Source organism: Eubalaena glacialis, chromosome 10, assembly GCF_028564815.1.
Source record: "Eubalaena glacialis isolate mEubGla1 chromosome 10, mEubGla1.1.hap2.+ XY, whole genome shotgun sequence".
NCBI lineage: Eukaryota > Metazoa > Chordata > Mammalia > Artiodactyla > Balaenidae > Eubalaena > Eubalaena glacialis.
In genome coordinates, this window is record NC_083725.1 from 101,055,277 (window position 1) to 101,199,455 (window position 144,179).

The window sequence follows — 144,179 nt, forward strand, 5'->3', positions numbered from 1 at the left end:
GGAAAAATAGGTAAAATAAGAGATGTTTACAAAGTTTGCAAACTGCAGAGAAGGGGGGGTGGAAATAGATACATAGATTAAGGGGTGGAGCGGGGGAGAGGGGAGGGAAAGGGAGGGAAGGAGAGGCGATCAAGAGAGAGGAAGCAGCACAGGTAAAAAAAATCAGTGTTCAATGTGTGATACTGGCCAGTATGCCATAAAGCTTAGGTCAATGGGCTTTGAGAACAGGTTGTCTGTGTATGAATTTATCCTTCGCTATTTGACCTTGGAAAGTTGTTTATTCTCTATATGCCTCTGTATGCCAATTCATATGTAAATTGAGATCAATAAAATACTACTTCAGAGGGTTGTTGAGAGGGCCACTCTGGAGAATCTGCATAAAAAAAAACCGCATTCCTTTAAGTTGTCACAATGAAAATTGAGATATTTAAAGATCTATGAAATTCTGAAGGAAAAAGGCTATCTATTTAAGCTTTTTAAAAAGTTTTGCCTGTGGTGGTAAGTTAGATTGGTAAGGGAAACTGCAAAGAGATACTGTTGGGCTGTGAAACTGAATTATATAACCCCATAAAATATAGGCTCTCATTTACTATTTATATCATTTCCTATAATAGGTTAAAAACGGATTTAGTACAAAAAAATAAAAGAGGACAATATCCATATAATCAAATATTTAACTCACCTCAATTTTTCTTTGACAGAGGAAATGTCTTTTGTTATGCACTTCCTCAATTATGAACTAACATAATAAGACAACATAACTGTCTGTTGTTTAAAAGTAATTTTTCAATTAATTCTACACAAAGAATGTGTTCCCAAATGAGTGATGTAAGTTGACTCCAATTTTTCTTTTATAATGCATTCCAATTATAATTTATGGTAAAATTATTGGAAGGAACCCCAAGTACTGGAGTTACTGTTACCACGGTTACAGGCTACAACACGGGATATTCTCTCTGAATTCATGCTTTCACATCTCATTTCCGTTTTCAATCTTCCTACTTTTTAAAGGCTCTGTGTGCTTTGTTCAGGTTAGGCTGCAAAATGCAGATGACGGAAAAGAAATATTTCATTTCCAAGATACACACAGAAGATAGTTGAAAGTGGTTGCAATCGCTGTTGAGTCCACACCAGGTTTTGAGCATGGTTGAAATTGGGCTTGATACATAAGCAGTCTAGAGAAAGACAATTAACTCTAGGATTGCTGACTTAACCATCCATTATCAGTAAATTCCTCTGTATTAGTTATCAATTGCTGCATAGCAAATTACCCTAAATCTACTGGCTTAAAACAACCCATATTTATTATCTCCAAGTTTCTGTGAGTCAGAAATGTGGGCACCGCTTAGCTGGATCTTCTATTTTATAGTCTATTACAAGGCAGTAATCAATGTGTAACCCAGCATCTGTGGTCCCATCTGAAGGCCGCATTGGAGACGCACAGGCTTCCAAGCACACTCAGGTAGCAGTTGGCGTGATTGAGTTCCTCAACGGCTGTTGGACAGAGAGTCTCAGTTTCTGATGGCAGTTGGCTGGAGACCCCCTTCAGTTTCTTGCCATGTGGACCTCTCCCTAATGATGTCTTGCTTTATCAAGGTGTACAAGTGAAAATTGCAATGAGGGGAGTCTACCATCAAGAAAGACATTATAATCTTTTGTAACCTAATCAGGTGACATCTCATCACCTATATTGTACTCTATTGGTTACAAACAAGTCACTGGGTTTAGTCCACCCTCAAATGGAGGGATTCCACAAGCGGTGTTACTACCACAAGGAAGGGATCATTGGAGGCTATCTTAGACATCTGCCAACCACAACCTCCATCATACTACTACACTGTCATTATTGTCTTCCATGAATTAAAAAAAAAAAAAAAACTAGCCACTTACCACTAGTTCATTTCCTCCAACCTCTGTCCCCTCAAAAGCAAAATTTGAGAAGGAAATATATACCATTAAAATGTCTATCTATACATTTAGAACTCAGAGATAGTGATTTAACAAGTCTTATTCTAGTTCTGTATCTGAGCAGTCTTTGTCCTATTGATGCCCTCAGCCATATTTAACTTTGTCCTTCTATTTTTCTCAGATGGAAACTTATCTATGTGAAAGAGAGATTCTTTGCTTTTGAGTCATAATACATACAGCTCGCTGCCTAGGTAGCTAATGAGGAACTGACTTTTTCTGGAACAGAGCACTTTGATAACACAGCATTCTTAAATTACATGGAACCAGCATTTAGCAGCAGGAAACGCAATGTTTCTCAGTGAGATCCAGAGTCTACATATGCCAAATGGCCCTCCCCAAGTTTGATTAGAAATGCAGATCTCCCGTTCTAGACGAGTAAACTCTGACCAGACTTGTGAAGTAAGACAAATCTGGGTTAGATTTCAGGGTCAACCACTTTTTAGCTTAGTGACCATGGGTGAGTATTCTAGTTTCAAAAGTTTCCAATTTCCTAACACGTAAATAAAATATTACCTTCCTTTGTAATAAGATTTTGTATTAGATGCCGTAACTTATATAACATATTTAACACATTATGTAATGATGTAGTTACCATCATCACCCTCCTGACTGGATTGTGCCATGTATATGATTTGTCCCCTTTAGTTGCTAATTTTTTTTTTTTTTGGTTTCCATATCATCTTGGTGGTAATGAGTATTCAAAGACCCATCTCAGACTGACTTGTTTGTTTCTTTTCCCAATAGCTCAGGATCTACATATGGTCAATTATTACATTTGGCACACCTGCTTAGTATTTATTCCATATAATTTTTTTGAGCATTTACTATGTACTAAGTGCTGTCCTGCCTTCTTAGATACCCAGATAAGTAAGATATAACTCCTGCACTGACCACCACCTGCAGATATCAGTAGGCAACTATCTCTGGGGTCAATCCTGGCTGTAGAAAGAAAGCATGTGAGAAGCTCTTTCAACTACTCATAAATTCAGGATGAGGTTGACTCTCCTTCTACTCCAAGTTTATGTAATAGTTTTTGGTCAAAGTTTTTACTTGTATGTAACAATTTTTTCCATAAGCAATTTTTATTACCCTCAAAGTATTAAGACAAGTATAAAATAACCTCATAATTAGGATAATGTATCAGTTGTTAAAAAAGGAGAAAACACTACAATATGGAGAGATTTACAAATGACTAAAATGTTCAAGCTGTGACAGAATTAATGCACAACTTGAAATGGGGTTGCGTTTTTTTGCTTTTAGAAATGCAAATTTCCTTAACAAAAAAAAGGACAAATAAAATACAATGTGCTAAATACGTGTAACCATGAAAAGATTAAAGAAAAGCAGTCATAACACTTAACACTATTAGCATAACAGACTCTACTGCTATATTTAACACCTTTGCCAACACAAGCCTACTCCTTTTCCTGGCTTTAAGGAACAGTTTCCTCTAAGAAATACTACTGCAGCATAACCCTTAGACAATTTCTTTAATATTTAAAGTTACAACCGATAGAAGCAAAATAAACCTTGTCTTTTCTATGCCTATATCTGGGCTATGATAATATCCCCAACACTCAGATTCCTAGTTTTGTAAATTCCTTCCCCACACCACAAATTTGCCTTGATTGCTATCAGTTAACTGACTTCATTGAAACCCCAAATCCCTCTGAAGCTCTTAATACTTCTTGCATGTTCTTCTGACTCTCTTACTGCAGAAGATAATTCAGTCAAGTTGCAAAATAGATCCAGAACTTTGCTTATGAAATCCTAATACTCTCTTCCAATTTCTGGCTAAATTCGGGATGAATCAACTCCCACAGGTCTTACCAAGAAGAATGTTCATGTATCACCACTAAATATGGTTAACAATTATATTTGATGATACCATTCCCCAGGATAAATATTAGTTCCTAGATGTATAACACAGATATCAAGCTGACTATGAAGAGTTCTGATCCAATACATAGGGACTTTTATGGTGACAAGTTGTAGGGTGGTCAGTTTGCACTAAAAAGGTATAGTGATATAACAGAATTTAATCTATTAAACTATTGAAAAAAGAAAAAAATGCTTTTCATGAAGATTCAGCAGCCAGACAATTACAAGTGACAAAATTGAGAGGTTCCTCTTTGTGAGCCTTTTGTGTGGAAAAGAATACTTCTTTTATCTACTGCAACCTGAGCCAGGACTGTGTCCGTACTCACAGGCTGATGCTATGCCATGTTTGCTGAAATAATCATGTTATTTACTATCCATTTCAATATAGGCAGAGGGCAACACTTTGTATATAATATGCATACCTCTACTACTAAATTATATTTCATCATTTTCTATAGCTGCTTCCTACAGTAAGGTAACTGAATCATTTAGGTCTGCACTCTTCACATATTTACCTCTGCCTGGCACATAGTATTGATTAAATCAATATTGTTTTAGAAGAAAGAAGGAAGACTAAGTAGTTTTCAGAGTAAGAAGTGAGGAGGATGAAATCTAGATGTTCCATGCTCACTTTTGCCTTAGATACTCTTCCTTTCCTACCTTTTCTTTTTTCTTGTCTTTTTTCTTCTTCCTTGATTTCATTGACAGGGTATAGTCTGGTTCTGCATACCATCTAAAATATCAGAGTCACATAAGAAACTACAGTCTCCTTCCTCCATTCTAAAGACTTTCACAGTCTAACAATCTTTAACTCATACAGACTCAGTAATATGAGATTATTTTGCTGAGCTTTTTCTCATTTCTTAGTAGCATACTGAACAATGCCACTGAGCAGTCCCTTGGATTTACTCCTAAGCACCTGCTTGCTCTTCAGTCATGGATGGCTTAGTATTTTAAACGGTGCCATGTAGATAAAAGTCAGAGAAGGCAGCAGAGGCAAACAGAATGGAACATACTAACGATAAGGAAAAACAAAATCTGTCAGCCTGGGATTCAAGACTCTGGGGTTCTTGTCCTTTTTCTTGTATTCCTGTATTCCTTGAACATGCCACTTCACTCACTGGATGCCCACATCACTAAGGGACATGGCTCTTTAAGCTATATGAACCATCCCAGCTCTCACACTTTACAACCTTAACAAGGTTTCAATGCAGTTTTTAAGTAGGGAGAAGAAGAGAGGGGGACACAGGAAAGATCATGCCCAAGGGTTCAAGAATTCCAAGAGTATTGCTATTTAGGGTTCCAATTCCTTTGGAGAATTATTTGTGCACTTGTCCATGTGTTCTGTATCTACAGATTTTCTTGAAAGGATTTGTGATTTTTTCATCTCTAGCTCCAATGGTTTCCAGTCACTCTAGGAGAACCAATAAATGTGGTATCTGTGGTCAACATATTAAGGCAGTCTATATATAGTTGACATGAAGAATTATAACTACCTTCCATAATGTCAGAATATATGTGTCCACTGTCTCAGAACCCAGTAAAAGTTACCTCCCTCCCTCCCCATGGTAGCTGTAATTTTGAGCTCTTATCCACTAGGTCTTGTCAACTTTGGCTAGCACATATATACCTTTTCTCCCAGGCATTTTTATCACCGTTGTGCTGGCTACTCCAGAAAAGCTGAAAATAGTGAGATACAATCCAGCCTGGTGGTTAAGCTTAAGGACTCTAAAGCAGGTATTTGTACCCTGGCCTCACTACTTACTAGCTGTGTGAACTTGGACAAATTATCTAGCTCTTTAGTACTTCAGTTTCTCTGTTTATAAAAGGAGAATGATAATAACACCTACTTCATGGAGTTGTTTGGAAAATTAAATTAACTGAAGATGAAAGTCACTCACATAAGTTTATGAGCCTGAGTAAGTGCTCACATATCCTCTGAAATCCTTGGTTCGACATGAAAAAATTAGAATTTTTGCACAACTGAAAGGAAAGACATCCTCTCTACCTTTGGGATTGCACCTTGTCACATGGGCTTTAAGGTATAGCTTATAGTTTTAAGAGAAAAAAATTTTACTTAAAAGTTTATATTTTACCCTGAAAGTCTATCAAATATTCACTCTGAGTAGGGCTTAAGCGCAGTAGTTAAATTAACCGTCTTGGATTCATCACCCTGACTACATCAAGTGTTGGAATAAAGAAGTGGTTAAAATCACCATCTCTTCAGTCAGATGGCCTTGGTTTAAATCCTGGCTCTATCATATAGTGTGACATTAAGCAAATATTTTAACACCTTTTAATCTCAGTTTCCTCATTTGTGTAATGGCACAAATATTAGTACCTAATTCATAAAGTTGAAATGGGATCTAAATGAATCAATATATCTAAAATTTATAGAATGATGCCACAAACAGTATAAGCTCTCAATGCATATTATCTATCATCCTATTTAAAGCATTTCCCTTATATTTATAGTAAGACTCACTTCCTGTAGTTTCCATGATTTTCAGTAATATGAATTTACATCAAAAATATAGTCTTTGTTTTAAAAGGCAGCCCTAACACTTTTTGAATGCAACATTTTTTAAAAAAAATTTACCCTTCTTTAGTCTAAATTCCTTTAGCTTTCCCACACATTATGTGAAGTTGAGCTAATCGCATCTTCCTGGTTATTGCTCTCTGAGACACAGTCCGGTTTGTTAATGTTCCTCACAAAAGTGTGACCCAGAACTTCCTGAATACAGACATCCTGTTGCAAAAGAGAATAGGACTTTTATTACATCTCTCTTTTGGGATACTGTGCTTCTATTGGGTTGGCCAAAAAGTTCGTTTGGGTTTTTCCGTAAGATCTGAACAAACTTTTTGGCCAACCCAATGTTTCAAATTTCACCAACTGACCTTATAGCCAGTTGCTTAGCACTGTTTTTTACTTTGAGCAGAAGTCTTTCTTACCTTTTCTGTCTTAACACATATGTTTCCTCTTCTAAACTCAAAAAGCTAATTTTTTACGTTACATCTAGAATTGTGGTTTACTTTCCCACCTCAATTTTGTTACCTTTAAAAAAAAAAAATATAAAGCCCTGTTACCTAATCTTATAAGTCCCCTCCTGCTCTGAAATTCCTTGATCTAGTATCTTTACATTTATCTTTATTAATTCATGTTATTTGGCCTGGCCCTCATTTCCAGCAGGTGGAGATATAGAATACTAATTCTGTCCTGCAATTTAACACACTGATTCTCCTGTTAAGTCCTATGCTATAAGGAATTTAATAAATAAGCCATCTTTACCTTCGAGCAAGACAATGATTAGGAGAAAATATTAGTGATACCAAGGACAGAATTCCAAAGCAGCCTAATTAAATTGTCTGGTCATTAACTATCACTGCCCGTCATCTAATAACCTTAAAGTACTTACTACTTGTCCTACTATAGTAAAGATGACTACTCATGTTTTGTGTAATAAAATTCATTGCTGTTGTTTTTTATTTCCTGATTCAATGTGTAGATGAAACTCTAGTGAGGTTATTTCCTTAATTGTGTGTGTAACTTCATTTTTTTCTTCAGTCAGATTTTCCGAGCTAATTGTAAGCATTTGTTGCATTTATGAGGAAAATGTGCCTCATAAATGTAGAGTCAAATAGAAAGCATGCAAGATTTGATTCGGACACAGTGTTAATCAGTTTCAGCTGGTTTTTAGCTAGTTTTTGAAATTATTCTTGAAGTGACAAGAAAAAGACCTTGTCACAAACAAAGGCAAAATAACACGATGTTTACAGAGGGGAAAAGAAGGTGTTCTAATTCTGTGTCCTTGCCTGTACTGGGAAAAAATATTGAAAGAAATACGTGATAAACAGAAGGTGTCATCTGCCTTTATACTAAGTATGTTGCTGGTTGCCTTCATGGCACAATCAGAATCAAGACTTCTCAGATGTCCCGCCACTTTGGCAGGACTGAGGACAGGTCACAGTGGCTTCCATGGAACTATCACTTGACCTTACCTTCCTCTCTTGCACATATTGGTCTGCATTTTCTGTTGATTCTTTATGTCTGTAAATAAACCAATCTAATTTAAAAGGTGGAGGAAGTCCTATATCTCGTAGGGGTATTTATTGCCAGGTGGCCTGACCTTCTCGTGCCAAGGGAATTTACTTTTGCTCACGTTATTCTTTCCTTTTCCTTCCTTTTTGGAAATATACAACAAAGCACTGAATATTTTTTGAATTTTGAAGTAGCTCTGAGATAATAATCACATTCCTATTTATTTATTTAAGGGTTATTAGGGTCAGGAGGGGTGGGAGAAAGATGGGGGTTGGGGGAAAGGACAATACTTCTTGGGCTTTTACTATGGAGTAGACTGTGTACTTGGTGTATTATATACGTTATCTCACATAATTGAAAGAGCTACCCCGCATCCTGGTAAGTATCACCAGTGGAGAAACTGAGGCTCAGAGGAGAGAAGTTCATGGCTTGGTGTTATTAATTAGTAACTACAAGGAGGTGAAATTTGGGCCTAAAGTTTTCAGGCCCTATAATCCATACATTTTTACTTCTTTTATATTACACTCCTACTTTATGGTAATTCAAACCTATACAACGTATTTAATTTTGAGGCAACTCATTATTGATTATTATTTGTTACTGCCTAAAAAAAGAATAACACCTTATGTCTAATATTTTTTTCCAACCAATTTACCACCAGCTGCTGGGATACTTGACATCCCTGAAAAAGGATCCTAATTCTTTTAATGTCACAATCTAAACATGTAGATGTAAATACATGCATCCTTCCTTTGTTATCCTCTTGCACACAGGAAGGGTATTGACCTGTGGCTGTCATTAGTGTTGCTCACAAAACATATCTGGCTTTCTGTGTTCCAAACACATAATGAACTCAAAACTTTTTGAGGGTTAGGTTGTTCTTTGGCCCAGTGAAATATGAGATTAAGTGGCATGTGTTATTTCCGGGTTAAACTTTAAAAAAACAGTGCCAATTCACTCCATCCTCTTTCCACTCTTGTGTGACTATTGTGGTCAAGTTGAGATGAAGCATTTTCAACCTGGGTTTCTGAGTAACTCCAATGAAGAGAACTCCCTTTTTAGTTTGGCCAGGTCAGAATTTGCTGTGATAATAAAACACCTCCAGACTCTCCATGGCTTAACCCAATAAAGGGTTACTTCTCACTCATGCAAAATGTTCATGGGCTACTGCTCCACGTTGTAATCATCTTTACATGGGCACCTGGAAGTGAGGGAGCAGCTACCACCTGTTACATTGCTTGTAACTATGGAAGAAGGAAAAGAGAGCAAAGTGCTGACTGGCTCCTAAATTTTCTGTTCACTTTGCTTTGGTCAAAGCAATTTATATGGCCATGACTGAGTTCCAGGGGCTGGAGAAGTACAATTTTGCCATGTGCCTGGACAAAGAGCACCAAATATTTGTGACCAGTACTAATGACAACCACAGCCTCTAGCCCACCTCCCTGTACTAGACACATAACATAAGCAAGAAATACAGTTGACCCTTGAACAACATGGGTTTAAGCTGCATGAGTTCACTTACACTTGGATTTTTTTTCAATAGTGAATACCATAGTACTAAACGATCCACTGTTGGTTGAATTGCAGATAGGGAGGAACCCTGTAATAAAGGGCAGACTATAAATTATACCAGATTTTTGCCTGCATGAAGGGCTGGGTCCCCTAACTCCCAAGTTGTTGAACGATCAACTGTAACCTTACATAGAGTTAATCCAGGGGGATGCCCAAATATTCATTAAATGAGAACTGGTTAAGAAATCATGGTTCACTCATAGTAGCAGTTACCAACCCTAGGTACACATTAGAATCACTAAAAATGTTTTTTAAAAGACCAGTGTTTAGGGTTCACCACCCACCAATATCATCAGAAATTTAAAGGTAGTCAGGATAAGGTCTAGGCTTTGGTATTATTGCAAACATTCCCAAAGGATTCTGATATGCAGCCAGAGTTGAGAACCACTGATATACACAACTAAGTATTAACCATATGATATAGAACTACAGGTAATGATTTATAATCATGTCCATTATCTATAAAAACCTATTTCAAGTTTCAAAACAAGTTCCAAAATGCTTTGATATATGCTTTATGTGCCCATATTTGCTTAAACATACAGAAAAGTTTAGAATGCTACACTATAAAATGTTCCATGTGTTCACCTCAGAGGAGTGGGCAGGACTTTCCATGGCTTATTAAGAGATGAGGAAAAGGATTTAAGTTCCACTTAGTTTTCACTTTCTTTTTGCTAGGTTTTTGATTATTACTTCCTGTGTTCTGCAATCATAATCTTGTTGTGGTTAAGAAGAATCTAATGCTAAACTTTGAATTTAAAGGAAGGACAAAATATTATTTAATACCCTAAAAATAGAAATGCATGCCATATCTCTAAATAGGGAAATGTAATGCTGAAAATATGTTGGTTTTCACCAAAGTAACTACCAAATGTACAGATTAAAATTCCCAGATTTCTTGTGGGTGGTTTAGGGAGCATTTAATTATTTTAAATTGTATCTGGAAGAATTATCACTTTTAAATAAATACATTTATTTAAAATATTATCATATTTAAAATAAATTTGAGAAACAAGGATGAGTTTTAACCCTAAATTAAGAAAACATTATACATTTAGGATACTGCAAAGACTTTGGTACAGCTGCAGGAACAGAAAGATCATCCAAAAGAACAGAAGAGGAATGCTTATGGCAGACCCTAAAATATATAAGAATCTAGAAAGTAGTAAAGGTGGTATTTCAAAGTGTGGAAAAAGAATAGTTTATTCAATAAATACTACTGAGAAAACTTAACTATGTTTCTTAATCTACACAGTAAAACAAAAATTCATCATTATTCAAAATTTAAATGTGAAGTATAACCTATAAAAAGTAAAGTATGAATATGAAGTATAACCTATAAAAAATAAAGTATAAATAAAGATAAATAGTTACATCATCTTGGAAAAGAAAGGGCTTTTCTAAAAATAGAATCACAGAAAGAAGCTATAAGTAGACTATTTACAAACCCATAAATAAAAATCTAAGGGCTTCCCTGGTGGCGCAGTGGTTGAGAATCTGCCTGCCAATGCAGGGGACACGGGTTCAAGCCCTGGTCTGGGAGGATCCCACATGCCGCGGAGCAACTAGGCCCGTGAGCCACAATTACTGAGCCTGCGCGTCTGGAGCCTGTGCTCCGCAACAAGAGAGGCCGCGATAGTGAGAGGCCCGCGCACCGCGATGAAGAGTGGTCCCCACTTGCCGCAACTGGAGAAAGCCCTCGCACAGAAACGAAGACCCAACACAGCCATAAATAAATAAATGAATGAATGAATGAATGAATAAATAAAAAGTTAAAAAAAATTATTAAATGAAAATTTAAAAAAAAATCTAAAATATCAGTGTCATCATATATTACAAATAATAATAATAGACGATCAGCACTCTGGGGAATTTAACACATTTTAGACAAACTATTAATAATCATTAGTATAAAAACCCCAGACACACTTATTAGAGAAAGTGTAACAATAACAACAAAAAGGCAAACAGCTGAATAGATATTTGACAAAAGAAAAGAAATACAAGTTAATTGATTCGATATCCATTTTGTATTTATACTCTACATTTCCTGATTAGGTACTGTTCTAAACTCAGCAATAGCCTAATGAACATAACAGAGCCCATGTCTTCTGAATGTATATTCTAGTAGGGGGAAAAAAATGAAATAACCAAGTCTCGTGCGTCACAAATGTAATGCCAAATAATAAAGCAGAGTATGGACATTAGGACATATGGGCATGAGGAGTTAATTTATATGGGATGGTCAGAGAAAGCTTCACTGAAAGGAATAAGGCTATGAGCCATGTGCACAAAGTGTTTCCCAGGCACAGGATATAAAGGTATGAGAAGACAGTTATAAATCTGCTTCATAAGGTTGCTTCAGACTGAAGCAACAAGGTTGCTTTTAGCTAAAAGCTACCTCAGAGTTAACCTGCCCTCTCTAAGGACTGCAGGAAGCAATATTTTGGCATATATTATACCTTCACAAAAATGGTTTGGAGAGCTCCATCAACCATAGTTTCTAGAGGGATGTACAGAAAGTAACAGTGCCAAAAGTCAAGGAAAATGCTTTTGAACTGTAGTTAAAATTTTCTATTAGCATAATTCAGCATTAGAAATTCTTTGAAGCTCATATGGCCCAGTATGTAAATGGAAGCCTACAAAAGTCATCCATGGACTCAAAGACATAATGACATAATGGTTTCCATTTCCATGTGGACTCACTTCATAGGAGATATATTTGGCTCAGCAGAATTCGTTTAGCATTTATATGTTAAGTTTATAGATAAGCAGGAAAAGAAAAACTGTTCTTTCTGACCAGTTCAGATTGGAAAAAAATAAGAAGATAACAATAAGTTTTGTAAGGTGAGAGAAAAAAAGGTTTGATGAATGGGAATCAGGTTAGGTCCATGAAGAAGCTCTCCATAGCAAGGTTTGCTATACAATCTTGCTTTAATTTAAAAAGAAAGGAAAGGTAACACTGGAGGGACAGATGAATTGCACTTGTTTGTGAATGTATGAGAACAAAGAAGAAAAACAAGGAGACCAAGACCACACTTAATCTCACATCTTAATCACTGGGACAGATTTGGATAGGGAGACATATAAACAACAATATCTCAATTGTTTTTGAAGTTAGATCTCCCAAAGTGAGGTCCCAGCAGGAAGCATAAATGGGTTCTCCAATTCTGAGGATGGAATTTTACCCAGATCTTAGATTTATAGTCTGCTTCCAGTGTGAACAAAGGGGAACTAACAAGATAACTTTGACTTCTCAATTGCTCATTTTCTGGCCCGTTAAAGAAACAGCAGAGGTGGGACAAATTTGATAATGAAACCTGTACTCCCCAGAATTGGGGGAATGCAAGATAATCCTATGACGATTTCAACTGTGGAAGTGATAAATAATTAAACTGTGAATGGCATAATATACCATCTTTCCTCACTTGCCTTAGTCATTGCTTGCTAAGTGAGCAGGGATTAAACTCTTTCACTGACAAATTTCCTTTCTTCCTTTTGCAAGTTTATGAGGGATTATCTGATAGAAACAGCCGGTCTAAGCTTGACTATGCTTCCAGAACTGTTCAAAGGAAATTCCTTCTATCCCAGTAGTACAAAACGAAAAGCAGGAAAAGGATCTACCACTCACTAGAGGAAGCTAGGAGTGAGATGGAGATTGTGTCTCTTTTCTTGTCATCAGAAATTCTCACCAAGAACATCTCAAGAGAGAAATAAATTAAAGTGTTTCATCCCAGGAGGTCCTGTACATTGCTGTCCATGAGGAACAGGGTAGGAATGGTAGAGCCATCCTGGAGTAGCCAGGCACCATCAGTAGGCAGGACTGAGGCTACTGGTAGCCATTCTATCAGAGAGATGGTGCAGCTGTAGCATGCATGGGGGAATGAAGAAAGAGGAAAGTCAGACAACACTAGAGGGGTTTTGTGGTGGAATCTCTGGAGCAACCATGGATTATGGCAGACCTGGGTTTGAAAAACAAGACTTTTAAGAATTCTTACTCTGGTTTGCTAATATGCACTTCAATGCTCTTAAAGAGACAAATAATGATAAGAAGTACCTTGTGATTTTTTTTTGTTTGTTTACCAGAATGTGAAATTTTGTAATGACTCCATGCAGGAAACAAGCCTAGTGAAGCCCTAGGACATATTCAAGTTATACAAACATCCCTTCTAAAGACATCTAAATACTGACCACACTCAGTCAGCAAGGAGGGGGTCATTCAGAGGTTTGGTGAAAATTTCTTTCAAATCAAACCATAGCTGGAGATGTTAACCAGGTAAACTCAGAGCCAAACCAAACCAAAATATTGTTAGTGCTCAATAAATATTAAACTTGGAAAGGAAAATATATGCCTTCATAAATCCCTGTTAGAAATGGTCCGTTCCTATACCTTTCATGTGTAAATGTGAAAACACAGACCCAAAGAAGTAAATGATTTGTACACATTTGATACCCATTGTCCCAACTTAGACATAGCCAAAAAAGGTTTCCAGAAGACTTTTCACTTTTAGCAAAATTTTTACAAAACCTTCTCTACTTCTCCCTACATTTCTTTTCCCTGTTAACTTCCTTCATTCTTCTAGAAAGCTAAATATTCTGAATCTTCTTTAGTGGATGAGTGGTCCTTTAAAAAGTTTATTCTCTGTGAGTAAATTTTAATTCCTCAACAAAATTTGCAGCAAGTTCAAAACATAATCAAATGTGACCTTTCATTCTTAGCATTTATCTCTGAATTTTCACCTTTTTAACATTTTAAAATGAATTGTAATCCTGGTTCATGTGCCTAACTGACAGAATGGAAACTACAGTTATCCAGCAAATGAAATGATAAATCCAACGAAATGATAAAGACTATGCTGGATCCTAATATGGACCCCAGAATCAGAGGGCCAATAAAACTTTCTCCATATAAGCAATAAGGCTGTTTTGCTCTCTAATCATTTGTGTGTTCAGTGGAATAGCACTTTTAATTTTCTTCAAGCACTTTTCCTTCGCATTCACAACTTTGCTAATTGCTTGTGCAAGGGGCCTAGCTTTCAGCCTATCTTGGTTTTCACCATGCCTTCCTCACTAAGCGTAATCATTCCTCGCTTTCGAATTAAAGTGAGAGATGTGTGACTCTTCCTTTCATTTGAATACTTAGACGCCACTGTAGGGATATTAATTGGCCTAATCACAATATTTTTTGTTGTGTCTCAGGGAATAAGGATGCCCAAGGAGAGGGAGAGAGATGGGGTGACAGCCAGTCGGTGGAGCAGTCGGAATACACACAATATTTATTAAGTGTGCCATCTTATAAGGGCGTGGTTTGTGGCACCCCAAAACAATTACAATAGTGACATCAAAAACCGCTGATCACAGACAACCATAACTACAATAATAATCAAAAAGTTTGAAACATTGTGAGAATTACCAAAATGTAACACAGAGACACTAAGTGAGCAAACCCTGTTGAAAAAGTTTCGCCAACAGACTTCCTCAACGCAGAGTTGCCACAAGCCTTCAATTTATAAGAAACACAGTATCTGCAAAGTGCAATAAAGTGAAGCACAATAAAACACAATAAAAGTACAACCTTCTAGCCTCTTCTTCCACATTCTCTGTGTTTTTTTCATTTCAAAAATGCCAGAATTTGTGCTGTTCCCAGAACTCATTACACTGTTTCAATCTCCATGTCTCTGTTCCTGCTGTCCCCTCACCTGGATGACTCTAGACTATTGCAGTGGCTTCAAATGATCACTCATGTCTAGTTTTCCTTTCCTTCTGGGCACAGGAGAAGATTTTACCACTCTGCATCCCCTTGTGGTTAAATGAGGCCATGCAACTAGCTCTGGTCAATGGATTATAAACAGATTCTGGAAATGTCTGATATGGGAGGATTACACATCTCTGTGTAGCATGTGTTCAACTCTGTTCAATATGTTGTGGACAGAAATGACATATTTATTTAGTGGTGATTAAATGGGGCTTTTAATTGACAGTTCCATACTTTCCAGCCCTCTTGTGAAAGTATATATTGCAATGCAGCTTCAATAAAATCAATGCAGACTAGAATCTGAGCAACCTCAGGATATACCACTGCCCTGGAGAGTTCATCAGACCCATTATAGGTGTTGTGTAAGCAAGAAATATAGTGTTTTTTAAGCCATTGAGATTTGGGGGATGGTTTGTTCTTATAGAGTAGTCAATTCCTTCCTGCCTGAAAAAAAACCATAGCTGTCTTCCCCTGTTCTGAAACTTCATAGGCTGAGTTAGAGGCCTGTGCTGTGATCATTTCAGAATTTAATGCCAACATCCATACTTTCTGTTCAGGAGTATATGACAGCACCTTTTCAGTCTACAAGATCTTTCCGTGAACCTATCCCCAGCTTGAGGACAGGAGCGTATGATGCACCCAAAGTCAATCAATGCAACACATTCTCAGTGATTGATTCAAATGTGGGTAACTGATTAAATAATTCTAAACAGCATGAATTTCAAAGCTCCTTCTCGTAATTCTGGGATAAAAATGTTTTCACCTTATTAAACTATTTGTAGCTGAAAGGAGATAGCTCTGTAGCTACTGGAAGCCTTTTTGTTGCCATGAGCGATGTCCATTTTAAAATCAGAGGCAACACAAGTGAAGTCAAATCACATTACAGAGAGAATTATATTCCTACTATATTATAGGACTTTCTTACAAAGCCATGCCTAAAACCAGCCCCACTTTTGGACTTTCTCTTAAGTGATTCAGTAAGTTCTTTTCTTAAGCCAACTTGGACTTAGTTTTCCTATAATTTTTATCCTAAAAAGCATTAATGGCAGAGATTCTTCCTTTAGTAATCAGAACACCATGTATTTTCTGCTATTAGAGGATTTAAAGTGCAGTTTATTGTATGTTCAGATGCTTGTATCTCCCTCTAAAATATAAGTTTCCTGAGGCCACAGTGTCCGTCTTATTTGTTTCTTATAGCTGATGCCTGGCTTACAGCTGATGTTTAATGAGTGGCTATTCAAATCACCTGAACCGAGCAGGGAACATAGTATGTTTGGGCATTAGCAGGGGGTCTCTGGCTCCAGTGGAGTCAGCGGGCAGCCAGAGGAAGAAGGCTTCTAGCAAGGTCGTCAAAGAGAGGGATGCTCAAAGCAAGCATCACAGATTTTCCAACATTTCTTGAAGCCATTTTGATATTTTAGCAGAAACTGGGGTTGCTTTGCAGTTTTTAGACTATTTAAAAATAGTCTAGGCTGGCCTTGCCAGAATTCTATCACCTATGGCCTTGCCAGAATTCTATCACCTATGTTTGAAGAGGCCACCTCAGGTCGAGAAGAACCATACCTTGCCAGCACAACATGAGAAGAAAGAAGAGTAAGTTCACATGAACAGAATAGATACAACAACATCAGAACTGTTTTCTCTGAGAGGCCAAGACAAAAATTAAGATATATTCTGTATTTAAGAAAACTGCTTCTTAAAATACTCTTCAGCAGGAAATGGTTCAATATCTTTTCTCTGCTCAGGTCTTCCTTATGGTTAAAGCTAATCCACACTGAAGGCTTGGTAAGACACCATGAATGATGCTCTCTCATTACCTGTCACCTCAGGGACAAGGCTCTTTGGAGCATGACACAACACATCCTCCCATTCTCAACCTGAGTCACCGTCACTTTTCTCTTTTTGACCTTTTGCAGGAACTGCGGGGATATCATTCTTGACTGACACTGATGCTGCCAAGCAGCTTGCTCCCAAGGATGGCACCCACTGGCTCTTTCGCTGTGACTAACACCCAGGGCTTTCTTCTATCAGGGAAAAAATACTATAAGAGAAAATACTAACAATTACTGTAGTGGAATAAATATGATGGTTTAATGCCAAGCAATATAATGCTGCTGAATGGCATCTTTCCCATTTTCTGCCAGGACTTTCTCTTGCTTCTTTTAAATAATCATTGTATTTTACTTTTTAAGTTTTTTTTCTTTTTAGAATTTTTGTATCTTCTTCAAAACATAGGAATTATTTATCAAACTTCAGTGCCAATTTATTAAACAATATTATAACCAAGGCTTTGCAGTAAATTATAACATTTCTCAAAGTATGGTCCATGGAGCTTGAATTTCAAAGTTACCTGTATCATGTGTTTAAAAATGGGAATATGGGCATCTCACAAAAACCACTGAATTTCTGGGAATTTCCTTCTTAATCAATAGAGCATGTGATTTTTTTAAGGCAAAACAAAGTTTGAGAACTACTAATCTATTGTCTTATTTTGTATTAGGCACTGTGCCTCATATCACCAGGAATACCAAAGTGAAGTGAGGGTCATCTTGAATGGAAATACTTTCTCAGAAAAACAGGCATAACACCATTAAAAATCAACAATATCCTCCTTGCAAAATGCTATGAAGATCAGAGCTATTAGGAGTATGTATACTAAGTCTATCCATTTGCGTATCTGTGGTAGAGTAGATATTCAACAAAGTATTACTTTTTATTATTTAGAATATGACTCTATAAACTTTAGAATATTAGCCTACTGATCACTTATAAGTAGCTTGTTTAGATTTTATATTATATCAAAATTATTGGCATCCTTAATACTTTATAAACATTTAAGATAATGTTTTAATTTAGTAGAATTATTTATTTTAATTATTATTATTATCTACTTATTTTAATTAAGTAGAATTTTTGCACAAAGATAACAAATGGATTAATTTCTCTTACTTTCTCATGCCATCATGCAAGTCTTCTACCAAACGTCTAAATTGTGTTAATTAACATTCAGGGAACTGGAATTACTAATACCAGTAGGTATTTAGACATGGTCCTTGCTCCCACTCAAGTTTTAAAGACATGTAAAACCTCATGAAATAATTACAGAACTCAGTCATACGAAAAGAATATCTATGCATAAAACTTCAGAGGTTTCACATTTAATTTTTAAGCCTGAGAGGTAATGGACTAGAATGTCAACAGAATTATAGGGTATTCACAGACGATTACGAGAGTGAAGCAAAGGCACTCGGAGTGGATGGACTGAGGGGACCAAATAAATTGTTTACCAAAGAAAACAAAGGAAACAAGTCCTGAGACTGTTGGTCTTATTCTATTTTGGAAAGTTAGATTCAGTAATGACCTGTGAAATATCAGGCTGAACAACTGTGTTGATATTTATAAGAAGTAGTGAACTTCTCTGTGAGACACTGAAAACCAAACTAAACCAAATGTAAGTTATAAAACAACAGAGGCTAGTCAAAGTAGATAGCTTAAAGGTGCACTGTCCAGATAAAGAATGAAATTTCCAAATTCACATCAGCAACAAGCATTATAATACCATCAGTTCATGCAGGTACAACCAAGTCAGGTTTTAGAATTCTCAGAAAGATAAACTGGGAATTCCCTGGCAGTCCCGTCATTAGGACTCTGCACTTTCACTGCTGAGGGCGCGGATTCAATCCCTGGTTGGGGAACTAAGATCCCGCAAGCCGCGCAGCATGGCCAAAGAATAAAATACAATTTTACAATTTTACAATTTTTTTTACAATAAAATAAAATTCTCAGAAAGATAAATTAGAAGAGTAAAAATTTAGATAGTAGCTTAAAAAAGTGGAAATATTTCCTAATAACTTTAAATGTTTATCATAGTTCTAAGTGTAATGTTAAAATCACAGTACTTTACCCTGGAGAAGTTTCAAACTATAGCACATTATACTGAAAAAAAAAATCTTGCAACTCTTTTTACTATTGGAATTGATCAATATGGAAACATACATCCAATACAGTCTCAAACTCAAGACACTCAGATCATCTAAATTGCCTCGGTACACACGACTGTGCAATTTTTGCACCTGGTCATAAATGTAGAATTTTTAACCATTTAAAAAATATATTTATTCTTTAAACTATTTTTTTTTCAGAAATAGCTTTTCAAAACAAGATCTTATATTTTGGTGGTAGAGACCTAGGTCTTTGGCTTCAGATCTGGTTTAAGTTCTGCATTCACTACCAATGAGCTGTATGACTTGAAGTCACCTGACTATTCTAAATATAAGTTTATATGTAAAATGAAAACAACTCCCATAAAATTGTTATGACAATTAAATTATCAACTTGGAAAGTGCTTTTCACATAGGAAGCGCTCAATAAATGTTATCAAGTTTTAGAATCACATGCGATTAGACTGGAAGTTTTCAGAAAGAAAAAAAATTATATATAAATATATACACACACAATAACATGCATATATATGTATATATGAAAACTCTGTTAAAAGTTTTTGTTTCATTAAAATAATTAAATCTGTCCCAATAATAGCTTATAAGTATTCTCAGATGCATTACATATCCTGATTCAAACACTGGCCTAAAGTTCTTATAATGCTGATTGATTTCAGGTTGTTAAAACTTCGCGGTTTGACATCTATTAACTCCAAGAGACTCTGATTGAGGATCTACAATTATTATGTTTTTAGTTTCTCCTTTTATACTGTAGCTTTAGTGGATATTGACCAGGTTTTTTTGAGTACATACTTAGCTAATAAAAGACTCCCTAGCAGTTTTCAGTGCACTTAGGTTCTCTAGGTAATATTTCAGGTACATGAGAAGAGCTGGAGATTTTACTTTTCATAAGAAAATGTGCAAGAAAGAACTGGACAAGGATATATTGTGGAAAAGGAGATACACTGCAATAGAAGTTAAAACAGAGTGACCCCCATGCCCAACCTTTATAGCTGTGTCATCATAAAGAAATAATTTATGCCCCGAGAGACTTGGTTTTCTTATCTAACTTATGCAAATCATAATAGTTTCTGTAGTTATTTCTTAGAGTTTCTTATGAGGAATGAATAAGACAATGCATATTTAATATTGAGTATTTCAAATTAAATATAAATTGAACTTATTATAATGAATCTGTTTCTCATTTACCTTGGAAACATTTACTTGGCTTACGTTACACTTAATTGTCACAGCTGCCTTATAAGATGGCTCTTATTATCCCCTTTATAGATTTTTTTTTTAAAGGCTCAAGAAATTGAGTCACTTGTAGTAAGTGATGAAGCAAGGCTTCAAACCAAAGTTTGTCTTACTCTGATGTCTGAGACCTTTTCTTCAAGATTACCTCTCAATAAGAGTTATGTTATAAGGGATAATATGTTCCTTTTTACATTAGTGTAGAAACCAAAATTCAGGGCTTCGGTTGAGAATCTTGATTAGATTAGTAGATTTTAATTGTAAAGGTTAGGTTTAAAAAGTATAATTCTTTTAACAAGAAGCATATTGCAACACGCTAATACATTATCCTAGCATAAGTATTAGGAAGAAATCAGACTGATTTCACATCCTAGTTTAATCCCTAACTGCAGCACATTTTTAAGCTAATTGTTCTTATCTTAAAATAGGTGTGGGTATGAAATTAATGAGTTAATCCATATGAAGGGACTTAGAGGGCTAGATCTATAGTAAACACAGTGTAAATTAGCTAACGTGTTAATACTTACAGTAATGCCCTGTTCTGTGGAAAAAGATAAGTTTACCTATAAGGAAAAAAGGAAAAAAGGAAGTGGTAGAGATAATGATATATATTTAACATTTTACTAATTTTCTTTGGCATTCAAGAAAACTACACTTTCCATCTTCCTTTGCAGAGTGCTTGAGGACCACATGACAAAGTCCTGGCCAATGGAATGTTGGTGGAAGTTTGATAAGCCACCACCAGATGCAGAGGTTTAGAAACTGTGCATGATCCTCCTACATTTTTAAGGTGGACAGCAAAAAAGGATGGAAGGATTCTATCTTGATCATGTCATTTTACTCCTACATTCAGTCATTACACATTTCTGAAAATATGGACATTTTTTATACAACCATCCTAATATAGTCCCCAGAGAATTTAATGCAAATTCTTTGCTATCAAATAATACCCAGTACATAAAAACATTTTCCCAATTGCTTCAAAAAAGTACGTTTACAGTACGTTTGCCTGATTCACTATCCAAACAAAATCCGTCTACTATAACTTGTAGCTACATGTCTCTTAAATCCTTTTAAATCTAGAACCCCCTCTTGTTCTTTATGCCATTGACTTAAAATTTCCTGTGGAATGTTATGCCTTCTGAATTTGTCTTTTCGCCTCTTTGCACTTTTATTCAAACTTGTTCTTCTATCCTCAGTATTTCCTGTAAGTGATAGTTAAATCAAGAAGCTTGATTAGATCCAGACTCTGACTTTGACAAGGCTACTGTAGTTGTTTCTGTGTGCTTCTTGCTGTTTTCCTTCAGGAAGCCCACAATATCTGGTAGCACTGACTTAGTGATACTACAAATGTTCAGTGGGTTCAGGGAGTGACAGCTATCCCTCTATTGTTGGTTTCATTCATTGATGACTGCTAGCTGAAACAAACAATCCATATTTCATGATAGGGATTTTCTAATTTTATCATTCTTTCCACATTTACAAGCTGGAATTCCTTCCTTCATCAACTGAAAAACAGTTTCATATAGGACACACAAGACAAATGTAAAATTCTTTCTTTTTTAATTGCCGGTTTTCAAGCGGTAATTGGCCCTAATGTCTGCTAATAATATTTAATCAACTGTTGCTTGTTTGAGGCTTTTTCCATTTCTCTTTCATTTGTAGAGCATAATTATTAATTTATATACTCATATACTAAATATATTACATATTAAATGTTATACATTATTATTGCATGCTGTTCAATCCCTTTGTAAGCAACAAAAGGTGTCTACTTGATTGACATGACATCTACTTATAAAATATTTCCTGAATGACCACAGTGAGAAGTGCAAAGTTGATATTTTCTTCCCCAGGAAAGTCAGTCACAAAAGGATGTATATGAGGCCTGGGTAAGACCAACATGCAGTTGTAATAAGAGAGTAATATGCTACCATCTCTCTCAGCATTCACCAAACTACTGGTTTTTGTAGCATATGTTGTTGGAATCATCTTTGAACTGTTGGATACTTTCATACCCAGTGTTTTCTGCGCTCATCTAACAAAAAAGCACTGATTAAAAAACAAAATAACACTTGCTTTGATCATGCAGCTCTAGAAAAGTTAGAATACATTCAGCAATGACATTTATTATTAGCAGAATCCACTGTAAATCAGAGATAAAGCTGACAAATTTCACGGGTTGATCAGTGGGAATATCAAGTGACTCAGTGTGTGATGGATTAAATGGTGGGCAAAATTAAAGTTGTGCAAATTATTTCTATGCAGGGATTCTAATGTCAGACACAAAAAATGACTAGACATGTCTCGTTAAGAATAAAAATGAAGCTGACGCTGACCTATGGATTGGTTCCTACTTAGTTTGGGTGGCTGATGGGCTTTAACCTTTAAACCAGTCTTCAGTGACAACAAGGAGTTGATAAACACAGGAAATATTGTTCTCTAGTGGGATTTTGACCAGGATTTAATTTCTACTAGCTGGTACTTCATGAATCTACATCTGCAACACAAAGATAATTAGTGTTCATTATGAGAGGCAGAAGATGGTAAATGGAATGGTTTTAGAGTCTGAAATTTAGCTCAGCCTCATCCTAAATGTGTGACATTTGGTAAGACACCTTACTGAATGAACCTCAATTTTCTCATCAGTAAAATAATAGTAATAGAAATATACCCACTGCCTGCCTCAAGAGGTTTTAGTAAGGCTCAACAATCAAAATTACAGAGCAAGCGAAAATGCCATTAATTAGGAATTAGTTAAATAAATGATGGTACCCTCTATGTGAGAATGTATCTGATGTTACAAATTATGACTTAGAAAACTATTTAATGACAGGAGAAAATTAAGATAATTACTGTAAATTTAAAAGCAGTTTAAATTATGTAAACTATAATTTTTTATAGAAGAAAAAAATTATAGAAGAAAAAAAATTTTTATAGAAGAAAAAAATATGAATATATATATGGGAGTTAAAAAAAGATATATGTCAGATATTAGTAGTGGTTATTGGTGACTCTTTTCTTATCCTTCATGTTTTTCTACTCTTTAAAATTTTAATTAGGAGCAACTGCACTGAAACCAGAAAAAAAGAAAAGAAAAAACAGAGAAATAGCCCAATGGTATAGCATACAGAAACAAGAAGCATATCCACACACATACAGACAATGATTTTTGACATGTATCATGGTAGAGCACTTGGACAAAGAACGTATTTTCCACAAAATTGATACAATTGGTACCCACACCAAAAAAAAAAGAAAAAAAAGAAAATGAAATAGTATTCCTACCTCATACCACACATGAGAATCAATTCCAGAAGGATCAGAGACCTATACAAAAATTTTAAACAATAAAGCTTCTGAAATACAAGAAAATATTTTCATGTTATCAGTGCAGGTAAAGTTTTAAAGAAATGATTATTATATTTACGTATATTAAAATTCATAGAGTTTATCTTTCAAAGTATATACTGGATGTGAAAAAGCAAGACATAGTTTGAGGAAATAACACATGAAAAAACAAAGGGCTTTTAAACAGACCATATAGAGACTTCTCACAAATCACTATGCATAAGCAGAAACCACAGTTAAAGAAAAGGTAAAAAATCAGGTATTTCACAAAAGAGAAAAATCAAACGGTGCCTAATCTTGTGAGGAATCAGAGAAAAGCAAATTAAAATTAACATTGATTAATTACTGTTGGCTAGCATTAAAAACCTGATTATGTCAAGTGTTAGTAAGGATAGAGAACAGTGGAAATTCTAACATTCTACAAGCAGACATGCAACCCTTTGACATTATCTAATGAAGCTGAAGATACCCATGCTTTATGACCCAGAAAAATACACTCCTAGGCATACTACCTCAAGAAACTCACACAAATCTACCCAAGAAAACAAAAATTAAAATGTTCATATAAACATTTTTTTTCTAATTGCCAAAAATTGAAAATAGTCCCTTGCCCATCAATTGTAGAAAAAATAAACATATTGTGGAGAACTGTCCAGCAATAGAGTATACTCAGAATCACCAGTGAAAAAAATAAAATGGTATGATTCAGAAGATTGTATTCTATTTCCAATATTACTTATGTTTCCCATAAAAGTACAGAGGATAACAGTGTATTGTTTTAAATAGCTTATCAATCAGCTAAATCAAGTTTTTGATCATTATACATAGCAGAAATTATATTTTAACTATTGGAGAGAAAGGAATATAAACACCAAATATTTTTATGTGATAAATAATATATATAAGTAATACATATAGATACATAAATAACATTTTATGTAAATTACACATATCTATCCATAAAGGCTGCAATTCCAGTGGGATATATTCACCTTCAAGAATCATACTAACTCACTTTAATTTTTTCAATCAATTCATCATTTATCCTAATGCCACAATTAATTCAAAGTACAGTAAAAGAGACTGTTCATATTTGAAAGCAATTATTCCTTCCCTTCTTGACTTCATCATATTATTTCATAGATGGGTGTTTAAACACAAGCTACAACTGAACAGACTCACTCACAAAAATCCCTTTCTCCATCTGTCCCTGGATCTTATAGGGGAGGATACTGCAACGTAGGCAAAAGAATAGCATATCAATTGTTGTTTATAGATAGCTAGCATTAAGGGGAAATTAGTAGATCACCTCCTGGTAGAAACTCAACATTTTTAGAGGTTTTCCTGCTGTGAATGCACACCATGCAGAAGAATACAAAGCCTGATGCTAGGAGTCTAATAATAATTGAGAGATGCAGAGGAACTGAAAGAGGAAGGGAAAAAAATGCTTGAGTCACAGTTCAGATGCTCATTTGCTTTGTTTTTAGATAATATCTGAATCTCAGGTAGGGGCATGGGGAAAAGAAAGAGCTCACGCCCTCTAGAATTTGAGGCCACTGAATCCACCAAGTTTTAAGAGGGAGATGGTATCTAACAACCCATTCACACTCTCTTGTAACACATAGTTGTTTGTTCAATTTATGATTCTGAAACACTAAGGATATTGATCAATGGATTCCAGAATCACTGGAATCAATCTAACATTTCTCTCTTATATATAAACATATATATGCATGTTTATGTATATGGTTATACATATATGTGTGTATACGTATATATGGCACACATGAGAAAGAACAAAAGTGACAGGATTTTTAAATGATGAAATTGATGAAATTAGTTTATGTGTGCTATTACTCATAAGGGCTTTTATTATTTTTTTTAGCAGGCAAACTTGCTAAGGCCATAGCTTAACATTTTACAGCGCTGTCCTACCATTTAATGCAGTTTCACCAGGAAATCCTTCTATTTCGTAGGCCTGGGGTTTTCTGAAACCAATACGCTTATAAAAGGTAAAAATATATCTGTAAGCAAATGCTATCTACTGTTAGTGTGCTTAAGTGTATCAAGCATAAGAACACAGATCTGGATAAATCTCTGTAATGCCCACTGGCATATTCTTAAGTTAAGAACATTTCTCAGTGGACTCACACATCCCCAGAAGTACAACATATTATCTGAAACTCACCGTTTGACACTCAGAGTACATTAGGGTAAACAGCTGGTATGCCTTGGGTGGTGGTTGTGGTGGTGGTGGTTTTCCGTTCCTACTACATTTTGGGCCACTGACTCTTCAAAAAGACTTGCTCCTCAGCATCAGGATCAGTCATTCCTTAGAGTTCATCTTGGTGTGTTCTTAGGATTTCTGTTTTACAGTCATGCCTTCACTTTCACCAGACCATTACTAAAACCACTGTAAGCCATCAAATCCTTTGAGTTGTTCTTAAATAAATCAGATACAGCAAGCTATCCCTGCAGTTTTCTTTTCTTTTCTTTTCCTTTTTTTTCTCATGGTGCCTCTGGCTGTTTAGTTGTCTCAGTTTTGCAGTAACTCTCCTCTTCGCCTGTCTCAGAAATATAAGGAAATTTACAAATTCCGTGAAAGATGTAGGTTTTAATCAGCTTTGGTTATTTTTAAGGTTCTAATGTACCATTAATGAAATTTTGAAATTTAAAGAACTAACCCTACTTTAACAAAATCTACCTCTCTAAAATAAAGTTACTTTACTTCCATAGTATCTTTTTTTTTTAATTTTTCTTTTTTTTCTTTTTGGCTGTGTTAGGTCTTCATTGCTGCTCATGGGCTTTCTCTAGTTGTGGCGAGCGGGGGCTACTCTCTGTTGTGGTGCGCGGACTTACTGCGGTGGCTTCTCTTGTTGCGGAGCATGGGCTCTAGGCACGTCAGCTTCAGTAGTTGTGGCTCGTGGGCTCAGTAGTTGTGGCATGTGGGCTCAGTAGTTGTGGCTCGCAGGCTCTAGAGCACAGGCTCAGTAGTTGTGGTGCACAGGCTTAGTTGCTCCGCGGCATGTGGGATCTTCCCGGACCAGGGCTGGAACCCATGTCCCCTGCATTGGCAGGCAGATTCTTAACCACTGCACCACCAGGGAAGTCCCTTCCATAGTACCTTTTCTACTGTAACCTATATATGGAATATTTGACTTCAATATCACTTTATCTTTAGTTTGTTTTTTCACTTAACAACATCAAATCATAAAGATTTTTTAATTTTTGGGGGTAGTCCTCATAACTGTAAATTGAAGAGCTAAATAAAATTCTATCAGAATTACCTTAATTCAAACATTTTATTACTATTAGACATTTAAATTATTCTGTTTTTTTTGCAATTATATATGTATTCCAGTATTTATCTGCACATAAAATTTTATCCTCTCAAATTATTTCCTTGTTATAAATTCTCAAAAATGTGGTTGCTAGATGAAAGTACATGAACTTTATGATATTTATAATTTATGAATCTGTGCTAGTAACTAACTAGGAGAAGCTCCTCTCTGCCTCCTTCGTGTTCTTGTTATAGTTCTGACAGTCGTAGATATGAGTCAGGGATAAATTGGCTCCCAAGAGATGCTATCGGAGATGGTAGTAAAAAGGCTGACAAAACCAGGGTGAAGAGAAAGATCTTAAATGGTACATTCTCCTTAGATTAAATCTCTTTGGATTCCTGGTCTAGTCGGATTTGTCTCATTTGGAAGCTACTTCCTTTGGAGTCTTTGTTATCCCTTGAGTTTTGTTTGGTCAAATAGAGGTTCCAGTGCCTCTTTTCTTTGGAAGAAGTCACCCACTCTCTTCCTGTATTTGGAAATTCACAGAAGCAGTGGCCTTCCAACTTGATATAGCTTGATGTCAGAAGAAAACAGTAAGTGAAATAAATGAATTTGACTAATTGCCCTAGTCTAAGAGGAGGCAAATTTTTTTTGTACATAGTTGCAGTAAATATTATAGGCTTTGTGAGCCAGGATGTAATCTAAGATACTATGTAGGTACTTATATAACAAGAGAGAAAACAAATTTCCACTATTTTTGTAATTGATGGAATTCAAAGTATAATTGTACACTTTTTGTTGTAAAAAAAAGTCCAATAATGGGAAGAATTGAACATTTTTTGAATAATATTTTGCTTAATTGTTCTTTAAAGTTAGTATTCTTTGTGATCAAACTGATTTTAAACATACACCTGTTTTAAAAAAAAAAAAAAATCTTAGCTCAGAGGCCGTAAAAAAACAGGTAAAATCTGGATTCGGCCCGCAGACCTCTGTTCTAGTCCTTTAGAAAAAAACTGTTGTTTTCTGTTCCCTTGCCTTGTTTCCCTTTGAGATCATTAGTCCATAAAAAAGGTATGGGCCTAAAAGAAAGGAATAAAAGCTAGATTTTAGTCTTTCCCTCAAGACTTTCTTCTTAAGAAAAAAGGATGCCTTCATTCTCTTGTAGAGATAAGATCAACTGGGTGTTTATTTAAGACATTATTGCTTTTAATTCTACTTATATTCATTGACATTTAGGTTTAAGTGAAATAGGGATAGGGTTAGAAGCTACCTACTCACAGGTCTGATAGAAAATTCCATAACAATGATTTATCACAATCAATTACCTCAGATTAAATAATCATCAAAAAAAGGAATACAAATAAGTTTATGATTGTTCTAAAATTAAAAACTTTTTATTGCTTTTGCATGTTTTAACTATTTAATATTAAGGCTGATTTTTAAGTACATCATAAAATCTCAAATATCTTAACTTCTTAACCTAATAATATTGTGAAATAGGCAAGGAATTTCAATGTACATTTCAGAAATGAGAGATTTAGCCTCAGAGAAATCTTACTCTCAGATAACACAAGGTTAAAAGCAAGAAAAAAGAAATTAACACATCCCCTCACCGAGGTTGGTCATTCCATGAGATGTTTTGCAAGACTGATGGCCCTTTTACTTTACTTCCTCACCGCCTCTTCCTCTCTATTCTGCCTTTTTACTTTACTTCCTCACTGCCTCTCCTTCTCTGATTCTATAAAAGAAACTGGCATCCAGACCCAAATAAGATGGTTTTTCAGAGATGCTAGTCTGCCATGTTCTCCGTCTGCTGGCTTTCCGAATAAAGCTGTATTCCTTGCCTCAAAAAAAAAATAGTAGAAGCTAGACATCAAATTGTCTTCATGCTCCCACATTCTGTATAACAAAGAATTGATTGTATTTTCTCAATTCCTAGTTAATAAATTAAATTATTGGAAACATTTGGTGTTTTAGTCAAGTTTCTCCCAAGAAACAGAAAACAGAACCAAGAGGATGTATGTATGTATGTATGTATCTCCCTACTCATTTGTCTATCTATAAGAAATTTATTATAAGGAATTAGCTGATGTTATTATGGAGGCTGAAAAGTTCCTAGATCTGCAGTTGGCAAAATGGAGGTTCAGAAGAGCTCGTAGTATAGTTCCAGTCTGAGTCCCTAGTCTTTAGAACCAGGAGAGCCAATGGTGTTAAGCTCTGATCTGAAAGCCCACAGGTTTGAGACCCAAGAAGAGCTGATGATTTAGTCCAAGTCCAAAAGCCAGAGAAGACCTACTTCCCAGCTCTTGCAGTCAGGCAGGAGAAGCTCCCTTTTACTCAGCCTTTTTGTTCTATTCAGGTCTTCAATTGATTAGATGAGGTCCATGCTCATTAGGGAGGATAATGCTTTATTCAGTCTACTAATTCAAATGGAAATCACATCTAAAAATACTGTCACAGAAATATTCAGCTTACTGTTTGGTCAAATATTTGGGTACCCCCTAGCTCAGTAAGATTGACACATAAAAAGAGCCGCCTCTGTTGGCTAAACTTATGATAAATATTTGATTATTTCATCTCATCAATTATGGGTAGGTGAAATTCAAAATGCATTCTAAGAAATATTCATAGAATTCTTCTTGTAGAGTTGAATATACTGTACTCAGTGATGTGTATGGTCATGACCAGATGAACACAGGGGTTAATCCCCGTATAATTTATAGTTGGCCTTCTGTATCTATGGTTCCTCTGCATCCACAGTTTCAACCAAAGATGGACAGCGTAGTACTGTAGCATTTACGATTGAAAAACATCCGTGTATAAGTGCACCTGCACAGTTCAAACTCATGTATTGATAGTTCAAGGGTCAACTGTATATGTGATTACAGATTCCCTGCACTTGTTTAACTCTCCATACTGTCTCTTCATGATGACATAATGATGTTTACAATAGAGAAAATAAGTAAACATATTTTATATAGTTTGAGATAGAATAGCAAGTGCTAGTGTGTATTGGGAGAAAAAAACTATACACTTAGTAGAATTGAGGGAGACTTCAAAAGGTCAAAATATAGAGCCTGAACCTTTAGGATAAAAAACCTAGAATTTAGAAAGGTTTTATTTGGAGGGTAAGGGAGAGTTGCCTCAAAATGGAAGGGAGCAATTTAGAAGTATTTCTTGGTATTAGGCACATAGAAGAATATCCTTCTCAGTGTGTAAGGATATTTGGTTAGTGGCTCAGTAGAAGGGGAATTAACAGAATTTAAGAAGAGATATAAATAAAAAAGACAGTAATTAGTGTAAGTGCAGATCTAGAAAATCACTTACTCTCCCATCTACTTTTTTTTTCTGGATTGAATTAGTATACATCAATGTTCCTTATAGCCACGTAAATGGTAGGAAATTAACCACAATTTGAGTAAAAATCTCCCAAGCTTTAAAAAAAATTAATTTTTAGTTTTATTTTGAAATTCTTTAAAAGAAGATGTATTTACACCTTTTTTAATGATAATAAAAGTAATGGATCATATCAGACAAAAATGTGTATAAAATCATTCCTAAAATAGTTACTAACTCATGTTTAAATGCAAATATCTGTTATATAACTTTATATTTCATTTTTCTATGAAATAATACATAATATATATATTTATTCAATATGAAATAACTATTTACTGTCATGTGCCAAGTATATACAGAGTACTTACTAGGTGTCAGGCACTGATCAATGTACAAGGGATAGAGCAATGTAGAAATTGAGGAAGACACTGCCAGTATGAAACTGAAATTCTAGTCAGGGAGATCAAAAGAGAAAAAAAAGCAATAAATGCATAGGGTAATTCAGACTGTGATTAGATTGTGATATGAATAAAATAAATATGGTGATAATATAGAAACTTACTCTCAGAGAACAATGGCTAGTGGAAATGCAAATTTTAAAAAAAACATAATTTAGTATAATTTAAAAGAAGAACCATAAGAACTCAGTGATTGATGAAATATGAAGGCTGAAAGAACAGGAGGGTTTATGTGTATCCCCCAGGATTTGAGGTTTGCTCAAGAGGTTAGATGATGGAGCTACACTTTAAAGATATGAGAAAGACCATGGAGGAGAAGCTTGGGGCAGTGAAAACAGAAATTAAGAGTTCTTTGATTTAAGATGCCCATTAGATATTAAAGTTGAGAATTTGATTAAAAGATATGCAAGACTGAAACAAAAGGGAGGGGCTAAATTGTAAGAAGTATGTGATTCATATTTAAATAAGTGCCATTTAAAAAGAATTCTTTGGATGAGATCAACTAAACAAAGTACAGATCTTCCTCAGCTTATGGTGGGGTTATATCCTGATATACCCATGGTAAACTGAAAATAGTCAAAAATGCATTTCATACACCAAACATCATAGCTTACCCTTGCCTAACTTAACAGTGCTCAGTACACTTACATTAGCCTAGAGTTGGACAAAATCATCTAACACAAAGTCTATTTTACAGTAAAATGTTGAATATCTCCTGTAGTTTATTGAACACTGTACTGAAAGTGGAAAACAGAATGGTTGTATGGGTAAAGAATGGCTTTAAGTGTATCAGTTGTTTACCCTTATGATCATGTGGCTGAGCATGTGGTCACATATCGCTAGCCTGGGAAAAATCAACATTTAAAATTCAAAGCACAGTTTCTACAGAATTCCTATTGCTTTTGCACCATAATAAGGTTAAAAAAAATGTAAGTCGAACCATCCTGAGTCGGGGACCATCTGTATAGCTAAGTGTTATATAAAACACTTTTATGTACTTCTCGTTTCCATAAGGAGTTTCTCTAGATGCATTCCTGGATTCTCTCCATCCTTTGATCATTGCTCCTTAAAGAAATGTGAAAAATATATCTGCATTGTAAACCTGGAGAGTGGACATGTTCATCTCAACTGCAACAGTTCCATTCTTTTGGGAGGATGACTCTCAAAAAAGGAGTTTTTCTCTGCTCCTCCATTCTATAAATCTTATCTTGACAAGACTCCTGACAAATTGGACTCCATATCAGTATCATCATTATATAATGGCCTTTACATTAACTTTCTGTTACGTTTTGCTCCTTGTTCAGACCCACCTGAAGAAGAGGTGGGCTGTTGACTGAGTGAAGTCTTAGAAAGCTGTCAAATCAAAATTAATTCTAAAGAGCTTATGATTGAGTTGCAGAGATGAAGCATGAATACATGAGAAGATAAAAGGATATATTCAAGACTTCTTTCAAAGAAGTACGTGTTTTCTGACAAGAAACTAGATCACATGATAAATGCTGGAAAAGTCTCAACTGGGTGAAGACCACAAGTGACTGGATGGACCACTCTAGGAAAAAAAGATTAAGGAGAGCATGGAAGAATGAAAAGGATCTGTATGGGCAAAATAGAGTAGGGTGAGAGAAATTATATTAAAATATGTCAGGAAAATACAAAGTCAGTATCACCTCTGTGATTTTGACCTTTGCTTTTTCCCTTATCCACTTCTTCATCTTACCTCTGAGAGTAACAAGACATGCTAATCTCTTTTTGCTCATTTTCCAATTGTCTAGAAACACTGGGAGAACGGTAAAGCAAGACATATTAGACTTACAATAACCTGTGCTCTAATTACCTGTTCAGTCCTATTCCCTGGTATTCTCCTTCTCATTATTTTATTTGCTCATTTCATTCATTTATTCATTCATTCAGTTAATGAATCAGCCAATGTGCATTCATTCAATGGTTACTGAACATCAGCTCTGATGACACTATAGTAAAGAAGACAGATGCAGGTGTGCCCTTGTGAAGTTACAATCAATCAGAGAAGACAAACATAAAGCAAATTATTTCAAATAATCAATAATTGCTGTTCTATCTAGAAACCATGAAGTGAGAGTATAGGTCTGGGATACAGAAGATGGATCAGTTTAGCTGAACACAGGGTTATTTATTTAATTTTTCATTCATAAAATATTATGTTCCTTTACAAAACATGCCAAGCACTTTGCTAAGCTCTCAGTGTAATTGGGTATAACTTCAGAAAAAGCAGAAATTCTTAAAAGGTAAGAATTTTAAAATGAATTGAATGCCAAGTGTCTGGATATCAAGTTTATACCCAAAAAGATCACCTCGGTTTTAGACAAAAGTTTGTGAAATTTCTATTAATCATACTGATATTTCTGGATAGAAGAGAAGATAAATGTATTATCTGTTAGGGATAATGCCCGTATTTTCACTGATCAGGAAAATATCCTAGCATTTTGTACCTTAAGGAAAAAAAAACACATAATAGTCATTTAAAAAATACCAAATAGCAGGGTGAGCATATTTTCTTTCATCTTTTCAGCCATTTCAAAAATAAGATTGTAAAGAATTGTGTGGTTATAGTGAACTGTGTAGCACAGTTTGAGATGCAGGAAACACTTGTCTTCCAATACAGGTTCCTGGGGAGTCCCACTTCTTATGACTTATTTGTATTTGTTGAAAAGGACAGAAACTTTGAATTTAAGTGAAGAATAAAGGCCTCTAGCTACGAGTTATTGTGGAAAAACTGCCCAATTAGTGAATATCTCCCTCAGGTCCCTTCAAAAAGGAAACTCTTCTATCAAAAAGTTATTTGATATGGGAAGCTGCTTTTATTTTAGGAGAGGGGGATAGAAGACCCTCAGTAGAATAACTTAATTTTTATACCTCTTTTTTCCTTTCTTCTTTCCTTTCTTTTCTTTCTTTCCTCCTCCCTCCCCTCCATTAGGCTGTAGTACACACACACACAAACACACACACACAAACACGGAAGAAGAATGGAAAAAGTTTCATATTTCCCTTCCTCATCACCCCCGTTTCTTATTAACCTCACCGAACCAGAAAGCAAGCAAGCAAGGCTCTAATAAGTTCTCCCTCTGGAAAATGAACATCCTGAGATTCAGAACCAAACCATTTAAAATGTACATTTGCTATCTATTAAGTGTGCGGACTAAAGTCACCGCAGTATAGAGATTGCTTCCCTATGATAGTAGTAGAAGAAATTATTGTGTTGGGGGGTGATATCAGCTGTAACCCATTTCCAGAGGGTACCCAGAGAGGCTCAGGATGTCTGCTGTAGAGAAATAGAGATGCTAAGAATCTAGACAGGAGGCTTGTTCCCTAGACCCATGGAAAGACGCTCAGGCCAGCACTTGAACACAGAGCTACAGAAGGCTGACTTTGACTGGAGGCTTGGATTGGTCTAATGAGTATCCAGTTGGGAAGATAAGGTGGATGTTTAGAGTTTCTTATTCTGTTTTCACTCAGGCAACATGAAAGCTCTCCATGTGTTTGTGGCACTGTAGTTAAGTTTAAGGGCTACACACAGCATGAGTAAGATTGAATTTCTCAGAATCCTCTATGATATGTGTATAGAGTCACTTTTCACTTCAGAACCCTTAAAAAATATGACTGGTTTTTATACCCAGAGCTGTGGAACACATTTTTCCCCCAGTGCACTGAAATTTTCATGAAGCTATATAATCCACTGGTTTTTACAAATGAGTGATCCTCAGGTTGTGGAAATTTTGATATTAAGAAAAAGTCCTCCTTACTGAATAGAACTTGATAAAAAAAATCAACAATGTAAAACGGGCTAAGAAATTGAATTCAATCTGGTCACTTATATTTACTATATACTTGATTATAAATAAATAAACATAAGTCTACAAGTTATTTATCTTTGGGTGAAATTATAAGAAAATAGAAACCAAAAGTCACAATGGTATTTAATTTTGAAAATGGATAGTCTTATTGAGGAAAGGACTTAGAAATTTATACTACTAAAATGGACATGAGATGCTTGGGTAATATTTATATTCCAATTGTCTCAGGGGCTCAAGAAATGAAGACTATTAATTAGATTGGCCAAAGGTTTTATTTGAGTTAAAATTTATATCCCCACCTTGTAATCATGTTCACAATTCTTTCAATGTTTCTTAAGTAATGGAATGAAACTCTTTGAGATATGCAACGGTTTATTGAGATTACCATTTGAACTCTCAATAGTTTGTTTTAATCTTCTTTTACCCACACAATTGGTAAAAGACATTTATTTTAGAAATCGCATTTGTTACAATATGTTTAACATGGAAAGTTTTATTTGTTTAAATGTTATAAGAATTTGGATATACTCGAGCTATAAAATGAACCCATTAGGCTTATGGAAATTAATCTAACGTTTAAGACCTCTATGGCCTTATGTTTATTAATTCCACCTCTATAAATACAGTGTTAAATCTCTTTAGTAAGAAAACAGTCTTGGTTTTCACCTCAAAAGCACATTTATTCTAAATACTAACTTTTGAAAATTTAATTTTCCACACAGGGCAAAATCCTGTTTCTTTCACAATGTCAAGCCAAAGAAATTGATCTCATCCTTAGGGCCTGTACTTTACCTGGTCCAATCCTAAACTGGTTTAAGCTACTTGACCAATTATGAATGGTGGGACTTCCAAAGCAGACAGGAATATAATGCACAATGAGTCCTCTACTCTAATGGTTCTCAACGTTTGGTTCCCAGTCCAGCAGCAACAGTATTACCAGCACCGCCTGTTGACATGTTATAAATGCAGTTTAGAACCCTACTCTGGACCTACTGAATTAGAAGATGATTCTGACTCACAGTGGAGTTTAATAACCACTGCTCTACTTTATTTAGCAAATCAGCACCGCTCGCCATTATGGACAAATGTGCCGCCATAGCTGTTTTCTAATTTTTTCTAATATTGCCTTTAAAGCATTCATAGCCCCTCAATTAACCCATGCTGTGATTTTCTCAGGTTTGTAGGAAAAAAAGTGGCTTCCCCACAAAAACATCTTTGACTCCGTTTTCACCTGCATTCTATAAAGACAAGGTAGCTTCATCAAACACATGCACTTTGAAATCTCAAGGATGAAAAACCTATCTAGAGACATTTTTATTCTGATTAGTTTACAGCCAAGATATCAGTATCATCTTATGAGTTTATATGCCAAAAGATCTGGCAAGGCAACAAATTCATTTCCCTGAGTGTTTCCATTTGATACACTTAAAAAGCAATACAGGTAAAGAATAGAAGTGCCTATGTGAGCACATTTCCTCAGCAGCTGATGTTAATGCTTAATTCACTTCTGGGGAAGAATGATGACAGATATGAGGCTCTAACTGAATAGACACACAGCTGCCTTTAATACTGTACAGTTAAAAACCTGTCAACAAAATATGATTATTCTCTTTTTTCTGAGAAAATATTACAGAAAACAATGAATGTATCTGAGACATGGCATAATGAGGTGTGGTTGAGAAGATGAAACTACCTTATATTACATTACATATTTATTTGTGTGAAAAGAATGTGAGTTTCCTGATACTAGGAGACTTTGTCTCTCTTGTTTAGCCTAGATGTGCTCTTAATTTTAGAACTGGATAAAAAATACTAAGTGATAAATGAAACAAACACACAAACTGAGAAAGAAGGATCTCTATAAATCCTAAGTAACATTTCTCTTGAGAGTCTCAGTTTCTTCATCTGTAGAAAAAGACAAAGACAAGGGAGAAACTGATGTACAAATGAATAACGGCCAGACGGTATATAAAAATAGAACTCTGACCCACAATCTGCAACAATCTGTAAGGATGCCAAACCATAATCTGAATAGCAGTTGACTCCAAATTGTCAGGACTTAGCCAACTACCAGTTTCCCTAATTTCTGCCTCCTCTTCCAACTAAGAACTAACCAGAGAAAGTCAAATATGCTTCTTTAACCAACCACATAGGATGTCTTGTATCTAGTTAGCCCACCTCCAGCTTCCTCATGGCAACCACTTCCAATCAGGGTATACCTTAAGCCTTCTCTTTTTTCTACTATAAAACTTTTATACTCCCCTGTCTTCCTATAAGTCTGTCAAACATAGGTGATGGTGGCTGACTTCCTTGCTATAGCAAGCTGTGAATAAACAGCATTTGCTTGTTCTAATTTGGGTAATCTTTATCCATTTCCACAGAAGCGAGCCTGTAATATTTAAATGTTCTCAGCACTACAATTTTATAAATTTCTAGAGACTATGACCTCCAAGGAAGAATTTACATCAATCTAAATGCAATTTTCCAACTCTAGATGATAAAACCATAATGAAGATGCTATGCGAGAACGTTAAAAGAGTGCTAAGATTTTAATTAAAGATGGAAAGGAGAGGGTGAGTTAGCCACAGGAAAAAAAAATCACAAATTTCAAGTGGGCTTTTCAAACAGGGTATTATCATGTTATCCACATTGTTTTCAAATCACAATTTGCACCGCAGTGAACCAACCAAAGAGTTCCAAATCCCTCATTACTCATCCCAGAACAGGAAAGCTTAAAAGAACATTGCCAAAGCTGAGGATACTATTTAATAGATCTATTCTTCCACAGATAGATTTGAAAAAAATGATACAAGTATAAGGTCTTTATCAGTGACCTTCCAAAGTTAGGGTGGTGGGAGGGTCAATTGGGAATGTCCACTTTGTGTAGAATGACTAAAGTGGTGGTCATCTATACAGTACTTAAAAACAACAATAAAACTGAGTAAAAGTTGCTGTAGTTTTGATTATTCCCTGGTAACAATCTAAACAGTGGTTTCTCAATCTATACAATGCACTGGTAATCTAAACAATGTCAGTGTTAAAAAAAACAAAACAAAACAAGAAAAACAAACACTAGAGGGATAAGGGGGTCTGGAGTTTCCCTGGTCTAAGTTCAAAACAATGGCTCTGGTTACACTGAGGTTGAATGTCAGTAATATATATGTGAGCTACATTTTAGCTACAGTTTTATTACTTATCCTTTAGCAAAAATTAAACTCAACATAAAAGTTAACTTCAAACATATCCTTTAGCAAAAATTAAACTCAATGTAAAAGTTAACTTCAAACACTTTTTTATTCAGTTGACTCCTTGACACATGCAGGCTCAGCCATATGTCAAGAAAGTCTCATTTCTTTTGAGAATAAGATTGCAATTGTCAAGTTTTTCAAGCTCACTTTGGGCACATTATATATCTCTAACACCATGATTCTACATATCTCTGTGTTTAAATAAGATATTTAGAATAAACAGTGATAATACAATGATTTTGAAGATGAAGCATTAGAACTTGACTCACATCAATTCTGCCATTCTGTGCTAACACTTGGTGTCTTTATTTGTGAAAAAAGTAAAACACTTAAATAAAATGTGAAGAGTAAGGTGAAATATTTTTGTTTGGTAAGTGTCTAAGAGCTTAGAATACAGAATGGCCTGTTAAATTTGAATTTGGTTAAACAGTGATTTTTTTTTAATATAAATACGTCCCTTTCAATATTTGAGACATACTAAAAAGAAAATATTTTTTATTTGTCAGAAATTCAAATTCAATTGGGTATTCTGTATTTTATTTGCTAAAACTGCAATATTATTAGAATTTTAGTTCATAAATGACATAGCTTACTGAATTTGAAAATGTTTCAAGATGAAATAAAGTAGAAACTTTTTTAAAACTGAAGAATGATTATTTTAAAACTGAAGAATGAATTAAGAAAATTAAATGTTATATCAATGGTACATTTCTTGGCTTCCAAAATTTTATCTATTGAAATTATTTTAGTTTTATTAAAATCCAGTCATTACCAGATAAGTATTTCATATAGTATTATTATACAAGACCACAGTCAAGAGATCAAAGTTCAAAATCTTAGGTAGGTATTAAAAAAACTATCACCCAGAAATAGACCCACATAAATAAAGCCAACTGATCTTTGACAAAGGAGCAAAGGGAATAAAATGGAGAAAAGATAGCCTTTTAAACAAATAGTGCTAGAACAATTGAATATCTACACGCAAAAAAAAAAAAAAAAGAATCTAAATATAGACCTTATAGGGCTTCCCTGGTGGCGCAGTGGTTGGGAGTCTGCCTGCCAATGCAGGGGACACGGGTTCAAGCCCTGGTCCGGGAAGATCCCACATGCCGCGGAGCGAATGGGCCCGTGAGCCACAATTACTGAGCCTGCGCGTCTGGAGCCTGTGCTCCGCAACAAGAGAGGCCGCGATAGTGAGAGGCCCGCGCACTGCGATGAAGAGTGGCCCCCGCTTGCTGCACCTGGAGAAAGCCCTCGCGCAAAAACTAAGACCCAACACAGCCATAAATCAATATAAATAAATAAAATTTAAAAAAAAAGTTAAATACAGACCTTATACACTTCACAAAATCTAACTCAAAATGGACCATAAACCTAAATATAGAACTTCCAGAAAATTACAAAGGGGAAAACTTACATTATCTTAGGTATAGCTATGACTTTTTAAATAAAACACTGAAGGCAAATCCATGATAGAAATGATTGATAAGCTGGACTTGATTAAAATTAAAATTTTCTGCTCTGCAAAACACAATGTCAAGAGAATGAGAAGAAAGACAAGCCACAAACTGGGAGAAAATACTTGCAAAAGACACATCTGAAAAAGGCCTGTTATCTAAAACATACAAAGATCTCTAAAAATTCAACAATAAGAAAATGAACAACCCAATTCAAAATGGGCAAAATAGCTTAACAGACACCTCACCAAAGAAAGGATACAAATGGCAAATAAGCATATGAAAAGATGTTAGTATATCATTAGGCATTTGCAAATTAAAACAATGAGATACCGATACACACATACTGGAATGGCCAAAATCCAAAATACTAACAACACCAAATGCTGGCTAGGATGTGGAATAATTCTCATTCATGCTGGTGGGAATTAGGTACAGCCACTTTGGAAGACAGTCTGGCAGCTTGTTACAAAACTATATTTTACTATATATATTACTATACGATATAGCAATCATACTCCTTGGTATTTACCCAAGAGTTGAAGACATACATCCACACAAAAAGCTGTATGGTAATGTTTATAATAGCATTATTCATAATCACCAATATTTGGAAGCAACAAAGTTGTCCTTTGGCAGGTGAACTGATAAATAAACTTTATAGATTCATATAATGGAATACTACTCAGTGCTAAAAATAAATGAGCTTTCAAGGCATGAGAGATATGGAGGAAACTTAAATGCATATTACTAAAGTGAAAGAAACCAATCTGAAAAGACTGTGTACTATATGATTCTGACTATATGACATCTAGAAAAGGTGAAACTATGGAAACAGTAAAAAGAGCTGTGGTTGCAATGAGTTAGTGGGGAGAGGGGTTGAACAGCACAGAAGATTTTTAGGGCAGTGAAACTATTCTGTGTGACACTGTAATGGTGGATACATGTCATACATTTGTCAAAACTCATAGAATATACAACACCACAAAAAATGCTAATGTGAACTACAGAATTTGGATGATGATGTGTCAATATAGGTTCACGGAGTATAACAGATGTACCCCTGTGGTGTGGTTATACCTGTGTAGGAGCAGCGGGTATATGAGAACTCCCTGTACTTGCCACTCAATTTTGCTGTGAAACTACAACTGCTCTAAAAAATAAAGTTTACTAATTTAAAATATCAAATGCTAAAGAATTGTGTTTTCTTTTGTCTCTTTTGTACTGTTAATTTTATTTCATTTCTTTTTTTTTACAGGCACACTTATATATGACACCCAATAAAGAAAATTTTCACTTTCTCAGTTTCTTTTGTGGTTATTATTCATTGCACTTCATGATTATTATGGAAAATGATTCTTATATAGAGAAACGGGTATTTAAAGTGCCTGATTTAGATGTCAAATGCACTAAGTTCTCCATTGGTGTCTACAATTTTCCTATTACTAAAGGCTACATAACAAGTTTCCTTTTACCTGCAACTGAATTCATACATCAGAGCTTTTTAACATGCCAGAGACAAGGGTAAAAGTCATAAATTAACATTTACAGCTCAACTCAGTTATCTGCTGCTTCTTTTGTTTGCTAATTTTCTTGAGATGAAAATTTGTTGGGGAAAAAAAAAATCTCTAAGAGTACTTCCTAATAACTTTTTTTCTGAATGGGGGCTACTTTGAAATGCTTTTTTGCAAAATTTTAACCTTGGTGTTTGCTGACCCCACAAGAAATTTTTCCCAAGAGATTTGAGAAGAGCTCCTGCTAAATTAAGATTATATTTTTCTAACAAAAAGCCAGAGGAACACTATACTTACCTTTTGGATAAAGAAAAGGATTTGCCTGTGAAGCCATCAGGTCCTGGGCTTTTGTTTGTTGGAAGATTTTTAATCACAGTCTCAATTTCAGTGCTTGTGATTGGTCTGTTTATATTTTCTATTTCTTCCTGCTTCAGTCTCAGAAGGTTGTGCTTTTCTAAGAATTTGTCCATTTCTTCCAGGTTGTCCATTTTATTGGCATATAGTTGCTTAAAGAAAAGGAAAAGATTTTGAAAGGAAAATGTCTGCATTCTCCAGCTCTCTAATTCTAGGTCACTTCTTCCCAGAATTATCCCATCCTTTAGAAAAATAACCATTCATCCTCTCTTCTCTCCTTATACCTGGTATATCTCTGTTGTTGACATTATAGTATGCAACAAGTATTTGTTTATATTTCTGCCTTGCCAAGAAGACTGACTACACTGTGAGGTAAAGGATGTATGTATGTATGTATTTGCATATGCCTAGAACAGATGTGTTTGCAGCAAATACTCATTGAATATATGTATTTTTAATATTAAATACTTTTTTTTGAGATATAACTGACATTTGACATTATATTAGTTTCAGGTATGCAACATAACGATTTAACAAATGTATACATCACAAAATGATCACCACAATAACTTTAGTTAACTTTCATTAGCACACAGTTACAATTTTTTTTCTAGTGATCAGAATTTTTAAGATCTACTCTCTTAGCAACTTTCAAACAATACAGTATTATTAATTATAGTCACCATGCTATATACATCCCAAGTACTTATTTATTTTATAACTGGAAGTCTGTACCTTTTGACCTCCTTCACCCATTTTTACCCAATCATTGTCACCCCACCTTTGGCAACCACCAATCTGTTCTCTGTATCTACCAGAATTTTTTTATATTCCACATACAAGTGAAATCATATAGTATTTGTCTTTCTCTGTATACTTATTTCACTTAGCATAATGCTTTTAAGGTCCATTCATGTAGCTGCAAACAGCAAGAGTTCCTTCTTTTTATGGCTGAATAATATTCCATTGTGTTTGTATTTATCCATTCATTCACTGGTGGACACTTAGGTTGTTTCCATATCTTGGCAATTGTAAATCATGCTGCAATGAACATGGGGGTGCATATATCTTTTTGAGTTAGTGTTTTCATTTTCTTTTGATAAATACCCAGAAGTGGAACTGCTGGATCATATGGTAGTTCTATTTTTAATTTTTAAAGGACCTCCATAATGTTTTCCATAGTGGCTGCACCAATTTATATTCCCACCAACAGTGCACAAAGATTCCCTTTTCTCCACATCCTTGCCAGCACTTGTTATGTCTTTCATTTTTGATAATAACCATTCCAAGAGATATGAGGTGACATCTCATCATGGTTTTGGTTTACATTTCCTTGATGATTAGTAATGTTGAGCATTATTTCATGTGCCTGTTAGGCATCTGTATGTCCTGTTTGGAAAAAATGTTTATTCAGATTCACTTCCCATTTTTTAATTGAATTGTTTGATTTTTTTGCTATTGAGTTGTAAGAATTATTTGTATATTTTGGATATTAACCACTTATCAGATATACAATTTGTAAAAATTTTCTCCCATTCCATAGGTTGCCTTTGCTATACAAAAGCATTTTAGTTTGATATACTCCCACTTATTTATTTTTGCGTTTGTTGATATATATTTTTCATAGTACTGATTTTCCAGATAAATACCTAGATAATTCTAGCACTTTCTATTAATGACTGGAAAAAGAATCAGGTTAAATTTGAATTAATGATTCACAGCCAGGACTTAATTCTTCAGGAAAGGTTGTGGAGGAACAGAACTGCCCTGTTGGGTGTAGTCCATATTGAAGGGCTAGTTTTCCCATCTCTAGCGTTCATGATTTGTGAAATATTAGATACTTTACAATCTAATTGGGACATATCTTTGGCACTTATGTTCTAAAAGTGTCTTCATGTGCTCCAGGCTCTTCCAGCCCTATGGCCACTTATGCTTAATATCTTCTGGTTTATGTTACTCTGGCATATTCAATGTATACATGATCTTTGTAAAAACTAAAAAAAAAAAAAAAAAAAAGAAAATAATCATTTCTATTCAGAAATATTTTCTGTAGTATTATATCACTGCAAAAAAAAAAAAAAAAGTGAATATGACTCATACTTTCCAGACCATTTTTATTCTGGATAAGAAAGAGCTATGTGCTTATGTTTGTGAACTGAAGCTGAGGAGGGAAATAAAAAAGTCTCGAATCATTGGTGGCTTTGGCCTCTAAAATGCCTAGTAGGTTATGTGAAATCTATATTAACCCCTCACTCCACCCTTTTACCCATGTACATTTATTTCTTTTACCTCCTTTAAAAATTTCAAATTTTCCCTACTTCTCTTCATTAGCAATAAAAATATAAATAGATATTGAGCATCTTTTACATCCCAAACAACTAAAGTTAGTTGTTTGGTACTAAAATTAGTTGTTTGGTATATAAGGAAATAAAGGAAACTAACTCTTGAGTGACAAGTAGGTAACAGGCACTGTGCTAAGCATTGTACCTACCTCATTTAAAGTTCTTATCAACCCTGTGAGGGTGGGTTTTTAATATCTATTTTATTGATTAGGAACCTGGGCTTAAAGGTTAATTAATTACACCATGGACTAGCACAGTCATTGGCTGAAGAGGAATTCAAGCATTAAAGGAAAATTTGTTTAAAATGGTAAAATCATGGCTCCCATATAAATATAAAATGGACATATGTTAATTATTTGATTTACTCCTTTAAGTAAAATAAGATTCAGTAAGATGCTACAATGGATTCAAAGGAGAATTTAAAGAACCACACATATATAGGCAATATGGAATGCTGAAATGAATTTACAAAGAGTGCAAAACTAGCCAATATCCACAAGATAATGATCAATGGCATTCCACCAGACACAATTTTTTGCATTCATATGGACAAGAAAATTTTGTATTACTACAAATTTCTACAACTTACAAAGTTGTAAAATAGCTCAATGACAATGAAAGTTTCAGGCCCTATTAATATCCAGAAACCCTGGAAGGATAGTCTATAATATGACTAGCCATTCATTGAAAAGATACCTAGTATTTTTTTTTGCAGATTTCAAATGTTTGACAATTTTAGTGACACCACTCAGGAGCTATTGACAACGTTCATGCTCCATACATACATTTGAGATGCCTGTATGGTCTTCAAGAAGTTAATTGAATTGATGGTATTTTGTTTTCCTCCTGTGACCTATGTCTTTCCAAAATTAGAGTGCAAAAATACCTAGCTGTGGGGATTTAGTTAATTCACCCTGGTTAATTTAAGACAGAAATTATCACCATGGTATGAAAGTTCCCATGTCAGTTTTGGCTTAAAAAATTAATCAGTATATTGACATTTCTACCCTTATGCATTTGTTTTCTCACACCATAAAAGGTCAGTATCAACCCCATAACAGTCTGAAAGAAAATAGCTTTTGTCTTTGTTAGTAGAGGTAAAAGTTCATACCTGATTGTAAGCCAGTCACAAAAACTATATAAAGTTCATGACATTTTTTGATCAAGTGGATTACGATATTTTTAAAGGAAACATAAGATGATATTCATCCAAGCAGCATTATTAATTTTTGCTGAGTTCAAATAATGGGCTCTTTAAATTTATACATTCCTGCATAATGTTATTCTGGTTCTCATTTTGGTTTCACTGTGTTAGCAACAAAGAAATAATGTACAAAGCTTGAGCTTCCCAAATAGACCTAGGAGTTTCTCTTATACTATTTGGAGCCTTAAACATATTTATTTTATATAAAATGACTCATGTAGTGCATAAATTTGGTTTTTTTGAATTATCTCCTTGTTACAGTCCCACTTCTCTTCCTCTGAGGTCCTAGATTCCTTTTGGCTGGATTAAGAGCAAACAAGTTAGAAACAGATCAACTTTGGTTTGATTGCCAACTTTGTGACATGATAGAAATACGTAAGCTCTCTAAGCCTAAGTTTTCTCATCAAAGGAAAGAGGAAATAGCTATTTCATAGATTTTTGTGTGAGTGAAGCTGGTACCTAGCTTATAGGAAATATCTAGTGCCCTGCTATGTTCTGACTTCCTTTCAGATAACTATTGTTATACAATTACCTTCAGACTTGGATGAGAATGTCCCACATATTATATTCCAATATGTCTCTATTAGAAATCCAGTTTTTCATTAGACATGTAGAACATGTAGAAATTGTATTTGTATGTTTCAGTCTCTTGTTTTAGACTGGAAGTTAGATTAGTGACAATTCTTCATTCATGTTTTTATTCCACAGTATCTGACATATGTTAGGAATAACATTTTAAATTGTGGAATATTTTTCTTACAATACTTATTTTTATCATTACAATATCCCTCTGAATTAAGTAGTGTAGCATTATTATTATTTTTATAGTTGAAAACTTCAAAAATATTTGTTGGCATTTATTTTAAATTTTTATTCATTTGGGTTTTTTTTGGCTGCATTGGGTCTTCATCACTGGACGCGGGCTTTCTCTAGTTGTGGTGAGCGAGGGCTACTCTTCGTTGGGATGTGCAGGCTTCTCATTGCGGTGGCTTCTCTTGTTGTGGAGCACGGGCTCTAGGCACACAGGCTTCAGTAGTTGTGGCACATGGGCTCAGTAGTTGTGGTCATGGGCTCTAGAGTGTGGGCTCAGTAGTTGTGGTGCACGGGCTTAGCTGCTCCACGGCATGTGGGATCTTCCTGGCCCAGGGCTTGAACCCGTGTCCCCTGCATTGGCAGGTGGATTCTTAACCACTGTGGCACTGGGGAAGACCCTTGGTTGGCATTTAATATGACCTATTTCAGAGACTGTCAGTGACCTACCTTCCTTCCTTTTTTTTTTTCTCTCTCTTTCTCTCTTACTGTCTTTCTCTTTCTCTCTCTCTTTCATTTGCACCTGACAGTCAAAACTCATTTCTGTGGTGTTTCAGTCAGCTTGGACTGCCATAACAAAATATTAGACTGGGTGGCTTAAAAAATAGAAATTTATTTCTCATAGTTCTGGATACTGGAAAGTCCAGGATCAAGGTGCTAGCCAATGTTGGTTTCTGGTGAGAGCTCTCTTCCTCGCTTGTAGATGGCCACCTTCTGGCTTTGTCCTCACATGATAGAGAGAAATTAAGCAAGGACTATGATGTCTTTTCTTCAAGGACTCAATCTTATTGGATCTGGGCCCCACTCTTAAGATCTCATTTAACCTTAATTTCTTCCTTAGAGGTCCCACCTCTAAACACAGTACCATGGGGTGGGTGGGTGTGGGGGGGAGTGCTTCAATATAAAAATTTAAAGGGGACACAAACATTCAGTCCATAACATGTGCGTTGGACTCAAATTGGGGCTCATAATATTGAATATCTTAAAATACAATACTGAAATTACTTGTTGCTGTTATGTACATTTTTCTCTACAAAGAACTAGAAATACCAGAGGTCATAAATATAGCAAGTGCAGTAAGTGATGAATGATTTTTATTTGTTTGCTCTTCTGAAAAATTGGCAAGAGATAGAATTTTAAAAAAGATCTATTGTGGTGCTGGTAATAGTTTCTCCCATGTACTTTTTAAAAAGCTCAATTGTATACAGGGTAGTTGGCATTCATGTCATGTCAAGCAATGGCATCCTTGTCTCAGAAGATCTTGTGACATAGTATTTTGGATTTAGAAGGCACTTGTTACAGATTTGCCTGGAAAAATAAACTGAAGGCGACTTCAAGTGTGTGAGAGATGAGTGTCTCCTAAATCTAGATGTTTACTCTAGAATTTTAGCTAGAATAAAAATAAATTTATTAAAAATGTTCTAAAAAAACTTTAGATTGTGTGTGAATGTTTCATATTCTTAATATTAAAAAATAAGAATGGATATTTATTGAATATACTTGCTATTTTTCACTTTCTATTAAAGTAAAATATACATGCAGAAAAGTGCACTGGTAGACAACTCTCTAAGTTTTCATAAAAATGAACATACTTCTGTAAAACAGGACCCAAAAAAAGAAACAATTTTTCTAGAACCCTAAATGCCCTCTCCACGTTCCCTTCCAATCACTATACTACCAGCACCTATTAAGGGTAACCGCAATTTTGATTTCTGAAACCATAATTTAACATGTTTTTGTAGCTTATCTTAATGGCATTATAGAGTATGTACTCTTTTAAGTGTGGCTTCTTTCACTCAACATTATATTTCTGAGATTCATTGATATTACTGTTGAATTCCATTCCACTGTGTGAATAGCTACTCAACCAATGATGGTAATTAAGGCAGTTTCCAGGTTTGGGCTATTATGAATAATGCTAACAAAATCATCCTGGGACATATCTTCTGATGAACATGTGTACAGTAGAATTTCTATGCCATGAGAAATGCATATATTCATGTTTAAAAGATTCTGCCAAACACTTTTCCAAAATAGTTGTACTAAATTATATTCTGACTAGTTAAGTATGAGAATTCTCATTGCTCAATGTAATTGTAACTTCTTATCATTTTTGAGCACTTATAATAGTTACTGTTCAGTGAGTAGGCAATTTGCATAGATTATCAATAATCTTCATAACAACCTTGCAAAGTAGAATGAAATTTTCCCTTGGCAGATGAAGAAACTTTTGTCAATAAGGTTAATATATATCTCAAGGTCAAGTAGCTAATAATATCAATGGAAGGACTCCAACTGTGGTGTGCCTGGCCATATTGTTTCATAATCTTGATATTATCATAACCTTATTAGTCGAAAATTTAACAAGATAATGTTTGAGACGACCATCTGTAAACTTTAAAAATTCAATTGCCATTGTTGCTTCAATTTGTATAGTTTCTTACACATTTTATACATTATCTGCATAGCAACCTTGTGAGAAGGTATTACCATCTCTTCTGTAAATGAGGAAAATGAAGTTCTGATAATTAAGTAACATTCATGAATTTATATTGAATGACATCTCTAAGAGGTCAGAGTACATAGAGTATGGAATGTGAGTCATTTAAGGACAGGGACTCTTATTCACCACTGTATCCCTAGTGCTAGGAAGAGTGTCTGGCACATAGGAAGCCCTCAATAAATAATTGATGAATGATTGAATGACTGAATGAAAGAAAATCCAGAAAGGGATTATATGAACATGTTTCTCTAACTAGTAAGTATGTAGACAGGAGGCTGAACCTCAGTAATCTGCCTCAAACCTTTGGTAGAAAAAAAAAGGTCCCTCCTGGAGGATGTGTATATTAATTTTATCAAGTTTCTCTCTAAATAGAGTTGTTTTCACAAACCAAGAAAATCACTTTCTTTCTTTCTGTTAGAAATGCATACTGGGGAATTAAAGACATATGTTTGAATCTAACATTATCATCTGGGATAGTTTGTTTTTTTATCCACCCATTTAATAAATATCTTCTAAGTGCCTTCCAGGGACTAAAAAACATGCCATGTGCTGGGGATGACTGATGGAAATGGAAAACACATCTTTTGTCTTTATAAGCATCATAGTTACAGTGACATATATTCCTTGGGACTCAGTTCCCTAATCTAAAAACTGAAATGATATTAATATTATCTAATATTGTAATAACAATATTAGAATATTTTGATGACTAAGTGAGATAGTGCATCTATGAGATAACACTTGGCTGCTTATAAAATAGAATGGCCAATATTGTGAATATTCTTGATTTATCTTTAGCATAGTGAGCACCAATATGGAATCATAGAAAACAGCATTTTAGGTGCAGTATCCCATTTCTGTTTTGTTTTATGGCCCTAGCATCTATAAAGAGAGGTATTCATTGATCCCTCTCTCACTCATTTATTGAACAACTCTTTTTTACTAAATGGAAACCCCAAGTCTTTTCTTTGTTGGTTTATCTAATTACTTTTATATCCTATTTTACAACAGAGAAGTTAGTTATCTGTGGATTAAAATGCAACTTTCTAGCACTCAAAGAGTATAAATGCAATCCCTTGAAATGACTATCTCCTAGGATGCCACTTTCTTTGTTCGTTAGATAGTTCCCATTATTCTCTCTAACTTGCTGTGTGGCCTTTTTTCTCTTTCATCCAACAGGGAAGTTTCCAAACCTAGAGTTTTTTTCAAACAGAACTTTCAGGCCACTAGAGAAATCATGCTTTCCCACCTGTGTTGTAAAAACAGTGTTTTTCTTCCCAAAGAGTACAGGTGTTAAGGCAGTGGATAGCGGCAGACAAACGGTTCTACATAGCCTCAGCTGGGAGTCCCAACAGAGTTCTGTCCTTCCACTGAGCTCCCAGGCCCAGGAAATATACACCTTGGCCCTTTCTTTGGTCCTGCCACTTGGAAGCTGGTCTGCTCAGAGCACATCATTGATTTCTAGGTCACAGTACAGCTACATTCCACTAGCGAGAATTCTGTTACAACACTAGCTTCAATATGGATAAATAATGCCCCATTCATTCTCCAGTCATTAAGTGAAGGTATTGTTTGTGCTAGACTTTGTGCTAAACATTGGCATTACAGAAATAAATATGACATAGTCCATTGCCACTAAGACTACAAAATACTATGCCTCTTGGTAGTGTTATTAAGAGACACCTGTGTAATTTTATTGATGAGTTCTGAAAGGTCAACTTATCTTGGTCTTGGAATTCTTAACCTCCCAAAGTCAGTAATCACAGCATTCTCTTCCTAAAGGAAACTTTTAAAATCTGTTCTCAGTTCCCCTGACTTCCTGTCCTGGGGGCAAGTCCGGTGTTCCCTTCCCATCATGTTTACTCTTTCACTTACAAGATGGTTAAGACATAATTTAGGCAAAAATAAAAAGTAAAGAATAAAAACAACTGTTATTGCACTTGCAGTAGAGAAATTAAATGATTGCCAACCATCACTGTGGTCATTTGTATATTCCCTAGTATTTCATGCAGAGTGTCCAATATCTAGCTTGAAACTAGGATGTAAAAATCCCTATTAGTAGCCAAAGTGCAACAGCAAAAATCTCTATTAAATCTCCTGAATCTACTCACGGTAGGGGATCACTAGATCCAGCACAGTGATAACTCAGGCAACTGAACAGCAATGGTTTTACCCTCAATTTATTAACACATATAACTATTCACTCAGTTTAGCAGTCTGGAATATTCAATGTTGTTACATAATGAAGAGGTAAGCATTTCAAACTTAGTGCCTAAAAAGTTTCAAGTATATTATTTTAATGATAACTGATGTGCACAGTGCTAACATCGTTAATGCCAAAAAATGTGAAATATAGGCTTATTTTCTGTGATAAAGAATATAGGAAAATGTATGAACTAATTTTGAGTGATTTTTTTCACTTATAATGATTAAAATTTAAAAGATAATTAAAAAAATTTCTTACCCCAAGTGGATACATTTCTGTTATTCAGAAAAGTAATTTTTTGAAATGTATGTGAAGGAAAAGTTATGATATATGTGTGTAAACTGTTTTGTCTGTGGGTGTGATATTTTCATTCATCTTAGTGGCATCATCTCTTTGGAAAAGAATCTCTTAACAAGTCTGTTGAAACAAAGTTAACAAGCACCTAAACTGAGATTAATTGCAGGAACTCAGTTCTTGAACTCTAAATAGTTGTTTACTTTAGAACTCACTGAAAACAAATTATTGAAAGAATAAATAATAAAATGAATAAGAAAAATACCTCAAATTCATTTTTAATATCAGTCATATGATTTTCATCAGCAAATTCAAGTAGTAGTAATAAGTGACAAAGATGATAATATAACCATAGAAGAAACTTAACTTTGCCTACCTAGCTTAAGTTTTGGCCAGAATGTCTAAAATTGTAGCCAAGAAGTTTTCTAGTGAAGGTGGGAAGAATCTGACTTCCAGCTAAACTAGCTCATGATTGAAATTGGAATGCTTGAGAAAATTCAAGGAGTCTGGCTGTGATTCCCTTTGAATTTAGGAAATCATTTGGAACATAGCCACTGTGCTCAAATAAAGTTTAGCCATCCAATGTGCGTGCTGGGCTCATTTTGTGGTTATGTATGAGACTCCATCTAACGTTCCAGTAATAACATTTGGATTTTACTTCTGATTATTTTTTTTGGTCATTTGCATTTCTCTGCTTTTGACCAGACATTTCTATGCAGGAGATCAGCTGATGTAAGGCACCAACACCATGCTTGGAGATGTCGAGGTCACTCTAGTACAGTAAGAAGAGCTAGTTTGGTTCCAGACCCTTTGGCAGGAGGATGACTTGAAGGCATATGCTGCAACGTGAGAAGCTGCTACTTCTGCCATTTTCACTCTCTCCTTCACAAACTTCCTGGCAAGGGAAACACCACAAGCAAGGAGGAAGAGAAAGAATCCATTACAAAAATTTATACTTCTGTTCAGTCTCACATGGTGCAACAAAATGTATGCACATAATTTCCCATTATGCTTACAGAAAGAAAGGTTCACTAGGTGAGAAACAGACATCATTTTGTGGGAAATTTCTTGGCAACTCTTAGACAAGTGAGACGAAAGGAATAAATATCAAAATAGTGAAAAATTGAACAAGGTAGTAAGGGCTGGTAAATAAAATCAGTATCTAAGTCAAATCTGTGAAAAATTGCCTTTCTCTCTCAATCACTGAACTGGCCATTGACAGAAGTGCTCAGGATTCTTCAAACAAAATCATTAAACACAAAACCCTAGTTAGATTGAAGAGAAACTGTTTTCAAACTAATGCTTTTATGTAGGCACAGAGACCTTAATGAAATTAAACAGCAACAAGAAATAAATTTATAGTATTATATGACTTAGATCATGGTTTAAAAATACTAGACCAATGTTAAGGTCAATCTCCATGTTTATTGGAGAAAGGCTATGCTTACAGTTACACCCTTGGGGAAACTTCATTGTTTCTGAGGACCACCCCAACCATTTCTTTTTCTTTCTTTTCATAGCTCTCAGTTATTCAGAAATTTTTGTCTTCCTTTTTCTCAGTAACCAGAATATTCTTGTGCTCACCTTTGCCCATTCACTCTCAGGCACACTAAGCTGATAGATATTATTCTTCTGACTTCTCGGCTTTCTTACTTTCTCCAAAAGTAATCACATAGCATCCTCCTGAATTTTCTACACTTTAAAAAAATGCATAAGCCTTTCAGATGTGTGGTGAGGGCAAAAGTACAGTTTTTGAATTGACACAAAATTTTCCAGAAAAAAGTAATAGACCAATTAAGATAGCAAAAGAAACAGCAACTTGAAAATGATACCTTCAAAACTTGATGGCAGAAAAGCCTGACAAACTTGAGAACATGGGCAGTAAGACCACCCTAAGATCAGGAGTCATCTGCTGGGGATCAGAGAGAAGTGAAAGGAGGTTCTTGAATGGACCCCATAAACTAACGTAATACAGCATATACTCACATCCCCAAATAAAGGAATGTTTCTGCCCATAATGAATAGAAACTTGGCTAAGGGGCACAAAAGTCAATCAGTGAAATTGAAAAAATTCCTTACGCATTCTAAATTTCTGGTGAGTACAAAAAAAACCCCCCCAAAAACCCACTACGTCTATGGGTGTAGGAGAATACATATGAGAATTTATTGAATTGTGTTGGTCTGAGTTCTTATGACCTTCAGAAATATCCATTAGGTACTCTTTCAAAATGGCAGAGCCTACTCATGAGGAAATATACTGAAAATAGAAAACACATTGAGCATGGCAAATGAAAAAACAATCTACAGAATAGGAGAGAAAATACTTGCAAATGCTATGACCAATAAGGGGTTAATATCCAAAATATATAAACAGCTCATACAACTCAATATTAAAAAAACAAACAACTTGATTAAAAAATGGGCAGAAGACCTGAATAGACATTTTTTCTGAAGAAGATATACAGATGGTTAACAGGCACATGAAAAGATGCTTAACATTGCTAATCATCAGAGAAATGCAAATCAAAGCCTCACACCTGTCAGAATGACTATCATTCAAAAGTCTACAAATAACAAATGTTGGTGAGGATGTGAAGAGAAGGGAGACATTGTACACTGTTGGTGGGAATGTAAATTGGCGCAGCCAGACACTGTGGAAAACAATATGGAGGTTCCTCAAAAAACTAAAAATAGAACCAGCAATTCCACTCCTGGGTATATATCGGAAGAAAACAAAACCACTAATTTAAAAAGATATATGCACCCCAATGTTCATAGCAGCATTTTTTACAATAGCGAAGTATGAAAGTAACCTAAGTATCCATCAACAGATGGATAAAGAAGATGTGGTATACATGTATGTTTGTATACACACACACGTGCACGCACACACACTGGAATACAGTACTCAGCCATAAAAAAAGAATGAAATTTTGCCCTTTGCAGCAACATGGATGGACTTGGAGGGCATTTTGCTAAGTAAAATAAGTTAGGAAGAGAAAGACAAACACCCTATGTTATCACTTATATGTGGAATTTAAAATATAAAACAAACTAATAAATATAACAAAGCAGAAATAGACTCACAGACATAGAGAACAAACCAGTGGTTACCAGTGGGGAGAGGGAAGCAAGGAGGAGAAAGATAAGCGTAGGGGGTCAAAAGATACAAACTTCTATGTATAAAAATAAATAAGCCACAAGGATATATATGTGCAGCACAGGGGAAATACAGCCATTATTTTGTAATAACTTTAAATGGAGTATAATCTCTAAAAATGTTGAATCACTACATTGTAAACCTGAAACTAATATTTTATATCAACTTTTCAAAGAAACATCTGAGCAGATTTCCATTATATGGAACTGAACAGAAATGTGTCACAATGTCCATTCCTAAATAAAACACTGGAGAGAAAACTGAGACCACTTTGATTTTCTAATATCAATCCCGATTTATTCCCTGGGAGAGCTTGCATGGCCACCAAATACAGGATTCTGTAAATGAAGAAAGTGAGGATGGTAGTTGTTAGGTAGGTAACCCACAGTGTCTCTCATACTAACACATGGTTATCCATCTAAAAATGTTCATTTTAATTTCTCAAAGATCTCAGGGCGAACCATATTTAATTACAGAGAGGGAAGAGTTAAATGGCCATCTTTTTCTGTTCTCCAAACTTTATACATTTATAAAGTTAAAAACTCCATGAACTGAGAAATTAATATTTCCAAACATTCTTAATGAAAATATTTGGAATCCACTAGAATGTGAACTTTAAAGGTCAGAGATTTTTGTCAGTTTTGTTTACTGGTGCATCCCAATGTCTAGCACTGTGCCTGGCATATGGTAATTGTTCAACGAATATTTGCTGATTGTGTTGAATAACTAAATGGATGTGTTTACATATGAAAAAGGAAGGAAAAAATAGAGCCTTAAAATTTGAGAAAAATTCTTGCCACATGAATTTATTATGGCCTTAATGTAGACGTGTGGGAGTATTCGGATATATTTTACTTCCCAACTTGTTATGTTTTTGTCTCACAAACAAAAAAATGCCTCAGAGAAGGATATGACACCTGTGCTGTACCCTTCAAAGCATTGCCCTTAGCTTGATGGATAGACTAAGAGAGTATTTCAGTGAAGATGCTGAGAATGCTAACATCTTTTATATATAATATTTTACTCGTTACTTTTTCTCCCTCTTCCCACATACTCTCACTAAGAGGTTCTTTTATATATTATTTATGTCATCTGTGCCATATTTTTAAACCTATGGGACAACTTGATACCTCCTTTGGGAAAGTTGTTAAACTGAGCATAGGGTTTTAGATGTTAAAAAGTAGTGAAAGACCCCAGACATTGATTAAAAAAAAGTATGATATTGAAATCAATCTACTAGTTCAAGGCCTGCTCACTCATTAGAGAGCTAGAAACATTTATCCAGGATTTTCTGATGTATAATGGAAATGTAAAACGCTGTATGAAAGTTTCATTTTGCATGCTGGGAATTGAAAATCCAAAGCAAAACTTGTTGCTGTTGATGCGTTCATGTTTTCCGCGTTGTTGCTGCTGCTGCTAAGATGACTATTTTTATCACTACTAATTTATAGACAGTTAAGAAATTCTTTAAGTTTTTTAATAAAAATTAATCATCAGCAGCATGTTGGCATCTCCGTGGGGAATATATACTGTGACAAAGATAACAGTGAGTGATGTAGCCAAAAAGTTGGAGAAGCAATTCAGAAATCCAGCAATCTCTTTTAACACTGACAAAGTAAGAGAACATGTCTCTGAGTTTGTTTTCTGGGAAAGATTTTCAACTGCAGAAATAAAAGCAAGAATTAAATAATGTTGGCACATACTGATGGACTAGGCCAGGGATCCCCGACCACTGGGCTGTGGACCGGGTCCGGTGCGTGGCCTGTTAGGAACCGGGCCGCACAGCAGGAGGTGAGCAGCGAGGGAGCAAAGCTTCATCTGCTGCTCCCATTGCTCACATCACCCCTGAACCATACCGCTCCCACAACCCCCCACCCCCGCCTCCGCCACCGGTCCGTAGGAAAACTGTCTTCCACGAAACCGGTCCCTGGTGCCAAAAAGGTTGGGGACCGCTGGACTAGGCGTCTTAAAGTTGCAGCTGGACTTAAATCTTGGTATAAGAGAACTCCTTATGCTACCAGTTTCAGGACCATATAGGGTTCTCAAGTAAGAAAAGCCTGGTGACACTGGGGAAAAAATGAAGCTACGAGCCAAAAACTCTAGTACAGCAAAGTGGCAGGTAATGTTAATACCAAATCCACAATACCTATTATAAAGTAGGAAATAATTCATGTTTTCTAGCTCATTAGATTTGAGTATTCTGACATTTAGAAGCCACCTGCATCTTTTCTTAGTCCACCTATTAATTTTTTACCCTAAAAAAATAAGTTTCAGAATTAGGACTTATGAGTTTATATTTTTTATTTTCAACCTGTGCTGCTCAACAGGGTAGCCACAAAACACACGTGGCACTTATATTTAACTCTAAATTACTTAAATTGAAATAAAATGTAAAATTCAGGTATATAGTTATATTAGCCATCTTTTATGTGCTAAAAACTCACATGTGGCTTGTGATTGCCACACTATCGGACGGTGCAGATACAGAACATTTTTACAGTTACAGCAAGTTCGATTGGGTAGCCCTGCACACAAACAACAAGTTTATGCTAAAACATGTGCAAGTGCTGCATTTAAATCTCTAAAAGTCAAATATTTTACAAACATTCTTATGGGGATCTTAGGATGAGGATAATATTCTTTGATTAAGCAATGAACTTCCTTTCCTAATAAATGAGGATCACTTTTACTATTTTATACCTAATACATAATCAGTTTAAATACTCTTCTCTCTGAATATACTTCTATTTCGTCCCTCTGTATTAGACCATATGGGTTCACAAAGAGATTTATTATCCTGTACTTTGATCCAAACTTCAATTCCCTGGTCAAAAAGTTTCATCCTTCCCACTTCCCTATTCCTCTCACTTTGTCTATGAATTGTCTATATCTAATCTTGGTGCCTGGCACTCATGGTCTTCTACAGACTCTGCTGGATCTGATCTTCCTGCCTTTCCTACTCTTATACTGCTAAGGGTATAGACTCATTCCTATATTCAAATAGAAATCATTCACTTCAGGCACAGTGCTATTCTCTTTCACTGCCTAATCCTGATTTTTTTTTTTTAAACAACGCACAACTCTTTGCTTCTGGGCACGTAGAAGTAAATCAACTATATCATTAAATATTACTGAACGTCAACTGTATATAAGGCACTGTAATGTAATATCCTCCATTCCAATCGATGCTTGAGAAAACTATAAAATTCTAAGAATTAACATTTCCAATTAAATGTTCTCTAGCCTGATGCACCTGCTAACTTCTCTCATCTATACTTTAATGGTATATACTATAATTACACCTAATTTTATGGTCATTGCATATTGTTCATTAAAGTATCTGAATTATTGACAGGCCACATATTATTTTCACAGGCTTAATCTAATACTTTTAAGGGATTGCAACCAAGTTTTATCTACCTTTGTGTCCTGTGTGGCTCTTCACATGGTATCTTGTAACCATTAACTTGCTTTGGTCAGTAAAATTCTTTTATTGTTGACAGAGTTGAGTTTGATTTACCATGAATATATTTCAATTCTACCAAGCAACAAAAATTCCTTTGATGTTTAGTCACAAGCTGTGGCAATACCTAGATATGGGAAAATATTTATACAAGATTTTACTGGGCCAGAAATGCTTATATCTTTGCCCAACCAAACAGCAGAACTGCTGGCTGATTCACAAGCAGTTCACCTCTGATCTCAGCCATCTCTACAGCCCATTTCCCTAGACCCCAGCATCCTCAGTTTACTGCAGTTCTAGTAGCTTAGCCAACTATCAAATGAAGGATGCTCATTAGTTTGATCATGGGGAGAGCACCAATTCAAACTTCACTAAGTAAGCCCGTGGAAGTCTTACGTAATCTCTGAAGAATGGTAGTGTGAGTAAAGGGAAACAATAAGTTTTCCTTACAAACATTCCACTCCCTAAAAAAGGTCATTTCATCTCTGCCAGCTCTCCACTTGGGCTAAAGGAACAAGTACAACAAGGGTTGGGAGGGTAGGTTGGATAGCCGTTACTACAGTCAATTCTCTAACTGAAATATCTCAGTAAGCCTTTTTGTGAGATGCCTGGTGTGAGAATAGAACAGGCAGAATTCTAAGATGGCCCCCATGATATTATAACCTTGATTATGTAATGTTACACAGCAAAAGGGATTTTGCAAATGTAATTAATGTTGCTTAGTTAACCTTAAGACATACAGGTTACCTGGGTAGATTTAATCTATTCACGAGTCTTTTAAAAACAGAGTATTCTCTGGCTGGTTACAGAAGAGAAAGACAGATTTCAAGCATGAGGGATTTGATGGGATGGAAAATTTCCTTTGCCGAGGAGGTCATGAGGCAAGGATCTGAGAATAGCTTATAGCATCTGAGAGGAGTCCCAGCAAAGTATTAGGGCTTCAATCCTACAAAGATAAGTAATTAAAGTCTGTCAGTACTCTGAACAGGCTTCACAGCAGATTCTTCCTCAGAGTCGAGAGCTTCCAATAAAAACCCAGCCTGACCAACACTTTGATTTTGACCTTCTGAACTCCTAAGCAGCGAAACCAGTAACACTACTGAGACCTTTGATCTACAGAACTGTGAACTAATAAATTGGGTATTATTTAAAGCCACTAAGTTTGTGATAATTTGCCAAGCAGCAATGGAAAAGTAGCATAATATTTAGAAACACTACTACTACTACTACTACTTACTACTGCTACTACTACTACTACTACTACTACTATGAATAGCAAACACATATTGTGCTTATTTAATGCCAGGTGCTCTTCTGAACACTTCACAAACATCAATCATTGCTTATAACAACATAGAGAAAAGGTACTATAATTTTTTCAAATATAGATGAAGAAACTGAGGTACATGAATATTAAGTAGCTTACCCAAATAACAAAGGTAATAAGTGGTAGAACTAGTCTTAAAACTGAGGCAATCAGACTACAGATGTCACACTCTAAATTACACATTATATCAACACATTTTTTATAACACTATTGCATCCACTCTCATTACATTTATTTAAGACTATTTGCATTCAGTTTCTTTTTTTTTTTTTAATTATAAACTCCCAGTTGTTTGGTTTCAACCCTGACTAAATTCATTCATCCAGCAAATATTTACACAATGATTTGATTGCTAGTATACAGAAAGCATAATGGCCCTCAAAGCATCAAAGATAAAATGTTAAATGAAACCAATGAAGATATTAATCTGGTTAAATTTTAAGTCTAATAAAGGAAAGAAACAATATGTAAATAAATAGATGCTGCAGGATGCATTTTTCAGAAGGATGAGGTAGCTAACTCAGTATCCCAAATCAACATCATTTTACCAATCACCCACTCTGTTGGCATTTTGCTGTTGTTTTCTTTTTTCTTTTTTAAAATTTTGTACACTGTGTTATTTTGTTTTATCTTTGATTTGATTACTATTGCATTTTCAATACCTAGAAGAGGACTTTGGGATATAGGATAGTAAATAAATATTTCCAAGAATAAGTAACTGTATGAATGTATAGATACAAAAAAATACCTGCTTACTCCACTGGTTAGGTAACAAATAGAACTTCTGTAAGCACTGTGTTCATTGAAAAGGCATATATTTACAGAGTAGAAATAATGAACTTTAAAATCAAAGTGATTTTGACATTGTCCCTTCTAGATAGCTTACAAAAGATTGCAAAATACCAGTATGTATTACCAGCTGTAAAATTAAGTGAATACCAGATAAACTGAAATATCATAAAGAAAGAAGTGGGGGGAGACAGAGAGAGAAATGAAGGAAGGGAGGGAAGGAGGAAGGAAGGAAGGAAGGAAGGAAGGAACGAACGAACGAACAAATGAATGAACAAAAAAGAGAAAAGAAAAAAAGGATAGAGAAAAGCTGTAGAAGCAAATAATCAAATTCCAGAGAAGGACAAACTGTTACTAGGCAAGCAGAGATGAGAGGCCACATTAAAATCTGGAGGGCTTACTGGGTCTGGGGCACGAAACATTGGAAAAGTAAGTTTATCCCAGGCAAGTAAATCTTGCTGCAATTAAGAGAAATCAGCTGAATGAAAAATGGTCACATGTCGACTAGCGTGAAAGACCTGAATCCAGAAGTGTCTAAACCATAGGGCTAGTTTTCTCTGCAATTCCTAATTTTTGCCATGGGATTTTTGCTGAGTAAGAGGAGAAAGGGGAATCTGGGGAAGTAGGATGGAAAACAGAAAAAGGTCCTGAGTCTCATAGTACTTACATCCCACAGCCTGGCTGGAGGAAATGGCCTGAAACCATGCATAAGATATTGTAAATCATCAGGGAATTAATAATAATTAAAGTTCTAATTGAGGTCTGAGCCACTTCAAATTCTGATTAGAAGGAGGAAGTAAACAAATCCTCACCCTTGCTGCCTGACAGTGGAAAGAACAAGCTCTTTCTGAGGGAAAATTATTATCTGCTTCAGTCCCTACTGTTCTTTGTATATAAAATGTCTAATACAAAATACAAAAACTGTGAGATGTGCAAAGAAGCAGGAGAATGTAGATCATAATCAAAAAAATGCCATCAATTATCAGTAGACCAGATCTTCAAATGGCTCATGTTGAATTTAGAAAACAAAGACTAACTATTTAAATATGTTAGGTGGTTTAAATGAAAGGATGGAGAAATGTGGATGGAAAGATGAAGTAATAAAGCAGAAAAATGAAACTGTAAACCAAATTTCTAGGATGGAAAAATAAAATAACTATAATGAAGAATTAAATTGGATGAAATTAATAACAGAAATGACAAAGAACAAGTAAGGTCTGACTGAGAACAAGTCAATGGAAATTGCCCAGATTGAAGAGAGAATAATAGGAGAAGGAGAAGGAGAAGAAGAAGAAGAAAAGAATATCAGAGACAGAGACGTGTTGGTAAAGTTTTACATGGTCAAAAACACATGTAACTGAAATCTCAGAAGGACAGAGTGAAAGAAGAAAAATTTGAAACATAATGGCCATGAATTTCCCAAAACAATGAAAGATATCAATCAACAGCTCTAAGAAGCTCAGCAAATTGCAAGCAGATTACCAAGAAAACATCTAAGCACATCACAGTCAAATCGCTGAAAACCATAGATAAAGACACAACTATTTGAAATATTCAAAGAATATTTCAGTTGTCCTTCAATATCCCTGGGGGATTGGTTCCAGGATCCACCACAAATACCAAAAACCACAGATGCTCAAGTCCCATAGTTGGCCCTCTGTGTCCACGGTTCAACATCTGTGGATTCAACCAACTGTGGATCATGTAGTCCTGTATTTACTGAAGAAAATTCATCTGTAAGGCAACCCACATAGTTCAAACCCATGTTGTTCAAGGGCCAACTGTACATGCAAGGGGACAGCAATAAAAAATAAGGCTGACTTCTCCCAGAAACATTGTAAGCAAGGCAGCAGTCTTTAAAAAATTAGAAAGAAAAAAAAAAGTTACCTTTAATTTAATTATCAAGTAAAAATATTCTACAATATTAAAGACAAAAGAAAGATATTGTCAGGCAAACTAAAGTTGAGCAGACCCATGATATAAGAAATAGTAAAGAACCATTTTTTGGCTTATGGCTATTTATTTATTTAGGACACAGAATGTGGCATCTTAGTTTCCTGACCAGGGATCAAACCTATGCCCCTTGCACTGGGAGTGCAGAGTTTTAACCTCTGGACCGCCAAGGAAGTCCCTAATTATCTCTTAATGAAAGACTGAATTATCTCTTAGTGAAAGACTGAATCTGTAAGAAAAAATATGAGAGCCAGAAAAGGGAAAAACTGGCTAAATATGAAAGACAAGTATAAACATTTCCTTTAAAAGACTATTGAAATTTTGGAGCAAATATAATTAACATAGATCAGGGTGCTTAACATATGTAGAAATAAAATAAATTTAAATAATAGCATAAAAAGGAGCCAAGTTGTAAATGAAAGTATACTGATTGTAAGTTCCTTACATTCTTCCTGAAGTGATGTAAAAATAATGCAAAATGACTATGATGAATTAATGATTTTTTAAAATCTCTAGAGTGGCCACAAAAAATATAAATTAAAAGGCATATTGAAAAAGTCACAATAAGAATTAAAATATAATATTAAAAATACTGGCTTAAAGAAATATTAAGCAAACAACAACAAAAAATGATGAAACACATAATTGTTGTTTGTACACATACAAACAACAGTGTACTAGAAGTATACTAGAAAACTAACTTTATCAGTAATTGCATTAAATATAAAGGTACTTAAAACTTTAATTAAAAGCCACAGACATAAACCAAATAAAACAAAAAAACATGATCAAACACTCAAACAAATAAACAAAACACAAGTCCTAACACAATAAGGACCACCCATAAGGATCACTTAAAATATAAGTATACAGATAGACTGAAAGTAAGCAAATAGCAGATTATACATTATCTTAATAGTAACCATAAGAAATATGGTATGGCTATATTAAAAATCACATAAATAAATGAATAGGGTATTATATATTGATAAAGGTATAAAGTAGTAAAGAGGATATAAAATTATAAAGATGTATACACCTAAAATGTATGAAGTCCATGCCTCACCAAAGAACATAGAGAAGGCAAATAAACATATGAAAAGATGTTGCACATCATATCTCATGAGGGGAATGCAAATTCAAACAACTCTTCAGATTACTTAAAAAAAAAAGAGAGATTTAGTACTTTATGCCTGTCATGAAATCAGTACATTTCATCAGTTTTTTAAAAACTTATGGATATATTTTTAAAATTATCCCTTCAAAGTCTTCAGTGTCTGTAGTTATATCAATTCTTGCATTCCAGATATTGGTAATTTTCTTTCTGTTCTTTTCCTTGGTTAGTTTGGATAGAGCTGTATCAATTTTGTTGATCTTTCAGTAGAAACTACTTTTGGTTTTATTTATTTTTCTCTATTGTTTTTCTATTTTCAATTTCATTATTTATGTTCTTATATTTATTATTTTCTATCTTCTCCTTGCTTTACCTTTAATCCACTTTTTAAAATATATTTTTCTTTTTAGGTACAAACTTAGAATATTGATTTGAGACCTTTCTTCTTTTCTTATGTAAACATTTAGTGAAAAAAAATTTCTCCCTAAGCTCTGCTTTAGCTGCATCTCACAAATTTTGATATGATATATTTTCATTCAATTCAAAATATTTTCTAGTTTCTCCTGGCACTCCTCTTTGACCCATATGTTGTTTAGAAATGTGTTTAATGTCCTATTTGGGAATTTCAGAGGTATTTTTCTATTATTTATTTCTAGTTAAATTTGATTATGGTCAGAGTACAAAATTTAATTGACTTCAATTTGTTTTTAATTTTCTGGGATTATTTTATGGCTATTATATGATTGACCTTGGTGAATGTTTTGTGTGCCTTTGAAAAGAACATGTATTCCACATTTGTTTGGTTAAATGTTTTAAAATGCCACATAATAAAAGTTAGTTGAGAGTATTATTCAGGTCTATTTTATTATTGATTTTATGTCTACTTTTTCTATCAATTGTAGAGAAAGGAGTGCTAAAATTTTCAGTACAATTGCAAATTTGTATACTCTTCCCATTGCTTGTGTTAGCAATTAGCTCACTTATATTTTATGTACTTAACTGATAAAGTGCAAACTTAGGTCTACCATTTTGTTATTTTTCTGTTTGACCTTCCCATGCCATTCACCCCCTGTTCCTTCTTTGGGGCTCTTTTAATTTCATTACTATTCCAAATTTAATATACTTATTTACTTTTTGCTTCATGTTTTTGTATTTTCTTTTAAGTTGTTACTCTAAGGATTACATTATACACACCTAATTTATACTCTACTTAGAGTTATCATTTACCACTTCAAAGAAAATGTAGACACTTTACTGTCGTATCAATCACTTTATCCTCTCTGTTTAGTTTTAGTTTTCACATATACTATTTTTTATATCTTCAAGCCCACCAGAAAATGTTATATTTTTTGCTTTCAATAGTCATACATATTTTAAAGAATTTAAGAAGATTAAGACAGTCTTTTCTATTTATTCAGTCTTTTATATTCATGGTGAATTGCTCATCTTTCATTCATAAAAACACATATTTCTCTCTGTTATCATTTCCCTTCAGCCAGAAGAACTCCTTTAACATTTATTTTAAAGCAGGCACACTGGTGACAGATTCTTTTAGTTTTCTTTCATCCAAGAATGCCTCTTTTTTTTTTTCTTCATTCCTGAAGTTCATATTTACTTGGTATAGAATGTGTTGACTTTTTTTTTCTTTCAGGACTTTAAAGATATTGCCCTATTGTCTTCTTTTATGGTTTCTGGTGTAAAATCCTTATTTATTCACTCATTATTCCTGTTTATAACATTTTTTCCTCTGGATGGTTAAAAGATCTTTGTCTTAACCTTTGGTTTTCTGATGTTTTAGTTTGATATATCTTGGTGTGATTTCGACTTTATCCTCTTAGGGGTTTTCCTAGTTTCTGGAATCTTTAATGTAGGTCTTATACCAATTTGGGTTTTTTTTTCCAACCATCATTTCTTCAAATATTTTTTCTGTACCAATGTTTCTCCGCTCCTTCAGGGACTCAAGTGACACAAATGTTATATCTTTTGATATTATTCCACACATCCTTGTGGCTTGTTTAATGTTTTTCATTTTTTTCCCTGCTCCTCGGATTGGATATTTTTATTGATTTATCCTTCTTTTTATGCCATCTTCATTCTGCTTTTGAGCTCCCTAGATGTGTTTCATATATTGTAGTTTCAGTTATAAAATTCCCATTTTGTTCTCTTGTATAATACCTATTCATTGCATAATATCTTTTCAGCTTTTATCTTTCCATTTATTTCAAGGGTGTTCAACTTTACCTTATAAAGCATAGTTATAATAGCTACTTTAAAGTATTTATCTGATAATTCAAACATCTGGATCATCATTGGGCATTGACTTTTCCTTTAAGAACATTACATTTAATCAATTGATTAGATTTATTTGAGCAGCTAGATGTTCCTGATTCTCTGTATATCAACTGGTTTTGGAATGTATCTTGGCAATTTTAAATGTATTGTGAGAATATGGGGTCCCTGCTAAATTTTTTGGAGCATGTTGATTTGTTCAGTCTAGCAGGGGTGATTAACTTGGGTTCAGAGCACAATTAATGTGGGCAGTGATCCCAATGTTAGTTCATTTTTCAGAACTCTTGCTAGGCTATCTGGGTTCACTATACACATATGGCACTCCAGGTTTAGTCTGAGACATACGTGGTGCTTTATGGTGTAGTTCTCATAACCTTTGTAGTGCTTCTTATGTTTCATTTCATGTGTGCATAGCTCCTCTGTGAACCTGGGACTATTTCAGATTATATACTGTGTTAGAGGATTCTCCGGCTCTCTTCAATCAAGGATTTCCCCATACTCTGCAAGTACCAGAGACTCATTTTCATGGTTTATGAGTTAAATAATTTTGTTTGATTTGTTTTGTTTTTGGATTTTCCCCAGTTGGGAAAGAAAAGGTGAAAAATAAATAAAATGAGAATACCCCTCAGACTGTCCAGCTCATAGGGGCTCTTTTACCAGCCCTCTAGTCAGAAAGGGAAGATTTTTCTTGGATTTTTTGTTGTCTATGCTTGATTTACAGTTACGTGGGCCAACTTAGGGATAAAACCAAAAAATAAAGGAGAAAAAAGCAAAGAAAGATGACACACCCCACAGTACAGTTCATTCTTCAAATTTTGATATTTATTTCACCATTCTTTACTCTTCAGGGTCCTCATGTAGTTGCTTTTGAAAATTGCCCTAAATTTTTAGTTGAGATCAGTGGAAGAGATGGATATGTAGTGAACTGTTCTTTCTTACCTGGTGCTGGAGTACTCTCCCAAGATTTTATAGTCACTGTATTCATATCCGCAAGTTGTTTGGGGTTATGTTTCAATTTTACCTATGTAATCTTTATACTTTCATGGTCCTATCAGATAATGTTAAAGTTTGTCATCTATTGTTAAAAGAAAGGACAAAGTCAATTTGCTAAAACATCTAATGTTTTAAGTCTATGTGGGTCAAATGCTACTATCTTCTTGTTATTACTGCTTTATGTCAAGTTTATGTCAAGTTGTTTTTTTGTCGTATAGCTATAGGCATTCAAATGTCTATTAGTCTTTGCGTGAAAATGATATTTCAGCAGTTGGAAGAAACTTAAATGAAATTCAAGGTTTGACAGTCACTGGCCCACCTACTTCACGTATAACTATGTAACCAATCCATGTGAACGTAGTTTGAGGAAGGCTTTTTTTTTTCTTTTTTCATTTTTCTTCCCTTTTTCCACTCTCTTCTGTATGAAGTCACGGCAGCATTTATAGAAGTTTCACATGATTGAGGTTGGAATGTGGAAAACAATTCTAAAAGCAGGTTTGCCAGTACCCCAAAAGGTGCAACTTTCCAGGTTTTCATATGAAAGTAGGAAATGTCGCCCAGAGCAACACCTACCTTACTTGTATACTGGGTTATGATCTTTGCCCTCTGGCTTTCGAATGTGTATTGCCCAGATAGATGTGTTCAGAATAAGTGACTTTTCTTTTTGTTACTCCCCCTACCTCTGTAGTTAGCCTCTGAGCCAAAATTCAGCCTGCAAGTTTCTTGCTCTCTTGTGGGATATTGAATATGTGTTTGTTAATCCAAAATTTTAATTATTTACAGCGGGATGTTTGGTTTAAAAACTAGCAGTCCACTAAAGTAAACTGAAACTCTTTCAACCAAGACTCTTTAGGGACACATTTAATTTATTAGAAGACTCAATGCTCATCAATACACATCAACTACATGAAATAGCCCTCACTTAGGGGATGACAGAATTATTTAATAATTTATACTCAAGAACACTTCTTTCTTCATTATACAAACTATTTTTAACTTAGCAAAAATACATATGAGAAAGTCATGCCACAGGGTTTTTTATCTTTTAAATAATTCTGAGTATATAAAATCCTACGCCTCTGAATGTATATGCCAAAAATAGGATTTTATTTCTTTTTCCAGCTTTGAAGTGCTCTCTTTATTCACAATTCTTGATGATAATTTAATATTCAGTTTAAAGTATTATTTGCTAATAAGTACTAAAGTCAAGACTACAATTGTTAGTGAGCTCTATTACTAAGGATGTATTACATCAAGTGAGGGAAACAAATGAATGAATCTAATTGTTCTCCACTCCAGGCAGTAATTTTCAGAGGTTAACAAATCAAGCAAGATTTTCACAGAGACTGAAAAAAGTGGCTTTTAAAGTAGTCACAGATATGATGTCGTGTGACATCTGAAGAACCCAGGGGCCACTTTCAATTACTAGAAGACCTCCTCATATCTCATCATCTAATAGATTTTTAGTCCTCATTTCTGTCAAGAGACTCTGATGCTGTGCTTATAATTGTATGGCTTAAAATCTTTACTAAAGCCCATATGCATTTATTATAAACTTTATTAAGATTAACAAACACATTCCCAAATGGTCTCTAATTTATTTGCCATTAATTAACAACAAGATTAACTCAAGGGCATATTAGAAAACAAAGAGTGTGTTAAGTTCCATAACCAGAGAGAATGAAAGAATCCTTGATTTCAAAAAGACCATAAGGTCCCAGGTCTAGTGGGACTTGGAAGTCACATTTGGGGCATTTTTGCCATTTGGTTTTTGATTACTGGGCATCTCTTTGCTGTTTTTTTTTTAATTTTGAGTGTGGCTTCCGGCTGGCGAGGTTTGGGTTCGTTTGGTTACTTTGGTTTGAGCGTGCAGACATGTTACTAACTGCTCAAGCTAGAATGGGAAGCGCTTCCTCTAAGGTTCCACGCCCACCTGGGAACCCCTTAGAAAAATTTTGAATGACTGGTCAACCTATAGCTATGATCCAATGACAAAGAAAACTGGCCTAAAAATGGGTCTCTTAAAATTAGATCTTTATTGCCACAGGATGGGAAAATGGACTGAGGTTCCCTTACGTCAAGGACTTTCTCCTGTAATTGAAAGCCTGAGGAATCAGAAAAACTCTCCTGTCTCAGGGGGGAAAACAAGCCTCCCCGACTTCTGCACATTCCCTTACTCCTTCAGATTGTTCTGATAAGCCTTAGTAGACCCTGGAACGTGGAATATCGAGGTTCCGGGCTTGGCCAAAGATATCCAGCCGGTGATTATTAAGTAAAAAGGGTTATATAGTGTCTAAATATAAGGTACAAATTTCTTGAACCTAGGGAAGATCCTCAAAAAATGTTTGTAAATAGATTACCAAAATAGGAGGCCACTGGTCTGACTAAACTAACCATAGCTGATATTCAGAGCCTGATAGGAATTTTGGAAGAGGCCTTCTCCCCTAAGCAAAAGGAGGAAAAGTAAGACTTTCCAACATGGGTGAATGGGTATGTCAGTCCTTCAATATCATTGAGGTAGCCACCCAATTCTTTCAAAAAGAAAACAAAACTGTCCTTGTTTTACAAATGTAGTCTTTATAGGACCAGAGGTATGGCTCCAAAAATAATCCAAAACCCACCAATCTCTTTTACCACTCCCAAAACCTTCCCTATTTATCTTAAGAGGCTTATAAATATTACACAAAAGGGAAACAAAGTCATCCTAAGAGGAACTTGCCTGTACCATTGTGATGCAAATGTCCTATCTGGTCTTCTCAGGAACACTTATCTCTGCCATCTTTTTAAACCAGAAATTTAAAAAAGGGTAAAGTAATTTACAACTTGACTTGTCAAGGATAAATAGAAATCTTAAGTGTCTTTTCTGTAAACACTAGTAAAAAGGGTTTAACCATCTAGATAGGTGACCGTGATGTGTTCCATCTGCTAGAAGCCCAATTTGAATCCAACCCCTTGTAACTGATGGCTTTTATGTTGTACCTGACTCGGCTGAAATTTTCGAATGGAAACTATGAGGCCTCTATGTTTGTTTGTGTGTTTGTATGTGTCTATATGTGTGTTGCAGGTGTATGGTATTGCCTAAAATGAATTCGTAAAAGAGCGCTACTTAATTGGCTTTAAAAAAAATTAAGTGCTTATATAAATACTCAGAAATAGAAAATAATCTGGCCAGAATGAATTTCAGGTTTATGTCATCTGGAAAATATTCAGTACTAAACTGATACCCGGTACTGAAGGTGGCTTAAGCTTGCTGGTTTGATTAATATAGATATGTTAGAGTCATCAATGTCAAGTATAATACTCTTGTTGTACCTAGGTTTACTAGAGGTCAAATAAGACCTTATTCTATATCTATTACATATTTGTCAACAAGAAAAGGAACTCAATGGGAAAAAAACTTTTAAGGAAAGTAAGATATGTGTTTTTAGTAAAAGAAGGTGTGAAGGGCTTCCCTGGTGGTGCATTGGTTAAGAATCCACCTGCCAATGCAGGGCACACGGGTTTGAGCCCGGGTCCTGGAAGATCCCACATGCCGCGGAGCAATTAAGCCCGTGCGCCACAACTACTGAGCCTGCACTCTAGAGCCCGCAAGCCACAACGACTGAAGCACACGTGCCTAGAGCCTGTGCTCCGCAACAAGAGAAGCCACCGCAATGAGAAGCCCGCGCACCTCAACGAAGAGTAGCCCCCGCTCCCACAACTAGAGAAAGCCCGCACGCGGCAACGAGGACCCAACGCAGTCAAAAATAAATAAATTAAATAATTTTTTTAAAAAAGCATTAAAAAAAAAGGTGTGAAGAATGAAAAATATGGAAAAGAGTTATACATGATCAGGATTTTCTAAGATTGGATTAAAGTAAGTTGGGTACACGGATTTCATTAGGAATGGGCTAGAACAAGACTGGATCTGGTTTCTCCCTCCAAAGTATTCTTGAAATGCTGCTTTTGACAACAGATTGTGTGAGTTTCTTTGCCTTTAAGTGATTTGTATTTGCTTTTGAGATCTCTTGCTACTTTGGTTTAAGAAATAAGTATTGTCTCACAGTGACTGATGATCTTATTTGACCAAGTGTTTTAAAACTTTTTGACAAACTTCCCAAATATCAAACCTTAAAGTTTTTTTTTGATTTCCAGCTAACTCTGGGATACTTTAGAGGGCACCTGAGGTATCTTAAAGAGAAATATTCAACTAGGATTATTTGGTATGTTAAGTTAAATGTAATCATTTGTAATTCTGGTTACTGTAACCAAGTTTATCAATTACACTGTACTCAGATGTTTAAAAAATAAATAAATAAATAAAGACTCCATCAATAAAGAGGAATTGCCATACCTAGATGGGAAGTTATTTCTTCTAGAGAAGCAAAGAGAGAAGGAAAAAAAGAGTACGAAGTTCCCTTAAGTATTCCTGGATAAGTCAGTTGTTAAAATGAATTCCATAACTAAGGTGATACAGAGATGGACAAAGGGTGGGGGGCAGGAATCTAGCAACAAAGAAAAAACTGCACTAACTAAAAAGGGATATATAATGATCTCAGTTATGCATTTTTAAAAAATTATATTGGTATATGTATATGTATTATTTTTAGTTTTTTACCATTTTTACTTTGTATTAAATAGTTTTATGATATCTTACCTAGAATCTTATTTCTTAAAACCCAATCAACTTGTGGTAATGAATAGCTAATACACAATGTATACATATGTGACAATGTTTATGTGCATGTGTGTGCTTGTTTAAAAATACTTAGTTTTATCTTATTAATTAATTATTTTAATTATTAGTACAGGGAATAAAATCAGGTTTCATCCCCAAATAAAGTCTATATGTTCAAATATGACATCTGGGTGTAAGAATCTCAATGATTTAGTTTTCTTCCTATTCTCAGACGCATACGTTTGTTTAGTCATTCTACAGTGATGTACTGAATACTGGCCAAGCTCAATGCTAGGAATATAGAGGTGAAAACACATCTTTTAACCACATGTTAAACAGATATGAAAAGCCAAATGGATTATTATAATACGTCTTAGGTTAGTCACAACAGAAATAAATATCCAGAGGTTTTTAACTACTCAAGGAGTGAAAGGCTGTGTTTTCACTGAACCAAAGTGAAAGAGGGCCATGTCTCACAACATAGCCTTATCATCAATGTGACTTTAAACCTCCCTTGTTGCAAACAGACATTTTGAAATTCACAGGGACTATGTGGCTAAGCATTTAAGATGGAAGCTCTGGAACAGATGTGTATCTAATTGCTGCCATAAAATGAAATGTTTTTATTCTGCTTCTGCCACTGAGGAAAACAGGAGATATCCTTCAGCAATGGTCACCAGATGAAAAATAATAAAAGAAGCTTTAAGCATTTATCCTGTGATTGGCAGCTGTCTTGCCCCCTTAGACGTCATAAAGTTCATATTTATTAGAGCAAAATGTGAAAAAGAAGTTCAGCCATTATATGTCCAGTTGAAAATTAAACTATAAATATTTGGAAACAAATCTTGCTTCTGGAGACAGATTTTTTCTTATTCTTCGGTATATTTATTTCTATTTTCTTTTTTAAAAGAAAAAAAAATTTGCCTTGACTGATTCAATAAGGAAAGAGGAAGATTGCAGTACTCCTTCATTCCTGGGCATATACCCTGAGAAAACCATAATTCAAAAAGAGTCATGTACCACAATGTTCATTGCAGCATTATTTACAATAGCCAGGACATGGAAGCAACCTAAGTGTCTGTCGAGAGATGAATGGATAAAGATGTGGCACATATATACAATGGAATATTACTCAGCCATAAAAATAAATGAAATTGAGTTATTTGTAGGGAGGTGGATGGACCTAGAGTCTGTCATACAGAGTGAAGTAAGTCAGAAAGAGAAAAACAAATACCATATGCTAACACATATATATGGAATCTAAAAAAAAAAAAGAAAAAATGATTCTGACGAACCTAGGGGCAGGACAGGAATAAAGACGCAGACATAGAGAATGGACTTGAAGACACAGGGAGGGGGAAGGGTAAGCTGGGACGAAGTGAGAGAGTAGCATTGACATATATACACTACTAAATGTAAAACAGATAGCTAGTGGGAAGCAGCTGCATTGCACAGGGAGATCAGCTCGGTGCTTTGTGACCACCTAGAGGGATAGGGAGGGTGGGAGGGAGGCTCAAGAGGGAGGGGATATGGGGATATATGTATACAAATAGCTGATTCACTTTGTTATACAGCAGAAACTAACACAACATTGTAAAGCAATTATACTCCAATAAAGATGCTAAAAAAAAAAAAAAAAGAAAGTTGTTCTCATTTATTCATTCCATCTCTATTGTATATGTGACGGGCACTAAGCTAGCTGCTGAGGACAGTAGTGAACAAAGACAAAATGTCCTTCCCTCAAACACTTGCTTACTTGCTTACTATCTCGTGAGAAATATATTTCCATCAGTCAGGTAGTGAGCTAAATGAAACAAATATTTGCTTCTTTTGTTTGGAGACCATTTCTACTGACTCTTCCCACTTAGCAAAATAAGTAAAAGCTGTTACGTTGTAAGGTTACTGACATGAATATTTAATCTTGTAATTGTATCTGCTTTTATTCATTTTTTATACTTAAAATTGAAGAGTCCAGGAAATAGTTTAAAATATTATAAAATAGTATACGCTTCATCAGCCCTCAACAGCAAACATCCTCTTATGATCTATGTATGTAGTTAGTAACTGGCAGAAAAAATCATGGGTAGGCATTTTCATGGTAAAAAGGCAAAAGAACGAACTTGTCCTAAGGTCTTAGACCTAGAGGACTGCTCTGCACCTAGATATCTGTTTCTGGGTCATATTCTAATGAATCCACCCTGAAAGGGCAGGGCCTCTGTATATTTTCGTTACGCTTATTGTAACGGCACTTGCTGTTTTTGTCCAAACCTTTCTTTTGGTAAAGAAAGGATCTTGAGGACCGACCACTTTCCCATCCAGTGAGGCTATAAAACTGGGAATCTGCCTCCCTCTGTATAGGATGAGGCAAATAATAAGGCTATTCAGACACCATTCCCACTACATTCAGAGAAGTTCAGCTTTGGGTGTGATGGTTTTTGAAATGGTGGAATATCACTAGACCTAGTGCAATTCAAAATGTGGTCTGCAAAACTATACCGGTGCATGAATTTTGTTTTGGGTCCATGAGGGTAGAAAAATACAGAAATTGAGAATAAATTTGTTACATTATTTGTATGCTAATTTTCAGAGTAGTTTTATAGAGAGAGTAAAGATCTCTTTCTTTCTAAGATGGCAGTTATTAAGGAGCCAGGGGTGAAGGGTTGCATTGCCACTATGTAAAGAATAGTTTACCTGACATTATATAAACCGACAGGAAAGCAGTGGGGGGAGAGAGAGAGAGAGAGAGAGAGAGAGAGAGAGAGAGAGAGAGAAAGAGAGAGACTGAATTTCATACTCCGAACCTCTGGACTTCTTTCAAATAATCTAAGGATCCTAGGAGCTTCTTCAGTCCAGCAATGCAACAAGGTTAATCCTGTTTCCTCTTCATGAGAAGAGAGTCCCATCAGCCCCAGTTGGCTATTTCTATAGCAGAACTTTCTAGCTTTCAACTAACCAGGCTAAATCTACCTTCCAAGCCTCATATTCACCCACTTTAACCTTGTGGAATTAATTGCTGTCATCTCCTAAATATGCCTTGTATTTTAAGTCTCTACATTAACCCCCCACACCCCATGATTTCTTTCTTTCTTTGTTTTTCCTGCATACTCTTTTTCTGCTGACACTTCTCTTTCCCACTATACTTTGGATCAACTTGTCTATATCCAATGTGAAAAAAACTATAGCCCTGGTATGTAAAAATATCCTGGCATTGCTATTAAATGATAGGGCAGAGTCATCCTGGACTACATCCTATCCTTCATTCTGCACAGCCATCAATCACTAAGCTCTGTCAAGTTTAACTCCTAAACATTTCTTAAATGAGTCCATGCATCTTCTGCACATTTACTACTTTCTCTTAGTCATACTTCTTATTTCTAGCGTGAGCTCTTATAAGCCATTACCTTGCCCCAAACTTCTCTCCTTGCTTTCCAGCTTGTAACCCTCAATCTTCCCTCTAAGTAGTGGCATTCCAAAGCCTTAAACTGGACAACTACAGCACACTACTGTTATGCCAACTGATTACCATTGCCCTTGATGCAGCCAGATGGGGTTCTAAGGCAGGAGAGGGGTTGAGGCAAGAAAGATGCCTCTTCCCTTTTTCAGGTGATGCATGAATTTTATTACTTTTAATATATGCCATGATGGAAACAACATTTGGAACAACTGCAAGAGCTAAAATAGGTTTTCACAAATGGACATTACCTGGTAAGATCTGCATATAAAAATTCAAAGTTTTTAATAAGACATATATGAGTCTTCTGTAATCTAGCCTATTTCTCCAGTCTCATTTCTCATCACTTCCTGACTTGGAATTTAATTTCTTGCTGCACAATAAGTTTTGTAATTCTCCATCTACCTTGTGTTGTCTCTTTACTCACTCTGTACCCTCCACATGTGGTACTCTTCCTCTTGCTCCTATTCAGTTCAGGATTGCCTCCTTCAGAGAACTGCCTTTCTCTTCTGCCTTTCCAGCTAGATTGGATAGCCCTCCATTTTATTTCCATCTGACTCTTGGCATCTGTCTTATTTTGTTCTTCCACAGTGTTTTAAAATTGCCATTTGGGAGTTTGAGTCTTCTGATCTGTGTATACACAGTTCTTAGCTCAACGCACTCATATATTTATTGAAAGTATGACTAATCAATATTTTCATATATTCATCATCTAGCATCCTGTGGCCAATAAATCTCAGAGATTCAATCTCAGAGAAATACAATACCATCTCATAGAAATAAAGTAAAGAAAAAGAATCTCAAGCACTCATTAGATTATACACAAACTACATATTTTTTTCCCAGTTTTACCACATTTTGTCAACATGCGTATTCTGTTAACTGGTTGCAGAGAACTAAGGCACATTATTATCTTTGCTTCTTAAAATTTCTTATTCTATGGGCTCCTTGGGAGATTTAACTTTAATGCTTTAAACTTGCAAAATGATAAACAATCATTTCAGGGCAATAGTGCAGCAAATGTTTGCAGTATCTGCCTTTGCAGACCTGCAGAGCTATAAACCATGCCTCTGAGAACTGCCCTCCTCTGAAAGCCATGTTATACTACTTGAATAGCTAATTTTGATTGGACCTGGGTTAGACATGAAACCTCTCATGAGCAAATCAATTTTACTCACTTGAGAATCTGGAATCCTGATTGAAAGATGCTTGCAACTTTGGACTTGCCCAAGAGGGTCTTAACATTCCCCTCAGCTTGACTAAACATTAGCGATGCTGCTTCCAGACTATAGGCTACTGACTTCCCTTTCCTTAGAGCACTTACTTTAGAAAACTTGTAATTTAAAACTATTTCTCTGCCCCTTTGAAAGGTGCATAAGTCTTCTCCCAGCCTCCCGCCAGTTTCATAACCCAGGAACATTTTTCTCAAGGACCTGAGAGCCACCCACTTGAAAGGCAAACATCAAGGAAGACAGCACCCCTCTCTCCCAATTGCTTTGGAAGATGAGGAGGCTAACTTCAGTGGGTGCCAATTAGCAAACTTATGGGGCCTAATCACAGAGAAAACATTTGCAAATTCAGGAATAACTCATCACGCTCAACACATCCTACTGATCAACACCCCCACTAACATCCTCTAGTACTTTTCCACCCAGTACTTAGTACTTAGCTCACCCCAGCACTTAAAACTATCTTCTGTTGCAGCAGAGTTGAGGTCAATCTCACTTCCTTTTACAATAGTCTTGAATAAACTCTTCCTTGCTTGTTTAACTATTCCAGTGCAATTTTTTTTTATAGGCTTATGAGTGAATACTAGTCACTTTTGAAAACAGAACCTGTAAAATGATTGTTTGGTATGGGGAAGTAGAGAAAAACATTCTTCAGAAAAACAAATGAAGCATGTAGAAAAACAGATAAGTGAGATAAGTGGTAAGTTTCCATGAGTGAGAGAGAAAGAAAAAGAGAAACAGAAACAGAAACAGCGTTGCCTCAATTACTGGTGGATTCCTGGTACCTGACCACAGACACTGGGAAAAGCTTCCTGCAGTTAAAATCCATAGGATATCCCTGTATTCCTGCTTTTTTGTAATAATTTTTAAATCGGTTTCTGTTACTTATATCTAAAATAATCTTGGCTTAAAAATGTAATTATTCAGCATGGAAATGTCAATTCTGAGTGTTGACTATGTGTTAACATTTTTTTGGCTAGCATGAAAAATCCAGGCAGGGAGTTATTGTGGGAATAGGGGTGGCATTTTGTCAAGGTTTTTCTCTAATATGCCTGCTTCATTATGAGGCAATATATATTTTGTAGAACACCCTGTCATCACCTCTAATTGTTACTTTTAAAATGTGATGATACGAAGCATAATGTGATTTTGCAGTCAGCAATCCTTCTATGGAATTATGTCGCTTTATTTTCCAGGGAATGACACTGATTCAAAGCAAAGCTAATTTTTAAAAAAGATGGAAAAAATCATAGATGGGGCAGAAACATTAGGAACCCAAGTAAAATTAAAGGGAGTCGCAAAATAGCACATTATTTTCTCTGCCCACTGGATATTACAAGCCTTATATATTTACAACCATGTAGGATAAGGATTTGTTAAAGGGAATGTAATTAAGAATATCACATGGAAGGTATGTTAAAATTGCTAATAAATATTAAAATAAGATATAAAGCTGAAAATTAACCTCTGAAGAAGTCCAAAAAAAAGCATATTGCATCTAATAAAAGTAATTATAAAAATAACCTCTAGACCCTATGTAAAACATGTACCATTAAAAGAAAAATGAAGGCAATTTACATAAACTGACATGGAGAGATTTGAGGGGCATATTCTAAATTGAGACATGTAAACCAGCAAGTTATAGAAAAATATGCTTATTCTTATCCATTCATATAAAATAAAACACACATACACACATAAACACCCATCAGGATGGAATTATACACAGATATGTGTACAAGTATTTCTTACATAATATGTTTAAATTAATAAAAGAATACCACTTATATCATGATATCAATAAATGTGATCATCTAGAGAAAATGGACAATGTACTAAAACAACCTATATTTTTAAAAGGACTTAATATCAAGTAGAAAACTGAGTAGGTCAATATCCATAGAGAAAATTAAAAATGTAATACAGATTTATATTTTTCCAAAAGGAAAATTCTATCAGATCATCAAAGACATAGGACAGGATTCATCTTTGCTTAAACTATTCCAGAATATTGGTGCGGGGGGTGGGGGGGGCGGGGGATAGAAGCTTACCAACCATTTCTACAAAAACAAAAATCACAAGTATCATACACAAAATTAAAATTAAAGAAACTAAACTTAAGTACTAATTTAGACACAAAAATTTCTAAATACAGTATTACCAAATTGAATCTAGGAGTATATTAAAATAATACTTTTAAAACATAGTATTTATATCATAAATATAAGGGTGGCTCAGCTTTAAAAAGAGCTACATAATATTTCACTAATTTAAGAGATATTTAAGATATTAAAATGAAACTTTTTACCATATTGATAGATGTTATAGATAATAAATTGATAAAATTTTGATTATCATTCTTGATTAAAATAAAAACCTATTAGTCAAGTAGTTATAAAAATGTATTTGCCTTAAACTTGATATTGTTAGGTGTAATTTTCAAAAAGGTAAAAGTCATGACTCTCAGATAAATATAAAATAAACACCCATCAATATTTTATTTAACTCATTATTTAAAGAGAGAATAAATAAGATATTATGGCCAGTTGGGAGAGCATTGTGGATTAGGTGTATATAAGCAATGCTAGGAAAAGATTTCTGGATTAGATACAAAACTGGTTTATGTCTAAAAGGGCCATAAATCTTTAGGGTTATCTGTTTTACCAGAGGAAAATTATCTGCATCTCTACAAAAGGGCCAAAAAGTCTACAAGTTAACATGGAATCTGGGACCTTTAATAAATAGTAAACTGTGAGTTGATTTAATTACATTCCCCTAGATAATCATCAGGTGACTTTGGCCCTACACAGCATTAGAAGGATTTGCTGCCCACCTTTATGCCTTATTTGAAAGTTTCAAATGATTTTCATGACAATATAGAGTATCTACTAGAAACTTCCAGAAATTATCATGCTTAATTGTGACACTCTGATAATATTCCAACTGATATCAGGGTCATTATTTTTCTGACATGATTCACTATTATTCTGGAACTTTAGATATTAAACTCCATCATGGTTAGGTCAATGTTAGTTTTATTCGTCTGTGTATACCTAATCTCTAGTACAATAGCAATCACGTTTTTAGGACTCAATCTGTTTATATTAATATACTGTGTGCTACATAAGGGAAGAGACCAGAACTCTTTCACCTATCACTGAACACACAACATTAAGGATTCCTTAATTTATTAATTCCTTCAATTATTATTTATGGAGCACCCTTCTATACAAAGAGGCAAGCTACAGATTCAGTGAAATCTCTATCAAAATACCAATGGCAACTTTCATACAAGTAGAAAAAATAATTCTAAAATTAATATTGAATCAAAAAAAGACCCCAAATAGCCAAACAATCTTAAGAAGGACAAAGCAGGAAACATCACATTTCCTGATTTCAACTATACTACAAAGCTACAGTAATCAAAACAGTTTGGCACTGGTACAAAAACAAACACATAGATCAATGGAAAAGAATATAGAACCCAGAACTGAACCCATACCTATATGGTCAATTACTCTATGACAAAAGAGATAAGAATATAAAATGGGGAAAAGACAGTCTCTTCAATAAATGCTGTTGGAAAACTGGACAGATATATGTAAAAGAGAATCTGGAGCACTTTCTTACACCATGTACAAAATTAAACTAAAAATGGATTAAAGACTTAAATGTAAAATCAACCATAAAACTCCTGGAAGAAAACATAGGCAGTAAACTTTTTGACATCCATATTAGCAATATCTTTTTGGATCTGTCTCCTCAGGTAAGAAGAAACAAAAGCAAAAATAAACAAATGGGACTATGTCAAACTAAAAAGCTTTTGCACAGCAAAGGAAACCTTCGACAAAACAAAATGACAGCCTACTGAATGGGAAATTATATTTACAAATGATATATCCAATAAAAGGTTAAAATCCAAAATATACAAAGAACTTAGACAACTCAATTTCAAAAAGAACAAGAAATCCAATTTAAAAATGGGCAGAGGACCTGAATAGACATTTTTCCAAAGAAGACATAAAGATGGCCAACAGGCAAATGAAAAGATGCTCAATACTACTAATTATTAGGGAAATAAAGGCAAATCCAAACCACAATGAGATATCACACCACACCTTTCAGAATGGCTATTATCAAAAAGATAACAAATAACAAGTGCTAGTGAGGGTACGGAGAAAAAGAAACCCTTGTACACCATTGGTAGGAATATACGTTAGTGCAGCCACTATGGAAAATGGTATGGAGGTGGCACAAAAAATTAAAATAGTACTACCAGTAATTCTACTTCTGGGTATCTATTCAAAGAAAATAAAAAAGCTAATTGGATGACATATATGCACACTTATGTTCATAGCAGTGTAACTTAAAATAGCCAAGATATGGAAGCAACCTAAGTGTCCACCAATAGATGAATGGATAAAGAAGATGTGATATATAAGTATATAATGGAATATTAGTAAGCCATAAAAAAGAATGGATTCTTGCCATTTGCAACAGCATGGATAGATCTAGAGAATGTTATGCTAAGTGAAATATGTCAAACAGACAAAGACAAATACCACCACATGATTTCACTTATATGTGTAATCTAACAAAGAAAACCATCAAAAAACCAAACCAAACCAAAACAGACTAATTGATACAGAGAACAAATTGGTGTTTGCCAGAGGGAACAGGGTAGGGAATGAACAGAATAGTTGAAGGGGATTAAGAGATACAAACTTCCAGTCATAAAATAAATAAGACATAGGGATGTAATGTACAGTATAGGGAATATAGTCAATTATAATGTAATAACTTTATATGGTGACAAATTAGTAGACTTACTGTGGTGATCATTGTGTAATGTATATAAATGTTGAGCTGTTGTACAGCTGAAACTAATATAATATTGTGTGTCAACTATACTTCAATAAACAAAGAAAATTCTTATGCTAAGCCAGGGTTTCTGAAAATCAGCACTACTAACATTTCAGCCTAATTTTTTATAGAGGTCTATCATGTGCATTATTGAATGTTTAACATATCTCCAAATCTACTCACTAGATGACAGTAGCAGTTTTCCCCCAAAACCCAAGTCCTGAACTTCAAAAATGTCTCTAGACATTGGTAATATCCCATAGGGTGCAAAATTGCTCTTAATTGAGAATCACTGAACTAAGGGACTATTTGAACATCACCTACTTTACAAGTCCACGTCGGAGGTTTTGCACTTGATTTAGAATGTGGAGTGTGTCACATTAAATGTTCTCTCTTCAGTAGACACAAATTAAGAGTCCCATCTTAACATCCTCTTAGGCTGATTACTACATTCTTCATCAGCAGCTACTTCCAGTGGTTGTTTAGCAGTCCAGGGATATTTTAGTACCCTAAAGATTGTTGCCATGGGTGAGTGCTCCACTGGCTTGAACCTTAACGCTGCTCAGACAGCAACCATGGGCCACCATAGATCTAACTTCGGCAGTAGAGCTGTCATGTATTAAGGCTCAAGAATTGTTCAGTTTAGAAGGAATAGTATTTGTTTGAATCTGAAATTTCAAAATGGCTCTGCAATGTGGGCCATCCCCAGGGAGAATAAGCTCTTTTGTACTCACATAGCACACCCTAACACTGAGGATCTACTCTTTCATTTTTTTTTTTTTTAAAGCTCCCCAGGGCTTTCTTTTTTTTTTTTTTTTTAATTAATTAATTAATTAATTTATCTTTGGCTGTGTTGGGTCTTCGTTTCAGTGCGAGGGCTTTCTCTAGTTGCAGCAAGCGGGGGCCACTCTTCATCGCGGTGCGCGGGCCTCTCACTATCGCGGCCTCTCTTGTTGCGGAGCACAGGCTCCAGACGCGCAGGCTCAGTAGTTGTGGCTCACGGGCCTAGTTGCTCTGCGGCATGTGGGATCTTCCCAGACCAGGGCTCGAACCCGTGTCCCCTGCATTAGCAGGCAGACCCTCAACCACTGCGCCACCAGGGAAGCCCTACTCTTTCATTTTTTAAATTTTTATTTTAAAAAAATTTTTATTGGAGTATAGTTGCTTTACAATGTTGTGTTAGTTTCTGCTGTACAGCAAAGTGAATCAGTTTTATGTATACATATATCCCCTCTTTTTTTGATTTCCTTCCAAATTAGGTCACCACAGAACATTGAGTAGAGTTCCCTGTGCTATATAGTAGGTTCTCATTAGTTTACCTGTTTTATATGTAGTAGTATATATATGTCAATCCCATTCTCCCACTTCATCCCACCATCCCCTTTCTCCCTGGTATCCATATGTCCGTTCTCTATGTCTGTGTCTCTATTTCTGCTTTGCAAATAAGTTCATCTGTATCATTTTTCTAGATTCCACATATAAGCAATATTATACGATACCTGTTTTTGTCTGACTTATTTTACTCTGTATGACAGTCTCTAGGTCCATGTCTCTGCAATTGCACAATTTCGTTCCTTTTTTAATGGCTGAGTAATATTCCACTGTATATATGTATCACATCTTCTTTATTTATTCTTCTGTTGATGGACATTTGGGTTGCTTCCATGTCCTGGCTATTGTAAGTAGTGCTGCAGTGAACATTGGGGTGCATGTATCTTTTTGAATTATGGTTTTCTCCAGGTATATGCCCAGGAGTGGGATTGTTGGGTCATATGGTAGAGGATCTACTCTTGTAGATACACTTATACATTGCCCAGTCATACATCAAAACATAACTATGGTGTCAGAAAAACAAATTTGAGGATATTTGGAAGTAAATTCCCCCATACCTGTACCTGTATCATAAAATTTATTCTTTAGACTTGTTGCAATAGGATTTAGAAGGGAGCAAGTTGGGGAGGAGAGGAGAAGAGAAATATGACTGTACTATATTGCAATAGTATTAATATATATCTCTACATCTCTCATTATCTAAGTATAATGCTGATATCTAAAACCCATATGTATTTAATTCTAAATTATTGAAAAATATGATATGTATGACACATATTGATTGTGGGGAGTTATTAATATTTATGTGCAAAGCTGAGCTCGCAAACCCATGGCTCAGTAAAGAAATGACTTGTTAAAAGGTTTTTCTTGGTGAAACTAATATTGTATGTTAATATATTTAAAAAAATTCACATCTTAGTTGACATTTCTTGATAACAATTCTTTAAAAATTTCGTAGTAGTTTTTGTTTTAATGGAACCTGACTATTGTTGATCTGAATCTTCATCCATTGTTTTAAGTCATAAAGATATTAATAGATAATTGTTAGAAAATGGCAAAATCATAACTTATAAAAATATAAGATGAACATGTGTCAAAGATTTTAACTCAGTACTGAATGTGGAAACCAGTAAAAACTGTTCAAAGGAAAATTCCAAGATCCATACCTACATAGGAACCAAATTCTAAAATAAATTTGTGAAAAGATTCTTTAAAAGGTCTCTCCTCAGGGCAATAATCAATTGTATTTCACTGGACACAACTGCCATTTTATGAACAGGAATCATTTGCACTATTATCATTTTTCTATAACTTACAAAATTTCAAAATAGTTCAAAGACCATGAAAGATGTAGATCACTTGAATGGGTAATCTCAACAATATACCACCAATATTTTCTGCATTTTAAAGTTGTTCAAAATTTTTCCTGACATTTTCTAAGACTAAACATTGTATTTATAATGTTATACTAATAATTTAATAATGATCTTGAATTTTTGCATTGATAATTTCTTAAATATAAGAAACAGAGTTCATTTAATCTCATTGCCCTCATGGAAATATAATACTCAATATTTTCATAGAAATTTCAGCAAGTTATTTCATTACTTTGTTAAGGAAAGGCATACTGGAACATTACAACAGGCTGTTTGTCACTAGTAATTGTAAATGTAATACAAAATTTGAATGAAAATGAATTATTAAGAATGTATAAAATGCAAGTAGATTAACAGATAAAAAGAACTGATTCTTCACACTAGTGATAAGGGAGTAAAATTTAATACTTTTAAATTAAATAGGCTAACAAATTTTGTTTTCACATTAAAATTTCGAATATTTTAAATTTTATAACATATGTTATAATCAGTTTACATAAATTTTGGAAATTTTCTTAAACTAATACAAAATAAATATAAGCAACTATGTGAAATTGAAATAACTGATGCCACATACCCATGAGGGTTTGTGTGTTTCCTGAAGAGAACAAAAAACTGAGGCAAAATTAGTAAGAACTATTTAAGCTTAGATTTCTGTTCTTTTCAGGAAACACTCCAACATGTCTGAAAATTAACAGGACTTAGAGAAAGTGGCTTTGTGTCTCATAGTGAAGAATGCACTGATGTCAAATCCTCGGGTCAGACGTTAAAAATATTACAATAGCAAAACAAATTCAGAATTGAATTTAGTCAAAAATAAAATTTATTTCACTGCACTCCCTACCAAGATCACTGCTGTACTGATTGTACAGTAATATATGCAATGAGGCCACCCCCTAGTGGTCAGATGCCTAAGCAACGTCTTAGCAGACTGTCTTACAGATGTACACAAATGTGAAAAAAGGAATTTAAAGCTAACAAAATAGAAGCAATATACAGAGTGATACATTGTAAAACAGTAACAGAGGTAAAAAAAAAAAAAAAGAGACAGATTCTCATCTTCCCCACTGCTTCCATTCCCTAAGCCATTCCCACTGGCTGACTGCACAGACATGACTCTTCTGTGTATGTGTGTGTATGTGTGTGTGTAGGGGTGCATGTGTGTATCTCTCAGTGGTTACAGTGATTGTATACTTATACTTATTCTTTTGTTTCCTCAAATTTAGATAGTACTCAATTCCTGGTGTGAAATCTTTGGATAAAAATAAACCAAAAAAACTTTCTGTATGATGTGTTTTTTTGTACTTCATTTCATGCTAGAGCTATAGTTTAAATTTTTTTCCTGCTCTAAATTTGTTGCAGTCTTGTGAGGTTCTTTTCTCTCTCCTTAGCCTTAATACTACCATTAAGTATTACTTAATACTACCTTCTTCCAGCACAAACCCACTTTCTTAGATACTTTCTGCAGAAAAAAGGTAAACAGGCACAACTCTATCTAGGGTTTCCATACTGTTCTTAAATGTCAAAGGAAGACACTGTCCTGTGTATTGATTGTCTCCAGCTATGTGGTCTCTCCATGTTTTCCCTGGAAAGACCCATAATTGCTTTTGATGTCTTATTTTATTTGTGAGATATATTTCATATGTGAGATAGATAAATACTACATATGTATATGTATGTGTGTATATGTGTGAATATATATATATCTGCTTTCTATCATTCAGAATTCCTCAGAATGGCAAATTGATAGTCTACATATTTCTCGTGTTCTCAGTTTTATTTCCCTAATTTCAATTAGAACTTGAACCAATAACTAGAGCAAAACAAATGATATATAAATTTTCTGTCTAATCTGTCATGAAAAATTAATATACCATCAAAGTCAAAAGTTCATTTTAATAATATAGTCTGCTTCTGTATCTTGATTAATAAATTAAACATAATTACCTTTATTCTGAAAATAACTTTCTTTAAATAATTATAAGACTATGTGATACACAGTATTTTAATGGAAGATAAATGAGATTATCTCCAAAGACCCTAGCAGAGCAGCAAACATATAATAAATGTTAATTACACATTATTTTTAAAATATACTTTTAGGTATGTTTTCTTTAATCACCTCTTCACACCATCTCAATTGTAATATTAGTCACCTGATAGGGGATTCTGACAGATGGGAAGTTGAATCAGAAAGAGTCTTTTTAAGGACTTAAAAAATTGTGATTAAAATATCCTGCTTTTGCACATTTTACAAAGACACTTGACCATGAGAACTCATTTCTAGGGAAATACTTAGGGATTGTATGAGTGAGAGCATTAGCTTTATTCCACTGATTATAAATACACTCCTATAAATCTGGTTTATAAGATAGAATGAAACTTGGTATATGTTTCATTATTTCATGCGAGCTACCACACTATACAAGTTATGAAACCAGTTTTAGTTGCTGTGCCCTTAAAAAATACTTGGATAAAGGTAGCAATGAAAGAAAATAAAATTAATAACATGAATAATATATTTTATTATCTATTTTATAACAATTGATAGATAACAGTTATATTCAACATATGCCTTCATGTATTTGAGATAAAATGAAAGGTCACTGAGTAAAGATAATTTTAACAAAATCTCACAATAATTATCTTACAAACTGGTTCTTTACAAACTGCCAATTGGGATGCTCAGTCAAAACAAGAAAAATTTCATCTGAGGTCATCCTGCAGAGAGGCTATTGAAATTAGATTTTTTTTCCATAAAAATTAAGTTAAATAGTCTTGTCCCTGGGCACTTTACCAAATCAATAAAATTAAGAGAATTGTATCACTACTTTTTAGTACTTTTCAATAAAAATTTGAACTATAAATAATGTTCTAAAATATTTCTGTTTGATACTCGAAGCTTCAGGTTCTTCAATGTTTTCAAATCTTCATGCAAACTACCGTTTGCCTCATTCTCTTGTAAGTTGTCATTTTTTTAAGATTGTTTAAGTTAGTCAATTAATGTTACTCTGCACCTGTATAACTGAAACAGTCCAATCATCCTACCTTGGCATTCTAAAAATAGGATAATTACATATTTTAGCATATTTCTTTTTAAAAACCAATGAACCTCGGCATGGAATAAAAAACTTTTATTTTACATTATGATATTTAAAAAGAAAGCAAAAGTTTCAGTATTTAATCTTTTTTTTCTCCAATATGATTGTGTTATTTGATTAGAAAGTTCAGATTTTATTAGATCTTGTGAAACATGCAGTTTTGAAAACCAATGCCTGGTGGTAAATGACACATTTCATCCTGAAAACAGGTATTTTTTTTTGTCTTAATTTTGATATTAACAAAAATGTCAATCACCAATCCAACATTTTGAAGTACTGGTTAGTGTTCAATTTTGTACACCCCTCCCCCATCCCAATTATGGCTCCTTTGATGCAAAGAATTCATCAGCTTTTATGGTAGTCTTCATGTATTTATAAAATAATGCTGATTCTTCAACGAGATATTTAGTCATGTCATCCACATAAAACAGGAATTGAGGGAAAATTATTTTATGATTAATTCTTTATAAATAACAAAAATGAAACCTAAAATATAAAATGTAATGATTTTATATTTTGAAAACCTTGAGATTTGACATCCATATTAAAATTATTAATATGGTGCTTCACAATATCTGAAATTACTTCCAGTTTTTTCTCAAGTGAATATTTAGGACCATCAGGAATGAAATCTTTCACAAAAGTTTCTCCAGGGAGGTTAGGCTTTAAATATTTTAAAATAATGAGACAAATTATTTTTTTGTGTGTTTTTCCCTAAAGCTTGATAATGTGATACTATTTATTTTCATATATATTTTAGGGAATCATTGCATAGTTTACAAATTCTATTATTCTTTTTTTTTCCTGAAATAAACTTTGCATGATTTTTCTCAAACTTGGTCAAGTCAAGACCTTTATGTGGTGTCATGAGGTAGTAGTTGCTAGTGACTCTAAGAGTGAACTTGGGCCTTATATTTGAAATGTGTGAATTTATATTTTTTATCTACTCTCTGTGGTTGCATTTGCAAAGAAACAAAGGATTTTGATGGAGACTGGTAGGTAGTGGAATTCTTCTAGGCATACTTGTGTGGAAAACTGAGATATATATTTATTTACATAGTTACGTCTGTTGTCTAATCCTGAGCAACATTTAATAGTATCTGAGGATCTGAGGTCAGATAGAAATAATCTTAATTTAGGGACTTCCCTGGTGGTCCAGTGGTAAAGAATCTACCTTCCAATGCAGGGGACAAGGGTTCGATCCCTGGTTGGGGAACTAAGATCCCACATGCCGCAGGGCAACTAAGCCTCCACGCCGCAACTACTGAGCCCTCATGATTTAACTGGTGAGAAGCCTGCACATCACAACTGAAGAGAAGCCTGTGCACTGCAATGAAGATCCCGTGTGTCGAAACTAAGACCCGACACAGCCAAAAATAAATAAATAAATTAATTAATTAATTAGGAAAAAAAAGAAAGAACCTTACTTTAAATTTTTTTTTTAAATTTATTTATATTTATTTTTGGCTGTGTTGGGTCTTCGTTTCTGTGCGAGGGCTTTCTCTAGTTGCAGCAAGCGGGGGCCACTCTTCATCGCGGTGCGCGGGCCTCTCACTGTCGAGGCCTCTCTTGTTGTGGAGCACAGGCTCCTGACACGCAGGCTCAGTAGTTGTGGCTCACGGGCCCAGTTGCTCCGCGGCATGTGGGACCTTCCCAGACCAGGGCTCAAACCCGTGTCCCCTGCATTGGCAGGCAGATTCTCAACTGCTGCGCCACCAGGGAAGCCCGAACCTTACTTTAATAAATCTCCCATTTCTAGCTGTCAGACCCAGAATAAATACACACCTATGCAATATTCAAAATGTTCAGTAGAAGGTATAACATGTTTGGAGAGCAAAAAACCAAATTTGGAAGGACCTTCAAGATGGCAGAGGAGTAAGACACGGAGATCACCTTCCTTCCCACAAATACATCAAAAATACATCTACAAGTGGAACAACTCATACAGAACAACTACTGAATGCTGGCAGAAGACCTGAGACTTCCCAAAAGGCAAGAAACTCCCCATGTACCTGGGTAGGGCAAAAGAAAAAAAAGAAAAAACAAAGACAAAAGAATAGGGATGGGACCTGCACCTCTGGGAGGGAGCTGTGAAGAAGGAAAAGTTTCCACGCATTAGGAAGCCCCTTCACTGGCGGAGACGAGGGGTGGGTGGGGGGGAAGCTTCAGAGCCATGGAGGAGAGCGCAGCAACAGGGGTGGAGAGGGCAAAGCAGAGAGATTCCTCCACAGAGAATCGCTGTGGAACAGCACTCACCAGCCTGAGAGGCTTGTCTGCTCACCCACCGGGGTGGGTGGGGGCTTGGAGCTGAGGCTCAGGCTTCGGAGGTCAGATCCCAGGGAGAGGACTGGGGTTGGCTGTGTGAACACAGCCTGAAGAGGGCTAGTGTGACACAGCTAGCCGGGAGGGAGTCCAGGAAAGTGTCTGGAACTGCCTAAGAGTCAAGAGACCACTGTATCGGGGTGTGTAAGGAGAGGAGATTCAGAGCACCGCCTAAAAGAGCTTCAGACATGGGCAAGAGCCATGGTTATCAGTGTGGATACCAGAGACAGGTATGAAATGCTAACGCTGCTGCTGCAACCACCAAGAATCCTGTGTGCAAGCACAGGTCACTATCCACACCTCCCCTCCCAGGAGCCTGTGCAGCCTGCCACTGCCAGGGTCCCGTGATCCAGGGACAACTTCCCCAGGAGAACACACAGCACACCTCAGGCTGTTGCAACGTCACTCTGGCCTCTGCCACCACAGGCTTGCCCCGCATTCTGTACCTCTCCCTCTCCCCGGCCTGAGTGAGCCAGAGCCCCCTAATCAGCCGCTCCTGTCTGGGTGAAGAACAGACGCCAGAGGGCGACCTACATGCAGAGGCAGGGGCAAACCCAAAGCTGAAACCCAGGAGCTGTGAGGACAAAGAATAGAAAGGGAAGTTTCTCCATGCAGCCTCAGGAGCAGTGGATTAAATCCCCAAAAGCAACTTGACGTACCCTGCACCTGTGGAATACCTGAATAGACAACAAATCATCCCAAAATTGAGACAGTGAACTTGGGAAGCAACTCTAGACTTGGGGTTTGCTGTATGCAACTGACTAGTTTCTGATTTTTATGCTTATCTTAGTTTAGTTTTTAGTGCTTGTTATCATTGGTGGATTTGTTTATTAGTTTAGTTGCTCTTTTCTCTTTTTATTATTTTTAAAATTTTATTTTAATAAATTTTTATTTTTTATTTTAATAAATTTATTTTATTATTTTTTTCTTTCTTTATTTATTTTCTCCCTTTTCTTCTGAGCTGTGTGGCTGACAGGGTCTTGGTGCTCCGGCCAGGTGTCAGGCCTGAGCCTCTGAGGTGGGAGAGCTGAGATCAGGATATTGGACCACCAGAGACCTCCCAGCCCCACGTAATATCAATAGGAGAGAGCTCTCCCAGAGATCTCCATTGCAACACTAAGACACAGCTCCACTCAACGATGAGTAAACTCCACTGCTGGACACCCCGTGCCAAACAACAAGCAAGACAGGAACACAACCCCACCCATTAGCAGAGAGGCTGCCTAAAATCATAATAAAGTCACAGACACCGTAAAACACACCACCGGACATGATCCTGCCCACAAGAAAGACAAGATCCAGCCTCATCCACCAGAACACAGGAACCAAACCCATCCACCAGGAAGCCTACACAACCCACTGAACCAACCTTACCCACTGGAGGCAGACACCAAAAACAACAGGATAAACAAACATGCAGCCTGTGAAAAGGAGACAGCAAACACACTAAATTAAGCAAAATGAGAAGACAGAGAAATATGCCGCAGATGAAGGAGCAAGGTAAAAACCAACCAGACCAAACAAATGAAGGAGAAATAGGCAGTCTACCTGAAAAAGAATTCAGAGTAATGACAGTAGAGATGATCCAAAATCTTGGAAACAGAATGGAGAAAATATAAGAATCATTTAACAAGGACCTAGAAGAACTAAACAGCAAACAAATAATGATGAACACCAAAATAAATGAAATTAAAAATGCTCTAGAAGGAATCAATAGCAGAATAATTGAGGCATAAGAATGGATAAGTGACCTGGAAGATAAAATAGTGGAAATAACTACCACAGAGCAGAATAAAGAAAAAAGAATGAAAAGAATTGAGGACAGTCTCAGAGACCTCTGGGACAACATTAAACGCACCAACATTAGAAATATAGGGGCCCCAGATGAAGAAGAGAAAAAGAAAGGGTCTGAGAAAATATTTGAAGAGATTATAGTTGAAAACTTCCCTAATATGGGAAAGGAAATAGTCAATCAACTCCAGGAAGCGCAGAGAGTCCCATACAGCATAAATCCAAGGAGAAACACGCCAAGACACATATTAAGCAAACTATCAAAAATTAAATACAAACAAAATATATTAAAAGCAGCAAGAGAAAAACAACAAATAACATACAAGGGAATCTCCATAAGGTTAACAGCTGATCTTTCAGCAGAAACTCTGCAAGCCAGAAGGGAGTGGCAGGACATATTTAAAGTGATGAAAGGGAAAAACCTACAACCAAGATTACTCTACCCAGCAAGGATCTCATTCAGATTTGGCGGACAAATAAAAACTTTACAGACAAGCAAAAGCTAAGAGAATTCAGTACCACCAAAGCAGCTTTACAACAAATGCTAAAGGAACTTCTCTAGGGAGGAGACACGAGAGAAGGAAAAGACCTACAATAACAAACCCAAAACAATTAAGAAAATGGTAATAGGAACATACATATCGATAATTACCTTAAATGTAAATGGATTAAATGCTCCAACCAAAAGACATAGGCTGGCTGAATGGAAACAAAAACAAGACCCATATATATGCTGTCTACAAGAGACCCACTTAAGACATAGGGACGCGTACAGACTGAAAATGAGGGGATGGAAAAAATATTCCATGCAAATGGAAATCAAAAGAAAGCTAGAGTAGCAATTCTCATATCAGACAAAATAGACTTTAAAATAAAGACTATTACAAGAGACAAAGAAGGTCACTACATAATGATCAAGTGATCAATCCAAAAAGAAGATATAACAATTGTAAATATTTATGCACCTGACATAGGAGCACCTCAATACATAAGGCAAATGGTAACAGCCATATAAAGGGAAATCAACAGTAACACAATAAGCAGAGGGGACTTTAACACCCCACTTTCACCAATGGACAGATCATCCAAAATGAAAATAAATAAGGAAACACAAGCCTTAAATCACACATTAAACAAGATGGACTAAATTCATATTTATAGGACATTCAGTCCAAAAACAACAGAATAAACTTTCTTCTCAAGTGCTCATGGTACCTCCTCCAGGATAGATCATATTTTGGGTCACAAATCAAGCCTTGGTAAACTTAAGAAAATTGAAATCATATCAAGTATCTTTTCTGATATGAGACTAGAAATAAATCACAGGAAAAAAAATGTAAAAACTACAAACACATGGAGTCTAAACAATATGCTACTAAATAACCAAGAGATCAATAAAGAAATCAAAGAGGAAATCAAAAAATACCTAGAAACAAATGACAATGAAAACACGACCCAAAACCTATGGTATGCAGCAAAAGCAGTTCTAAGAGGGAAGTTTATAGCAATACAATCCTACCTCAAGAAACAAGAAACATCTCAAATAAACAACCTAACCTTACACCTAAAGCAATTAGAGAAAGAAGAACAAAAAACCCTAAAGTTAGCAGAAGGAAAGAAATCATAAAGATCAGATCAGAAATAAATGAAAAAGAATTGAAGGAAACAATAGCAAAGATCAATAAAACTAAAAGCTGGTTCTTTGAAAAGATACAATTGATAAACCATTAGCTAGACACATCAAGAAAAAAAAGGAGAAGACTCAAATCAACAGAATTAGAAATGAAAAAGGAGAAGTAACAACTGGCACTGCAGAAATACAAAGGATCATGAGAGATTACTACAAGCAACTATATGCCAATGAAATGGGACAACCTGGAAGAAATGGACAAATTCTTAGAAAAGCACAACCTTCGGAGAATGAACCAGGAAGAAATAGAAAATATAAACAGACCAATCACAAGTAATGAAATTGAAACAGTGATTAAAAATCTTCCAACAAACAAAAGCCTAGGACCAGATGGCTTAACAGGCAAATTCTATCAAACATTTAGAGAAGTGCTAACACCTATCCTTCTCAAACTCTTCCAAAATATAGCAGAGGGAGGAACACTCCCAAATTCATTCTATGAGGCCACCATCATCCTGATACCAAAACTAGACAAAGATGTCACAAAAAAAGAAAACTACAGGGCAATATCTCTGATGAACATAGATGCAAAAATCCTCAACAAAATACTTGCAAACAGAATCCAACAGCATGTTAAAAGGATCATACACCATGATCAAGTAGGGTTTATCCCCACTTGAACTCAAGGATTCTTCAATAAATGCAAATCAATCAATGTGATACACCATAGTAACAAATCGAAGGAGAAAAACCATATGATCATCTCAATACATGCAGAGAAAGCTTTCAACAAATTTCAACACCCATTTATGATAAAAACTCTCCAGAAAGTAGGCATAGAGGGAACCTACCTCAACATAATAAAGGCCATATATGACAAACCCACAGCCAACATCGTCCTCAATGGTGAAAAACTGAAACCATTTCCACTAAGATCAGGAACAACACAAGGCTGCCCACTCTCACCACTATTATTCAACATAGTTTTGGAAGTTTTAGCCACAGCAATCAGAGAAGAAAAAGAAATAAAAGGAATTGAAATAGGAAAAAATGAAGTAAAACTGACACTGTTTGCAGATGACATGATACTATACATAGAGAATACTAAAGGTGGTACCAGAAAACTACTAGAGCTAATCAATGAATTTGGTAGAGTAGCAGGATACAAAATTAATGCATAGAAATCTCTTGCATCCCTATACAGTAATGATGAAAAATCTGAAAGAGAAATTAAAGAAACACTCTTATTTACCATTGCAACAAAAAGAATAATATACTTAGGAATAAACCTACCTAAGGAGACAAAAGACCTGTATGCAGAAAACTATAAGACACTGATGAAAGAAATTAAAGATGATGCAAACAGATGGAGAAATATACCATGTTCCTGGATTGGAAGAATCAATATTGTGAAAATGACTATACTACCCAAAGGAATCTACAGATTCAGTGAAATCCCTATTAAACTACCAATGGCATTTTTCACAGAACTAGAACAAAATATTGTACAATTTGTATGGAAACACAAAAGACCCCGAATAGCCAAATCAATCTTGAGAAAGAAAAATGGAGCTGGAGGAATCAGGCTCCCAGACTTCACACTACTCTACAAAGCTACAGTAATCAAGACAGTATGGTACTGGCACAAAAACAGACATATAGATCAATGGAACAGGACAGAAAGCCCAGAGATAAACCCACACACATATGGTCACCTTTTTTATTTTTTATTTTTTGAAGAGCTGATACCTCTTAAACCTGTTGCTCTTTTTTTTTTTTTTTTTTTCTAATTTTTATTTATTTATTTATTTTAGTTTTGGCTGTGTTGGGTCTTTGTTTCTGTGCGAGGGCTTTCTGTAGTTGCGGCAAGCGGGGGCCACTCTTCATCGCAGTGCGCGGGCCTCTCACTACCGCGGCCTCTCTTGTTGCGGAGCACAGGCTCCAGACGCGCAGGCTCAGCAATTGTGGCTCACGGGCCTAGTCGCTCCACGGCATGTGGGATCCTCCCAGACCAGGGCTCGAACCCGTGTCCCCTGCATTGGCAGGCAGACTCTCAACCACTGTGCCACCAGGGAAGCCCTGGTCACCTTTTTTTGATAAAGGAGGCTAGAATATACAATGGAGAAAAGACAGACTCTTCAATAAGTGGTGCAGGGAAAACTGGACAGGTACATGTAAAAGAATGAAATTAGAACACTCCCTAACACCATACACAAAAATAAACTCAAAATGGATTAAAGACCTAAATGTAAGGCCAGACACTATCAAACTCTTAGAGGAAAACATAGGCAGAACACTCTTTGACAGAAATCACAGCAAGATCCTTTTTGACCCACCACCTTGTTTTATTTGGAAATAAAAACAAAAATAAACAAATGGGACCTAATAAAATTTAAAAGCTTTTGCACAACAAAGGAAACCATAAACAAGATGAAAAGACAACTCTCAGAATGGGAGAAAATATTTGCAAGCAAAGCAAATGACAAAGGATTAACCTCCAAAATATACAAGCAGCTTGTGCAGCTCAATATCAAAAAAACAAACAACCCAATCCAAAAATGGGCAGAAGAGCTAAATAGACATTTCTCCAAAGAAGATATACAGATGGCCAACAAACACATGAAAGGATGCTCAACATCACTAATCACTAGAGAAATGCAAATCAAAACTACAATGAGGTATCACCTCACACCAGTCAAAATGGCCATCAAAAATCTACAAAAAATAAATGCTGGAGAGGGTGTGGAGAAAAGGGCACCCTCTTGCACTGCTGGTGGGAATGTAAATTGATACAGCCACTATGGAGAACAGTATGGAGGTTCCTTAAAAAACTAAAAATAGAACTACCATACAACCCATTAATCCCACTACTGGGCATATACCCTGAGAAAACCATAATTCAAATAGAGTTATGTACCACAATGTTCATTGCAGCTCTATTTATAACAGCCAGGACATGGAAGCAGCCTAAGTGTCCATCGACAGATGAATGGATAAAGAAGATGTGGCACATATATACAATGGAATATTACTCAGCCATAAAAGGAAATGAAATTGACTTATTTGTAGTGAGATAGATGGAAATAGAGTCTGTCATACAGAGTGAAGTTAAGTCAGAAAGAGTAAAACAAATACCGTATGCTAACATATATATATGGAATCTAAAAACAATAAATGGTTGTAATGAACCTAGGGGCAAGACAGTAATAAAGACGCAGAAGTACAGAATGGACTTGAGGACATGGGGAGGGGGAAGGGTAAGATGGGACAAAGTGAGAGAGTAGCATTGACATATATACACTACCAAATGTAAAATAGATAGCTAGTGGGAAGCAGCCACATAGCACAGGGAGATCAGCTCAGTGCTTTGTGACTACCTAGAGGGGTGGGATAGGGAGGGTGGAAGGCAAGCTCAAGAGGGAGGGGATATGGGGATATATGTATACATATAGCTAATTCACTTTGTTATTCAGCAGAAACTAACACACCATTGTAAAGCAATTATACTCCAATAAAGATGTTAAAAAAGAAAAAAAAACACTAAGTTGAAAAGATAGCTACAGCTACAGCAGCATTATTTACAATTGCTAAGACTTGAAAGCAACCTAAGTGTTCATGGATAGATGAATGGATAAGGACAATGTGGTACATATCTATAATGAAATATCATGCAGCCATAAAAAGGAAGGAAACCCTGCCATTTGTGATAATATGGATGTATCTTGAGGGCATTGTGCTAAGTGAAAGAAGTCAGATAGAGAAATAATCTCACTTATATGTGGGAGCTAAAAATAAATAAACAAAACCAAATTCATGGAAAAAGAGATCAGATTTGTGGTTACCTGAGGCAGGGGATGGTTTTGGGGGAATTGGATGAAGGTGGTAAAAAGGTTTACACTTACAGTTATAAAATAACTAAGTATTGGGGATGTAATATAAAACATGATGACTATAGTTAACATTGCTGTGTGGTATATTTGATAGCTGCTAAGAGAGCAAATAGTAAAAGTTCTCACAAGGAAAAAACATGTTTTTATAACTATATGAGGTGATGAGTGTTAACCAAACCTCTTGTGGTCATCATTTTGCAGTATATGTGTGTCAAGTCATTATGCTGTGCCCCTTGAACTTATACAGTGCTGTTTGTTAATTATATCTCGGTAAAACTGAAAAGAATAAAATAAAATAATTTTCAACCACACACAATTTTCCCCCAGTGTTCTGTGGTTTTTCTTTCAATTATTTCTCATTAGTGTAGGATTATATCTCAGGTTTCTTCTGCAAAATACAAATTTGAGACTGTTCCCAGCCCTATCGAGCAGTCAGCTCATGGGTGCTTCGGCCACCCTCAGCTTCTCTTATCTTCTGCTATACAATCTAATGTGCACGCAGACCCCAGCTCAGAATTATATGGGTAAAGGAATTTAGTAAAATTAAATTCCAGCTCCTCTCCCTACAGATAACAGCTTTTTCCTTTGGTAATTTGTTCTTCCCTTTATGTTGTTAAAAAAGACATTGCCCCAAGATAGAATATATATATATATATGTATATATATATATATTTATGTATATATATATATATGTATATATTTTTAAGAGTTTATTTCTTTAGACAGTTTGAGGTTTCTGTTTTAATTCTGTATCTTCAGCTTCTCTAACAGCCACATTTAAAAATTTTAAGCCCGAAATCTGCTAAGAGAAGCTCTCACAGTAACTGATCCTGATGTTCTACAATCACATGAACACTGTACCTTTGGCATTCTCAGGTTTCAACAGGGCCTTAAGATAGCCACACACCCCTTCTCACCCTGTCCCCCACTTTAGACAGGTAAATAGAGGAAAATGACACAGGCAACAACAATAAACTCAGCATGAAAAATAAAAATATGCACAGGTTGTAAATGGGTCATCTTGGAAACTGAGGATTCTTAATATGAACACAAGTCAGAGGCGTTCCTTTATGCCAGCCCCTATTAGAAAAAAGACAAAAGACATAAAACATTTAAATCATATTGAAATTACTATATAAATTTTGTCTTTGTCTTAGCTACCTGTCAGTTTTCAAGTTCCCTCAATGGCCATATATCTAATACCCAAACTTATGTCAAAATATATTAATAATTTAATTAAAAAAACTAGAAATAAAAGCACATCTTACCTTAGGAACTTTACAAAAATGTGCACTTTTAGAGAGATAAAATTACTTCACTTCATAAAGTAAATTTTTGTCTAGAAACTTGAAGTATGGGGTTGGGAGGGCAGCAGGAGGTTGCCATGTGTTTGAATATATATATAATACATACATGGCAGCGATATTTTATTTTAGGGCTGTAACCTACCTAGTTAAATATAAGTAGGAGGAGGCAGACTTGGTCCTAATTAATGAGGAATTCAGCTGACAAAACCAACATTCAACATCTCTCAGCAAATAATGTGTTAGCTACAGTCACTGGTAACTAGGAATTTCTGCTGGAAATGGGATGGAAAAATGTAAGCAAAGTAAACTCCTTGGGAATGAGAAAAATGCTCAATGATCAGGCCTGGGGCAAGGTCCAGGACTGCCATATTATCAAGACTCTTTTGATGGGACAGCTCAGATGCTGGTCTATCTGTCATCACAGTGCCCATGGATGAGTCACTGAATCATTCTTCATGTAAGTTAAAATTTGTGCTGGAGACAGATTTGAGACAAATAGCTCCACGGTTGGCGAGTGGCTAAAAAAGAAGCAAGTCATAAATATTGTTTTTAAAGGTTAATGGAATATACACTGCCTTTGAACAATGTTTTTATAAACAGTTGATTAAGTTATATTGATAAAAGAAGAACTGTTGAGGGGGCCAAAAGAATCAGCCTCTATAAAGAGGTAAAACAAGTAACTTCCTACACTGAATAATTCCAGAGGCCACAAAAGCCTCTACAAACTTTCATATTAGCCTCCAAGCTTTCATTCATACATTTATCCAACATAAATTTATGGTATTTTTTTTTCCCTTGTCAAACTGCAGAGTCCTAGAGTAGAGATGGGGAAGACAGTGCTTTATAGATGTTAAAAAAATGGGAGATTTGAAACTCCTGTCAGTCACATAGTCATAGAAATTTTGAAGTGTTTGTTGTCTTGTTTTCTCGGTTTGTTTTCTGTCTTTGTTTAGCACAGTGCTTGGAAATACTGTGGATTCTCAAGAAATTGTTGTAGAACTCTTACTTAGGGTAAATATAAAATCAGATTCGGGAAGAGTAAGAAAGTACCAAGTGAATGTATTTCTTAGGGGTTGGGTGAATTTCATTGAGTCAGGGGTACACATGAGGATAAGGAGGTTAAGTGCCAAATGCAAAACCTGCCTTCTTTGCAATATGATTAGGACAAGAAAATGTCAACACCCCTTTGAAAGATCTTATATGCCCCTCTCATTGTCCTGTTGCCTCCAGAAATACTCTCCTTGTATATGAGACACACTTAGCTCTTCCTTTTGCTCTTCAAACTAGAATAGTCCCTTAAGTTGTCTCTGCATGGGTAAAACAGGAATCAAACTAAACATAAACATGTTTTTCTATCAATGAATTAAGGTTTTCAGATGAAATTGAAAAATGAAATTTTATCCCATTCATTCCCCAGCACATTCCTGTAGAAATGAAATTGGTATCATGAGTAAATGAGTCATGTTAAGAGAGGCCAGACATTCAGCATCTAGTACCGGAGGTCTTTCTGTGCCCTGCTCAGATAATGAAATCCTCTAAAAAACCTATGATGTATTCTGTCTATGAAATGTTTTTCCCTGTTTCATAAAATTCAGGATGTAATTCAAGGCAACCTGGAGAATTCAGTTTGGGATAATCTTAATGTTATAAAGCCTGCAATGACCGATTAGAAATTATGAGCCTTACTGATGTCACCTTTCAAATATCCTTCAGAATTCTTCCTGTAGATTAAACTTGATATGCTTATGGTATGCTCCATAAGAAAGAATGAAGATAAAGCATACATCTGATTTTCTGACTCTTTTATGAAAGGAATAAACCAGTAGGTGTAAAACTAGTGCTAGAATGAGGGGAGATCTTAACATCAAACACCGACACCAGAAAATCAGATATGAGCACAAACAAGCCATCTCTCCTAGACAGCACCAGCCTTCACTGGGGCAAGGAGAGCCTCTGCCTCTGCTTCATACCTTACAGCTTCTCACCTTAATGTGAATACTTATACAACTGGTTGAAATTCAGATTCTGATTCAGTAGGTCTGGGGTAAATCTGAACTTCTGCATTTCTAGTAAAATCGTAGGTGAGGGTTTCCCAACCTCAGCACTATTAACATTTTGGACCAGTTAATTTTTTTGTTTGGGGTCCTATCCTGTACAGTGTGGAACGTTTAGCGCAATCCCTGACCTCTACCCACTAGATGCCAGTAGCAATCCCCTGACCAGTCACGATAATCAAAAATGCCTCCAGATATTGCCAAATGTTTGCTAGAGAACAAAATCACCCCCAGTTGGGAATCACTGTCGCAGGGGATGCTGATGCTGGTGGTCTTGAGGAGGGAGACTTTTAGAGGGCTCTGCTTGGGCTCCCCGCTAATTATGTGTCTGCCCGCAGAGTGAGGAGTGTGTGGGGCCAGGAGGAGGACACATCCTGAGCCTATGCTCCCCTTCTCAACCAAGTTCTAGGTATCAAGGACGTGGAAGTGCCTGCTAAAATGATCCAGGCTTGTTTCTAAAATTTATGAGGCCTCTTTGCTGGATCTGTTTTCCCAGGGACTGAGCATGTCACAGATGTATATAACCTCAGGCCTTCAGGAGGAGAGCCAAAGGGAGACACACTGAGAGGTATGGACTGAGCTTGGACATGAGCCCAGGATGTCCACATGCATGCAGTCCAATCACAGTGCAGGCAGAAGTGAAAAGGAGAAGGAAAGGGTGTGGGAAAACTGCAGGGTGGAGGCTGAGAAGGGATCCCCCTCATACTGCCATGTTTTGGGGCAGAAACTGTTAAAAGTCTAAGCATTTTGATGCAAGTTTGACTTTCTAGTTCATTACGAAGGTATGCTTATCAAAGTATTTAATGACTTCTTTTGCTTGATTTATGACATTTAGATATGTCACAGATGAGCCTCCATGTATCTTCGTGCCTCAGACCCAACAAATACTAGAGTTGGCCTAGTTTCAGGGCTGGGGGAGAATTCTGGATGTTCAACATCAAGATAAGGTCCCAATTATTTGGAAAAAGGAGAACCTTACTGTAGGAGAAAGTTAGGTTGTTTAACATGGAAAATACGTATTAAGACTCATAAAATTTAGCACAAAACATAGAGTTTAACCTGGCACACATAGCTCCTTGTGAGTCTACCTGACTCAAAGACCATCTTCTTTGTACTGTGTCGGGCATGGCGCAACTTCTCTATAAAGTGTCAGTTAATATTTTAACCTTTGAAGGCCAAATGGCTCTGTTGCAGCTACTCAACTCTGTTGTAGATTGAAAGCAGCCATAGATAATACATAAAACAATGAGTGTGGCTTTCTTCCAATCAAACTTCCTTTACAGAAACTGACTAGTTTGCTAACCCCTGTGCTGTATTCCCCCTCAAGGAAAAGGGACACTCAAGTCAAATGTTGGTGAGGAATAACATTAAACATTAAGTGTTGGCAGGCAACTTCTCAATGCATGTTAAAATCAAACCATACACTGCGTGGAAGATATAGAGGAAATACAACAGTTTTTTGGTAACATATTTTATCTTCGTTTTGCCCACCTGGCCTCAGAATCTTGACTGTAATAGTATTTGTCTTTCATTTAGTATTTGTCTTTTGATTATGCTTATCTGTAATGATCATCCATAACTTAACTACTTAGTAAATGTTATCTCCCTTTGTTTACTTAGTGCATTTGCTATCTCTTTAGTTGAACTCTACATGCTCTGTGGGGTTAATTTTCTGCTTTTTATGCCCAATTTATGACTGTTATATGGCTGAGCAGGAGGTAGGTACTATGATCTTCTGTTGGAAAGAAGTAAATTCTTAATTGCAATGTGAGCTGAAAACTGATTCTCTTCTTGGGAAAAAATATGGATGGAACCCCATTTTTGATATAAAATTTATTATGCCTTTCCTGGAAGCTGCAGCTCATCATCAGGTAGACCACCAAGGCCGTTAACAATAATCTAATCAGCATTCCCCCTTTTCTTCATTCTGTAACCACCTCTAGTTTCTTAATAATTCTCATACAAGGGCCTAAAGATATTGATTTGTCCATAGTAGGATATCTGTCTAAGATAGTCTTTTTTTAAATAGACTTATTTTTTGGTGTAGTTTTAGGTTCCCAGCTAATTGAGACAAAAGTACAGAGATGTCTCATATACACTTCACCCAATCATAGCCTCTCCCATTACCAATATCCCCCACCAGAGTGCTACATTTGTTACAACTGATGAAGAGAGTATCTTTTTGCCTTAAGACATCCATATGCAACCACACAACCATGACTTATCCAGAAAGACAAAACATTAATTAAAAATTGAAAATGCGGACTGTGTTCTCATTCCCTATCCTTTACTTGCAATATGCATGAGGTTCTGGTATGGGGAAGGAGGCAAGCTGATAAAACATTTGCAAGTCAGTGAAAATGTTTTCAGGCTGAAATATTCAAAAATACATCTGCAAGGCCAAGAGGAAATGTATTATACAGAGTACACAGAGAAAAGTGCCCTCTAGATAGAAAACCAAGGTTCCTTGCTCATTTCTACCTAAAACAGCTTTAAGGTCTTCATTCTTCTTTTTCTGTAGCTAATATATTTCCAAAACTCTGCAGTTATCATACATGAGTAAAGCAGTGAATATGTGCTGTGCTTTCTACAGTACTTCTCAGCCTATCCTTGATAATAATAATGGTGATGGACAGGAGTTTTATTTCTGGAAGCACAGTCACCACGTAAAACCAAATTATCAGATTTCAGGGCCCAAAAGAACATTTTGTTGGATGTAATGGTAATAAATCATTCCTCTCTAGAATACTCAAAGTTGTGGCTTTTAGCAAAGAAATATATCAAATGTAGTTTAATATTGATTTTCTTTCCCTTTGGAAATGCATTTCAACCAAGAGGACCCCAAAGCTTAGCAAATCTACATGTAATTCTTATGCAGGCTACAGTTACACTTCCCCCCTTATTTCACTGAGAAATGTTTGTGACAGTTCATTCAATTTATTCTCCCAAATCTGACTTGCTATTTATAGAAGTGCATCATGAGAGACTGTGGACTCAAATTTATTGAGAACATCAGAGTTTGCGTACTGAAAAGGAGTGAATGATCCTCTGAATGAAAGTGGCACCCCACAGCTCCCTCGTGAAACACCTTCCCGGAAGAAGTGTCATATAAGTACGTTACCATATTTTGTCATGTGTGGTCTTCATCACTCAAGCTGTAATTGACTGGACTAGGTTTAAGTGCCTGGACAAAAAATAACCCACCAATATGCTGTATAGTTGTCTTATTGGATTTTGTTTTAAGATAGAGAGAGGTATTAAATCTAATTATATATACATGTCATAAGGAAATGGAAGGTATGAATAAGCATAAGACTTAAAGTCGAATAAACTTTATATTAACTACCTTCCATGGAACTTTCCACATAATGTTCATAAGCAAGAAAAATGATTTCCATCATAGCACAAATATGGGAAATGCTGAGTTAAATTAAGTTGAATGGATTTCTTTATTACAAAGTTTCTCAGAATGTTTAAAATATAAATATGAATTGTGCATCTGAAAAGTAATGAAAAGTAATACCCAAAATTTTGGCTGTAGATCCTCGGTTTTTTTTTAAATGAGTTTGTTAACATACCATAGAACACTAGATTTACACGAATACAGTTTAGAAAATGCTGAAATAGAAGAATATGAAAGAGAAGGGGATTTCAAAAACAATGTCAGATTCACTGAATCCTTCACACTGGTGGAAGAGTAGAGTTGACTAAAATAGGGCGCAGTGGCTGCAGGTTGTGGGAGCGTAACAATGTACTTTATCACTACACTATTGCCCTGCATAAACTATCTTGAAGGATACTGAATTGTGCTTCATTTTTATGAAGATTCGCTTTGAAATTTTGGAATTCTCTCTCACTGTTCTATTATTCTTATAAAAACGCTCATCAAGTGAATATATTAGATCAATATAGAGCAATTCACCTAGTTCAAAGTTTCAACTGAGGAGAGATTCCTTTTGCTCTAATTGAGTAAACATTTGAATGGAGACCTTTAATGCACAGGATATGGATAAAACAGTTACAAGCCTGATTGTTGCTTCCTGCCTGAGCCATAGGGTAAAGAGGCAGGAGGCTCCTAGACAGTAGTGCTATTGAGGATTGGAGCATTCCTACTCCAAGTAGAGAAGGAGGTGGAGATAGGCCATATTCTGGTAGTCTTTGTGGCCAGCGAACCAGGGTCTTCCATTAGGCTTAGCTGAATGTCAGAGAATACTTACTGTCTATCATTATTTACTTCTTCCTTCTAAGAGAATCCTCATCAACAGCACCACCACCACTAACATCACAGAATTATTGGAAGTGGCAATGTGCCCAATTGAAAAGCACTGTTTCTCAGTTTTCTTTCTGGATGTATGTGGACAGTGAGTTATTAAAACAAGCAGAAGTGGGGGGAGTCTTAGAAAGCCCTTTTTGTCCTTCCACTTTTTCTTCTTCCTGTTACCTACTATGTGGGTGCTTAAATGTCAGCAGATATATTGAGATCAGGAGAGAAAGGCCAACTGGTTGTACCAACCACAGATGTAACATGTTTAAGTAGGTGCTGAACCAAAGCCAGAATTCACCTAATTCTGGATTTCTGGTTGAACAAAGGGAGTGAACTCTTAGATGAAGATTACTCTCTTCGTATGATCAGTTTACTTTTAATTGTGTGTTTTGAGGGCTCTGTTTATAACTGCCCAACCCAGTTCATTACTAACTTATACAAGAGAGGAAAGATGATTTCACCAGGTACAACAGAAAGGCAAAGACTAGAGACCTGATATGTTAACCCAGACTGCTCCAAATGGCCATAAGGCATTCAGGTTTCTGACTATAACTAAATTTAATCTTTTCTCCTAAATAGAGTGCCCAGGCATTTAAGGATTATTGGACTACCTAAGCACAGGAAACATATTTTAAAGTATATAGCTAAAAGTCCATCACATCCTCAATTCAAACGCAGCTTTTTTACCTGGGTCCAAACTACTGCATTATAGTCAGTTTTCATCAGCCAATTTTATATTTAAGGCTTACAGGATCCTGCTATTTGAAGATATAACTTTATAATGGAAGAGGAAATTTCTTCTTCTGAAGTAGCATTTGTTTTCAGGACCCAAGTACAAAAATCAAGTCCCACAGACTCATGCCAGTACTGGGAAGATCCTGAATGTGTTAAGATCCATGGAACTTATTATATACACTATCTTAATTAACCACAAATTTATATACTCTAGCAATCCAACACCTTTGTGAAGAATAAATTCAAAAACAAAAAAAGTTGTCTTAGAACAAGCGAGGACAAGATATTTAAGGAGATTTGGATACAACACACAAGATAAGAGTTTGCATGGATATAATATTGACCCTAAGTTCTGTAATACATGTCTATAGCTGTAACTAGCTATCTATTGATATAAGTATTGATATACTGATATGTATTTGCAATCAGTATGTTGCAGAAACTTGAGTTTTGGAATGCAATTCCGAAAGCCATTTATTTTTGTCATCCACTGTCACTTTAAAATTTATTCTGAGGTGGTAATATCCTCTTTGCCATTGGTTTAAAACACTAGCAGATCCTCATACCTTTTCTTGTCACTCATAAATACTAGAAAGCTATGGTTCAATTTAACTAACAAGTCTTAGTCTTGATTATGAAAATTAGAGTACATTATGCATCTCTTTAATTTTTCTTCAAAGTTGAGATCACTGAGCCAGACTTCCCAGCTAGAACCTAAGTTTATGATTCTCATTTGCTCTAGACCTCCTTGGTTCTGGAGTAGGGGGAGGAAAGCAGGGTAAGCCAGGCAGCCCTTCTTCCTTGTCTGCTTGTCTTTGCATTCTTTTGGCTTTGTGGTTAATTAGGAAAGAAACACTCTTACATGGGAACATTCTTGGTATCTCTGGAGAATGCTGTGTGAGTGCCACTGATTTTGACACCCAGACTGACTCTATTTCAACAGGCTGCTCCTGTTCTCACTTTTGACTCTGGCTTCTGATACCTTACTGCTCGTGGACTAACTCTTTTATTTTTTAAAATTTTACTAATTTTTTAAATTGAAGTATATTTGATTTACGATGTTTCGGGTGTTCAGCAAAGTGATTCAAATATATATGTATATTCATTTATATATTCTTTTTCAGATTCTTTTCCATTATAGGTTATTACAAGATATTGAATATAGTTCCCTGTGCTATTCAGTAAGTCCTTGTCATTTATCTGTTTTATATATAGTAGTTTGTATCTGTTAATTCCAAATTCCTAATTTATCCTGACCCCTCCTTCCCCTTTGGCAACCATAATTTTGTTTTCTATGTCTGTGAGTCTTTTTCTGTTTTGTTAGTAAGTTCATTTGTATCATTTTTTTTTAGATTTCACATATAAGTGATATCATATGATATTTGTCTTTGACTTACTTCACTTAGTATGGTAATCTCTAGGTCCATCCATGTTGCTGCAAATGCCATTATTTCATTCTTTTTATGGCTGAGTAACATTCCTTATGCATATGTATATATATGTATGTATATATGTATGCATATGTGTTTATATATATATGTATATATATATATATCTCAGTCACATCTTTACATCTAACATCTTTATATCTCAGTCACATCTTTATATCTTTATATCTCAGTCACATCTTTATGCACTCATCTGTCAGAGGACATTTAGGTTGCTTCCATCTTTAGGTTGCTTGGCTACTGTAAATAGTCCTGCTATGAACATCGGGGTGCATGTATCTTTTTGAATTATGGTTTTCTCCAGGTACATGCCCAGAAGTGGGATTGCTGGATCATATGGTAACTCTATTTTTAATTTTTTAAGGAACTTCCATACTGTTCTCCATAGTGGCTGCACCAATTTACACTCCCACCGACAGTGTAGGTGGGTTCCTTTTTTCCCACATCCTCTCCAGCGTTTATTATTTGTAAACTTTTTGATGATATGGACATTCTGACCTGTGTGAGGTGGTACCTCATGTAGTGTTGATTTGCAATTCTGTAATGATTAGCAATGTTGAGCATCTTTTCATGTGCCTGTTGGCTATCTGTATGACTTCTTTGGAGAAATGTCTATTTAAATCATCTGCCCATTTTTTGATTGGGTTGTTTTATTTTTGATATTGAACTGCATGAGCTGTTTGTAAATTTTGGAGATTAATCCCTTGTCAGTTTCATCATTTGCAAATATTTTCTCCCATTCTGTGGGTTGTCATTTTGTTTTGTTTATGGTTTCTTTTGCTATGCAGAAGCTTTTGAGTTTAATTAGGTCTCATTTGTTTATTTCTGTTTTTATTTCCATTACTCTAGGAGACAGATTGAAAAAGATATTGCTGTGATTTATATCAAAGAGTGTTCTGCCTGTGTTTTCCTCTAGGAATTTTATAGTATCTGGCCTTACATTTAGGTCTTTAATCCATTTTGAGTTTATTTTTGTATATGGTGTTAGAGAATGTTCTAATCTTATTCTTTTATGTTTAGCTGTCCAGTTTTCCCAGCACCACTTATTGAAGACAGTATTTTCCCCATTGTATAATCTTGCCTCCTCTGTCATAGATTAATTGACCATAAGTGTGTGGGTTTATTTCTGGGCTTTCTATCCTGTTCCATTGATCTATGTGTTTTTGTGCCAGTACCATACTGTTTTGATTACCGTAGGTTTGTAGTATAGTCTGGAGTCAGGGAGCCTGATTCCTCCAGCTCCATTCTGCTTGCTCAAGATTGCTTTGGCTATTCAGAGTCTTTTGTGTTTCCATACAAGTTAAAATTTTTTTTTGTTCTAGTTCTGTGAAAAATGTCATTGGTATTTTGATAGGGATTGCATCAAATCTGTAGATTGTCTTGGATAGTATGGCCATTTCCATTTATGGTAAAGATGCTCCAGAAAGTGGGCATAGAGGGAACATAACCTCAACAAAATAAACCCTGTATATGACAAACCCACAGCTAACATCATACTAAACAGTGAAAAGCTGAAAGCATTTCCTCTAAGATCATGAACAAGACAAGGATACCCACTCTTGCCACTTTTATTCAACATTGTCTTGGAAGTCCTAGCCACAGCAGAGAAGAAAAAGAAACAAAAGGAATCCAAATCGGAAAGGAAGAAGTAAAACTGTCACTATTTGCACAAGATATGATACTGTAGGTAGAAAATCCTAAAGATGCCACCTGAAAACTACTAGAGGTTATCAGTGATTTCAGTAAAGTTTCAGGATACAAAACTAATATACAGAAATATGTTGCATTTCTATACACTGACAACGAAACAACAGAAAGAAAAATCAAGGAAACAATCCCATTTACCATTGCATTAAAAAGAATAAAATACCTAGGAATAAACCTACCTAATGAGGCAAAAACCTGTACTCCAAAAACTATAAGATGCTGATGAGAGAAATCAAAGGCCACACAAACAGATGGAAAGATATACCATGTTCTTGGATTGGACTGTCTCTTTTAAAAGCCCCCATATTTTATAGCAGAAGCCCTGCTAGACAAGTTTCCTCTGAAATGGAATTTTGCAGTATGCCTACCACTGATGCTATGTTTGGTCCCCAAGATTCATGTCACTGAACACACTACTGGAGGAGAGTGCAATTAGTTCTCCCTAAACAATCCTTCACTTTGCCTCAGGAAAATAGCCATCCTCCAGCTTTAGAATCCTCAGACTAGTGCATTATGTCCATTGAAATAGAATATGTAAAATTAAGAAATATGTGAAAGAATAGGAAGTATGTACAAATGTGAACAGTTGGTTAACTGGTCTTAGTCTTGGTTTCATGGAAGCTTTAACTGCCTTTCTTTATACTTTTCAAAAACTTTTATGTGAATGCTGACAAAGATTCTCTCCTTGACAAAATTAGCCAGGGTCCTCTGAGCCCTCTTCTCAATTAGGCCTTAATCTTAGCCCATAAAGACTTGAACAAATACTAACATAGACTCTAACAGCTCAAGGCCAAATCCCCGGGATAATCCTAGTCTCCCAAAAGTGCCTGCCTGAGAAAACTCAAGGCTGCCAAAAGAATATACTCTTTTCTCCAGCCACCACCTGAAGATAGGGTCCTGTCTTCCAGCCTCTGTGAGAGGGTAGGAGCCTAACTTTGATAAGCAACAGTTAACACATCCAAATGGTTTTCACATGGACTGACCACTCCTTTCCACTTTTTGTACCTTTTTACTCCCCTGACTCTACTGAGCCCCGGCTTCAGCCCCCTCCTTATTCCCTCATTTGTTCTTTAAAATGTCCAGTTACCTCTGTATAAAGCAAAGTTGAGCTCAGTCCATGCTGTACTTTTCTCTTTTGCAGTAGTGTATTACTGATTAAAATATGTCCTTACCACTTTAACTGGTGCCTGGCTTTATCTTTGCCAGCACACATTACATTTAAAACAATAAAAAAATTAAGAAATGATACAAAATATAATGCACATGACAGTTAACCCAAATTTTTAACTAGATAATGCTAGTTCATTTGTAAAAGATTTCAAAGAATGCCCTAGAGAGTGAAAGGAAATCAGCAAATGAGCTTAGATGAGAAGCAAAAATCCGAGTTTGAGGAAGCATTTTTAGGCCAAATGCATGCTCGTAAGTCCAGAGATGACAAAGAAGACAAATCACGCCCAAATATCTAGACGGTCATAGAGAAATAAAGAAAAAGCCAGTACGTCTAACTTATTTACATTACATGTATTGTCTTTACACCTTAGTACATTATACATTATCTGGCATGAGAGTCAGGCTTAAGAACTATATTTTTAATGAATAAGTAAATCACAGAGAAGAATTATTATTTATTTATTCACTATGAGAAAAAGAAGATAATCATAGCCTTCTTTATCAAAACATAAATATTTTCTTATATCTGTGAATGTCTGCCTATAGTAGGATCAATTACTATATTTTCTATACAGACACACATAACAAATTCTATAGATAATATAGGTATATTAAAGAAATATGTTCCCTCACAAAAGATGCTGAGATAAAGAATGCCCAAAAGTAAGAACTTACTAATATATATGGTAGGAAAAATGGAGAGATAAAATTTTAGAACATATTTTCATTAATAAAGCTTATTTTATTTATATAAATGAATAACATATTCAAAATTTAAATATTTTAAATATTGAATATGTAAAAATCATAAAATATTTATTAATAAAATGAATATATGATCATCAATCTTTTTATATATTACATATATACCTATATTTTAAATTGTAGTGGTAAATATATAGAGAGAGAAAATAAGTTATATATTCATATAAATTAAATACATATGTATTATGTCATATATATAATATCTGAATAAATACTAGATATAGGTATGTAAAGAATCAAGATTTATAAACAAATGAAAAAACCTTTGCATGTACGTATATATACACACATGTACATGTATTCTCAAAAATTTATATAAAATAAGGTAAAATGATTTCAGTGATAAATAAGAAAAGTCAATAAACTGTATAAATTGGTTAAGGTATGGAAAATGTAAAGGCTTAAACCTTTCAAAGAGAATTATTCAGAATGTGAGTAGAATAATATAAACCTCAAGGAAAGCCTGTGAAGATGTGTGTAAAATAGAACAGGGTGGAGAACAGTGAGAGAGTGCCTGCTGTGTGATTCCTGTGTGCTGTGTAGATGCCATTGATCAGCACTGGCAGGCCATTGATTTGCCCTGCTTCCTGAGAGTTGATGATATTGTTCAGACTCACCCAACCTATGGAACAGTGAAAGCCATCTGGCTCTTTCAGTGCCATAAACTCTTATCTCTGGCTTCTCAGGCAACAGTTCTAACCAACTGAGGTTAATCTCAAGGACAACATGCTCCATCAATTAGGAATTTAATTCACAAGTAAACAGGAAACAATGGAAGAGAGTTATAGGAGGATGGATTCATCAGCTATCCCATCTGTTATCCCTGGAATACTGTTTTATTTTGCTTTGCCTTCTCTGTCTAGGTAGGTCCCTTTATGTATGATTTCCAGAGCCTATGTTTCATGATTAAATTCTGAGACCCTAAGAGTATGCCTATATAATATAAATCCCCACCTAATATTTTCTACATAGTTGTAGTGCATATTGGGGGGTAGGGGAAATATATGGGGCTTCTGTTTTTCAGTTCCAAGTTGTAGAGAGGTTATTCAGGGGATAATGACAGCTCTGCATGTTAAAGGTGACCTACAGTAATGAAGTAAAAGGGAAACCTCGTGCACTGTTGGTGGGAATGTAAATTGATACAGCCACTATGGAGAACAGTATGGAGGTTCCTTAAAAAACTAAAAATAGAACTACCATATGACCCAGCAATCCCACTACTGGGCATATACCCTGAGAAAACCATAATTCAAAAAGAGACATGTACCACAATGTTCACTGCAGCACTATTTACAATAGCCAGGACACGGAAGCAACCCAGGTGTCCATTGACAGATGAATGGATAAAGAAGATGTGGCACATATATACAATGGAATATTACTCAGCCATAAAAAGAAATGAAATTGACTTATCTGTAGTGAGGTGGATGGACCTAGAGTCTGTCATACAGAGTGAAGTAAGTCAGAAAGAGAAAAACAAGTACCGTATGCTAACACATATATATGGAATATAAAAACAATAAATGGTTCTGATGAACTTAGGGGCAAGACAGGAATAAAGACGCAGATCAGAGAATGGAATTGAGGACACAGGGAGGGGGAAGGGTAAACTGGGAAGAAGTAGGAGAGTAGCATTGGCATATATATTCCGTCAAATCTAAAATAGATAGCTAGTGGGAAGCAGCCGCATAGCACAGGGAGATCAGCTCGGTGCTTTGTGACCACCTAGGAGGGTGGGATAGGGAGAGTGGGAGGGAGGCGCAAGAGGGAGGGGATATGGGTATATATGTATACATATAGCTGATTCACTTAGTTATACAGCAGAAACTAACACAACATTGTAAAGCAATTATACTCCAATAAAGATGTTAAAAAAAAAACAATAGCCACTACCATGTGGAAAAAAAAATCAGATTTGAATGGCAATTAAACATTTTAAATAATTTACCTGAAAATTTTTTTAAAAATTAAAAGAAAAAATCCAAAAATTTTCTGGCACTTCCTATTGAAGATCTAAGATGTATTGCTGATTGTATCTTTCTCTTTAAACAGTTCTTAAAATCATTTTCCTTTTTCAGACTACTTATGAGAAATTATGTTTGTACTTTCAAATGGTTTCAAATCAGTTTTCTGATTATTATCACAACAGTCTGTGAGCTGTGTAAGGCTGGTATAACCCTCATTTAACTCATGTGGAAAATAAAGTCTACAGATTTTAAGGTGGATATCTCATGATCCAATAGCAGAGCTGTGACAATGAACCAGATATCCTATTCCAAGTCCTACTTTATTTTTTTTTTTTAAACATCTTTATTGAAGTATAATTGCTTTACAATGGTGTGCTAGCTTCTGCTTTACAACAAAGTGAATCAGTTACACATATACATATGTTGCCATATCTCTTCCCTCTTGCATCTCCCTCCCTCCCACCCTCCCTATCCCACCCCTCTAGGTGGTCACAAAGCACCGAGCTGATCTCCCTGTGCTATGCGGCTGCTTCCCACTAGTTATCTATTTTACATTTGGTAGTGTATATATGTCCATGACACTCTCTCACCCTGTCACATCTCACCCCTCCCCCTCCCCATATCCTCAAGTCCATTCTCTAGTAGGTCTGTGTCTTTATTCCCATCTTGCCACTAGGTTCTTCATGACCTCTTTTTTTTTTTTTCCCTTAGATTCCATATATATGTGTTAGCATACTGTATTTGTTTTTCTCTTTCTGACTTACTTCACTCTGTATGACAGACTCTAACTCCATCCACCTCATTACAAACACCTCCATTTCATTTCTTTTTATGGCTGAGTAATATTCCATTGTATATATGTGCCACATCTTCTTTATCCATTCATCCGATGATGGACACCTAGGTTGCTTCCATGTCCTGGCTATTGTAAACAGAGCTGCAATGAATATTTTGGTACATGACTCTTTCTGAATTATGGTTTTCTCAGGGTATATGCCCAGTAGTGGGATTGCTGGGTCATATGGTAGTTCTATTTTTAGTTTTTTAAGGAACCTCCATACTGTTCTCCATAGTGGCTGTATCAATTTACATTCCCACCAACAGTGCAAGAGTGTTTCCTTTTCTCCACACCCTCTCCAGCATTTATTGTTTCTAGATTTTTTGATGATGGCCATTCTGACCGGTGTGAGATGATACCTCATTGTAGTTTTGATTTGCATTTCTCTAATGATTAATGATGTTGAGCATTCTTTCATGTGTCTGTTGGCAATCTGTATCTCTTCTTTGGAGAAATGTCTATTTAGGTCTTCTGCCCATTTTTGGATTGGGTTGTTTGTGTTTTTGTTATTGAGCTGCATGAGCTGCTTGTAAATCTTGGAGATTAATCCTTTGTCCGTTGCTTCATTTGCAAATATTTTCTCCCATTCTGAGGGTTGTCTTTTGGTCTTGTTTATGGTTTCCTTTGCTGTGCAAAAGCTTTTAAGTTTCATTAGGTCCCATTTGTTTATTTGTGTTTTTATTTCCATTTCTCTAGGACCTGGGTCAAAAAGGATCTTGCTGTGACTTATGTCATACAGTGTTCTGCCTATGTTTTCCTCTAAGAGTTTGATAGTGTCTGGCCTTACACTTAGGTCTTTAATCCATTTTGAGTTTATTTTTGTGTATGGTGTTAGGGAGTGTTCTAATTTCATACTTTTACATGTACCTGTCCAATTTTCCCAGCACCACTTATTGAAGAGGCTGTCTTTTCTCCACTGTATATGCTTGCCTCCTTTATCAAAGATAAGGTGACCATATGTGCGTGGGCTTATCTCTGGGCTTTCTATCCTGTTCCATTGATCTATATTTCTGTTTTGGTGCCAGTACCAAACTGTCTTGATTACTGTAGCTTTGTAATATAGTCTGAAGTCAGGGAGCCTGATTCCTCCAGCTCCATTTTTCGTTCTCAAGATTGCTTTGGCTATTCGGGGTCTTTTGGGTTTCCATACAAATTGTGAAATTTTTTGTTCTAGTTCTGTGAAAAATGCCAGTGGTAGTTTGATAGGGATTGCATTGAATCTGTAGATTGCTTTGGGTAGCAGAGTCATTTTCACAATGTTGATTCTTCCAATCCAAGAACATGGTATATCTCTCCATCTATTTGTATCATCTTTAATTTCTTTCATCAGTGTCCTATAATTTTCTGCATACAGGTCTTTTGTCTCCTTAGGTAGGTTTATTCCTAGGTATTTTATTCTTTTTGTTGCAATGGTAAACGGGAGTGTTTTCTTAATTTCACTTTCAGATTTTTCATCATTAGTATACAGGAATGCAAGAGATTTCTGTGCATTAATTTTGTATCCTGCTACTTTACCAAATTCATTGATTAGCTCTAGTAGTTTTCTGGTAGCATCTTTTGGATTCTCTATGTATAGTATCATGTCATCTGCAAACAGTGACAGCTTTACTTCTTCTTTTCCGATTTGGATTCCTTTTATTTCTTTTTCGTCTCTGATTGCTGTGGCTAACACTTCCAAAACTATGTTGAATAATAGTGGTGAGAGTGGGCAACCTTGTCTTGTTCCTGATCTTAGTGGAAATGGTTTCAGTTTTTCACCATTGAGGACAATGTTGGCTGTGGGTTTGTCATATACGGCCTTTATTATGTTGAGGAAAGTTCCCTCTATGCCTACTTTCTGCAGGACTTTTATCATAAATGGGTGTTGAATTTTGTCGAAAGCTTTCTCTGCATCTATTGAGATGATCATATGGTTTTTCTCCTTCAATTTGTTAATATGATGTATCACGTTGATTGATTTGCGTATATTGAAGAATCCTTGCATTCCTGGAATAAACCCCACTTGATCATGGTGTATGATCCTTTTAATGTGCTGTTGGATTCTGTTTGCTAGTATTTTGTTGAGGATTTTTGCATCTATGTTCATCAGTGATATTGGCCTGTAGTTTTCTTTCTTTGTGACATCTTTGCCTGGTTTTGGTATCAGGGTGATGGTGGCCTCGTAGAATGAGTTGGGGAGTGTTCCTCCCTCTGCAATATTTTGGAAGAGTTTGAGAAGGATAGGTGTTAGCTCTTCTCTAAATGTTTGATAGAATTCGCCTGTGAAGCCATCTGGTCCTGGGCTTTTGTGTGTTGGAAGATTTTTAATCACAGTTTCAATTTCAGTGCTTGTGATTGGTCTGTTCATATTTTCTATTTCTTCCTGGTTCAGTCTCGGCAGGTTGTGCATTTCTAAGAATCTGTCCATTTCTTCCAGGTTGTCCATTTTATTAGCATAGAGTTGCTTGTAGTAATCTCTTATGATCGTTTGTATTTCTGCAGTGTCAGTGGTTACTTCTCCTTTTTCATTTCTAATTCTATTAATTTGAGTCTTCTCCTTTTTTCTCTTGATGCGTCTGGCTAATGGTTTATCAATTTTGTTTATCTTCTCAAAGAACCAGCTTTTAGTTTCATTGATTTTTGCTATTGTTTCCTTCATTTCTTTTTCATTTATTTCTGATCTGATCTTTATGATTTCTTTCCTTCTGCTAGCTTTGGGGTTTTTTTGTTCTTCTTTCTCTAATTGCTTTAGGTGCAAGGTTAGGTTGTTTATTCGAGATGTTTCCTGTTTCTTGATGTACTACTTTATTTTTATTTTACCCAAACACAATGATGTTACATAGTGGAGATTCATTCTCTCCTTACTGTTATTTTGTTAGATGAGAAAATTTCTTAAAAGCCAGGTATTTATTGGAAACAATCTGGAGAATTGTATCTCCTATAATGACAAAACCACCTTAGAATAAAGCTTTCTGTTCTCCAAGGAAGTATTCAAGAGAGATTTGAGATCCAAAGTATAGTTTAGTGAATTCCATAAAAAAAACCTCAAATCCTTTTAAAAGAGTTTATTGGAAATCCACACCCAACTATGAAATGTAGGTTCAAGGAAAATAAATGAAATTTTAAAAGTACTTTAAAGATCACTTTAAAACTGTCTTTCATTCACAGAAGCTTGGAACATTTTTGTTATTTTTCCCTTCTGCTATTTTAGTTATAGGATCTCCTGAAAATTTCTTTCCTGGGTGTGAAATTTAATTTAAGCTGTATACTAATGCTGCTCTTATTAATAAAAATAATTCAGAGACCTGATTCTGTCACATACTCTCACATTGTTCCTGACTCAAAGTATTCTCTTAGTTTCCAGGAGAAGAAAAGCTAATACAAACATAAAAATTAATTTTCATTGATCTTAATATTCCAGCAAAAGTTTTCGAAGTTAAAGGGTTCTTTCAGTATACCATTTGGTATAGTAAAATTATCTTTGCCTCTATATAATATCTATTTTCCTGAAAGCATATATATTTAGCTTCATATATAGATAATAAAATATAGTTGGCCCAAAAGTAGAGTGGGGGACTCTCAATTATGTGTTTGAATTTTATCAATTGACTTGAACAAAAGAATCATTTTAAAGGGACTAGCCACTTATTAATGGAAGCCTGCTGTGAATTCTTTTGTGACATGAATAATCCCTTCCATAATGCAAAGGTTCATTCCCTAATTCACAAGTGTAATCAGCTTTCATTAACTGAAGCACAGCTATACAGGCATGACCTTATCTTTGTAACAGCTGTCAAATAAAAAAATAAATGCTTATTTGCAGTAAGTTTAATTCTATCCCTTCTGGTCCAAGTGCAGAGGTACACACTTGCCAAAGGATAGCTCTACACAATGTGTCAGACAGGTAAACTTCTGGGAAATAGCAGTGTCAGACAGATCAGCCTCGTAGGAAGTTATCAGCAGAGAGGGCTCTTTTTGAACATCTAGAATCACCAAACTGCAAATGCAACTGGATTACAATCATTGGCTGCAGCCTTTGGAGAAGCATTGTTTTGTTGTGGGCTTTTTCTTTTTCCATTTATGTAAGGAGACAATCACTGTCAGTGTCATCACCATGAAATATGAATGACAGTGATGTGTGAATAGTGAGATGAGCAGACCAAAGACAGTCACAGTGGGGGTTCCGAGGGAGGGGCAGTTTGGAGGTGAGACGCAGCTGAAAGTGACAGGTTTCAGCAAAAAATAGATCAATGGGATGAGAAGAAAAGAGAGACCCTATGGTTTACAATTTAAGAAGAGGTGACAATGCATAGAGAATAGCCTTAGAGGAAGAATAAGCAGCTCTGTCTTGACATTATAAAGCAATAAATGCATATATGTCATTTACCCGAGGCCATTATTTATATAAGCTTAAAAAATAATAACCACCAAACTGTGATACCTGGTATTATTTAAAAAACAGTTTTAAAAATAAAAGTGTGTATTTCTCTCTACTGTGTTTTGAATGTCCTATAAAAATAGAAGTCTTGATCCTTTAAGAAATTTGGTCTTCGTAGACTGATGTGGAACAGATAGGAAGCGGACAGTTCCTACTAAAGGAACTGATTCTATTATGAAATGGAAATAATGGCTTCAAGGAGCATAGAGCTGGACAGGTACAGACGTGTAGAAAATCATGAAATGACTTCATTCTGGCTGGGAAAAGCTTATCGCAGAAAAAAAAGAAAATCTTGATCTTTCTTTCTCCTCTTTCTCTCTCCCCACTTCTACCCTCTCTTTTCCCTTGAACATGAAGCTGCATAGAGCAAAATGCCAATTTTTAATGTCAAAAAGACAGATTAGCATTGGATAGTTAGATATACAGAGTTTAGCACAATGAAAAGATCACATTTTATATCTGCAAGATACTTCAAAGATTATTTAGTTCACTACTGTAGTTTCAAGATGAGGAAACGATGGCCCAGGAAATAGAAATGAGACGTCGTGTCTTATTAGTGATACGCGATCAAAGCATACATGATTTAGGTATTTGTCATTTTAGAAGACTAAGCATATTTTAAAATTTATAATTTTTAGATAAATATTTGTTACATTGTGTGTCAGTGTACTTATCTGGTCTTTCTAGCCAACTTGTCAGCCCAAACTGCTGAAATGGGCTGAAATGCATATTGTGAACCAGCAAACTGAAGTCTGGGTCCACTGAAAGAGTAAAACGTTGCTTCCAAGTCCTGGCTATTGTAAATAGAGATGCAATGAACATTGTGGTACATGACTCTTTTTGAATTATGGTTTTCTCAGGGTATATGCCAAGTAGTGGGATTGCTGGGCCGTATGGTAGTTCTATTTTTAGTTTTTTGAGGAACCTCCATACTGTTCTCCATAGTGGCTATATCAATTTACATTCCCACCAAGAGTGGAAGAGGGTTCCCTTTTCTCCACAATCTCTCCAGCATTTATTGTTTGTAGATTTTCTGATGGCCATTCAGACCGGTGTGAGGTGATACCTCATTGTAGTTTTGATTTGCATTTCTCTAATGATTAGTGCTGTTGAGCATCCTTTCATGTGTTTGTTGGCCATCTGTATATCTTCTTTGGAGAAATGTCTATTTAGGTCTTCTGCCCATTTTTGGATTGGGTTGTTTGTTTTTTTGATATTGAGCTGCATGAGCTGCTTGTATATTTTGGAGATTGTTCCTTTCTCAGTTGCTTTGATGGCAAATATTTTCTCCCATTCTGAGGGTTGCCTTTTCGTCTTGTTTATGGTTTCCATTGCTGTGCAAAAGCTTTTAAGTTTCAATAGGTCCCATTTGTTTATTTTTGTTTTTATTTCTATTTCTCTAGGAGGTGGGTCAAAAGGATCTTGCTGTGATTTATGACAAAGAGTGTTCTGCCTATGTTTCCCTCTAAGGGTTTTATAGTGTCTGGCCTCACATTTAGGTCTTAATCCATTTTGAGTTTATTTTTGTGTATGGTGTTAAGAAGTGTTCTAAATTCATTCTTTTATATGTAGCTGTCCAGTTTTCCCAGCACCACTTAATGAAGAGGCTGTCTTTTCTCCACTGTATATGCTTGCCTCCTTTATCAAAGATAAGGTGACCATATGTGCGTGGGTTTATCTCTGGGCTTTCTATCCTCTTCCATTGATCTATATTTTGGTTTTTGTGCCAATACCATACTGTCTTGATTACTGTAGCTTTGTAGTATAGTGTGAAGGCTGGGAGCCTGATTCCTCCAGCTACGTTTTTCTTTCTCAAGATTGGTTTGGCTATTCGGGGTATTTTGTGTTTCCATACAAATTGTGCAATTTGTTGTTCTAGTTCTGTGAAAAATGCTATTGGTAGTTTGATAGGGTTTGCACTGAATCTGTAGATTGCTTTGGGTAGTATAGTCATTTTCAAAATGTTGATTCTTCCAATCCAAGTACATGGTATATCTCTCCATCTGTTTGCATCATGTTTAATTTCTTTCATCAGTGTTTTATAGCTTTCTGCATACAGGTCTTTTGTCTCTTTAGGTAGGCTTATTCCTAGGTATTTTATTCTTTTGTTGCAATGGTAAATGGGAGTGTTTCCTTAATTTCTCTTTCAGATTTTTCATCATTAGTGTAAAGGAATGCAAGAGACTTCTGTGCATTAACTTTGTATCCTGCTATGCTACCAAATTCATTGATCAGCTCTAGTCATTTTCCAGTAGCATCTTTAGGATTCTCTACATATAGCATCATGTCACCTGCAAACAGTGACAGTTTAACTTCTTCTTTTCCAATTTCGATTCCTTTTATTTCTTTTTCTTCTCTGATTGCTGTGGCTAAAACTTCCAAAACTATGTTGAATAATAGTGATGAGAGTGGGCAACCTTGTCTTGTTCCTGATCTTAGAGGAAATGGTTTCAGTTTTTCGCCACTGAGAACGAAGTTGGCTGTGGGTTTGTCATATATGGCCTTTATCATGTTGAGGGAGGTTCCCTCTATGCCTACTTTATGGAGAGTTTTTATCATAAATGGGTGTTAAATTTTGTTAAAAGCATTTTCTGCATCTACTAAGATGATCATATGGTTTTTATCCTTCAATTTCTTAATATGGTGTATCACACTGATTGATTTGCATATATCAAAGAATCTTTGTATTCCTGGGATAAACCCCACTTGATCATGGTGTATGATCCTTTTAACGTGCTGTTGGATTCTGTTTGCAAGTATTTTGTTGAGGATTTTTGCATCTATGTTCATCAGAGATATCACCCTGTAGTTTTCTTTTTTTGTGACGTCTCTGTCTGGTTTTGGTATCAGGGTGATGGTTGCCTCATAGAATGAGTTTGGGAGTGTTCCTCCCTGTGCTATATTTTGGAAGAGTTTGAGAAAGAAAGGTGTTAGCTCTTCTCTAAATGTGTGATAGAATTCGCCTGTGAAGCCATCTGGTCCTGGGCTTTTGTTTGTTGGAAGATTTTTAATCACAGTTTCAATTTCATTACTTGTGATTGGTCTGTTTATATTTTCTATTTCTTCCTGGTTCAGTCTTGGAAGGTTGTACTTTTCTAAGCATTTGTCCATTTTATTGGCATATAGTTGCTTTTGGGTAATCTGTCATGATCCTTTGTATTTCTGCACTGCCAGTCGTTACTTCTCCTTTTTCATGTCTCATTCTGTTGATTTGAGTATTCTTTTTTTCTTGATGTGTCTAGCTAATGGTTTATCAATTTTGTCTATCTTCTCAAAGAACCAGCTTTTAGTTTTATTGATCTTTGCTACTGTTTCATTTCTTTTTCATTTATTTCTGCTCTGATCTTTATGATTTCTTTCCTTCTGCTATCTTTGGGGTTTTTTTGTTCTTCTTTCTCTAATTGCTTTAGGTGTAAGGTTAGGTTATTTGAGATTTTTCTTGTTTCTTGAGGAAGGATTGTATTACTATAAACTTCCATCTTAGAACAGCTTTTGCTGCATCCCATAGGTTTTGGGTCATCGTGTTTTCACTGTCATTTGTTTCTAGGTATTTTTTGATTTCCTCTTTGATTTCTTCAGTGATCTCTTGGTGATTTAGTAGCGGATTGTTTAGCCTCCATGCGTTTGTATTTTTTCATTTTTTTTCCTGTAATTTATATCTAGTCTCATAGCGTTGTGGTTGGAAAAGATACTTGATACGATTTCAATTTTCTTAACTTTACCAAGGTTTGATTTGTGACCCAAGATATGATCTATCCTGGAGGATGTTCCATGAGCACTTGAGAAGAAAGTGTATTCTGTTGTTTTTGGACATAATGTCCTATAATTATCAATTAAGTCCATCTTGTTTAATGTGTCATTTAAAGCGTGTGTTTCCTTGTTTATTTTCATTTTGGATGATCCGTCCATTGGTGAAAGTGTGGTGTTAAAGTCCCCTATGATTATTGTGTTACTGTCAATTTCCCCTTATATGGCTGTTAGCATTTGCCTTATGTATTGAGGTGCTCCTATGTTGGCTGCATAAATATTTACAATTGCTATATCTTCTTTTTGGATTGATCACTTGATCATTATGTAGTGACCTTCTTTGTCTCTTGTAATAGTCTCTATTTTAAAGTCTATTTTCTCTGATATGAGAATTGCTACTCCAGCTTTATTTTGATTTCCATTTGCATGGAATATCTTTTTCCATCCCCTCACTTTCAGGCTGTACATGTCCCTAGGTCTGAAGTGGGTCTCTTGTAGACAGTATATATAAGGGTCTTGTTTTTTCATCCATTCAGCCAGTCTATATCTTTTGGTTGGAGCATTTAATCCATTTACATTTAAGGTAATTATCAACATATGTTCCTATTGTTTTGGGTTTGTTATTGTACGTCTTCTCCTTCTCTTGTGTGTCCTCCCTAGAGAAGTTCCTTTAGCATTTGTTGTAAAGCTGGTTTGGTGGTGCTGAATTCTCTTAACTTTTGCTTGTCTGTAAACATTTTAATTTCTCCATTGAATCTGAATGAGATGCTTGCTGGGTAGAGTAATCTTGGTTGTAGTTTTTCCCCTTTCCATGTGTTGGACTCGGAGCTCCCACCTGGCTGACCTAATGCTACTTTAAAAGATGCTTTCAGAAGTTCAACTCTTATTGTTTCTGAAAAATCTGCCTTTATCTCTTTTAGGGGCCTCAGAAAATTGTTTTTGATATTTTTGAAGGGACATGGCAGGAAACATGAACTGGTATCACTGGGTGTTTACTGAATAAACGTAAAACATTTCTAATCAGAAACATAATTTCAAATCCATGGCATTTATGCCATATGTCTTATTTCTGGATGCTTTATGTCTCTCCTTCATTTCACTGTGTGCCAGGGGGTACAAGCATTAAAGTTTTATTTTCTATTTAGAATCCACAAACTTCATTTTACCCTACCCCTATGAACAGTAGTAGCAAATATTATATTTATCAAGTCTCAACAGTAAACTTCCTAGTGTAAACCATGCAGAACTTCTACAATTTACCCAAAGCAGACCTTTTTTCTCCTCCATCTATTAGTATAGCTCACTCGGTTAGGGATTACTCTTAAAACCAAATATTTTTTATGGCTCTTATAGGGATCTAAAATCCTCTTTCATATCTGTAAGCTACACATTTCAGATCTTCAAATCAAGATATGCTTTTCAGTCACAGAAAATTTCAACTGGTCAAAATTTTCTGGAAGTGACACAGAGGTCATGAAAATACATTTATATACATTTGGGAGCAATTAAATACAGTATCAGACAGCCATTGTTTAGGAACTTGTTAAAGAGAATTTTATTGTAAGGGAAACATTAGACAAGATGATCTTTAAAGCCCTTTCAAAGTTCAAATAGAAAGAGGGTAGAATTCAACCATCTGGGAAGCCATGGATCCTAGAATTATGCTACAGAATAAGGAATTATTTATTTGAGTTAAATTGGAGTCTGTTATCAGTAAGAATGGTTGTGTCTGTGAGAAACAAAAATTCAACTGTAGTGTGCTGAATTGTGTCCCTCCAAAAAGATATGTCTAAATCCTAACCCCTGGCTCCTTGAATGTGACTTTATTTGGAAACAAGGTCTTTTAAGATTTAAGTAAAGGATCTCGAGATGAGGTCATTCTGGATTTAGGGTGGACCCTAAATCCAATGGCTGTTGTCTTTATAAGAGAGAAGAAAGAGAAATTTAAAACATGGAAGTATACAAAGGAAAGTCATGAGAAGACTGAGTTAGAGATTGGAGTGATGTGTCTACATGCCAAGGAGTGACAAGAATTGCTAAATCACCAGAAGCTGGGAGATGGGCAAGAAACAGATTCTCCCTCAGAGCCCCCAGAAGGAACCAGCCTTGTGGATACACTAATTTCAGATTTCTGGGTAACAGAACTTTGAAAGAATGTATTTGTGCATTTTAATTCACCCAGTTGGTTGTAATTTGTTACCAAAGCTCTAGGAAACTAATAGACCCACTTAAACTGACTTTTAAAATATGGAAATTTATTAGCTCCCACAAATAGTAGCTCAGAGAAATGACTCTCTTTGGAGTTGAGTTGCTCTAATTTTATTTTTCTGCAATTCTTTCGGTTTGCCTTCTTCCATTAGAGCTTCATCTTTACTCCAATTTTAAAATGGTTGCAGCAGTTAACAAAACTCACATATATAATGATAATTTTCAGTGAAAGTCAGGAAGAAATAAGAAATTTGCTTCAGACTGCTCTCTCAGAATTCAGAGATACCTTTTTAAAAGATCTAGAATACTTTCCTCAATATGTATTTGCTCATGTTAGGTCAATTTTTTTAATCAGTAAAAACGAGGTTATCTTTAGGCCATTCAGGTCTTCTCATTGAGATGGAGCTGAATTCAGATTCTCTTGCACCACAAGGGCTGCATTAAGAAAGGTTAGATACCTAAACAAAACTGGATTTCTGTTAGGGAGAAGGAAGGGATCATTAGATGCTAGTTAAGCAAATAATTGTAACTACAAAGAAATATAGGCAGTATAATGCTCCTACCTCATAGACAAACTCACTAAGCAGTCTTACTGTCTTTATAATAAATAAAATATCAAGTGACTTTGATTTTCTCTGTAAACTTTTAAAGCTATATTCTTCCCTGAATGTTTGAAGTTTTTAAAAACTTTGCTTCTATGATGGCATTTCTAATTAAATTTGGTGATACTGCCACAGTTGGGAAGAAAAGATAGAAAATGATATTGGCTTTCTGCATAGAGGGAAGGTTTACTGTCTATCATGAAACATGCAGTCATAATACCTCTAAACGCTGTGTCTTTCTGTTTCCTACCCTCTTAGTATCCCTTGTTTTTCCTTGAAAGATCAGTAGTCAGGATGACATGGTCTAACCTACATGGAATAAACTGATTATTCTACTGCTGTTGAATTGAATATATCATACTTCTGGTAGATTAAACATTTTCAAACAAGTGGAAGGGTAGCTAGGGAAAAAAAAGCTATTTGATAGTGAGAAGTTCTATGAACAAAGGAGTAGACATATTCATTCACTGTTAAATACATCCCTCTAGGGATTTAATCCAATAGAGTTAAGAAAACAAAGACTAATGAACTTTTCCAGTGTTGCACAGCTAGTGAGAAGCCCATGTTGACTTTGGACCTTGTTTTGCCGTGTAAGGCTATGTTTTCTCCAAAAGAAACAATAACAAACATTATTATTTCAAAGGAGTAGTCACTAATAAATTATTTTTGTATCATTCTTTACTAGTAGACCAAGAATTGTACTAAATACCCAATCATCTATGTGTAAAACAAGCTATTTTAAGTTCCCCGGAGCCAAAGCTCAAAGTGAGCATTTGTATTCAAGGGATTTATTAGGAGGAACCCCAAAGATAAACAGGTAAAAGGAAAAGCATGATAAAGAAGGGTAGGAAACCAAATAAGGCTATGATTTGCCACAAAGCACCATGGAAGGCCTTTTCAACTGATTCCACTGGAAAATTCTGGAGTGCAAGATTTGCTTCCAGAGTTGCCATGCCTTGAGGTTAGGGACCTACCTCTCTCACCCAACCTGTCAGTCTTTGTATGACTGGCTAAGGTCTGCACCCAAAGCACTTAAACTCTCTATGCCTGCAGGGCAAAATGGCCCTAGAAGCCTGAGGGGACACCCACAAGAAAAGAGTCACAGGTGTAGACCATTAACACAAGCTCAAGGAATAGCTTAGAGAAAGAAAAGAGGGATACAAGGGGATCTGGATAGAATATCTCCATTGTCCATTACATCAGTCTTATACAGAAGGAAGGATGTACGCATAGAATAACCAATCTAAAACTGTCCAAAAGCTTGATTTAAAATAAACACTGCAGACGTCCTGATTCCTAGATTACTGAATACCTCATAGTTATTATCCATTCTGGGTTGATAATCTGTTGATAAAGGAAAAGCAGACTAAATATTTCTTCCTTTAGCAAATGGGTAAAAGGTATATCCATTTGGGTGAGGAATAATATCTGGAGTGTCATTAAAACTGAATTGATTAAAACTTGTTTCTTCACCTTCAAGGGCTTAGTTGAAGAACTATAGTTGAGTGGTAATTAATAAGATAAACGGATCTGGGGCCATCTTATGATGTAAAGTTGCTGTTTATATCCTACAGAATTACCTGAATTGCTGGAAATGGATAATGGGGGCTCATGTACCCCTTTAAATTCATGGTTTGGCTTTCAAGTCATCCTGGAAGTAATGTCCCATGGTGTGCTGTTGTAAACATCGGCTGGTATACAAGGATTGATGCCATGCATCTACTTGGATTTTTTTAAGCAGTGGTTTAGCTTCAAGTTGAAAAAGAAAACCACATAAAGTTCCTTAATAAATACAGTGTGAGCTTGATTGAAACATATTGCTAATATTATTAAGTGCCCCAGAGAGTAACTGAAATATCATATTGTTGGTATTCACACTGCCATTTTTGTTGCACAGGGCATATAAAACACTTACAAGCACATTACTGTATGCAAAACATAATGCTCTTTCTGGAACTCTGGTTTGTATGGACTTCTGTGGCTGAACAATTGATATTTACCTACTGAGATTGGCTTAGAAGACCCTAAAGCAGCAAAGAAGAAGATAAACTATGACTATTTGCCTATAATATGAGAACAGCAAAATAGCTAAAGGCTTCTTTAAATATTCCTGGTATTAAACCAGAACAACTGTTTAAAAGTTCAGCATTTCATTTCCATACTAAGCAACCTAGTTTCTCTCCGAGTCCTCTTTGGTAAAAAAGGTCCTAAGAGCTCTTTTGAGGAAAGTGTCTTCTGTTGTTGCCATATACCTTGAAACTACTTCCTCTTTTTATGAGACAAATGAGCGTGATAGGTACTACCTGCATTCACAGGTGCTAACTGGTGTTCAATTGTCTCAGTTGGGCTGACACAGCCCTAACATAAAGAAGGATTTTAAACAGTGATAAAAGTAAAGATGGTTCTCTTTGTGGATATGTAAGAAAAAGGTTCTTTTCTAATTCACTGTAATGTGAAGGTTTTCATATAAAGGATTAAGCTCTCAGGTCCAAGAAGATTAATCAATCACTAGATTTGAACACCTAAGAGAAGATATGTCAGAATTTAAGCAGCTAGAGACAGAGTAAAGGACAATTCTTTTAATGGCAGAGGAAAATAACATGTGGTCAAAAAATAAAACTGGCCATAGAAAGATGCATTTAAGAGAAAACAAGTGCTACTAATAAATAAATATCAACAAAACTCAAGGTAGTTTGGGAGTCTTTAGGGAGCAGTGGTATACTGACTGTGTAAAAATTAAAATGGAATTCACATAGGCAGAAGAGTTCTGAAGGCATTTTTGGACGATGTAGTACTGTTAAGAAAGGTGAGGTGGTAGGATTTGCTTCTGGGGAGCAATGAATAGACTGGCTTGGTAGAAGGGAATAAAACAGTCATAGAGAAGCAGTGATGAGAACAAGGCGGTGAAGGCAAGCTGGGCCGTATCTTTGAGGGCCCTGGGCCACGATAAAGATTTTATTCCTAGGCAGTGAGAATCCATTGAACATGTCTGAGTAGAGGAGTGACAATTGCAGGCTTTTGCTCGACTCCATGCCAGAACAGAGACTATCAATTACCAAAGATTCTATCCTCTCTCCTGGCAAAATGGAAGCTTGATGGGAGAATTCCTATTGTAGGCAGAGACTGGGAGGAGAGAGGAATAGAAGGATTTCTGAGTAGTCAATACTCCCAAAGGTTGCACAGCTTGTGCTCTTCTGTACATAAAAGGGAATAATTAGGCCCAGTGGGTGTTACATCATAACATGTACTTTATGACTGGGTCTACACAATGCCAGGCAACTGGTGAGCATTGTTTTATTGTTCTAACTGCTGATTTTAGTTCCTTGCAAACTAAGCCGAGGGCTAATGCTTCTACTAATGCAGCTGAGGGCATTTTTAGGTGGAATTTTCCATGTTAACTTTCAAAATTATGTAAAACAAGGGGTCTTTATTTAGCGTCTTCACATTCTAAGCACAGGGAGCTACTAATATATATATATAGGAAAAAACCTTCTTTTAAATGAGTGAGAAGGCAAAAACGAATGGCCTATTTAAGCCACAACATTAACCTTGCTTTTAGAATCTAGAATGATTTGTCTAGGTCAATGACATGCATTCAAATAATTGGAAATGCTATGTGAGAAAAGCAAACTAATATTCTGTAGTCAGGGCAGATAGGCTTTGAAAGCAGAAAGACCTAGGTTGATTTTTTGGTTCAATACTCATCAGCTGGGTGACCTAAGAAGTAACAACTCTGAGCTTTATTTTATGGATATCTTTCAGTAGAGAATTGATTAAATATTTTAAAGTGTTTTCATACAAAATAAAACAATGCAACCATTAAAAATATAATATGGATGTCTATTTCCTGACATAGAATCATGGTATTTTTTTCTACAACATCTAGCAGAGTAAAACATGTTCACAATGCCACGTGTGTGTATCTATGTATACACATATAAAAGCATATATTTTATGCTTTTACACTGACATGTAAATTATTTCTCTTTTCTTATGGTGAGGTTTTGGATAATTTTGCTTTCTCATGTATAATTTTATGTTATTTTTTAAAATGTAAAGGACTTATATGTCTTTAATACACATTAAAGCTTGTTAACAAAAAGACCAAAAAAAAAAAGAGAGAATATGGACCAGGGAGCTTTTCCTATAGCATCTCACCTACAGGAGCACCAATGACACACAATTATCACTGAAGATACACACAGTTATTACCCATCTTATCCAGTAATTTCAACTTTGCTGCCTGCCAGGCTGGGAGCCAGAAGTTTGGAAGGCTTGAATCTGTGAAACAGAAGCTGTTCTTGCATAGGAACATTTTCATTGCAGCAAGCAGGTGTTATACAACTTATAATATGAGGAGAGAATTAGGTTCAGAGCCACTAGGAGGCATGAGCAAAATTATATCATTGTTAAATGGTGGAGACAGGATGGACCCTAGGTCAATTTGATTTCAAAGACTGTGCTCTTTTGACAACACAATAGAGCACAATTTGCTTTACTGTTGCCCAGTTTACAATCAAATAAGAAAAAGTAAGCAGCAATGGCTCTAGAATATGCTTCGCTTAGGTGATCATATAGGTGTAATTCTGAGGAGTGATTTTTTTGTCTCAAAATAACACCATCTCTGAATGTCATCAATATATCATTTGTTTTTTTCTCTTATGCAGAGAAAGATCTTAGAGCTGACAAGGAGTTTCTTTACACTTGAAGTTAGAAACTTGCAAAATGAAGCAAACAGCCACTAAATTTTATGTATTCCTCCATCACAAAAATGTTTGAAAGCAGAGGTTAGAACTAGATTGGCTTAACTGTATTACAGATCCAGTAAGAATTTCAATAGACAAAGAAACTGACACATAAGTAAAGATATTGAGACAGTAAAAAAAAAAACAAAAAACTGTAAATGCCTACACTCGTTGATGACCTGGCCCTTTTGGGATTGCACAGAAGTCTTCAAATGGACTTGAGTGATGAAATCTGGGCCCTGATAACATTAACTGAATGAGCTTCCTGCTTGGAGATTTTAAACATGCTCTGTATTTCATTCTCACAGAAACCCTGGGTACTAATTTTAGTGATTTTAATTTTAAGGATGAAGTTACAAAAGCTTTTGGAAGTTAAATAATTACTCCAATGTTTTCACATAATATCTAACTCTAAAGTTAATATTCTTCCACTGAACTAAGTTTTCTTACCCCATCAGACCTGATCTGCTTACTAATGGGTGGAAACAGTATATGAAAGTTACCTCTCTTGAAAGTGGTTCTATAACAGTACAAGTGTTATCAGAAGGGGAAGCCCCAGAGTGGGCTCTTGTCTAACACTTGGAAATGAATTGAGGAGACACACACTGACAAAGCAAAAGAAGGGGTGCCCGGATGGAGAGCAGCAGGGTAGGGGAACCTAGAACTGCTCTGCCATGTGGCTTGCAGTCTCAGATTTCATGGTGGTAGGGTTAGCTTTCTGTGTTGTCTCTGGCCAATCATCTTGCTTGTGACCATATTTGGGTTGACTCAGTGTCCTTCCTGGTGGTGGGCACATCTCTAAGCCAAGATAGATGCCAGAGCAGGGTTTCTGGGAGGTTGGTAGGACATATTATGGGTTGGCATCCCTCCTTCCTTTTGGCCCCTCCTGAATACTCCCGGTTAGTTTTTGGCATTGTGTTCCTTATCAGTAACTCCTATTGTGAGACAACTCATGCAAGTGGTTATTAATGTGCCTGGCCAAGGTGGGCGGTTTCAGTCAGCTGTTCCCTAACACAAGATAAAAAATGGCAGAGACTTCCAGCTTTTAGTTTGACAAAAAGTAAACTTTTTCACTGTGTTTGATTTTGCTTTGATTTGTTTGATTTTTGTGTTTTCCCTGGTGTAAATGAGAGGTAAACAAATCAGAAGATACTCTATTATACCTACCTTGATTTGGAATTATTTTTTTAATGGACCAAGAAAGGAAATTAATGCTTTGAGGCATCACATAATATGTTGCCATGTAAGTTCTCCATCGTGTTTATAGTTTTCTTATTGTGGATATAAAAGCATGGGTCATGGTTCTGTAATGAGGAATCTACAGGGAATTCTTGAGTAGAGTCTTATGTGAATAGTATTTAATATTATGAATATATCTAGCATTTTACTTTTGGTATATGTCAATTTAATTTAACTTAAATAAGTGAAGAAGAAAAATTTGTGGTGAAAAAGAGAAATGCCTTTACTGTTAGCCTTCCAACCAAAGGAGCACCATTAATCAGAGGTGGTGGTGTTGGGAGAGGTGGCTCTTACAGTGACAAGGCAAGTGGAAAACGACAAAGGCCCTAGAAAATCCTCTACCTTCTCATGAACTGATCATGGACCAAAAATATTTGAGAATTTGTACCCAATACATGAGCTAATGATTTTAATGGGTAATACATGGAAGATGACTCCCTGGAATAAGACAACTTATATAAACCACATGCAAAGCTACATAAGTCCAGTTCTCAATAACAACAAAGAAATAGACAAACAAACCAGCAACAGCAAACAGCAAAAACAAACAAAAAGCATCTTTTAACAGAAGAGAAATGAAAAATAAGATCAGAAGTCTAGTCTAAAAGAATGCTCTGAGACAATTGTCCCTGTGTGTCTTAGTGTGTATTTTTTAGTCCCAGTTTAGCTCTACTCTACGTTAAGATTGGAAAATTATGGACTCTTCCAGTGCTTAACTACACTACCATTTTCTAATCCTGGCACTGGATGTTTCTGGATATGTTGCTGATTAAGAACCAGGCAAATACTGTTGAGGCTCACTTGGTTTGTCATTTACTTCTAAATGTATCAGTCTTCTAGTAATGTTGCTTTTCATAGGTAAATGGCTGCTCCCTCAAAGAGCACATTTGCATACCTTTCAAATCTCATCAACCTAAAGTAATCATCATTTGATCATAAAATACCTTTCCAAGAGCTGAATGACACTGAGTAGTTTGTCGTACAAAATGTACGGGAAATAAGCAGAGGTATGCAGTGTGTCTAAAAGGCTTCTTTTTAAGAGAGTATTTTGGCTTCCAGTAGATTTCTCTACAATCTGCGCTTTAAAGAGGTATTTGCAGCTTCTGGCTGTTACAATTTAAATATTCTATTGCTAAATTCCTTTGTTTATGCACTACTTCATCTGCATGCATGATATCACTCTCCAAAAATGCTCCTGAATATGATAAAAGCACCCTAACACAATGCTGTTTCGAGGCTTGAATTTTTTTTTTTTACTTTGCATTATATCCTTCTGTCCAAGATTAAAGTCTGCAATTTTATACATATCTAGAATATGAATATGTAGGTTCTTATTTGTAAAGAGAATACTAAAAATAAACAAATAAATGAAAAATTTAAAAACCTCACAGATATTTTTAAGGAACTAAGAGTGAACTAGTATCTATTTGACGGTAAAATGAGAATACCTTATTTAGTGTATCATAAAAATTCATGGGTATTAGGGTGAGACCAACACACGTTTGCATTTTGTATGTTTTACTTACTAGCACTATCACTTTGAATATGTTGAAAAAACTTTAGTCTATTTCCTGATATGTAGTATAAGGATTATAATAGTTATTTCTCAGGTCTGTTAAATGTGTTATACATTATATGGTACAAACAAGATACTTAACCCATGTTAGTTATCCTTCTAATTTAATGATTAGAAAAAGTGAAGAATATTTTTTTTTTTACTATATTAGAATAAAAATAATTACATGATACCAAACTGTATAATGTACTCTCATTGGATAGCTACTCTCAATCTGATTATTAATTATGTTTGTTCTTCCAATTATAGCTTCATATCTTTTTGATTTCTAAAGGGAATGGCATTTTTTTCTAAAGGGAATGGCATTTTTACACAACATTGCCTAAAATATTGTGTTTAACTTCCTGGAAGCATGACATAGTTTGGTCAATGTTTTGCCATACCTGTTTACTTTTCTTTCTGAGCACAGATGTCAATTACATTTTCCAACCACCTCTATGGTTCTCATTTAGCAAGAGAGAACGTGCACAGCTGCCAGCTGTGGCCCCAAGATCTCTTACATGTAATTTTCTCTGCTCTGTTCCTATTCGTGTTGTCTGGTATAGATGTGACCTCAGTGGTGATCCTTAAAGCCTGCTACAGAATATAGTGGAGACATATAATGGAAGTAACAAGGTGTAACAACCAGCTTGAAGATGACCCCCAATAATTTTCACATCCTGGTAATCAAGCTTCTCTGCAGTCCTTTCCCACATTGAATCAGGGCTGATCTGCGTGATACATACGTGAGTGCAGAAGTGATGTGTGGTTTTAAAAAGCATTGCAGCTTCCACTTAACTTGCTTCTTCTGCCATGGGGATACCCAAGCAACCCCATGGAGAAGCCCATGTGGAGAGAAATTAAGGTACCTGCCAATAGCCAGCATAGATTTGCCAGCTATGTCAATGAGTCCCTTGGAAGCTACTGCCGGTTTTCATCCTCAATCAAACCTCCAGATGACTGCAACTTCGGCAAATATCTGAGTCTTCATGAGAAACTCTGAGCCAGATCTGCCCAGACAAGCTGCTCCCAAATTTCTGGCCCACAGAAATTATAAGATACAATACATGTGTTGTTGTTGTTGTTGAAGCCACTTTAATTTATGAGTAACTTAAACATAAGAGTAACCTGTTATGTAGCAATAGATAATATCTGGCAATCTGAATAATAAATTTAAGAAGAGTCTCCCAATCAGGAACAGTTGCACTGGACTCAATTGAGCAAGGATAGATTTCCATTATGTAAGCAACTAAAATTTGCTTTAGCACTTTGCATTAGCTTAAATAATACAGCTAGCACCTACAGTTTCTCAACCTCTGAACTGTAGACTTACTGACATTTTGCACAATGAATCTCTTCTGTGGGAGGATGTCCTATATACTGTAGGATATTTAGCAGCATACTTGATCTCTGCCCACTAGATGTCAGTGGCAGCAACCCCTTTTCCCAAGTGGTGACCATCAAAAATGGCTCCATAGATTGCCAAATATCCCCGGGGGCACAAAATCACTTACAGTTGAAAATCACTGAGATAGAGAAAGGTTAGTATCCCTTTCAGTACTAAGCTAGTGTGATCTTGGTCAAGTCACCTAAACTTAAGTTCCCTTGTTTATAATATCAAAGTACATTAGACGAGTGAAATTACATTCTGAAACTGAACAAGTCTTATTTAAAGCTCTCTTCTTTTTCCTAACATTTCAGTATCATAATATCACTGAGTAATACCACAGGATATATATTTTTAAAAGAAACAATTGTCCTAGCTAACGCAATGGAACAAGAAATGAAACAAAAGGTATACACATTTGGAAAAAGTAAAACTGTCTTTGCTCATAGATGATATGATATGATTGGCTATGTAGAAAATCTGAAAGAATTGACAGAAAACTCCTGTAACTAATACGCAATTATAGTGAAGTTGAAGGATACAAGGTTAATATATAAAGATCAATGGGTTTCCTGTATATATAGGCATAGCTCAGGGATATTGCAGGTTTGATTCTACACTTCCACCAATAAAGCGCGTATCAAAATAAAGTCACACAAATTTTTGTTTCCCAGTGCATATAAAAGTTGTTTAGCCATACTGTAGTCTATTAAATGTGCAATAGCATTATGTCAAAAAAATAATGTGCATATCTTAGTTTAAAAATACTTTAGTGCTAAAAAGTACTAACCATTATCTAAGCCTTCAGCAGGTCATCATCTTTTTGCTGGTTCTTGCTCAGTGTTGATGGCTGCTGACTGATCAGGGTGGTGGTTACTGAGGGTTGGGATGCCTGTGTCAATTTCTTAAATCAGACAACAATGAAGTCTGCTGCCTCAATTGACTCTTAGTTTCACAAACAATTTCTCTACAGCATGCAATGCTGTTTGACAGCATTTTACTCACGGTAGAACTTCTTTCAAAATTGTAGTCATTCTTCTCAAAACCTCCTTCTGCTTTATCAACAAAGTTTATGTAATATCCTAAATCTTCTGTTCTCATTTCAACAATCTTGACAGTATCTTCACCAGAAGTAGATTCCATCTCCAGAAACCACTTTCTTTGCTCATCCATTAGCAGCAAATCCTCTTTCACTACAGTTTTATCATGAGATTGCGGCAATTCAGTCACATCTTCAGGCTCCACTTCTTTTTTTTTTTTTCCGTTAATATATTTATTTATTTATTTTATTTTTGGCTGTGTTGGGTCTTCGTTTCTGTGCGAGGGCTTTCTCTAGTTGGGGCAAGCGGGGGCCACTCTTCATCGCGGTGCACGGACCTCTCACTATCGCGGCCTCTCTTGTTGTGGAGCACAGGCTCCAGATGCGCAGGCTCAGTAGTTGTGGCTCACGGGCCCAGTTGCTCCACGGCATGTGGGATCTTCCCAGACCAGGGCTCAAACCTGTGTCCCCTGCATTGGCAGGCAGATTCTCAACCAATGCACCACCAGGGAAGCCCCCAGGCTCCACTTCTAATTCTAGTTCTCATGCTGTTTCCACCACATCTGCAGTTACTTCCTCCATTGAATTCTTGAACCCCTCAAAGTCATCCAGGAAGGTTGGTTCTTTCCATCTCCTGTTAATATGTATATTGTGATTTCTTCTCATGAATCATAGATGTACTTAATGGCAACTAGAATCGAGACTCCTTTCCAGAAGGTTTTCAATTTACTTTGCCCAGGTCTATCTATGGAAGCTTTAGCCTTGAAAAATGTATTTCTTAAATAATAAAACTTGAAAGTCAAAACTACTCCTTGATCCATGGTCTGCAGAGTGAATACTGTGCTAGAAGGCATGAAAGCAACATTAATCCTGCGTACATCTCTATCAGAGCTCTTGGGTGATCGGCTGCATTGTCAATGAGTGTATTTTTTTTTTTTAATTGGAGTATAATTGCTTTACAATGTTGTGTTAGTTTCTGGTGTACAATGAAGTGAATCAGAGTGTATTTTGAAAAGAATTTTTTTTCCTGAGCAGTAGGTCTCAACAGTGGGCTTAAAACATTCAGTAAACCATGTTGTAAGCAGATATGCTGTCATCCAGGCTTTGTTGTTCCGTTTCTAAAGCAGAGGCAAGAGAAATTTAGTATAATTCTTAAGGATCTTAGGATTTTCAGTGCAGAAAATGAGCACTGATTTCAACCTAAAGTCACTAGCTGCATTAGCCCCTAACAAACGAATCAGCCTATCTTTTGAAGCTTTGAAGCCAGGCATTGACTTCTCCTCTCCAGCTATGAAAGTCCTAGACGGTATCTTCTTCCCATAGAAGGCTGTTTCATCTACATTGAAAATCTGTTGATTAATGTAGCTGCCTTCATTAATCGTCTGAGCGAGGTTTTCTGGATAACTTGCTGTGGCTTCCGCATCAGCACTTACTGCCTTCCCTGCACTTTTATGTTATGGAGATGGCTTCTTTCCTTAAACCTCATGAACCAACCTCTGCTGGTTTCAAACTTTTCTTCTGCAGCTTCCTTACCTCTCTCGACCTTCATAGAACTGAAGAGAGTTCAGATCTTCATCTGGATTAGGTTTTGGCTAAGAGTATGTTGTGGCTGGTTTGATCTTCTATCCAGACCGTGAAAACTTTCTCCACATCAGCAATAAGGCTGATTCGCTTGCTTACCATATATATGTTCACTGGAGCAGCACTTTTAATTCTCTTTAAGAACTTTTCCTTTGCATTCACAACTTGGCTGTTTGTCATAAGAGGTCTACTTTCAGTCTATCTAGGCCTTTCACATCTAAGCTTAATCATTTCTAGCTTTTGATTTAAAGTGGGAAATGTATGACACTTCCTTTCACTTGAACACTTAGAGGTCATTGCAAGGTTATTAATTGGCCTAATTTCAATATTGTTATGTCTCAAGGAATAGGGAGGCCCAAGGAGAGGGAGAGAGATGGGGGAACAGTCGGTCAGTGGAGCAGTCAGAACACACACATTTATTAATTGAGTTTGCCATTCTATACAGCCTCAGTTAGTGGCTCCAAAACAATTACAATAGTAATTGTAAGACCACCTATCACAGATCACCATAACAAATATAATAATAATGAAGAAATTTGAAATATTGTGATAATTACCAAAATGTGAGAGACAGGAAGTAAGCAAATGCTGCTGGAAAAAATGGCACCAATAGACTTGCTCAATGCAGGTCTTCCACAGACCTTCAATTTGTAAAAAAACGCAATACCTGCAAAGCACAATAACATGAAGTGCAATAAAACTTTTTTTAATGCCTGTACCAGCAACAAATAAGTGGGATTTAAAATGAAAAACTCAATATAATTTATATTTGCACCCCTATAAATGAAATAATAAGATATATGTCTAACAAAATAGGTACAATTCTTCATGAGGAAAACTGAAAAACTGATAAATAAAATCAAAGAAGAATCAAATAAATGGAGAAATATTCCATGTTTATGGATAGGAATACTCAATATTGTCAAGATGTGAGTTCTTCCCATTTGATCTTTGGATTCCATGCAATCCCAATCAGAATCCCAGAAAATTACCTTGTGGAATAAGAAAACTGATTCTAAAGTTTATATAGAGAGGTAAAAGACCCAGAATAGCCAACAAAATTGTAAAGGAGAAGAACAAAGTTGGATAACTGACACTACCGAATTGAATTGAAGACTTACTGCAATGCTGTCAAAATCAAGACAGTGTGCTACTGGCGAAAAAACAGATAAACAGACAAACAGCGTAGAATACAGTGCCCAGAAATAGAGCCACATAAATACAATCAACTGATCTTTGACAACGGAGCAAAGGCAATACAATGGAGAAAAGATAGTCTTTTCAACAAATGATGCTGAAACACCTAGACAAATGCAAAAAAAAAAAATGTAGACATAGACCTTATATCCTTCACAAAAATTAATTCAAAATGGATCATAGACCTAAATGTAAAATGTAAAATTCTAAAACTCTTAGAAGATAACATAGGAGAAATTTTAGATGAACTTAGGTTTGTCAACAACTTTTTAGATACAACACCAAAGGCATGATCCATGAAAGAAAAAAATGATAAGCTGGGTTTCAGTAAAATTAAAATATTCTGCTCTGTGAAAGACACTTTCAAAGGAGTGAGAAGACAGGCACCGACTGGGATAAAATATTTGCAAAACACATATCTGATAAAGGATTGGTATCCAAAACATCAAAAGAACTCTTAAAACTTAGCAATAAGAAGGCAAGCAACCCAATCCAAAAATGGACCAAACCCCTTAACAGACACATCACCGAAGAAGATGTACAGATGGAAAATAAACATATAAAAAGGTGCTCCACATCATTTGTTAGCAGGGAAATGCAAATTAAAATAAGAACATACCACTACGCACCTGTTAGAATGGCCAAAATCTGGAACACTGACAATATCAAATGCTGGAGAGGATTTGTAGAAACAAATTCTCACTCATTACTGGTGGGAACGCAAACTGGTACAGCTACTACAGAAGACAGTTTGCCAGTTTCTTACAAAACTAAACATACTCTTACCATAGGATCCAGCAATCATGCTCCTTGGTATCTACCCAACAGAGTTGAAAACTTAGGTCCACACCTGCACAGAGATGTAATCATCAACACTTGGGAAAAACCAAGATTTCTTTCAGTAGATGAATGGACAAACACACTGTAGTAGTTCCAGACAATGGAATATTATTCAGCTTTTAAAAGAAGTGAACTATCAAGCCATGAAAAGACAGGGAGAAAACTTCTTTTTTTCGGCCGTGCCAAGTGGCATGCGGGATCTTACTTCCCCAACCCGGGATCGAACCTGTGCCCCCTGAATTGGGAGCTTGGAATCTTAACCACTGGACTGCCAGGGAACTCTCAGCAGGGAGAAAACTTAAATGCATATCACTAAGTGAAAGAAGCCAATCTGAGAAGTCTACATTTGGCATGATTCCAACTATGTGACCTGGAAACGGAAAAACTGTGAAGACATTAGAAAGATGCACGGTTGCCAGAGATTAGGGGAGAAGAAAGGATGAATAGGCAGAGCACAGAAGATTTTCAAGGCAGTGAAACTACTATGTATGATACTGTAATAGTGGGTACATGTCATTATACATTTGTCTGAACCCTGAATGTACAAATCCAGGAGTGAACCCTAGTGTAAACTATGGACATTGTGTAATAATAATGTGTCGATGCAGGTTCATAGGTTGTACAAATGTACCACTGTGGTGGGGATGTTGATAAGAAGAGTCTGTGCATGAGTGGGGGCAGGGAGTATATAAGAAATCTCTGTACCTTCCTCTCAACTTTGCTGTGTACCTAAAACGTCTCTGAGAAAATAAAGTCTATTTTAAAAAGAAAAAAAAAAAAATTAAGGAGGGATCTTTTAGAAAAGGGTCAAGGGAAAAGAAAATTCCCCAAATTCAAATATATGACTCTCTGCCATTGAGGTCACACTTAGGAAAAAGGCATCTGCCTAATGTATTCCAGAATATTATTTGAAAAGGAAGTTATACAGTATTTTTGCAAATTCCTTTACAGTCTTTGGTATGCTTTGACAATTTTATTTGCAATTTTTACTTCTGCATCTCATCCTCCACTGAATATCATGAAACTAGACTAAAGAGCAGAATATTTGTTATCGTATCAAGATTTTCCACATGATACACTCTCTCCAAAGTTTTTTGAAATTCGAAGGCTATGAAAATGTTATCCCCTCCATTCACTGGAAGAAGTCTGTCTTCCACACAGTATTCTAACATGGAAGATTAACATCTCTCTTTGTCAGGATAATTCAATCTGGTTAACAAGGAGTTCTTGGAGACACAAAGAAGTTTGAAAATCTGTGCCTTCTGGTAACTTCATTACGACAATAGAACATAGTAGTTAAGATCCTAGTCCAAACTGAGGCTCTATCACTTGCCATTGGGAAAGTTCTCTCTGTGTAACTAAATTTTCTCATCTGTAAAATAAAGATGATAATAGTTTTCAGGTTGATTAAGAGAAAAGGGAAGTCCCATCACTTTTAGCCTCTCAGAAATTCTGGGTAGTATTCACTTTTAACTCTAATCTCTTACTTCTTTCTTATGTACAGGGGGACGAGGGAATAACATGTTCTTTTCACATCACCAGTTAGTGCAAAGTAAGACATACCTCTGTCTATCTATCATTTATCTCACTCTTAGCTCTTGTTCTTGCTTCCTCTGTCTCATCTGTTGTAATTGAGTGACTTATTCCGGCATGAGTCCCAAGTTCTTTATTATGGAAGGACAGATAGGAGGGTATGCTGCATTCTCCAATTCAGTTTGTCCAGTAAGAAACCTGATAATATAATTTGTATCATTTTTCTTCTTGAGTTTTTGTCATATTTGGTTAGAACTTGAAAAGTCTAGGTCTGCTCATTATTTGTGTGCTCACTGATTCCCAGTTTGCTTTCACTCCCAACATGCAGCACCTGGGGTCTCCTTTCCATAGGAGACCCAGGGCTACCCCAAACCATGTTACCTGAAGATACTGTGAAAGGAAGTGTCTATAGATATTTACATCCAATGAATTAACTGTTAACTAGTGAGTGATCTGTTAGGAAATATAAACTCCAATTTCTCTGTCTCCTAGTCAAGGTGTGATTCTCACTTTCTCTGCGACTATCCTATTGAATGGAGCTTAATTTCTTTCTGTAAAACTTTGTTAAATACCAAAAATTTGATCTTCTTACATTTCTGATCCCAATTATCTGTCTTCTGTTTTTATCCTATGAAACTTTTCTTGTAATCACTTCCATAAAAATCATTATCTCAGGATCTATTTCTGAGAATCAAACTTACTATAGTAAAGAAAAAGTCTCTGCTGAGTCTGAATGCATCATTCTTCCTAATCTTTGAAACAAAACCAATGTTTTTGTCGTTTGATCTAACTCAGCTCCACAGATTACATGTGTGTGTATATATATAGAGAGAGATATACATATATAGAAATACACAGTGAAACAAAGAAAGCTATATATATTTTTAAGGTAAAATATATATATGTATATTTTATCTTACATTAAAACATTAAATTAAACTTAATGTAAAATCGTTAAATCAAACATGATAGAGGGTCCCAGTTCCTCTTTTGCTTTCTACCTTTGGGCCCTTCTCTCTCCTTTTTTTTTTTTTTTCGCTATTTACCTTCCCCACCCTGATTACCTGATTAAATGTAAGGTTTGCAAAAACAGTTCTCAGAAAATATTTTTGCAGTGGTTATCGGTGCTCTGAGCAAGGGACGTGGAAACAGCAATGGTCCACAACAACTTCTTTTGGTAAAGTAAAAAACAACCTAAGCCCAAACTGCCAGGACAGGTATGCAACTTTTCGCTACCCCATAAAAATACTGACCCTGCTTCACTGGGAGCCTCCTGCTCTTCAGGTACTTCCTGATTTGCATCAGCTGAATAAAGTCTTCTCTGAGTCACTTAAATTATTTTTAACATCTTACCTCATCCTTCAAAAAATCCGAAAACCTCTCTAATGCTTCCGTTATGGTGCCACAGTTCAAAAGCCACACTGTGTTTATTCAAAAAATATGACAATGACATAATACTTATTTCACCCCTCAAGCAAGGATCAGTGAATGATCCCAATCTAATTTCCCATAATTTTATAAATCAACAAACTCATAGCACTAGTTAATACAAAATTCTTAAAAAGTTTTGTATTAACTTAAAATTCTTAAAAATTCTTAAAAGTTCTTTCCTTTTAATAGTTTTTTTATTTTCTCTTTTATTCTCTTAGCAACTTGGTAGTTGTCTTACATAGGGCTTATATCAATCATATTTCTCCAACTGATTCACTAAGAAACATTAGTCTCCCACATTTTTCAATCAACATAAACATTCCAATGGCATCAACCTCATGTCATTTCATGGGCCTAACTTTAGTTCTTGGCTCACACTTTGCTGAGGAATCAAGGAAAAATATTTACTGGAACAAATGTTCTTTGTGCATAGAGCAACTGATTTACTGTTGGAAGTAGACATCCATCCACATTCTATCTCAGAAAGAGTAGGAGAAAAGAATATAAATTTCAAGGAGTCAGCAAGAAGTATATGAAAGTCCAGAATCTTGGCAAGAGAGGCAGGATATAGGTTAGAGAATAAATTTTCACATAGCACAAATATGAGAATCTTTGAGTGACTTTCTTCTACTTTCTCTAATTTTATTTCTAAAAGAATGGGGACTCTGCGGGAAGTACAGCATTGACATCAAGAATAACTTATAAATCCCTCAGGGTACTATAGAAAAACTGATGTAACTATAGCTGAAGTAAAAGGAAAATCAGGAAATGAATCACCTTGTATGATTATAGTGTATTCTGATCAATTTGCTCTCTTTAGCTTTCTTCTGCATCATCACTTATTTTGATATCTATATCACATTTCTGCTGGAAGGTGCCCTATAAAAGAGCACGGTGATTCAGTAATGGGAGATAAGATAATATAGCTATATGTTTGAGGGACTTTATACATAGGTACTTTAATAAAAACGAACTGGCTTAGAGTAACTAAAATCAAAAATACATTTGATATGAATGGTCAGTCTGAAGTATAAAATAAATCCTACTGAAACTTCAAATCCTGGCCTGACACTGTAACCAATAAGTAATATTAGTCAACTTTCTTAAATTCCACTGGTGTTAAATTCATAGTCTATGAAATGATAATTATATACCTTAATAAATTTGATGTAAGGAATACAGTCTAATGTGAAGAATAAATGAATAAATCATTCACTAAATATGTATCAATTTAGTTTGTAACATTATATGCATTTTTTATATACTGCCCTCAATATACTTACTGTTAATATTGTCTCACCATGTCTACAAATAATACATAGTTAAGCGGTTACATGCCAAATTTGAAAGTTAATATTGTTCAAATATGTTTACTGGCTTCAAATATTTGTTAATGAAACCTGATTGGAAGAAGTAAAATTCTTTTGTTAAAGTAAATACTATTCATTTCTCTATTAATTTTAACATATGGGACAAAATTAATTTTTGTTTGGAAATTAATTTTTCAATAGATAGTTCTAATGAATTATTGGAACATTTTTCAAAGAACAATATTTTTCAAAAGGAAATTAATTGGCGGCGGGGTGGGGGGGGTTTCAGGAGAAGCCAGTCCAATGTAATGAACTCTTAACATAATGCCAAACAAATTATCACTATAAGTCTGATTCTTCAACACATTCAATTACTCAAATCATGTTTGAATTTATTTATTAGACACAATTCTTTTGTTCTTTCATCCAATCTTGCCTTCATTACAAAAATAATCACCTACTATTTGTCAGACACTGAGAGGTTATGGTGAATAAGATATAAACCTTACCCTAAGGGGCTCTAGTAATGGAGACAATAAAGACATACCATGAAATGTGAGAAATGACACTGTAAATGTGTGTACAAAGAAATATAGACCCAGAACCACTAAATACCAATTAGAATGTCTAAAATTCAAAAAACTTGACAACAGTTGCTGGTGAAGATGTGGATGAACAAGAACTCTTGTTCATTTTGAAAAGGGATGCAAAATCATACAGCCACTTTGGAAGACAATTTATCGATTTCTTATAACATTAATAAGCATAGCCTTACTATATGATTCAGCAACAGTGCTTCTAGGTATATATACAGCAAACTTGTATCCTTATAATACTTTGCAGATGAATGTTTATATGGTATAAATGGCAGCTTTATTCAAAAGCTCTAAAAAATGGAAACCACTAAGGTGTCCTTCAATGGGTGACTGGATACACAAACTGGTATTTCCAAACTTCAGAATATTCCTAAGCAGTAAAAATAAAGGGGGGAAATGAATAACTTTACAGTGAAGAAACATGAGAAACACTACCGATTCCTGATGATTAAGGTCAACATTAAAAGTGTTGTCATGTTGATTGCATGTACCCTTGATATGATGTGATAAAAATGACATTTGAGTTCTGTAGTCTTTCTACTAAAAAATCCATATGTAGTCATGTAGAAAAACATCAGTAAAATCTCTTATTGAAGGGCATTCTACAAAGTATCTGATGTGCTCCTTAAAATTGTCAAATTCATCAAAAGCAAGAAAAGTCTGAGAAACTGTCACAACCAAGAGGAGCCTAAGGAGACATGACAATCAAATGTAATGTGTTCATATTTTGCTGATTACTTATTAAATAACTATTTGTGTTCTGGGGCAAAAAACACTTTTGTTTTATATCAATTCCATTTATTCTTATAATCACAAATGCACAACTTGAGGATTTCTGGCAATACCGTCCATTTGTCCAGTATATTCTGATATTATCCTTTGTGTATCTTTTGTGGTAGATTCACCACAGAGAGCAATGTTTTGCATCTCTCTATCCATGACCTCTATTTGGTTCTCTCCATTGAAGGGATGAAGGATAAATTGTAGGCCATCAAGATTTTGTTAGCCAGCAATGGTTAACTGACACACATTGTAAAAATAATTATATACATTATAACTTTCCAAGTTAAAAATTTAATATTCTTTGCAGTGGTTTTAGAGTTACTTGCAAGACACTATCTAATGTAAAGATTGTTGATTTTCAGTGAAAGCCTCTGTTCATATGCTTTAAATAAAAAACCTACAGTATTTTTTTTTAAAGGGCTCTGCATCATTATGTGTGAAATAGTCTTTAAAAAATAAATAGTAGTTCAAATATCCTGTTACACATTTGGTTAGGCAAATTTTATAAAGTATTTATTTCATTTCATGGGGAATCAAATGTGCATTATGAGGTTTCTAAATGAAATGGTACATATTTTTATTTAAATTTCAAATCAAAATATCTTTTTTTCTTTGTTTACCAAGAACTTAAAGTTTACTTAGCATCCAATCACTAGGTTGTTGTTTTATATGCTACATTAGCATTTTGCAATATACTAAAATATATGATTTTTCAAAACTACCAATTTAAAATTTAAGAATAAAATCTCATTCATTTTCCTTAAACTCTCCTTTTATATCTAATGGTTATGCAACATTTTGTTTATATATTAACATATTTTCAGATTAAAATTGGTAAAAATCACGTCAGAGCATAATTTCTAAATTTTACTTTATTTTATTTATTTTTAGTTTTTAGCATTTGCTTTTCAAAAGGGAAATTTTATTTCCCTTTGAAACATCAAGATTTGCTGTGATCATGGCTTTGAACCATTGTTGCTGATAGTGTTTAAACTCTTGAAAAAAAATAATGCCTGTTTTTGACTTTATTATCATCAGAACTTTAGAAAATCTCTAATTAGCTGAGAACCTTTTCATTCCTTCTGAAATAAAGAGGCAATACTTCATGTCACCTTTAGAGTCCTTATAGAATGAAATCATTAATAATCAATGTCCACATTTTAAATCATCACTAAAAAACTAGGGATGATAAAGGTAAGAGCAAAAGCCGTGGAGATATTCATGAGAATATAGAACAGAAATGGTTGATCAACTATATAAATATGTGGCTTAAATCTGTCTCACATGTATAAAGACATACACCAAGGACATGTTTGTAAAAGTAGCTTCATTAGTTAAATTTCTTGGAAAATTATTCTGATGGGTGGGGTAAATGTGTGGAATGAGGAGAAGATAGTAAAAACTGCTATTACATGAAGCGGAAAGGGAAAATATTGGATTCTCTCCAACCACCATCTGCTGTCAGTTTCAACTTCATCTATAAAACATATTTAAATAGCTAGGCAATATGAAAGTTATATAAAACCAAGCTTGTTATCCTCAGTGTACTTCCGTTATTTATCCATAAAGTGGGGTGATAAAAATACAATCTTCTAGTATTGCTTGGAGGCTAAAATGAGTTATTATATGGAAAGGGCTTAGAAGAACATTTGTAATATAGAAAACTAGTATATTACCATGTGTTGTCCTACTCAACTCTCCTTGGAATTACTTCTCTGTAGTGTAGCTCCACTCTCTAACGAAGAAAAACATGAAGTTCACTCTTGAGAGAAAGGCTAAAACCGTACAATATTCCCAGTAATTCAAAGTGCTCTCTGCCCCAATGGTAAATATTATGAAGAACTTAATAATATGTCTCCACTGTAGCATGCATGTATCTACCTAGGCAATAAATGCCCCTTTCAATTATGTGAACAATTTTGTAGTCTTGCATACATGTATCACAATAGTAGACTTATTTTCTACCAAATTTGAATACTTAGTGCTTCTATATAGCTGTAGTTTGCAGTATAAACATTGCCCATCATTAATTTCTTTCTCAGTTGCAAAACACTAAAACCTTCTCTAATTCTAGATGGTAGTTATATAATTCTATATTATAGTTACCAGTTTTAGATAGTTATATCCAAAGGAGAAAAGAATAAAGAGACAGAAATAATGAATGGAAAGTACTAAACAACTCATAGCAATTCAAACTTAAGCAGAAAGACATACAGGAGAAATAATTTATAGGAGACATTTTTCTTGTAAGACATGTATCATTATAAGTTAAGCAGTATTCTGGTCATCCAAAATTAACTCCCCACCTTAGCTAAATATTGAAATTTTTTAGAGTTTAAGAAAATTTGAATATACCTCATATCATATCAGAATTACGAAAGTT